Source organism: Pinus tabuliformis, chromosome X (genome assembly GCF_031772625.1).
Source record: "Pinus tabuliformis cultivar Carrire ecotype Pingquan chromosome X, CPIR1, whole genome shotgun sequence".
In the NCBI taxonomy this organism is placed as follows: Eukaryota; Viridiplantae; Streptophyta; class Pinopsida; order Pinales; family Pinaceae; genus Pinus; species Pinus tabuliformis.
Window position 1 is genome coordinate 310,239,487 of NC_142308.1, and position 144,179 is coordinate 310,383,665.

A 144,179-nucleotide genomic window follows, 5' to 3' on the forward strand; every position below is an offset into this window, starting at 1 on the left:
CAACCCCAATTCGTTGCAGTTAGTGCTTCGCTTTGGATGGACTCTGCGGATCCCATCTATTTTTCAACAGCAATCATTGTCACACACTTGCAACCGTTGTGACACACACTGTGTCAACCCCAACCCCAGGGGAATTTCTTTTCGGATAACTTGCTCATTTTTCGGTAATTATATCGGCAGGGACTACCGCTGCCTACAGATCTGGTTTATAATGCTCTAAACATGGTTGTATTTATCAATTATTTACATGTCTATATTTTTCGTTCACATTAACATATTTTCTTTTTGTCACTCTTCGCATTCACTACGGGCACAAGGCCTTCATTTAAGTCACTAGCTTATACTTCTGCCAGTTGTGGAGAAAAAAGAGAGGCAAAAGAGAACATTTATATTGGGTGTTGGAGCAATATTACGATGAAATTTCAAAGCGATTACTACTGATTATTAGCATGACCGATTTTCCAATCTAGCAGTAGTTTATAATGGAGGAAGCTGTGTTGAGAATACAGCAGCTTTGTTGAGCACAGCTGAGAATACAGCAGCTGTGTTGAGAAATAGTGTGCGGAGAGGGAGATGTATGTTGTGTTGAGAATATATGCTTGTATAAAAAGTTTTCATTGTTCCTCTAAGTTTTGTGCTGCGAAAATCAAATTAGAAAGAAAGAAAGAAAGAAATTATTTTAACGTCTATGGGACTAAAAATAGCCTAAAAGCATACTGTATTGTAGCTATTAATCTTGTTTCTACAGTTATTTATTAATCTCATTTCATTAAAAACAAAAATTATCAAATTATAAATAGTAAAAGCAAATTATACTGTATTGTAGCTATTAATCTTGTTTCTACCGTTATTTATTAATCTCATTTCATTAAAAACAAAAATTTATACATAATATGATTTAAGTCAATTGGAACATATGTGACCTTTACTAATTTACCATTTCTGTGATTCATATTGTTATTCAGAATTAATCTAATAATATAATGAATCCAAAAGACATTCTGAATAATACATGACATTTATTAAATAAAATTAACTTGTTTAAATAAAATAAATTAAACTTATGTTTACTATTGATGTGGGTTTATGCGAAATAATTTTGGAAAAAAGGTGGAGGCTGTGAAATAATGCATTAACCCAGTATTTTTGTGAAGCCACCAACAGCGCTGGGAGACGACTCTAGTTTGAGCAGGGACTGAAGAAGAAAATCGGCATCGCGCAAAGGAAGAAAACCACGTCGGGGCACCGGAACTTGCGCGCATCGCCGAGAATCAAATCTAGCATCGGGTGGCAAGGGTTCGAGCCTTGGCAAACGAAACCACAAGGAGTGGGCTGCCAGGGTTTTATTTTTATACTCTGCTGAATTACATTTGTAAAGTCGAATTTCAACGAACCTGCGCAGATAGACAACTTTATTCACCTTGTTGTTCGAGTTTGAAATTAAGCTAGGGTTTTGGCGGCCAGGGCTTTATTTTTATACTCTGCTGAATTACATTTGCAAAGTCGAATTTCAACGAACCTGCCGTAGAGAGACAACTTTATTCACCTTGTTGTTTGAGTTTGAGATTAAGCTATGGTTTGATTTGTAATTCATCGAATTGGGGCTGAATTGGTTCGAAAAACCCCGAGATTGGGCGAATTTTGATTTTCAAGCAAAAAAATGCGCCGAATGCGGTGACTCAGGATCGGAGGCAAATAGGAAGAGTAGGGCAAATAAGAAGAATAAGACGAGTCGCTTTTCGTGGCATTGAAAGGAAATAGCAGAGAGAAACCTGAGTAGGCAAGCGCGAAGAAAAATATATTACAGACTCTGTCGTCACGGCCTCCTTTCGCGCCATGAGCCTCTTCGGCTTGGGCAGGTACACCTTTGTGCTTGTTGGGGTCTTTTAATTTCAATGATTCTTTGGATTTTTAATGAAATTTGTTTGAGATGAACATTTTTTTTAAAAAATGATCGGAGTCCCGATCCATGTATTAGCGAAAGCTTTTGAAAAGAATTCAAACAATTTTAAGAGGAATTGCTCGGAAATATGTGATCTAGGGTGTTTTACACGTCCGTTAGAGTAATCGTCAGTCACTAATTTCAAATTGTTTATAAAATTGAAGTTTCGAATTCAGGCTCCAGATTTTGTTTGGGTGATGTTGAAAAGAACATTTATGAACCTACTTTGGAAATCTGTATTAGAAAGCCAGTTGTCAAGACTCCTGTGGTTTCTGAATGGATTTTGTAATATTTTCTTATTTTTCAATACTAAGTTTTATTATCTTCATGATATAATTTCGAGTCTCAACTCGTAAGAATTTATGTGTTGGACAGGAATCAACGGACATTCCGCCCTAAGAAAAGTGCTCCTTCAGGAAGTAAGGTGTGTTTTCTCGTGTTCCTCATTATAGCTTTACATGGACGTCACTTGCTTACATAGAGAAGTGAGCTTTTGGATTTCAACTATGTTGCAATTACCCATGAATGTGTTGTACCGTAGACAATTGAAATCTGTCGCATCCTGTAACTTCATTAAAGCTCCAATCTATTTTTTATCATTACTGAGAACCTGTTGATTTGCTGCGAGTTATGAGCATGTAAACATGCACGTTCATTCCTTCTTTAATGTTGTGTGGACATGCACGTTCTCAGCCAAAAATTCTCCCTTATTTCATCTTGTTTATAATGATAATTTTCATCTATGAGCACCACACATGCTGCAATACGCCTTAACATCGATGTAATATACGTCAACATAGAACTCAATGGGCTTAAATAGGGTTCCAGTAGAGTTGAATAAAACTAAAAACTAATTAAAGTCTAGAGGAATTTTGGAAAATAATATCAGTTAAACAAAGAGGTGGATAACTGATCTAGGAGGATCTTCAAAATGCTCAAAATTCAACAGTCTCAGATGCTCATGAAACCAGCGCGAAGTCAAAGAGCTTGTCGCGCTGATTCCAATGGTATGTTCAGTTTTCAAAATGGCCTTTGTATGAGGAAGAAAACACACTCTGAAATTTTTCCCAAACAGGGAAAAAATGGGCCAGAGCAGGCCAAGTGGCAGTTGCAGAACAGGGCACATGGCAGTCTATAGCAGGGCACGTGGCAGTGTCACAGTAGGGCACGTGGTAGTCAAGTCAAGTCAAGTCAAATCTGCAAGTCAAACCTCCAAGGTGTGGGTCGAACCGGCGACCACGACAATCACAATACATAACTTTACCAACGGACCACACATGTCATTTGTTTTAACATGGGCGCATATAAATGTATGTTATGTGGTTATGTGGGGGAAGGGTTGGTGGAGCCTGCCATATCTGGCGGCCCCGCCAAACCCAAAGTTGGTAAGCGGCGGTCCAAACATAGTAGCTATACACCAACATGTCACAACTATTGCGCATATACCGAAGTTTATAACCAAACGCCACAGGGGATTCACATAAATCACCGGAAGTCTTATGTTAAGACTATGGGTATAACCATATATCAAACGTGGCCACAGCGCAGAGTCCAATGTCAAATATGGCGTGCAGGAAGTTATTACAAATATCCGCTAGTTCAATTATAAACTATATACCATATATAATGCCACGGGTTGATACATGTGTTGCCGCCGTTCTAAAGTTTCAAACCATATGTTAAATATGGTTGAGCCCATCACCGTTGGGGATATGTTAAAACTATATGATATAGTTTTATACTATATATGAAATACATGTATCCGGCGGTCCAATGGTTTTCAACCATATAACATTTTGTTAAAACTATATGGATGCGTTGAACTGTGTAATACTATGTATTACAATGTTGTTACAACAATTTGCTATGTATTGTCAAGCCATACCCGAGAGGCCCACGGGTTTGACCCCGAGACCTGCCCGTGGATCTATAAAAGGTTTTGCCACTGCGCCGAAGCTAGAGGAGTTGTAAAATGTGTCTGTTGAACTTGTGTTATTTGTGCCTGTAATATGCCTTTTGAGGCATAACTTGGCCAATATTGGGCCTTTTTGAGATCTGTAAGTTGTGTTCGGAAAATGAGGCCGAGGTCTGTCTTCTGACAATAGCCATTGCTGTCTGTGTGCACATTCCAGAATGGTGAATTTGATGTAAAGAGACTTTATGAGCATTTTTAATACAGTGGACATCCATTGGAAGTGGACTCGGAGATGTAGTCTAGGAGGGACGAACTCCGTCATCAAGTTTTCTGTGTTTGCTTCTTTTTCTCTGCTGTTCATGCTTAATTTCAGATTTCAAGTTTTATGTTTAAGGCACATAAAAATCAATTTTCCTCATTTTATTCACTTAAAGGCAACCTTAGTTAATATTTGATGAAATTGTGCAAATAGTCAATTCTGCTCTTTTCGGATCATATTTTGGTATCAGAGCGAGGTTGATCATGTATAAGCAGGATATTTGCCAATGTGAATGTTGACTAGATCCAAGTTGCGACGTGGAGAAGGGAAACTTGAGAAGATAAATCCAGAGATTGGAAAGAGGAAAGTCTCTCAAAAGTTGAAGATGGGAGAGCCAAATGAAGGAGAAGCTCCTGAAACAAAGGTCGTTGGAGAGGAGCAATATCAACAAATGTTCCTTAATATGCAAAGGATGATTGCAGAGCTTTATGAAGATAAGAAGACTAGAGATGCAACTTCATCTTCTAAAGGCACGAAAGAGAAAAAGGGCAAGGAAAAAGCTGATGGTAATGAACCTCCTTCTCCTCCATCTTCGTCTTCTTCTTCTTTATTCTCTTATCATTCAAGTTCAGATTCAGACTCACAAAAGAAGCAAAATAAATCTCCTTTATTGAAGCTTGATGTTAAGTTTGAATTGCCAATATATGATGGTGAAATGAATCCTGAAAAATTAGATAACTGGATAAAGCAACTTGAGGTGTATTGTAGAATTCAAAATGTTGTTGATGAATTTACAAAAATTCAGTTAACTACACTTAGAATGGGGGGAACAACTTTGATTTGGTGGGAAAGTAAAACTCAATTAGATTTGAAGCAAAAAGGTAAAATTATCTCTTCATGGTCTAAGTTTGTTAAAGCTCTTAGAAAGCAATTCTATCCTTTAGGATATATGCAACAGGCTGTAATGGATTGGCAGCATTTAAGGCAAGGTAAAGGACAGAGTGTGCAAGAGTTTACATAGGAATTCAGGAAAAAGGCATTAGCACTTAATGTTCCATTAGACACACGGGAAACTTTGTTAAAGTATATTGGAAGTTTGCATTCTTATTTGCGACATACTTTGCTTATGTTTAATCCAATTGACTTTGATGAAGTGTGTGTACAAGCCATTCATATTGAATCAGGTGGCAGACCTTTTCAGTCAAACTTTTCAAAGAAACCATTCAAGCATTCAAAGAACAAAGATTCCAAAGAAGGCAAGGGAAAGAGTAAGTTGAAAGGGAAGAAATTGGCAACAACTAAGAAGGAAGGAGAAAGGCCTACTTGTACTCATTGTCAGAGGGTTGGACATGATGACTCCAAATGTTGGAAGCTTCATCTTGAACTTAAACCAAAGAAGTTCCTTAAGAAGAAGGGTGAGATGAAAGCTAATGCTACAGTCCAACAAGATTTGGGATCTGACTCTGGTGATGAAAAGAAGATTACCGCTATGGGTCTAACAGGTATTCCTTCTGAAACTAGCTCTAGTTCTACTTGTTCTACATCTTCTTCAAAATCTAATAATGTGATTGAAGAAAAGAAGAGAGTTGAATTGTTTCACATAAGGATCATATCCAAGCACACTAAGATAGACACATTATTCGATAGTGGATCACAAGCAAATCTAATTTCTGAGGAACTAGTAAGGAAATTGGGATTGGAAACTAAAAATCATCCAAAACCATACCCTTTAGGATGGTTGAAAGAAAATACTCAGATGCAAGTCACAAAATAGTGTCGATTAAGGTTTGCAATTACAGCTAATTTTGTTGATGAAGTTGAATTAGATGTGATTCCTTTGGATATATGTGGAGTTATGTTGGGTAGTCCTTATCTTTATGATCGAGATGCCATATTTCATAGAAAGGAGAATAAGTATCATCTCTTTAAAGATGGAATTGAATATGTTGTCAGGGCACACAGAATTAAGACAAACTTGGATTTAATCAATGTCAGTCAGATGAAAAGGTTAATAAATTCAAGTAAAAAGTTTATTCTCGTGATTGTTAAAGAACAACCTAAAGATAAGTATGATGCTTTTCAAGGGTGTGATTCTCAATTTAAGGACAAATTGGTTGAAATAGTAGATTCTTATAAGGAATTGTTTAAAGAACCAAAAAGTTTACCTCCAAAATGAGAAATACAACATGAGATTCAACTTCAATCTGATGCCCCTCTCCTGAACATTGGCATGTATTGAATGTCGGTCATAGAAAATGAAGAGATTAAGAAACAAATTCAGGAATTGGTTGATAAAGGCTTCATTCGACCTAGTTCTTCTCCATGTGGATCACCAATCATATTAGTCCCAAAGAAAGACGAACTTGGAGAATGTGTGTTGATTTTAGAGCCTAAAAAAAAATCACCATTAAGAACAAGTATCCTCTTCCTAGAATTGATGATTTTCTTGATCAGTTAAAGAATGTTGTTTACTTTACAAAACTGGATTTAAAAAGTGGTTATCATCAGATTCGTTTTGCAGAGAATTATATATGGAAAACTGCATTGAAGACTGGACAGGGGCTTTTTGAATGGTTGGTTATGCAATGCTCCAACAACTTTTATGAGAGTGATGAATGATGTTTTTCGTCCTTTTCTTGATAAGTTTGTCATAGTCTATCTGGATGATATTCTTATTTTCAGTTCAAGTTGGGAAGAACACATAAAGCATGTTAAACAAGTTTTTGATGTGTTGCAAAAAGAGAAACTGTATCTCAAACTCTCTAAATGTGAATTTGGAAAAACTTCCTTAGTATATCTTGGTTACATAGTTGGAGGAGGTCAACTAAAAATAGATCCAACTAAAATTGATGTAATTATTAAGTGGCCAAGACCTCAAAATGTGACGGAAGTTAGAAGTTTCTTGGGTGCAGTTCAGTATTGGAGGAAGTTTATTTCTCATTTATCTTTTATTGCATCACCACTTCATGCTTTAACAAGTTCTAAAGTCTCCTTTTAGTGGGGAGGAAAACAACAAAAAACATTTGATACTTTAAAGCAAAAAATTGTGACAACTCCAATCTTGGCTTTACCAGACCTTCAACAACGATTTGAAATAGAAATTGATGCTAGTGGGTATGCAATGGGTGCAGTGTTATTGCAAAAAGGAAAGCCTATTTGTTTTCATTCAGAAACATTTTCTAAAGCAATTGCTAACTATCCAACTTATGATAAAGAATTGTATGCATTAGTGGAAAGTGTTAAAAAATGGAAACATTATTTAATGGGCAAAGAAATAGTGATTCATATAGATCATCAACCACTTTAGTACCTTCAATCTCAAACTAAGTTGCAACAGTCTCGACATTATAGATGGATGGGGTTTTGCAACAATTCCATTTAGTAATCAAATATAAGAAAGGTACCACCAATAAAGTAGCTGATATGTTATCAAGACCTTCTTTGAATGCTTCAGTTATTCTGCAAAACAGTTCTTTAGCACATGAAAGTTATATAGAACAATATGCTGCAGATACTGATTTTAAGGATGTTTATGAATCACTAACTCATGGTGCTCAGGTGGAAGAAGTGAATTATCATGTTCATGATAGGTTATTGTACCATCTTGGCAAGTTGTGCATACCACAGGGAGAAAGAGTGCATGTGATCAGGGAAGCACATTCTTCTCGTGTTTCAGGGCATTTTGGGGTAGGTTCTTCTACTGGTAAATCTCCTTTTGAGACATGTTTTGGGTATCTGCCAAAATCACCAATGGACTTTATGTTTGGTGAAGAAGCTAAGGAGGATGGACATGGAGATGCCGACAAAGCAATCAAGTTCATTCAAAGAATCCAAAAGATTCATGAAGCAGTGTAGGATCAATTGGAGAAAAGTCAGGCCAAGTACAAAATGCGTCATGACAAGCATCGGGTGGATCATCACTTCCAGGTTGGTGATCAAGTATGGATATACATCAGCAAAGAAAGGATGAAAGGTGAAGGTAAAAGGTTGAAACCTATAAGGTATGGTCCTTTTAAAATTGTTGAAAATATTGGGCACAATGCATTCCGGTTAAATTTGCCTCCATACATGCATATATATTCAGTTGTAAATGTTGAAAATTTGAAGTTGTATGAACCTCCAATGATCATGGATCAAGAGGAAAATGCTCAAATTCCAACAATAGATGATTTTGCACCTGAATGTATGATTGAGTTATAGGAAGATACCATCTTGGATAGGAAGGTCCGCACTTCTAGGCGTGGAGATGTAGAGTATCTTCGAGTGGGACTCAAAGGTATGAATCCAAGTAAAGAAAGGTGGATGGAGATTGGAAGGGTGAGGGAGTTGTACCCTCACCTCATGTTTGCTTAAAACCAAACTTTTGGTGGTCCAAAAGCTTCTAGTGGAGAGGAATGATCCAGGAGGATCCTCGAAATGCTCAAAATTCAACAGTCTCAGATGCTCATGAAACCAACGCCAAGTCAAAGAGCTCGTCGCGTTGATTCCGGTGGTATGTTCGGTTTTCAAAATGGCCTTCGTATGAGGGAGAAAACGCACTCTGAAGTTTTTCCCAAACATGAAAAAAATGGGCTAGAGCAGGCCAAGTGACGAGTCTCACAACAGGGCACGCGGCAGTCAAGTCAAATCCGTTGGTCAAACCTCCAAGGTGTGGGTTGGACCTGCGGCCATGGTAATCACAATACAAAACCTTACCAATGGATCACGCATGTCATTTGTTTTAACATGGGCACATATATATATTTAAATGTATGTTATGTGGTTATATGGGGGAAGGGTTGGCGGAGCCTACCATATCCGATGGCCCCGCCAAACCCAAAGTTGGTTATCGGTGCTCCAAACATAGCAGCTATACGCCAACATGTCACGACTATTGCGCATATACCAAAGTTTATAATCAAATGCCATAGTGGATTCACATAAATCATTGGAAGTCTTATGTTAAGACTATGGGTATAACCATATATCAAACGTGGCCATAGTGCGGAGTCCAATGTCAAATATGGCACGCAGGGAGTTATTACAAATATCCGCCAGGTCAATTATAAACTATATACCATATATAATGCCACGGGTTGATACATGTGTTGCCGCCGTTCCAAAGTTTCAAACCATATGTTAAATATGGTCGAGCTCATCACCGTCAGGGATATGTTAAAACTATATGGTATAGTTTTATACTATATATGAAATATATGTATCCGCCGGTCCAATGGTTTTCAACCATATAACATTTTGTTAAAACCATATGGATGTGCCGAATTGTGTAATACTATGTATTACAATGTTGTTACAACAATTTGCTATGTATTGTCAAGCCAATCTCGGGAGGCCCGCGGGTTTGACCCCGGGACTTGCCCGCAGATCTATAAAAGGTTTTGCCACTGCGCCAAAGCCAGAGGAGTTGTAAAGTGTGTCTGTCGAACTTGTATTATTTGTGCCTGTAATATGCTTTTTGAGGCATAACTTGGCCAATATTGAGTTTTTTTGAGATCTGTAAGTTGCGTTGGGAAGCTGAGGCCAAGGTCTGTCTTTTGACAGTAGCCATTGTTGCATGTGTGCACATTCCAGAATGGTGAATTTGATGTAAAGAGACTTTATGAGCATTTTTAATACAACGGACGCCCATTGGAAGCAGACCCAGAGATGTAGTCCAGAAGGGATGAACTCCGTCATCAAGTTTTCTATGTTTGCTTTTTTTTCTCTGCTGTTCATGCTTAATTTCAGATTTCAAGTTTTATGTTTAAGGCACATAAAAATCAATTTTCCTCATTTATTCACTTAAAGGCAACCTTAGTTAATATTTGGTGAAATTGTGCAAATAGTCAATTCTGTTCTTTTTGGATCAATAATGATATAAATATACATCACATTTATTCTTATAATCATCATTCATTTGTCAATCCCTATCTTCTTCTTATTAATCGAACTTCAAAGTTTTTAGTTGACGTGGAAGTTCATCACGTGTATTGGAGTTAACCGACCTTATAATTGGGTTAGAAACCTAGGATAGCTAACAACATTATTTAAAGTGATGGAAGAGCATGATCATCTAACCATTCTGTTCCTCTCATTTATTCCTAGCTTTTGAATTCGAAAATTTAGAAGAAAAACCCCCAAAAGAACATTGTCAGATGAAAATCATTCTCATTCATTTGGATATAACATTTTTGAAACTCCATTCAATTAGTAAACTTCTGAGTTCTCCTCTAGGTTATAATGGAATTGAGCAAGCAAAATGTGAGGTATCTATTAAATAAAAAATTACTTTTTGAATTCCTGATCAATTCTCTTTATGGACAAATGTTCCATTTAAATATGGACTTTACCAGAGGTAAGTTTGAAGGTCTAATTGTAAACTAGAAAAGTGTTAAAAAGGCGGTAAGGCTCTCAAAGACGTGGGATTAAAAGAAAGTGAAGCTGATCATATAATTTTAATTGATGTCTCAATTCACAAGTCGATTGTTGAGAGCGTAATCATTAAGAAGTGTAGGTGTAAAGAAGGTAACATATCATTTAATCCAACACAGTTGTATCAATTATTTCAGCTATTCAAGTAGCAATATTAATAGGTGATGTTTAAACATATACTTTCATTAGATGTTGAATTTACTTTAGGAAGCAGTTGGTAAATTTTTAGTTGTAGCCCATGAGGAGGCAATTCATTGGTGCTTTAATGACAGTTTTTTCAGTGGCACTAGGTATGTTTTAGATTATTTTATTCTTGTTGAAGTGAACTGAAATAAGATACTTGGCTAACAGAAACTTGTAATCCATTTTTACTAGATTAAATTGACAAAGTTGGGTTTTCTTTCAAAATTTCTATTTACAATGCTTCATAAATATTTTAGACTTGGTACAAAATCAAGAAATTCTCTTTTGTTGGGGATAAACAGATTATATATATATATAAACATAAACAAAAAAGGGGGTTGCTAAGTAGCCACCACAAGCTAGTCGAAAATTGGGTGGACCCCACTTCTAAAATTGCCCAGGAGCACTAAAAACAAAAATGCCACTTGGTGATACAATAAACTGATAACAATCTAGCTGGAAGAACGACAAATATTCATAAAATCTAACCTTTCACTACACAACAAAAAGCACAAGCATCAATGACCATAAATCAGGTGGTTGATGGGATGAGGTCTGCTTGAATTGGGGGTTTGTTATTGCACTTCGGGGTGGGTCCCCATCCATCATTAGATGGCTCTGGACCTAGGGTGGTAAGTACAGAAAATAGTGACTAATAAACCTATGCAAGAGAAAAAACGCTAAGATATTGTTGAGAAAAACAAAGAGTAAACATTGGCACACATGCACTATACACAAGAGATTCACCTTGGAAACACTTAATTGGGAAAACCAACAAACTTAAAGCTTGCACCTTTTACTCATTGTATTAACAAAACAATTCACAATACAATATATAGGTATCCACAGCATCATTCAACTCTAATCCATTAAGTGGTGATACCACCTAAAGATGTGTGAAATTTTGATCAATTGAGTTAGAGGTGGATGATTTCATACAATGGGTTCATAATCTTGCTTTGGAGGACGTTTCTACAAATTTTGATGCATATTCTTCCATTGGGTAGTGCCTTTTGGGTATCTTCATGTTACATATTTGGAGGCACATTGAGGGCTGATGACATGCTTTGCAAGACACAGATGAGGTTCTAGGTGGACACCCTTTAGGATATGATGACACACGACGTCTAGACCCCTCTTTCAAAGTCAAAAGGCACATTATTATGTTAGTTTTCTTAAAACTCAGCAATCTAATATTTGAATTGTACTAAACAAAGAGCTGAAAATTGAATGTTAATTTTAACCCACAAATATATTGAGTTTACTAACTAGCATGCATCGAAAATAAGGAACAAATGAAGACAAACACACCATAAAACCATAAACAACAAATTTACCCAGAAACCCCACCCGGGGAAAACCTGCAAACTCGGTGTTCTTCTTATTATGCTCAGCAAAGTCTTCAGAAAAAATGATCACAAGTGTGAGGGAAAACTTCCCTTTACTTAGCTAATCCTTTGCGTAAGTGATTTGCGCACTTCTCCCCAACTCGGCCCCTTCTGCGCACTAAACTCGTAGAGGCCTATACGACCCTTTTGCGCACTAAATTCGACCCCTAGTTGAAGTCTGCATTGGCTGGAAATGATTTGAAGCTGAATCAACCTCTCATTCTCCCTCTATCTGTGATTCTGTGTTGATCTGAAGCCCTAGGTGCTGAATAGAAACCCCTTCTCTTTTGTTGAGCAGATCATTAAGCTCTCTAGTGCACAATGACCAAGTTTACACCAATTTTCCCTCTTAGAAGTCGACCTGGGCCCATCAGTACCGTGAAGGGTTGAGATTAAGTCTCCCTGGATGGTTGAGATTGGTCCAATTATTGACTATAGGAAAATTCAAATTCCTAAGTCAAGGAATATAAAAAAGTAAATCTGTGCCTTGGTCCTACTTGTGGGTCCCTCTGCCAAATTTAGTGCACCTACTAAATTTAGCTGAACCATTCCTCCTCTAACTCCATTTAACACTCCCTCTTAGAGAGGAAGGTGTTTTGAACTACACCCAATTTGTCCTTGAAATGGACAAAGCTCCCTCTAGGCAAAAGCTTTGGTCAATATGTCCATTGTCTGCTCTGCTGTAGGAATGTATTGAAGTTTGATCTTGCCCCTCTCAACACAATCTTTGATATGGTGGTATCGGATCTCGATGTGCTTGGAGCGATCATGGAACACTGGATTGTTAGAGAGCTTAATGCAACTCTGATTGTCATTGTGTATGAATGTAGGCTCCAACCTTTGACTAAAAAGCCCAACAAGAAGCTTCCTCAACCAAGTGACCTCACAACCTGCTATGCTGGTAGACATGTATTCAGCCTCGACTAAGCTCAGTGCCATTGATCTCTGCTTCCCGCTGAACCAGGAAACAACTGTTGACCCAACATTGAAGGTACAACCTAAAGTACTCTTCCTATCTGTGGAACCCCTTGCCTAATCTGCATCTGTGAAACCTTCCAGCTTCACTCCATCAACCTGTCTGTACAACAACCCATAATCCACTATGCCTCTGAGGTACCTGAGGATATGTTTGGCAGCAACCCAGTGCACTCTAGTAGGTTCAACCATGAATTGACTCAACTGGTTCACTGCATAGCAAATGTCAGGTTGCGTGTTCACAAGATACATCAATAACCCAATCAACTGTCTGTAAAGTGTGGCATCAACTTGCTCTGCTCTGCTAGCATCTACCTTCCTCTAGTTTGTCACTAGAGGTGTGGCCATGGGCCTGCAATCCTGCATGTGAAACCTCTTGAGAATCTTCAGAGTGTACTTGCCCCGCCCTAAGAAAAATTTTCCATCACCCTGCTGAACCTCCAACCCAAGGAAATAGTGCATAAGCCCTATATCCTTCATGTCAAACTTTGTTGCAAGATCCTTCTTGCAGTCACTGATGAGCTTCTCGTCCCCTGTCAGTATGAGGTCGTCTACATACAACACAAGAATGAGAGGCTGCCCCCCAACCATAATGTAGTATAGGTTAGGGTGAGCTTCACTTTTGGTGAAGCCTAGTCCCAAAAGATAGCTATCAATGTGAGAGTACCACGCTCGTGGGGCTTGCTTGAGTCCATATATAGATCTCTTGATCCTGCACACATGCGTCTCCCTGCTATGTGCCTCAAACCCCTCTGGTTGCTCAATGTAGATCTCTTCCTCAACCACACCATTAAAGAAGGCAATCTTCATGTTCATTTGGTGGATCTTCCACCCTATCTATGCTGCAAGTGCTATAATGGTCTTGTTGTTGCACAAAATGTTTAGGCACCACGACAACGGCTCAGATTAGGGGTTGTCACCTTGATCCCCAATCTCTTTGTTTAAGGTGTCTCCTTATAGCAGGATAAGGGGGTAGACCCTGTGGAAATGGAATGAAGGAGGGGCTATCACCTTGATCCCCAATATCTCTGTTTAAGCTGTCTCCTTATAGTAAGCTAAGGGGGTAGACCCTGTGGAAATGGAATGAAGGAGAACTAGTTGGGAACCAATTAGTTCGGGAGACATAGTGAAGCGACCAAGTACTTGATTAAGATTTAGCAAAAGTTATAGGATTTGATTAAATTTAAACGATTGATACCGGTGCCTTATGGAGTCAACTATCTTGCTAGGAAATTTAGGACCAAGTAATTGATTTGCAACTGCTTCTTGGATGAATGACTATCTTATATGAAGTGTAGATCTTAAAGCTAATATGAGATGCAAGAATCTTGGTTAATTTTAGTTAAATGATGATCTAAGTTTTAACCTTTTGATCCTTTCTGTGTTGAGCCTGATTTTGTAGTAATTGGCAGAGAGAAGATAAGCTGAAGCACACTAAGGTGTGATTAACGATACCTCTCCTGAAAATCTAACATACCCAGTGCCTTCGACGTTGCAGAGAGTTGTGGCTCTGACGACTGCAAGGTCACCGTTTTAAGTACTATTAAAAGCAGGCTTCTCAAGCAAAGATGGATGGGTACCTATCTCTCTATCGACCAAGCTTATGCTTGGAAGTAAATTTTAGTTATGCAAAACTAACTTAATATGCAAATGCACGAGATGATTAGAAGATGAGATGAAGTTAGATTCAAGGATGAAAAGTGCTTATGCTACGATTTGCTTCAGAGTTATATATCAAAGCCCTTAATTGTCAAAATGAATGTTCACTTTACTAGACAAAAATTGAAAGATAAACTTTTTAGCAATATCACAATTAGACCACAAACTTACTTCAAATCTTCTAGATTCTCTCAAATGCAATTATAGCTCAAAGATAACAAAAATGTCTTCACAAGTTAATATCAGATGCTCAGAAAATACTCAGTTTATGAAACAAAAGATATGCATTTTATCACAGTTCCATGACAGAGTACTTAATTTTCAGAAATTAGTTTTTAGGACAACAGTAAGAAAAACTTTATGACAACAACAATATGACAATGAAAACAATAAGCTATCAATGCCCTCTTTATGCCAAAAATTTATCGAAAATTTTCCAAACTTGCCCACATGAATTATAAAAAATTTTCAGCCTATTATGATGTGATTTCCAGAATTATATCAGATTTGATATACTTATTACAGGCAGCAATTAAAACATGAAATAAGCCTAATGATGAATGCTCAACTTAAGAAATTAATTCTTTAATGTATTAGACAACTTAGGAACTAGTTTTAGGTTAACCCACATGAAATTTTGCCACTGTTATATTTCAGACTTCAGAAGCAGAATTATTCAAAGATAACAGTCACCCAAAATGTAAATCTAGGCCAAATTTTTAATACACATCAAACATAAATGACTTATTAATGTATTGAACAATTTTTTTTAGTTAATTTCAAACCACTTAGATGTGTTTTTCACCACTATTAGAAAGGTATATGACTGTTGTAGCAAACAGTGAGGAAAAAGATGGTTTAGAGATCAAACCCTTATGTCCTAGGCCCTGAACATCACTTGCCCAAGTTGCCAAAATCTTTTCAATACTTGAAACACAATTTTTTACCAAATTTTCTGCAAAAACCCACCAATGATCAGCTTCAGAAAATTAAATATTTAGATCAGAAATGGAGCAAGGGGAATCTAGGGCCAATGAGGGCTAACACTAGGCCCAATAGAATTAGCGTTGGGCTAGGAGAAGACAGATCTGGGCTTAGGAGCCCCAAAACTTGAAACCCTTGTTCTGAAAAAATGATTTTGCTTCAGATTTTCAGATTTATTGCAAAATATTTAATGGATGGCCTTGCAAAAATATTTGGGACAAAGATCTTGCCCGCTAGGGCCTAGACCTGTCTCAAAACTCCCAAGACCTGTCTCAAAACTCTCAAATCTCCTTGAAAAAATCTCAGATCTGAAGATTTACTTGGTTGATTTCTCAAATCTATTCTTGCAAGCAATCTTTGAGCCCAGATTTTGCCCTCCAGGGTCTAGATCTAGCTTAGATATGAAGATTTCCTTGGTTGATTTCTCAGATCTATTCCTGCACAAGTGAAAAGAGAAAGACCCAATACTCAATATGTACAAAATAGAGGAAATCCCAAAAAACCAAGTGTTAAAATTCAAAATTACGTTATAAAATTTCAGATCTACACAAGTAAATAACAGATCTATACAAATAATTTACAGATCTATTAGATCTAAGGAGTACGAGTCCAACTCCGCTCCCAGATATGATAATCTAAGGTCTTAATAGCTAAATCTATCAAATTTTCCACAAAAAATTATATGGAGGTGCTAACTCGAAACCCTCTGTGTATCACCAACAAAATCTTATGATAAGCCCAGAGCTAATTTAGTTGAGCTCTTCAGAAAACACAGATCGGGAGTTGGTTGGTCCAATTGAAAACTTCCCCTAACGCTTGAGGATCTAGATTTCCTTGCAAAACTCAATCCAGCCATAAAAAATAGAGCGAGAAAATAATAATAAAATTTAGACAAATAGAGATACCTGCTATTATGTTCAAAATTTAAATTATTATTGATATCCCAGCGACTGAGCAAGATATCTGTACTCAAATCACTTTTCAGAAGCTATCATCAATGACTTTAGAAAAATTTACGCATGAAAACAACACATTTTACAGTATTTCCATGAAGAGTAACACGAACAAAATTTATCCCCAAAGTCTTTCTTTATTATTCAGAAAAAAGATTACACCATAGTTTCTCGCTAAGCACACGATCAAAAGATCGGATAGATCAACTGAAAAATGACTTTCTATTTAAAGATAAATCCTTGAACGACTAGCTCGAGTGATCCTCGTCAATGCAAGCTTGACCGTTGATAAAGATTAAAATTTCTTTTAATCTCATCCGTTGAAATATTTAAATATTTGGGGAAATTCGAAATTTTTGATTAAATGCATTTTAATTAACTCAAAGTAAATTTTTTGAATTAATTTCCCAAAAAATTTGACTTTGACTTAACCCCCAGGGATTAAAGGTTTAAAATTTAGCAAAATAATTATTTTACCTTAGTCTCAGGACCTTTTAAAGTTTAATTTTTAAGGACCGACGAATTTTGCCTTTGGAGAATTTAAATTTACGTAGGGTTTAGAATTAATTAAATTTTTGGCTCAGGATTTTAATTAATTTTTGGCCAGAAAATTCAATTAATTAACCTATAAGGGGATAAATTATTTTTCTAACCCTCAAGACACTTTACATCATGATTTTCATATTTTTTTACATCGTAAGGGGGGGAACCCATTTGTAATAAACCCTCAGAGACTACCCATTTCTGTGACACAAATATAATCCAACAGACCAAGCAATTTGTAATAAAATAACCTAACCAAATAGTTAGGATTATTCCCAAATTATTTTTACATAGACTTGATCTAGAACACTTGGACTCGCCTAAGATTCTAGCGACAAAATCATTCTAGCTTTGGGGTAGGACTAGAGGAAAACTCTGCCGACCATCTGAGAATAGATCAGTGAGGCAAAAAACATCCCAGAATGGAGATCATCACTAGAAAAATAGGTTTACCTAGGTTGTTACATACATGACACGGATGTGCTAAGATTATTTACATTATACACATGCATAATGGGTTTACATAACATATTGGAAGTCAGGGTGATGATGATAGTTGTACGGCGCGAACACATTGATTAGGTGAGATCCCTTTTGCGAAAAAGGGGGTGTACTGCTATGGGTCATTGACACGTAGTGGTCAACATTTGGCTCTACTTGGGGACACGTTTCTGCACTGGAGGATTGTGAGAATCCAGAATCTGCATCCACGCAACACATAAGATAACATAAGTAGCGTCCATCCAAAAATCATCATATAACATTTAACACAGGAAAGATATAAGCTCTTCATTTATTAACTACCTAATAACATGAAAACATCTACCTACATAAATAAAATACCGAAATAAAAGGGTGTAGGGTTAGGAATACAATACAAAGGATGCCCCATGACACCAGATACATTCAATGTAGTGCATGCTGAGCGTTTGCCTGCTTTCCGGCAAATATGTTGGCTGTTTCTCAAATGTGCCATGTCCAATCGTGCATACGGTAAGACTTTTTCCTATCCGAAAGTCAAGTCGCTCGCAGCCATCAGATGGATCAAATTGCGTCCTCATTCTCTTTCTCTTGCACTTTTTCTTTGTGGTAGGCTGTGATGTTGATGATGATGTGGTTGGCACACAACTTCTTTCTTGATCCCGAAAGCGCTCATATGGAAAATTTGGAATGTTCAAGACTTCTGTGACGTGCACTTCTTTATGAACTTGATTTGTTATGACTGGTGGATCAACCATGTAAGCATCAACCTGATTCTTAACAATTTCCATTTTGTCTAGGTCACCTTCAATTAGCCACTTTTCAATGGAACAAATGACCTCCTCATAATAAGATGGAGCTTGCTGCAACAGACAGGGAGGCTTATGATCTGTTGACATTTCTTTGTTTCTTTCATCCTTTGATCGATGCTGAAATTTCTGTACCTGTATATTTTCCATTGTTATGGCATCCATCTGGTTAGAGTGTTCAACCTTCATAGTACTGACCTCCTTGGCATGGTTTTCTTCCATGGTCAATAACCTATTCTGAAGACATGTCTGACCGGATTCCATGTCCTTTATAATTTTATCATTCTTTGCTTTCATGCCCATGAAGCATTTTTGCATATAGTTTATCTCTTTCTTATGATTTGCTTGCATGGTAGCTAACTGATTATTATAATCGAATCTCATGATGGTCATTTCTTCATCCATAGTTGACAATCTGTTCTGAATCGAACTTATTTCTTCTTGATAACTTGCTTTCATGGCAGTTACTTGATTTGAATGATTGAATTCCATGATTGTCATCTTTTCCTCTAGGGCTAATAACTTGCTTTGCATAAAATTAATTTCCCTGGCATTATCAGCTGTTAATCTTGCTTGATTAAGTTCCATATCTTTAATAAGTTGAGCCTGATTAACTTTTGCATTCTTGATTGCTTAAGCCTGATTTAATTGTTTTTCTTTAACCATTTGAATTAACTCTTGAAATTATTTTCAACTTCTAGTTTCCTTTACTTTAGCTTTCGCTTTGACCTTTTCTTTATCTCCATATCTATCTTCAAAGGCATCAATGATTGATTGTAGAGAATCAAAAGTGTTATCAGGGAACTTAATAAACCAATCTAAAGCATCTCCAGATAAGGTGAGAATGAAAATCTTCGTCTTCACATCTTCATAGTTAGAATATGTGCGATACTTTCTTATACAGAGGATGCCATTTCGAAGGTGAGTCTCGGCAATAATAGCATTTTTACCTTGAAAATGAGGAAATTTGTCGATGGCTTCACCAAAAAAATAAGGATAACCATGTGGAGCTCCCTGAATGTTAGTAAAATCACAGGGAGCAAACAAGTCAAAATCCATGATGCCTACCTAACGGAAAAAAGATGGGCCAAATGGTTACCAGAGAGAGAGATCCCTGCTCAAGAAAATGAAAACTTCTACAAGAAGCAAGCTTCTAGCAGAGATTCATGTAAGAAATGGAAGAACTACAAGAAGCAAGCTTCTAGCAGAGATTCATGTAAGAAATGGAAGAAGTGGAGTCGCCACTTGAGCATGAATCTCTCATAAAGCTTCCAAAGGCAAAACTGAAAAGTTAGTGGACGGAGGCAGATAGATATTCAGGGAGGGCTCCTTGTCTGGGATTAAATGAATGAATCAGTGGAGTTGCCACCCAAACCGGAAACCAACTAGAATGTCCAGGTGCAGAAAGTGAAGATGAAAGGATTAGATGAGAGAGATGACGAGAGTTAGGATGGTGAGAAATGAAGAGACGAAATGATGCCAAAAAAATGTGATGAAACGCTGTAAAGTCAAGGTCCAATAAATTGGTCCTTGGTGGCAATGCCAAGAAGTGTTGGGTTTGCCGGCTCGAATGAGAGATGAGAAGAATGCTGAGGAGATGTCATTGAAACGCTGAGAATAAAATGTCCCCGGCAACGGAGCCAAAAAATGTTGTGCCGCTTGACAGGCTAATAAATGGCGAAAAATATTAGATGATTAGAAAAATGTCGTGAGGACCAAGGATAGAAAAACTCTGTCCCCGACAATGACGCCAAAAAATGTTGTCGCACAGAATCTCTAGGCACTACGACAACGGCTCAGATCGGGGGCTCTCACCCTGATTCCTAATCTCTCTGTTTAAGTTGTCTCTTTATAGCAGGCTAAGGGGGTAGACCCTATGGAAATGGAATGAAGGAGAACCAGTTGGGAACCAACTAGTTCGGGAGACACAGTGAAGCGACCAAGTACTTGATTAAGATTTAGCAAGAGTTATGGGATTTGATTAAATTTAAACGATTGATATCAGTGCCTTATGGAGTCAACTATCTTGCTAGGAAATTTAGGACCAAGTAATTGATTTGCAATTGCTGCTTGGATGAATGACTATCTTATATGAAGTGCAGATCCTAAAGCTAATATGAGATGCAAGAATCTTGGTTAATTTTAGTTAAATTCCTATCTAAGTTTTAACCCTTCGATCCTTTCTGTGTTGAGTCTGATTTCGTAGTAATTGGTAGAAAGAAGATAAGCTGAAGCACACTAAGGTGTGATTAACGATACCTCTCTTGAAAATCTAACATACCCGGTGCCTCCGGCGCTACAAAGAGCTGTGGCTTTGATAACTGCAAGGTCACCGTTTGAAGTACTATTAAAAGCAGGCTTCTCGAGCAAAGATGGATGGGTGCCTATCTCTCCATTGACCAAGCTTATGCTTGGAAGTAAATTTAAGTTATGCAGAACTAACTTAATATGCAAACACACGAGATGATTAGAAGATGAGATGAAGTTAGATTCAATGATGAAAAGTGCTTATGCTACGATCTGATTCAAAGTTATATATTAAATCCCTTAATTGTCAAAATGAATGTTCACTTCACTAGATAAAGATTGAAAGATAAACTTTTTAGCAATATCACAATTAGACCACAAGCTTACTTCAAATCTTTTAACAAAAGTGTCTTCACAAGTTAATATTAGATGCCCAAAAAATACTCAGTATATGAAACAAAAGATATGCATTTTATCACAATTCCATGACAGAGTACTTAATTTTTAAAAATTAGTTTTTAGGACAATGGTAAAAAAAACTTTATGACAACAACAATATGACAATGAAAACAGTAAGCTATTAATGCTATATTTATGTCAAAAATTTACCGAAATTTTTCCAAACTTGCCCACATGAATTATCAAAAATTTTCAACCCTTTATGATATGATTTCCAGAATTATATCAAATCTGATATACTTATTACAGCCAACAATTAAAACATGAAATAAGCCTAATGATGAATGCCCAACTCAAGAAATTATTTCCTTAATGTATTAGACAACTTAGGAACTGATTTTAGGTTAACCCTCATGAAATTTTGTCACTGTTATATTTCATACTTCAGAAATAGAATTGTTCAGAGATAACAGTCACCCAAAATGTAGATCTAGGCCAAATTTTTGATACACATCAAACATAAATGACTTATTAATGTATTTAACAGTTTTTTTAGTTAATTTCAAATCACTTATATGTGTTTTTCACCACTATTAGAAAGGTATATGGCTGCTGTAGCAAACAGTGAGGAAAAAGATGGTTTAAAGATCAATCCCTTAGGCCTTATGCCTTGAAGATCACTTGTTCAAGTTGCCAAAAAATTTTCAATACCTGAAACACAAATTATTACCAATTTTTCTGCAAAAACCCACCAATGATCAGCTTCAGAAAATTAAATATTCAGATCAGAAATGGAACAAGGAGAATCTAGGGCCAATGAGGGCTAGCACTAGCCCAATAGAACTAGCGTTGGGCTAGGAGAAGGCAGATCTAGGCTCAGGAGCTCCAAAACTTGAAACCCTTGTTTTGAAAAAATTATTTTGCTTTAGATCTTTAGATTTATTGCAAAATCTTAATGGCTGGCCCTGCAAAAATATTTGGGGCAAGATCTTGCCCTTTAGGGCCTAGACCTGTCTCAAAACCCTCAGATCTCCTTGAAAAAATCTCAGATTTGAAGATTTACTTGGCTGATTTCTTAGATCTATTCCTGCAAATAATCTTTGAGCCTAGATCTTGCAATCTAGGGTCTAGATCTGGCTCAGATCTGAATATTTCCTTGGCTGATTTCTCAGATCTATTCCTGCACAAGTGAAAAGAGAAAGACCCAATAGCCAATATGTACAAAAATAGAAAAAATCCCAAAAAACCAAGTGTTAAAATTCAAAATTATGCTATAAAATTTCAAATCTACACAAGTAAATAACAAATCTATACAAATGATTTACAAATCTACCAGATTTGAGGAATATGAGTCCAACTCCGCTCCCAGATATGATAATCTAAGGCTCTTAATAGCCAGATCTATCAAATTTTCCACAAAAAATTAGATTTTTTAAATTTTAAAAGGAGGTGCTAACTCGAAACCCTTTGTGTATCACCAACAAAATCTTATGATAAGCCCGGAGCTAATTTAGCTGGGCTCTTCATAAAACACAGATCGAGAGTTGGATGGTTCAACTGAAAACTTCCCCTGACACTCGAGGATCTAAAATTGAGATTTCCTTGCAAAACTCAATCGAGCCATAAAAAATGGGGTGAGAAAATAATAATAAAATTCAGACAAATAGAGATACCTGCTATTACGTTCAAAATTTAAAATATTATTGAAATCCCAGCGACTGAGCAAGATACCTGTACTCAAATCACTCTTCAGAAGCTATCATCAATGGCTTTAGAAAAGTTTATGTATGAAAACAACACAACTTAGAGTGTTTCCATGAAGAGTAACACTAACAAAATTTAACCCCAAAGTCTTTCTTTATTATCCAGAAAAAAGATTACGCTAGAGCTTCTTGCTAAGCACACGATCAAAAGATCGGATGGATCAACTGATAAATGACTTCCTATTTAAAGCTAAATCCTCCAATGACTAATTCGAGTAATCCTCGTCAAAACAATCTCGACTGTTGATGAAGATTAAAATTTCTTTTAATCTCATCTGTCGAAATATTTAAATATTTGGGGAAATTCAAAATTTTTAATTAAATGCATTTTAATTAACTCAATTTTTTTTTTTTTTTGAGTTAATTTCCCCAAAAATTTGACTTTGATTTAACCCACGGGGATCAAAGGTTTAAAATTTAGCAAATAATTTACTTTAGTCCCCAGACCTTTTGAAGTTTAATTTTTTAAGAATTGACGAATTTTGCGTTTGGAGAATTTAAATTTACAAAGGATCTAGAATTAATTAAATTTCTGGCTTAGGATTTTAATTAATTTTTGGCTTGAAAATTTAATTAATTAACCTATGAGGGGATAAATTATTTTTCCAACCCTCAAGACAGTTTACATGATGATTTTCATATTTTTTACATCATAAGGGGGGAAACCCATTTGTAATAGACCTTCACAGACTATCCATTTTTGTGACACAAATATAATTCAGTAGACCAAGCAATTTGTAATAAAATAACCTAACCAAATAGTTATGATTATTCCCAAATTACTTTTACATAGACTCGATCTAGAACACTAGGACTCGCCTAAGATCCTAGCGACAAAATCCATTCCAGCTTTGGGGTAAGACTGGAGGAAAACTTTGTCCACCATCCTAGAATGGATCGGTGAGACAGAGAACCTCCCAAAATGGAGATCGTCATTAGAAAAGTAGGTTTACCTAGGTCGTTATATACATGACACGGATCTGCGGAAATTATTTACATTATACACATGCAGAATGGTTTTACATAACATATTGGAAGTCAAGCTGATGATGATAGTTTTACGACACAAACACATCGATCATGCACTATCCCATTTGCGAAAAAGGGGGTGTACTGCTATGGGTCGTTGACACGTAGTGGTCAATAGGTCCTAATGGACGAATAGTGGACCACGGGTGCAAAAGTCTCATCATAGTCAATGCCCTCCTCCTGAGAGAATGACTACGAATCTAGCCTTGAACTTCTCCATGCTCCTGTCAGCTTCGTGCTTAATATTGTAGACCTCGGGATCCAATCACAGATCTGCCCTCTAGCCTTGGCACAGTCTCCTAGACATCGTTCTGCATGATGGAAGAGTACTCCTACACCATAACATCACGCCAACCCTGCTGAGAGGATGCCTCCTTGTAACTAAAAGGCTTTAAGTCTAAAGCCTCAGGTCATCAATGCCATATAACTTGTGTATCTCTGTGGTTGTTTGCTCTGGCTGGTTGTAGAATTGGGTGCCCCAACCTTGTCTTGAGCCTCCTGGATCAAGTGATCAACCCACCTCGACTGTATTTTCCCTGTGCTAGGTGTCACTACTGGAGTGGGCCTTGCTTGCTCTTCTCTCTTCTCCAACTCCTGCGCTGAATGCTCATCTAACTTTTGTATTGCCTGCCCAACAACTAGTTGTGACGTGGTATGAGGAACTGGCTGAGCTTCATGCTTAGGATCTTGGAGCTCCTCCACCTGTGCTGTAGCGTGCTCACACTCTAAGGCCTTCCGAAGAGCCCCTTCCTCTTCAAACTTGACACCACGCCTGATAACTGTCTTCCTTAGTGCTGGTACATACTGTTGAGAAAAATGGTATCAAGGAAGTGTTTCCTAGGCATTTATCCTTTTGGCTTAGGAAGACACATTAATAAATCTTTTTGTGTAGGGACATTATGAGTTTATTAATGTTTTGGAGCAAAATCACCTTTTTATGGGTTAGGGACTATGTATTTTAATATATTAAAGTCACTAGTGTTATAATGACTTTATGAGAAAAGTACCCAGTGCACTTTATAATATTAAAGTGACTTTTATGTGAAAATCACTTTATGAAAAAAAAGTGCTCAAGGTACATAACATTAAAAAGGTGCCTAGGAGTGTTTTAACTTTAAGTGAGGGGGTCAACATGAGAAAGGGGTCAAGTGGTGGACTTGATCTTTATGCTTGATTTAATGAGCTGAGATTTAATTTTAGCCATTAGATCTCTAGGGTTAGGTTTTCCTCACTTTAGAAGACAAAAAGGGAAAAAAATGAAGAGTTAACATATTTATTCTTCTTAGAAGGACTTGAAGAGAACGTAGGAGAGCAAGGCTCTGCTCAAGGAGGCTCAGATTGCAGTAAGGAAGAGCAACGTATAGCAAGAGAAGAGATCATTCCCTCGTGAGCATTTGAGAGAAGGGCAGAGAGGGCTAAGAAGGAGCTTGAGCCAGCCAAGGAAAAAATGGAGGAAGAGAATTTGTGTGAGAAATTTTACAACAAAGAACTAGGAAGAAGACCAACAGTTCGAATATCTCTAGAAGGCTGAGTTTAAGCCAGGGAGGGCGCTTGAATCTCAAGGAGAAAGACAGAGTAATCATTTGCTACAAGTTAAGGGCATGTTTGAGGTCTGAATCTTATCATTACCAACTTATAGGCAACCAATCTTTCTTCTCCAGCGTGTCTGCCTGAAGCCTGAGTTTTCTGGACACGAGCGAAAATTTCAGGTTTGTCCTGAGCGAAAATTTTAGTCTGTTCTGAGTGTATTTTGGGCATGTCTTGAGCATATGAGCTCACTGTTCTAGGAGGAGAAACTTATTGCAGATGTGTGTATTTTCTACCATGAAAATTTGAGTATTCAGAGAGCACTGTTGACTGTTCTAACCTGAGTTTTCTGAACCCATAGTTGACTATTTAGTGGATCGATTTCCAGAGAAGGAGCTGTAAAGAGGCCATAATTTGTGCTGAAGGAAAGCAGATTGTGTGTACTAAAATATCAGTTCAAAACTCAGTGTAAAGAGAACCTCAGAGATGTTTCTTCAAGAGAAGAGATAAGTTGAATTTCCTGTTGTATTTAATATTGTAAGAAATTTCTAAGAAACAAATAAAATCCTCCTTGAAGACTGGTTTTCCCCTTGTGGGTTTTTCCAAGGTTGTTAGACCAAAAATATTGTGTTCATTTCTGAGTGTGCTTGCTTGTTTTATTTTGTCATATCAGCTGAAAACAAAAGGGTAGAGTTAGCTAGTTAATGTTTCAAATAAATTTGTAATAAGAGTTTTATGTCAACTAAACCATTTGGAGCTGTGGGCGTGAAAAGTCATACAAAAACCTTGAAACTGTGAAGGTTGCCAACACATACAATTTTTATACATGGTATCAGAGCTTTGGAAAGCTCTAGATCTAAGAAAGGAGTCTTTAGATCTGAGGAACATTGGCTGATATTTCAGAGCAACAAACAAACTTTTGCTAAAACAGTGAGAAGATTGCCTAAAACCATCTTCAGAAACCCAAAGGATGGTTGGTTAATAGGGAGGAAGGTTGCCTAGTGACAGATTTGAAATATTGTGTTGGTTGGAAGAGTCATGGCAACTGGTATAAGGGTGGAGGACAGATTGGCAGGGGCAGAGAACTTTGGCCCCTGGAAGGAGAGGATGACACTTTTGTTTGAGGAGTTGGAGGTATGGGACATTGTGGAGAGTCTTGTGCAACCTTCTATGGATCCTGCTCATTTGATTGAGTTCAACAAGAAGAATGTAAAAGCTAAGAGATTCATTCTCGATGCCATCAGAGACCATCTATTTCCTCATGTGACTGGGAAGAGGTTTGCCTACGAGATGTGGGAGTCCCTTGTCACATTACACCAGAGTTCCAACGAGAATAGGAAAATGGTGGAGGTAGACGCTAAGAAGTCCCAAGTTGACCAAGACTGACACAGTGACCTCATATCTCACCAAGATCTCTCAGATGAGAGATGAGTTGGCTGTAGTGGGAGAGGCTATCCTCGAGGACCAGTTGGTTAGGATCGCACTAGATGGTTTCACCTAATACTGGGATGGATTTATACTTGGCATTGTGGCTAGAGAGCATTTTCCAGACTGGAGGAGGTTGTGGGATGATTTCATCTAGGAGGAGACCAGGAGGAGTGCCAAGAGTGGCACCTAGAGTGGTGGGAGAGATGAGGAGGAGAATGTCGCCTTGGCGACTAAGGGCAAGAAGAAGAAGCAGGGGTCCACGAGTGGGACCAAGCAACAGAAGGGAGAAGTCCAAGAAGGACATGAGCAAAGTGAGATGCTTTGCTTGTGGGGAGACGGGTCATTATGATTCTAAGTGTCCCTGGAAGAAGGAGAAGAGGAAGAAGGATGTGGCAACATCTGTTGAGGTGGAGGTGTTCGCCTCAAGGTTTGATGGAAAGTTTGTGCTGGTGGTGAGCTTGGCACTAATCTTATATCCACGAGTGTTTGGCTTATAGACAATGGAGTATCTTGCCATATGATTGGAGTGAGGGAGCGCTTTACAAAGGGTTTAGACTTGGAGGTGGTGCTTGGAGATGACATTAGCATCAGAGCGACAAGAGTGGACACTGTATCCTTTCAGAGGGAGTTATTGCCACCTCTGAATGTGACGAAGGTCCTTTATGTACCGGGGTTGAGGAGGAACCTGATATCCATTTCCTGTATTAAGGACAGGGGATATGTTGTGGTATTCCGGGATGGACAGGTGTTGATGTATCCTGTGGGATCTAGCATAACATCTGCTAGAGTGATTGGTGTTCGTGAGGGGAGACTTTATAGGTTCATGTTTTAGCCTTCCAAGACCGTGAGGAGGTCATAGGAGGGTGATCGTGTAGAGCAGTAGGCTCTTGGGAAGGGGAGTGCACTATAGGTTTCAAGGTCCACTTGTACAGGTTCACAAAGGTCAGGAGGATTACTGGCTTCTGGGATTGTAGGTTCACAAAGGTTAGGAGGATTAGTGGCTTCTGGGATTACAGGTTCATAGAGTGCAGGATCTCTGAGTGCAAGAACTCAGATTATAGGATCACTACAGGCCACATGGGCATCTTCATCAGGGCCATAGGTGTCAGGGGATGGAGATGAGGCTCCCACAATTGTGCAGGAGACTTATTTAGGGAGGAGGAAGCTGAGAAGGCTTTATGGTACCTTGAATGAAGCACATTAGTCAGTGAGGGGGAGCAGATCACCAGAGAGGTTGGGTGGTGATGTGGCGAGAGTAATGGATGACATGATGGTACCAAGGGGTGAGCATATCCACTTCAGAGATAAAGATGGAGTGGTGGGAAACAACTTCCTTGGTAAGAGGGAGTGTTGAGAAAAATGGTACTAAGCAAGTGTTTCCTAGGCATTTATCCTTTTGGCCTAGCCTAGGAAGACACGTTAATAAAACTTTTTGTCTAGGGACATTATGATTTTATTAGTGTGTTGGAGCAAAATCACCTTTTAATGGGTTAGGGACTATGTACTTTAATATATTAAAGTCACTAGTGTTATAAAGTGGCTTTAAGAGAAAAGTACATAGTGCAGTCTATAATATTAAAGTCACTTTTATGTTTTAAAAGTCACTTTATGAGAGAAAAGTACTCAGGGTACATACCATTAAAAGGGTGCCTAGGAGTGTTTTGAGTGAAGGGGTCAACATGACAAAGGGGTCAAGTGGAGGACTTGATCTCTACCTCTGATCTAATGAGCTGAGATTTAATCTTAGCCATTAGATCTCTAGGGTTAGGTTTTCCTCACTTTAGAAGACAAAAAGGGAAAAAGGAAGAGTTAACATATTCATTCTTCTTAGAAGGACTTGCAGAGAACATAGGAGAACAAGGAGCTGCTCAAGGAGGCTCAGATTGCAGTAAGGAAGAGCAACATACAACAAGAGAAGAGATCATTCTCTCATGAGCATTTGAGAGAAGGGCAAAGAGAGCTAAGAAGGAGCTTAAGCCAACCAAGGAAAAAAAGGAGGAAGAGAATTTGTGTGAGAAATTCTACAACAAAGAACTAGGAAGACGACCAGTAGTTCGAATATCTCTAGTAGGCCAAGTTTAAGCCAGGGAGGGAGCTCGAATCTCAAGGAGAAAAACAGAGTAATCATTTGCTACAAGTTAAGGGCATGCATGGGTTTTGAATCTTCTTAGTACCAGAGTATAGGCAGCCAATCTTTCTTCGCCAGCATGTTTGCATGAAACCCGAGTTTTCTGGGCACAACAACGAAAATTTCATGTCTGTCCTCAGCGAAAATTTTGGGTCTGTCCTGAACGTATTTTGGGCATGTCCTGAGCGTATTAGCTTGCTGTTCTGGGAGGAGAAACTTCTTGCATATGTGTGTATTCTTTGCCATGAAAATCTGAGTATTCAAAGAGCACTATTGACTGTTCTAACCCGAGTTTTCATTGACCTGTGGGTCGATTTCCAGAGAAGGAGCTGAAAAGAGGCCATAATTTGTGTTGAAGGAGAGCACACTGTGTGTACTAAAATATCAGTTCAGAACTTAGTGCAAAGAGAATCTCAAAGATGCTTCTTCAAGGGAAGAGATAAGTTGAATTTCTTGTTGTAAGAAATTTCTAAGAAGCAAATAAAATCCTCCTTGATGATTGGTTTTCCCCTTGTGGGTTTTTCCAGGGTCAGTTGACCAAAAACAACTGTGTAAATATTTTGTGTTTGTGCTTGTATTTATTTCTCTCATCAGTTGGAAAGTCATATTGTAGAAGTAGTCCTAAATGTTTCAAGAAAAAATTGCATAAAATTTATATCAGCTGACTGTTTGGGACTGTGGGAGTTAACCTCATGCAAAATAAATTGAAATTGGTTGGGGCTACAACAGAGTACAATTTTTTTTTACACGTACACCCTGTATGCCTTGGACGTCTCATTGTAGGCCACGAAAATACCTTTTTTCTGCTGTAGGCTCCAACTTCTTTCGGCTCTCCGAAGGCATGTGGCAGTAAACCAAACTGCCAAAAATCTAGAAGTGAGAAACGTTCGGTTTCTTGCCGGTGAATGCCTCCTCTGGTGTAACTCGTCCAAGCACCTTATGTGGACTCCTGTTCTGCAAAAAGACTGCAGTGTTGCATGCCTCTGCCCAAAGAAATAATGGCAGTCCTTGGTCATGCAACATGGCCTTGGCCGCTCCAACAATGCTCCTGTTCTTGCGCTCTGCCACCCCGTTCTGCTGAGGGTTATAGGGTGTGGTGAGCTCCCTCCTGATGCCCTCCTTGGCACACAAATCCTTGAAGGCATTGGAGATATACTCCCCACCGTTATTTGATCTTAGCGCTTTGACCTTCTTTCCTACTGGTTCTCCACCAATGCTTTGAACTCCAGAAACTTCGAGAACACCTCGTCTTTCTTCTTCATGAAGAAGATCCACATCTTCCTCGAATGGTCATCAATGAAGGTGACATAGTACTTGTATCCCATGAGGGATGGAGAAGAGAATGGACCACAAACGTCCGAATGAACCAAGTCCAAGATGCCCTTGGCTCGGTTTTCACTGCTGGGAAAGGATGTCTTGGCATACTTGCCAAGTGTGCAGCCCTTGCACACATCATGCTGGTCCGTGTTGCACTGTGGCAATCCTGTGGCTATCTCCCTAAGGATTTTCAACGCTCCATGGTGTAAATGGCCCATATGCCTATGCCATAGCTCCCCAAGGTCTCGGCCCTGCTCACGGCCCTCTCTGCTATTCAAAGTTGCGACTGTCTCAAACTATAGCCTGTAGAGGTTCTTCATCCTCACTCCAATCTGCTTCATGGCTCCAAAATTTGAGGGCTTGAGGAAAGCCTTTCCTCTTCTAAAGATAACCTCATAACCTTTGTCCTCTAACCTCATAACCCTTGTCCTCTAACCTCATAACCCTTGTCCTCTAGGGCTGAAACTGAAACAAGGTTCTTCTTAAGACCTGGAACATAGAGGACATCCTTGAGATGAAGAGGGTTACTAGACTCCCTCTCAAATCTGACAGTACCCATGCCCTTGGTCAAGTACCTACCATCCTCTCCTAGCTCAATGTGAAACTACATATCCTTCTCCATCAACTGGTTGAAATATTTCTTGTTCCAAGTCATATGGCTGGATGGTCCACTATCAATGTACTATATGCTGTTGGCTATTGAGCTTGCCATGCAAGCTATGAGTGAGAATTCCTTCTCAAACTTGGAACTAAACTTGTCCACCTTTGCTGAAGCTGCCACTTGGTCCTTTTTGGACCCTTTCTTCCTTCGAGGACACTTAGTGATGTAGTGTCCAAATTGATGGCATTGGAAACATTTTATCTTGTTGAGATCCTTCTTTTGTTTCTTGTCTTTGGAACTAGACTCAACTCTTCTTGCCTTTGGCCTTGCCCCCTTTGCCAGCTAGGGCAAAGTTCTCCTCGGCCTCATGCTTAACATGAGCTCCAGATCTAGCCTTCGAATCTCCTGTTGAACAAGATCACCCCACAACCGCTCCTAGTCTGGAAGCTTTTCTCTACCACTCACTGCGTCTAAAAGTTATCCCACGATTTGTGAAGCGCTAATAGTGCAAGCCTCACAATGTCTGCTTCGGGTACTGTCTTCCCCACACCAGCCAACTCGTCCTTCACTTGGGTGAACTTGATGAGATAAAAGATTATGGGCTCAAACTTACTGTAAAAACGAATCCAACACAGAACTAAAACCTGAAATACAAACACAGAACTATAACCTGAAATACAAACACAGAACTATAACCTGAAATACGGAAGCCTGAACATTAAATCGGTACATACCTCAACTGCTGCTGATCCTGCTTCTGTCTGGTGAATCTGCTGCGCTGTGGTTAATTTGATTCAATTTTCGCGAGGCCAATACCTCCCAACCAGACTGAGCAAACCTAGCTGCTCAATCCAGAAAGCTCTCCACCGAGGCTCTCTGTCCCTCCGTGCCCAGAACCCCAGACCACTTAAAGCTCTTCAATTGGTAAATCCCTTCTCTCGGCTTCCTGCTGATGAATTAATCCTTCTCGTTCTCTCCTGCCCTTCTCTGGTTTTTTTCCCCCTTCTCCCGGTTCAGACCTCTGCTATTTATTTACCGGTTTGGCGGTGGCCGCCCTCCCACTTGCAGCCACCGCCTTCCACGCATTGAAGGCGCTCAGATCTTTTTCACTGTCCTCTGCGCTCTGTAATAAGTATTTAGCTGGTTCGACTGACTTTATTAATGGCTGGGATATGTATAGATTCTTTTAGGGCAGCTGATATTTACGATTATAACATTTCCAGCATACGTTATAAGTTTTATAACTGATACCTTTATAACTTACATTATAATGTTATAAAGTTTAATGACACATTGTATAACGTTTATATTATAAATGCTATAAAGTTTTAAGATATATATATTATAACATTTAAATTATATATGATATAAAGTTAACTTTTAAGTAATATATCTTATAACATTTCTTTATATATGTTATATAAGTTTAATGATATGTTTTATAAATTCATATTATAAAGTCTAACCATATACTTTATAAAATTTAATACATATATATATATATATATATATATATATATATATATATATATTTATAAAGTTTTAAAGTCTAAAATTTTATTAATGGGTTGTTACATACATTCCCCCTTCTGAAAACTTCGTCCCGAAGTTAGAGCTTTTAGGTTCAAGGTTTTAATGGACATGACCTTTTTTTATCCAGGTCCCCAAGCTATTCAAACTCATCCTATCCTCCCTAATCTCTTCTGCTCCCATCCTATCCGTCCTCTACTAGAGTATGCCATGGCGTCAATTTACTGACCTAACCATTCATAACACAAAGGTAACAGCGTCGGCTATACCGACCTGATTCCCAGTAGGCATCCGGCAGTCATCATCACACGTCTAGGGGAGCGTGACTCGCACAGTCCTCCCATGACTCCAGGATTCGGAGGATAAACGGTGGGTAACACCTCCACCCCTCCAGTAGAATCAGGGCTACTACCCTATCATAGAATCACTTTGAGCTTTAACTGATCTGAGGTTCTGTCATCACGTGGCCATCTCGAAAATTGGATCAATTATCTGCAATCATAGTTTATCTGCCGGTTTATCTGCAATCTTACACTTACCCATGTATTTGTAAAATGTGCATCAGTATATTCGAAATAACTTATGTATTATTTACATATGATACTACAACATAACATAATTTTGTCATTTTCTATGCATGTATTCTGACTTTTCTTTAGGATGTATTCACTTCATATCTTCCATTTCAGTTGGTCATCTTTGACATGCATAAATAAAACAGATTTATATTGTTTTCAATTCCTACCAGAAGTAAAATCATTTAACGGCCTTAACATTACTTCAACATTTATAATTTAGTAAAATAATCACATATATTGTTTTGGTATCCATGTACCAGCAGGAATTTAAACACATATTATTTTGGTATCCACGTACCAGCAGGAATTTAAACATATATTATGCCACAAGGTTTCATGTTTATCACTAATCATTCAAATGTTTTTGGGTCTCTGACAGTGGTGAAGTAAATATACTAAACATAGTGTAAAGTTCTTCAAAATGGACATAAACTAGGGTATCTTTGACATATGCCTTCTGTATTCTCCCAAGTTGCTGATCCAGGACTATACTTGTCCCACTGGACCTTAACTTGGTCCACCAGGCGGTTCCTCAGTTGACGAACTCTACGTTCCAGTATACGTAACGGTTCGACCGTTACGACTCCCTCGTCCGACACCTGCAATTCTTTCCACTGGATGTTATGAGATAGATCAGCTACATAATGTCTTAATACAGAAACATGAAATACATTATGAATTCTATGCAGGTAAGGTGGCAGGGCAAGACGGTAGGCAACAGGTCCAACTCTTTCCACGACTTTAAACGGTCCTATAAATCGGGGTGACAGCTTTGTCCCTTTTCCGAATCGAATAGTACTTTTATTTGGCTTGATGCGGACGAAGACCTGGTCCCCTACTTCATACCTCCTATCCGATCAGTGAGCATCAACATAACTCTTTTGTCTATCCTGTGCTTCCTTTAATCGCTGTCTAATCTGTCTGACCTGCGCTTCCATTTCATGGATTAATTCTGGTCCTATTATCACTCGATCTTCTAACCTGTCCCAACTTAACGGTGTTCTGCACGGTCTGCCATATAAAGCTTCAAATGGAGGCATCCCAATCGAACTGTGGTAACTGTTGTTGTATGCGAATTCAACCAAGGGTAAATACTTTTCCCAGAGTGATTGCTGATCCATTACATACATTCGCAACATGTCTTCAAGTACTTGATTTACTCTTTCAGTTTGCCCATCAGTCTCAGGATGGTAAGCAGTGCTTAAATTTAGCTGAGTACCTAAGGCTGTCTGCATGCACGTCCAGAATCTGGAAGTGAATCGCGAATCTCTATCGGATATAATCTTCTTAGGTACTCCATGAAATCTGATAATTTCGTTTATGAATACTCGAGCCACGTCAGCAACATCATAAGTATCTCTTACCGGAATAAAATGGGCGCTTTTTGTTAATTTATCCACCACTACCAGAATGGCATTGTGTCTTTGAGAAGTAAGAGGTAGTCCAGTGATAAAATCCATAGAGATGGTCTCCCATTTAGACATAGGTATGTCGTGGGGTTGTAAGAGGCCCGCAGGGTGACAATGATCTGCCTTTACTTGCTGACATTCCATACATTTTGCAACAAACTGAGTGATATCACGCTTCATGCCTGCCCAAAAGAAGAGTTTCTTGGTATCCGCATACATTTTCCCTACTCCAGGATGAGCACAATATACTGCTTTGTGAGCTTCCCTGAGGATGGTATCTCGAAGATCTTTATCATCAGGAATGTACATCCTTCCATGGAATCGTAAGATCCCATCGCTTTCTAATTCATAACCCTCAAACTTAGATTCTTTTGCCTTAATCCCCTCAAGACTTGCCCTCACCTTTAAATACCAGCTGTCTTTTATTAGACGATCTAGTACTCGTTGTCTTAAGTCCACTTTGATGGGTATGAGGGAAAATATCCGGGGTCTCCTGCTTAAGGCATCGGCTACCACATTTTCTTTTCCCTTAATATATGATATTCCGAAGTCATATTCGCTTAGGAATTCACTCCATCGCCTTTGTCTGGCATTTAAATCTCTTTGGGTGAACAAATATTGTAGACTTTGATGGTCGCTTTTAAGTGTAAAATGTCGTCCCACCAGATAGTGTCTCCAGATTTTTAAAGCTAGCATTACAGCGGCCAATTCTAAATCGTGGGTAGCATAGAGTTCTTCATGAGGTTTTAGCTTTCTGGAAGCATAAGCTATCACTCCCTTATCCTGCATCAATACTGCACCCAGCCCCTGCTTGGATGCATCAGTACATACTGTAAAGTCTTTGCCCATATCAGGGACTCTTAGGATTGGTGCACTGGTGAGTAGTCTTTTGAGTTCAGAGAATGCTTTATTACATTCCTCGGTCCACTCATACTTAACACCTTTACGCTGAAGGGTTGTGATTGGCTTTGCGATTTTGGAGAATCCCTCCACAAATCTCCGGTAATAACCTGCTAAGCCCATAAAGCTTCGTATCTCATGTGCATTTTTCGGTATTGGCCATTCCATGATCGCTTTTACCTTCTCAGGATCTATTGAAATCCCTTCACCTGATATGATGTGACCCAAATAATGAATCTCTTCCTGAAAGAAGGAACACTTGGACAGTTTTCCATATAACTGACGTTCTCTAATGCAGGACAATACTAACCGCAAATCCTCTTTATGCTCTTCTTCATTCTTGGAATATATGAGAATATCATTTAAAAAGACTTGTACAAATTTATCAAGATACTGACGGAAAACACTGTTCATAAGATTCATGAATACGGCTGGCGCATTTGTTAACCCAAATGGTACCACAGTAAATTCATAGTGCCCAAAACGCGTCCGGAATGCTGTCTTAGAGATATCATTTTCAGAAATCCTTAGCTGATGATACCCTGATCGAAGATCAATTTTTGAAAAGACAGAAGCTCCTTTCATTTGATCGAAAAGATCATCGATTCGCGGCATAGGGTATTGATTCTTTACTGTAGCTCGATTCAAGTCCCGATAGTCTATGCATAATCTTAAGGATCCATCTTTCTTCTTCACAAAAATTACAGGAGCGCCCCAAGGTGAGGTACTGGGCCGAATAAGCCCTATATCGAGTAGTTCCTTCAACTGGATTTGCAATTCCTGAAGTTCTGGAGCTGTCATTCAGAATTCTATAAGGCGTTTTAGAGATCGGTTGGGTACCTGGCTTTAATTCAATAGTGAGATCCAATTCTCTTACCGGGGGTAATCCAGGTAGTTCCTTTGGAAATACATCCGGGAACTCGGCCAACACCGGATATTGTTCTAAGGATGGTCCCTTTTCCTGGCTTACTTCGTGAATTGCATAAGCCTGACAACCCTTTCTTAAACAACGCTTCACCTGCATTGCCGAAATGTAGCGCAAAGAAATTTCTCTCTTGATTCCTTGAATTTGGATTACTTCTCCCTCATCATTTAAGCCCAAAATCCTTTTTCCATAACAATCTACCCACGCTTGGTGAGCTTCCAGCCAATCCATACCTATGATAAGATCATACGTCCCTAGGGCGGTGACATAGACTTTTAGTTTAGTCGAACAGACCCCTAGGTCAATTTTGCATTGATCCACACTCAAGCCTACGGTTTGGAGTTCTCCTGAGGCCATTTCCACTTGGTGGAAATCATTTTGTCTACGAGCTGCCAACCCACATTTGTTTAATGCAAATGACGAAATGAAACTATCCGTGGCACCAGTATCAAATAAGATTTTGAGTTTCACACCATTGATAATACCTGAAGATTCCACCACAGTGGATTGATGGGCTGCTTGGTCGTGGTTGACTACTGCATGAATTCTATGATTACTTCGCTTGGCTGATATCGGCTCCCTCCCAGTGCTTTGCAATATGTCCGATGACGCTTCTGGGCAGTTACGCTGGAAATGCGGCCCCCCACATCCCCAACAATTGAGCTGCGCTGATCCTCTTGAATTGAGGTGAGAGTTTCTAGAGAACGAGCCGCGTCCTCCCATGTTGGTTCCTCTCGCACCCCTTCCTCTACTGGTAGTCCCTCGCGATGCCCATGGTCTGGTGTTGGATGATTCCGCAGCTATAGTGTTTACAGCCATGGGAACTCTTGTCCCCATACTTGGGGTAAACCTGTTGCCGTAAGGTGGCCTCGAGCTGCCTCCTCTGAAAAAGTTCCGAGGAGCCTTCCCTGGAAGTCCTGATTGTAAAGGCCCTGCTGGCCTTATATCCTTTTTGATTCCAAGGTGTTCTTCTGCATAACGGCTACATTCGACTGCCTCGGCTACAGATGATGGTTTCCACATACTTACCAAGGCTCTGATGCGAGGGTTTAACCCAAATATGAAGCGTTCAGCTTGACGTTCATCAGAGTCTAAGTAGGGAATGTATTTTACCAGCTCCATAAACCTTATTTCGTACTCTTCCACCGTTTTACTTCCCTGAATTAGTGTATGAAAGGCTCTGGCTTGCTGCTGTTGAAAGTATGGAGGTAAATACTTCGCGCGGAACCTTTCCTCAAACAGATCCCAAGGAACGTTATCTGATGTAAGGTGTAGTTGCTTTTCCAGGTTTCCCCACCAAATCAGGGCACTTTCCTTTATTTGAAACACGGCAATTTTTGTTTTTGCTGAAGGCGAATATTCTCTTAACCTAAAGCACCGGTTCATCCCTTCCAACCATGCCTCAGCGCGTTCACCAGCTCGACCTCCCGAAAATTCTGGGAGTCTTATTTTCTGAAGCTCTCTAGAGATGTTTTCTCTCGATCCTCTGGGCTCCAAATTATGTGGTTCCGCTGAACTGGTGGCTACATGCTGAAATTCCTCTTTGTTTTTAGCCTTAGCTGATTCCTTTAATGTCTCCAATAAGGCCTCCAAAGAGTTCATTATCACAGTCAACTCTGGCGTTGGAGCGTTTGATGTTGACGGTTGCCTTGGTGGTGACGAGGGTGATGGGGATGGCGATGGCGACGGTGGCGGCATTAATGGTGATGATGCTGCCTGATCACGTCGTCGTCGCTCATACGTCTTTACCATAGTAATGGTCCCTGAACACAATAAAATGTATATATATAAAAAAAAAAATAATTTTGAGGCGGATAACCGAATTTTAACACACCAATTTCTTTGCAACTTCACATTTAAAAACGGGTATAGTTTTGCTATTTTTACCCGCTAGGCGGATCTTACTGGTACCGAGGTCAAGGAGGGTGGTCACGCGACCTCCTTGTCCTAATGCAGGGTTTTCTAAAAATGAATAATGCAGAAGTGTATGGTTATTAGCCCCTCAGGTAAGACATCTAAAGTTTATTTACCTAATAACATCCCCAAAACGAAAATGTTACGGTAACATAACTGTCATACCTCAACCTGACTATAACATTTAAGGGGGTCATCTGTATCCATACCCCGAATATATTACAAGGATATGGATTAAATCTTTAGCTTGTATGTTTACCAGCATTGACAACTTTGGCAATAAATTGCAAGCAGTTTGCTATTGGTTCTAACATGTTGGTGCCTCCACTGATTGGAGCATGAATTAGCTAATTTGAAATTCCAAAAGTCAGAAGTAATCAACTCAGAAGTAGTTCTTCCTTCAGGTGATGGGAGTGTGCTAACTTATTGGTTTCCTGCCATGACAAAACATATGGCAGAATGTCACACCCTTATACAGATGAGCACTGATTTTAATGATTGCACAGATCAACACTACAGTTGCTCTGGGCAGAGGAATTTGAGGCACTTTTATAGCACATTAAAATATATATTATTTCACAACAGTTTGATATATTAATATTGAACACCTAATGTGTGATATGAGCTGGCCATGGATTAAAACATGAACCACTATCATAACATATAGTTTTTTTTTTTTTTTTTATCTTTTCAGAGAATAAAATGTACTGATGCATGCTTACATTAATGGCTACCATTATGCATACTTAATTTAATTGCTAAACTTAATTTTTTTAAGTATATGGCATTCATCCAGAATGATAACCGCCTATTTTAACGGCTTAGAGATGAAATTTAGTTTTTCAAAGACTATTTTGGCCAAAATCGGCCTGAGTTGGCATCCACCCATTTTGAAAAATCTCAGTCTTGAATCTTAATGTACTGTATATTTTTACAAATACCACTGGAGAAATCTGCGGTTGGTGCTTTAGAACCAGCTATCAAATGAAATGCTGAATACCATTAGTATTTATTTTACCGTTGTTATTGTCTCTATTCTTATCGTTGCCTCCCTTTAATCTCAGACTTCACGGTTCTTACCAAGCCCCATATTTGTGCACATTTTATTTTGTTTTTGTAAGTCAAATTTCAATTTAGGCTCCTTACACAGAAGGCCACCAAATCCTATCCTCACTGCCGATACATTAGGACCTCATGACAACTCTATATTTCAATCGCTATAAGTTGAAATAACCATACAAGTATCTCGTAGAAAACAGCAGGTTCTGCTATCGAAGAGAAAAGTATCATACATTTGACATAAGGAGAAACTGCTCTCAACTATCAACCAGTGTTTGACAAAAGCAAACTACTGTAAGCGTCATTCATGAGATGGGAGGGAAGTTTTCAAACGGGTAGAGCAATAAAATGTGAACTGTGGCAATACTGCAAGTTCAGCGCAAAGGGAAATTCTCAATAAAGAAATGCAATCCCTTGGTTCTTCCTTCTGAAAACAAGGCAGAACGTTTTGGCTAAGCAGTAACCAGATGGGGATAATATCACACCCTCCTAAGGACTTGCGTCCCAATGACTCGAGTAAATACAACATTGCAAGTGCAGGTACCTCCCTTGCTAATCAGGTATATCTCGACCCCTCTTGCAATTTAATATCACTAACAATTTTTTTTTTTTTTTTTTTTTTTTAACTGTGATTAATTGTACTACATATTTGATATTTAATATCTTTGGGCGAGGCTTCCAATATCGTGTTTGCTGTTGTCTACTGTGATTTCCCTTAAAATTTTGTTGGGCACCCCATCATTGAGCCTCAGTAAAGCCTACTAAAACGGTAAAATGGCCTTTTGAAATACCCCTTTCAAAAGAAAACAATAAAGATAGATGGAATGTAAACATTCTGCAATATGAAGGTTTCCTGTCAATACTAGTAGATTCAATTGACAACGAAAACCTCTGAAGTACTGAGAGATTAAAGGTAAAGATGCCTGAGATGTTGTTTTTGCATGCTTATTAGCTGACTGAAATTTATTTAAATGATGGTAGTGACAAAACTATATAGTAGAAACTACTACTAAACGGAGTCTAGGTTATGATGTAGAAATGTTAAAGCTTTAAGCTGCTTTAAATTGTAAAATCACAAGTTAAAGAAAATCATATCTATCCATACGGTTTGGGTCTGAATTTTCTGTCAAGATTCAACTTATTTCCATATGTATGTTTCATGTATAGTATATACACATTGCCAGTGGAGTAAATATAATACAGGAAAATCACTATAGGCGTGCAGAGAATTGCCAAAAGGCATCAGTCCTATAAAACTGACTAGCAAAACGGCACCTCCAGCAGAAATGAATATCCACCGCATCCTTCAAATATGCTTCGAACTGATAATTTATAAACAATAAGTGCAGAGCCCAAAGCAATCAGCACAAGTAAAAGCAAGTGCATGGTCATTCAAAATTTTAAAGTCGATGTTTACTAAGCTTAAAAATAATTTATTAATTTTAGTTCTAAGGTTTCTTATAATTATACGCTATCCATCATATTGTAGGTGATAATATATATAACTGTTTTTAAATAATTTCCGCAGACGGATGGAATCACCGCCAAAATCCGCATCGGGCTTGCTCTGAGAACGCCGTTTTTATATTTTGGCCGCAAAGCTGTGTGCCGCCGGCGTTCCTACGTGGCAATTTCTTCCCGGGAATTACGAAGGGTTTATCTGCTTCATATTTCAATAATTGCAACTTAATTTTCTCGATTTTAAAGTCTCCGTCGCCACCAGAGCCCCAGCCAGTACCTAACCGATGTTGTTAGGTTCGAGTGGACGCACAGGTGGACCACATCAACTCTTGTTTGTGACAGCAGGAATATTACGCCTCCAAAGTAACCCTTGTGGCACCTTGGTAAGGCGTAGCACTTATGGTTAAGAGGCTCTAGCCTGAAGGCAACGGCAACCATAACCTTCGACGGAAAGCGTGCCCGTTTTAACACGCGGTCGATGAAGTTGCCGTAGTTACTGTGGCCGCCCTCATGAAATTTTGGCTCAGTAACGAGCACCTTCTGCAGGGCTGGTATAACTGCATAATATGCGTTGCCCACACCAGGATTATGGTATAGTCTGCGTACTATTGCAGTCATAATTTGCAATGCCGCGGTAATCATTGGTTTTATTTAGATTGCTCCATTGTTCGAATATGCCTTCGCCTTCTTTGAAGAACCTTCCGTGTTATAAAATTTTTGGTTTAAATAAATTTTATGATCTAATTTGACGGCAGAAATCTCTCGAGAAAGCTATATTACATACAAAAGATTCTCTAAAACAGAATTGAATGTAACAACCCATTAATAAAATTTTAGACTTTAAAACTTTATAAATATATATATATATATATATATATATATATATATATTTATAAAGTTTTAAAGTCTAAAATTTTATTAATGGGTTGTTACACTTACCCATCCAGATATTTCTAAATTTATCCTTGAGCACATCTGCGCCTTAAACCTGTTCTTGAGGTCGAAACACAGGTGCTGGTCTTCACTCAGAGACGTGGCTCTGATACCATGTTAGTTTTCTTAAAACTCAGCAATCTAATCTGTGAATTATTCTAAGCAAAGAGATGAAAACTGAACTTTAACTTTAACCCACAAATACATTAAGTTTACTAACTAGCATGTAGCGGAAATAAGGAACAAATGAAGACAAACACACCATAAAACCATACACAACAAATTTACCCAGGAAACCCCAATTGGGGAAAACCTGCAAACTTGGTGTTCTTCTTATTATGCTCAGCAAAGTCTTCAGAAAAAATGATTACAAATGTGAGGGAAAACTTCCCTTTACTCAGCTAATCCTCTGTGCAAGTTATCTGCACACTTCTCACCAACTCAGCCTCCCTTTTGCGCACTATATGAACTCGTACAGGCTTGTACGACCCTTCAGCCCCTAGTTGAAGTCTGCGCTGGCTGGAAATGATCTGAAGCTGAATTGGCCTCTCTTTCTCCCTCAATCTGCACTGATCTGAAGACCTAGGCTGTGAAAAGAAACCCCTTCTCTTTTTCTGAGCAGAACACCAAGCTCTCCAGTGCATAGTGACCAAGTCTGTGCCCGTTTTTTGCTCTTAGAAGTTGACTTGGTCCAACCAGTCCCATGAAGCGCCGAGATCAAGTCTCCCTGGATGGCTGAGATTGCTCCAATTCTTGACTATAGGAAAATTTATCCTAAGTCAAGGAATAATAAAAAAGTAAATCTGTGCCTTGGTTGGAGGTCCCACTTGTGGATCCCTCTGCCAAATTTAGTGCATCTGCTAAATTTAGCTGAACCCCTCCTCCTCTAACTCCATTTAACATATTAGAGGAGCACTTTGATCTAGCAATGCCACATGGCATATGTGGACCTATTTTCAGACATGGCAAAGAGGAGGCATTATTTTCATGGGAGCTTCCATGGATGTTGGCTTTTGGGTTTACTCCAAAAGTGTTTTCTCCAGCAGATCCTGGACTGTTAATGATGACTAGCATTACTCTTAAAGCCTTCAAATCAGCATGGCAATTTATAAGATGATGAGCATTGGACTGTTCGTTGGTTGAGCTGTCATAAGAGAGACCAATTCGCTATCACTAGTTTTCAGATCTGAAACTTGAAAGGGGTTGTTTTCACCAGCATATGAGGGCACACAGGTTGAAGACATGCATGTTACTCATTTACAGGAAGAGAATATATCATCCAATTTTTAGTGATTCTTTTAACCTTATCAGTGTGCACTTGGATATTAGCTTGCTGTTTTGGTGCATGATCCAAGAGTTATAACCAGTGGGCAAAAACTTAACCCCCAGCATGAAGATGAAATCAAGTTCTGCTGTGCTGATTGTGTTTAGGTTGAGGAAAAGTGCTACTGTCTTTGTCACAATAGTATGCTGCTAGGATGGTGTCTTGGTGGATCAAAACCTGCTGCCATACTTGGAAATAAAGCATGGTTTTGCTGAATGTATTGCTGATATTTAGTTGAATTTCCAACTAGTGAGGAGGTTAAATTTCCTTAGGCTGATTCTGAGCACACTTGAGCTTATTTATGGGAAGGGGCTGTTCCTGCAATGTGATATATTCATAGACACTAGCCTGGAGAAACATTCTTGGTATGTTTAATTCAGCATACCAACTAATATCCAGCAGAAATCAAACCTGTTTGCTATTGTTGTTTAAGCTCAAGGTTCATTTACAGCTCAGCATATTGTCTGACAGTACTCCAGAAGCAACTTGTGGAAGATGACTTTGTTGCATCAATTTTATCAATGGATACAATGGTAAATGGTTGTAGCCTGTTTTCAGTTGTGGTAATGTCATTAAATACAAAACCATAGTTGGAGAAGTGTAACGCTTGAATGTAGCACACATTGCTAGAGCAGTCCATTTATGACATAATTTGAGGAAAGAAGGTCCATTTTGGAAGGAGTGACCGGCCTAGACAGGATTAAACAAAACTATTTAAACAGATCTTGAAAATGATCATTTCTAGAGAGGGTGCTAATGTTCTATGAATGGCACACAGAAACTAGGTATGAGGAAGAAGAGGAGCCCTTAGATGAGGAACACTCCCCTTCTAGATCAGCTATGATCCTTATTTTCATGAGAAGTGGTTATTAGATGAAGTACCTATAAGAGTATATAAATGAAAAGAAAGACAAATGTACAATAATACAAAAGACCATGTCAAAATGCTTATTGGAGGAAGTGCCCTAGCTAAAGGAGACATATGTGAGCAAATTCATTATTTTAAGGGAATATCATGGTGTTCCAAGAGGAGCTCCAGGGAGGAAGAATACAAGTGGCATAATGAGCACTTATACTAAGTCAAAAGCATGTTTTTCAGGAAGTGGCATCAAAACTCATTTTTGTATATTTTATTACATTTTGAGGTGTGTCCAGCCTTGAGTGGTCTCTATGACACATTTTAATATTATTTCTTGGAGAAATTAGTGGATCTAGGACCCTTTGGAATACTCTCATCAATATTTTATTATAAAATTAGGTGAGGAGAAAGGGCTATAAAAGGACAACCTCTCTTCATTTGCAAATCGGAAGCTCAAGTGGAGAGAATTCCCCTTTAGAAGGCCAAGGATATCATAAGTTGCACGATAGAGGGAGGAAAGGCTTTGGTGAAGTATGTGGTATTTTGCTGGGATAGATCACATTAATGCTAGGGCTGTCATATAATTTCTGCTGGTATGTCTCTTATCTTCAGATCTGTTACCCATTTTTTGTGGACTGTTTGGGTGCTAGAGAATGGCATTTTGGAGAGGTGTTCATGCCTGCAGTGTCCCTTCATGTAATCAATGACTGCCGTTCACACTTATTTGATGGCTGTTGTTGATCTCATTACTTTTAAGTTGCAAGAAACACCTAATTTGGCTACATCTTGGTCCCATGACTCAAAACTTGGAAACATCGAAATGCCTTGGAAATGCTATTGCATGTGTCCTATGGCTTTTCCAAATCAAGAAACACTGTACACCATGACCGATGATGTTTCCAAAGTGTTTTGGCAGTTTTCATTGACATTTCAGGCACATTTTTGGAACTTTTTTGGCCCTCCCAAGTGCCTATGAGGGGCATGGGATCCAGAGGAAAATATTGCCCTGTTTGTGACCCTTTAAGACAAAACAAGGATAGGGGATCAAGCTACGAGGAGTTTGCTACCTTGGTAATTGATGGTAATATTAAATTCCTAAAGTAAAACGATAGAAAAGGTAAGATAAAGGAGAATGTCAAGTTGACATTCTCCTTTATCTTACCTTTTCTATCTTACATTCTCCATATGTAGTTTGATGGGGTTGGAACCACTCTAAAACAACTTGAAACAATTAATGTAATGTTAAAAATTTCGAGGAAAAGGATAGAAAAGTTAAGATAAAGGAGAATGTCAAGTTGGCATTCTCCTTTATCTTACCTTTTCTATCCTTTTACTTTAGGATTTTTTATCCTTTAACTTTAGGAATTTAAATTTTTTAACATTGCATTAATTGTTTCAAGTTGTTTTAGAGTGGTTCCAACCCCATCAAACTACATATGGAGAATGTACAATTTCATCTCCCATTTAGAATTCAGTGGAATTAATAGTTTTTAGGATTGTAGCATTTCCATTGGATTCTATTGTGTATGATGGTTGTGGGATTGGCATTAGTCAATACCTCCAAGCTGTCGGATTTTTGGTGATATTTGTAGCTCGCGCAGGTATTTTTGCACATGCCTAAGTGTCTAGGCGTGCAAAAGTCGCCCAAAGTCTCCTTAGACACTCTCTAGTTAGCCTAAGTTAGACTTAGGTAAAACACATAATTATTATGTTGACTTATTGAGATAAAATAACCTTAGGAAAAGTAAAGTAAATTACTTTAGTGATTATGTTTTAATCTCAGCGGTTGATCTCAAGTGAGGCGAGATCTAATCTCAATCGTCAATCATTTTGGAGATTAGGGTTAGGGATTTAGCTCAATGTACATTTATAAAAACAAGGCTAAGGAGAAGGAGAAGACACCATATAGTAGAACAAGATTGAGAGAGGCATGTTAGTGAGTGTGTTGGGTTCGAGGAAGGTAGCAGTAAGGAGATCCAAATCAATGAAGGAGGGCTTGATCAAATGGATTAGATCTAATGTTGTATGTTTTTTCTAAGTTGGTTCATTTTCCTAAGAAGGGAGCTCAAGTGAGTTCTAAAGAATTTTTAATGAAGAACTCTGATTAGGTAGAATTTGTTGTGTCATATTTTCGTGATTGAGATTGGTAAATTTACTTCTGCTAAATTTTTGTGTTAATGAACCTAGTTATGCATTTCATCAAGAGATCGTTAATTTGCTAGGAATTAAGTGTTGGGTGCTAGGTTTGTAGGAATTCTAACAATTTTGCATCATGTATGTTGATTTCTGGTAACATCAGATGTGCTCTAAGACTCAAAATTTGCAGGGAGGCTTGGACACATGTATTCCACAATACCCAGAAATCATTATGGGAAATCCACCTAGAGACAGTTTTGTTAAAATAATTAATTATTTTTAATGGGTGCCTAAGTCTAAACTTAGGGAATTAAAATAATTAAAGGGTATTAATCTAACTGTGGGTGAAACTTCTAGAAGAAGACGAGGATCAAGCCAAAATGATCTGAGCCATTGATTAGGATCTAATTTAGGCCGTTGGTTCTCAACAGAAAGATTGTAAAAGGAGGCTTGAGGGGCATTTGGAAAACACATCGAGTAGAGATCAGAAGATCAAATTTCTGAAGCAGAGCAGCTGCCGGAGAGAAATTCGAAGTGATCTTTTGCAGTGAGGGGCGGGGATAGTTCCGGTTGGAGATTTCTCTTGATCCGGGAAAACTCAGCAGAGAAGGCAGAGATAGATCCGGGAGAGGAAGCGCTGTGGTTAAGCTGGCCAGCATAGGTTGACGTAGAGCCTTGAGGAGGTCTGAAAATTTGTTGGGGGAATCGATATCAGAAGTGTAAGCCGGGGTGTGAGATCGGGAGGTGAAAATCGAAGTTCCTGGGCAACAAATTGATCAGCAGAAGGGGTGTCGCTGTCCCTATAGGTTGTGACATTGGGCTGATGCAGTGGCTGCGCAGAGGAACCCTGGGGCGGTCCATTCAATGGCTGGATCAACCAGGATCTCCAGTGATAGTGTGAGGTAATACCACTTATCTCTCTGTCAGTGATATTCTCTGTACTGGATAGCCATCAAGGCATGTAGAGATTGTATTAAGAATTACTACTGCGTAATAATAAAACCCTCAGAGCTGCTCCGGTTTTCCCGCATTGGGTTTTTTCAGGGACATTTGTCCAAAAATAACTGTGTAAATGTGTTGTGTATTTCGTTCTTGTTCAGTTCCTTGTTTCAACATTTTATTTAAATGGTGAAGGCTGCAATGTATTAGTTTCGGTGTTTATTGTAAGAAACAATAAATAATTTTGTTCAATGATTAACAAATAGAAGAAATGTAATTAGTTACTGCAGTAGAAATTTGGGTCTTCCAAATTTTCACATGGTATTAGATCTGCAGGTGAAACAAGAGAACAGAGCCAGAAGAGCCCAACGCTGAAGGAAGAAGGGAAGTCGATGTGTTGCATAGGCAACAAATCGAATCCCCAGAGGGATTGCGCAGTCCAGGCCAGGAGGGCAAGATTTTCGTGGAAAATCTCTCTGTGAGTGAGTTGACAGAGAGGTAGGAATCATAGGATTTCCAGATCGAAATCTGTCAGCGGTAGAGGGAGCAGCGCAGCAGCAACTTCAGCGAAGAGGGGTTTTTGGTGTGACGCAGTTTCTGCAAGTAGTTGCTAGGAAGAAAGACGTCAGAAGGAAGAAGAGGGACACTTGAGGGAATTTCTTCCTAAGAGAATTCCTAGCTAGGGAATTCGAATTCTCATTTGCTGAGCAGTAGCAAGGGGCAACAAATCTACTGACTGCAGCAGGGAGTGCGTAGGCTAGCCCAGCAGTGGCGCAAAGGAGTGAGGAGCTCATTTGACTTTTTCGATTGGCAAAGATGGCAACCAATGGGTTGAGAGGCCAGGATCAGTTGGATGGTGCATCAAACTATGTGATCTGGAAGGCGAGGATGTCATGCCTTTTGGATGAACATTTTCTCAAGATCTACATCGACAGTGTGGTAGCTGAGTCCGCAGATCCAGATCTGCTCAAAAAGTACAAGGGAGAAATGGCGAAGGCCAATTGGATGATCCTCGATGGAGTGAAGGATCATGTAGTATGTCACATCTCAGGCAAAGGGACTACCAAGGAGATGTGGGATGCCTTGTCCATGCTATATCAAGGATCTCCGAACAACGAAAGATGTACTTGGAGCAGAAGATGAGATCCACGCAGATTAAGAAGGGGGAACACATTGATTTGTTCCTTGCAAAGCTTCAGGAGACCTGTGACGAGTTAGAAGCTGTGGGGTCAACACCTCAGCCTACTGAGATGGTGAGGTTGGCTCTAAATTCAATCGTAGAAGAGTGGCAAGTATTTATCCAGAGCATCCTGGGCAGGGAGAAATTGCCAAACTGGGAAGGAATGTGGGTCGCTTTTAAGCAGGAAGAGATGAGGAGAGACTTAGTCAAGTGCAAGCTTGACAGTGGTAGCAGCAGCAGTGGGTCGAACCCAAGGAGGAGGATGAAAATGCAGCCCTCGCATCTAAGGGGCAGTAGGAGCAGCGAAAGAAGAAGAAAGATATTTTGAAGATCAAGTGCTTCCGGTGTGGCGAACTTGGTCATTACGCTACACAGTGTCCTCTCAAGAAGAAGGACAAGGACGAGAAGAATGATTCGAAGGTTGCATCCGCACAGATCAAAGAGGAGGAGTTTGCCATGATCGCCTAGAGGTGGGGTGATAAAGAACTGTAGTTCGAAAGAACTGCAGATGGGCAGGAACCTTGAGGAGTCCACGTCTTGGATCAATACCTTGCTATGGGAGCCCATATCAGAAGTAGCAAGATGGAACAGTGTTAGGTGATGCAGAGAAGTGACCGAGTGACAGTTGCAGTGGCTAGGAGCGCTAGAGATTGAGAAGTGCAGAGCTAGAGTTGGCAACATTGCAGATGGCACAGAGCAGAGGTTAGCAGCAGCGCAGAGGCTTTAGAGGGTCAACGCAGAGACTAGTAGTAGTCAGAGCTCCAGCAACAAGATGCATCATAATAAACACATCTTCAGTAATTTTGGATAATTTTTCATTGCTGATGCAACAACAGCAGCAGTTGGAGAAGGTTGCAGTGCAGATGCAGTGTTGGCAGTGGTAGGGCCAAGTTGCCAACAACAACACAAATGTAGAATTTGAGAGGGAGTTGTAGTACGGATGCAGTGTTGGCAGTGGCAGTGTCAGCATTTGCACAGTAGTTGATGGGCAGAGATGTCAGACATCAGCAGCGCAGAGGGAGGTGTTACAGAGAAGGGTGATACTTCAGCAGGTTGCGAGCACATTCCTCGCTAAGAGGGAGTGTTGATTTCTGGTAGCATCATATGTGATCTAAGCCTTGAAATTTGCAGGGAGGCTTGGACACATGAATTCCACAATACCTAGAAATCGTTTTGGGAAGTTCCACTCGGAGACAATTTTATTAAAATAATTAATTATTTTTAATGGGTGCCTAAGTCGAAACTTAGGGAATTAAAATAATTAAAGGGTATTAATCTAACTGTGGGTGAGACTTCTAGAAGAAGATGAGGATCAAGCCAAAATGATCTGAGCCGTTGATTAGTATCTAATTTGGGCCGTTGGTTCTCAACAGAAGGATTATAAAAGGAGGCTTGAGGGGCATTTGGAAAACACATCGAATAGAGATCAAAGGATCAAATTTCTGAAGTAGAGTAGCTGTTGGAGAGAAATTTGAAGTGATCTTTTGCAGTGAGGGGCAAGGATAGTTCCGGTTGGAGATTTCTCTTGATCCGGGAATACTCAATAGAGAAGGCAGAAAGAGATCCAGGAAAGGTAGCATTGTGGCTAAGCTGGCCAACGTAGGTTGACGCAGAGGCGGCGCAGAGCTTTGAGGAGGTCTGAAAATTTGCTGGGGGAATCGATATTAGAAGTCAGAAGCTGGGGTGTGAGACTGGGAGGTGAAAATTGAAGTTCGTGGCAGCAAATTGATCAGTAGAAAGGGTGACGTTGTCCCTAGGGGCTGTGACGTTGGGCTGACGTAGGGACTGCGCAGAGGCAGTCCATTCAGTGGCTGGATCAGTGAGGATCTCCAATGATAGTGTGAGGTAATCTCACTTATCTTTCTGTCATTGATATTCTCTGTACTGGATAGCCAACAAGGCATCCAGAGATTGTATTCAGAATTACTACTGCATAGTAATAAAACCCTTAGAGCTGCTGCACCGGTTTTCCCGCATTGGGTTTTTCTGGGGACATTTGTCCAAAAATAATTGTGTAAATGTGTTGTGTATTTCTTTCTTGTTCAGTTTCTTGTTTCCGCATTTTATTTAAATGGTGAAGGCTGTTGTGTATTAGTTTCGATGTTTACCGTAGGAAACACTAAATAATTTTGTTCAGTGATTAACAAATAGAAGAAATGTAATCAGTTGCTGCAGTAGAAATTTGGGTCTTCCAAATTTTCACAATGTAATCATATGAGAGCTAATATAGATTTGGGTTTCTTTTTAAAATATCAATTATGTGTATCATTCTTATTTTCTTGTTTTTTTTGCAAAATAATGTGTTATTGAAAAAAAAACAACTATGCATCTAAAGTTTTTACATTTTTTATGTACTGTGTTTCCCTCATGTACCAACTTTTGGGGAGTCATGTTCCTAGGCATTCCCATTTTGGAAATGTACACATTTCCATGTTCTGTGCAATTTAACTTTACTTTCTTTATTGCATCATATGCTGGTTGGTTTGGAGCTGGAAATGACTTGGCATCTTAATGAGCTTATCATAGAGTTCCTTGCATCATTGTGGTTGATTTAATTGGTGATGTTCATGTATGACATAACTTGCTGATTTCCCTTTTTCATTACAAGCTTCTTCATCAATTATTGTTTTTACTCTATTTATCCAGCCCAAAGGACAGGGCACTCAATCTTACTTGCCTTTTCTCTTATTTAAAGAATATAATTAAAATAGATATGACTAATTCGAGTTTCAGATCTATGCTGATAGATAGACTAATGATTTGATTCAGGGAAACCCCTCTTTTGTGGGAGGGGAGCCGACCAAAAGTGAAGGAAGGTTTTTCTAAGGTGACAATGTGTAAAATTTCCAAGAGTTTCCCAAGGGTTTGTACCTGGAAGATTGGACTTACCTTGTTGTGGACTCAAGAGGTAACATCTCCTAGGCCCTTGGCGATGCTTCATGGAGATGTCAGATCTTTGGATCTTTGTTCTTTTGGGATGTAAGGCTAGTGCAAAATCACTTAGAGACGAACTCGATGAATCTTGAGCTTTGTGTAATGCTTTGCTTGGAACAAGACTTGGTAATTGTATTCTTGATGTTCCATAGGGTCTTGGTGCTTGTTGATGCAAGAGTTGAATACCTAGGTTTTGAGGATTGAAACCCTAGGATGGTCATGTAGACATGGAGGCTAGTGTTAGAGTTGTCTTGCAATACACCTGTAGACCACATTGAGGGCGCATTACTACACAATTCTATCTTGATACCATTAATCAAATTTCTAAAATCTTCTAGCTTACAAGCACTTTGATACGATGTATAACATGCCCACCAGTGCTCTAACATCAATAAGAATACCAGTAGCTTCTCTATAACATGACTTGGTCACCCTTCTAAGCCCAACTTTCCCATTAAGGTACACATGGTACCATAACTCAACCTTGCTCATGCATGCGTAATGCATTCTATATGATATGTAGCAGGTAATATGACTAGAACAACATAATAAATATGCAGAAACTCATATAATTCATAAACATGTATAAATACATAATTGACTTAGAAAAATCATATAAATTATGATAAGGACACTTACCTTTTATGAATGTAACCAACTAGTTGCAGACCACAAACATTCCATCCAACAACCACACTACTCTAATACTCTCAACAGTGGGTGAACCTCGAGTTGGGGCTATGATTCCACGAGGGAAAACGACTTCCTATAGCCAGCTATGGTCAACAAGGTCAAGTCAAGGTACCAAACACTAGCAACATACCAACCTATAGTCTCTTATACCCCATCAATCTACACAACCCAAAGTAGTGCACCCCCTTCTTAGCTTTTGCAGTCCCTTAGGTTGTACCACTATCCTTCCAAGGCTCTAGCATAGGCCGGCCAAGAAGTCACAAAGCCTTGTGGCTCTAGGAGTTCTAATTGGCTTTAGAATTCTCTAGGCACCTTCTAGGCTTATACTAGGGGACCTATCCCCATAATTCTTCTTCTAGGCCTCTAGCCTAACCTGAGCCAACCCAAGGAGAAGTGCACAACTAGATCGACCTAAGATCCACAAGGATGACAATATCATAGGGACACACCTGTTAGGGCCAATTCTATAGTCTCAATGATTTGAAGATAATTAGAATGATAGAGTGGAATGGAAAATACACTAGAATCACATTTTATATTTGCATGTTCCCAACAACCAAGAATTGACTTCCCCAACACTTGGAAATTCGTTCCCCCTCCTTGGGAACTCAGGATAAAAACATGTGCATGACTTTAGGCTTATATTAATATTTGGCTCAGGTCCCCTTCACTTAGCCCTTAGACCCTTTCCCACTTGTGGAGCCTTGGCCCCTCATCTCTCTTGTTTGACTTGGTTCATAACACTGGTGTATTTTTATTAATATGAGAGTGTGACTACATATTTACATTTGCTAGGCTTGTTGGCCTTTCAACACATAGGCTCTTCTGCTTAAAAGCACATACACACCTCAATACACACACACACACACACTCAGATTTAGGCATCTAGGCCCAACACAGTCATATACATTAACACATAGGCTCGACATATGCTAGCTCACTAGCCTAACAAAATACATGTACAAATACACTAGGGATGATCCTAGGGGTGTTACATGTCTTGCCATGTACTTGTGATGCAAACATGGCTAGGGCTTCCAACCCTACGAAAGAAAAGATAATACAAGTTTGTTGAAGCCATGGAGGACTTGCAAGTGTCGGTGATTTCTGGTTGTGGATCTTTGGTGGTGGCTAGAGCTTACATGGTTTCTCTAGATAGGGTTGTAAAGAGCTTGAAGATTGCACTAGCTTATGATAAGTTATGAGTATGTATATGTATTTCATTTCTCTTTTTCCAGTTGTCCAAAATGGTGTAATTTTAGATTTGATTTTTAACTTCATTATCTTCTTGATTATTTGCAGGTTTGATTTTCAGCGTGTATTACTTTCTTGATTGGGTAGTTTCCAACACTTGTTGATGCTAATTTGACATAACATAAGGCTTGTTGCCCCAAAATCTAGCAGACCTTATGAGATACCTCACAAGGCAAGGGCTAGACCTAGATGCAACAATCAAGTGGACCGCTATTGTCACCTCAACGATCTGCCTCTTACTTTTTAGTGGAATTTCACCACGTGGGAGGCTTCCCAGTTTTCACCTAAAAGATGTTCTAAGTCAATTGGTTGAAGGTGATATAGGTCAAAGGCTAAGCAAGGAACTTCTTTGGTGGACGAAGACAATCTTCAAGCTATAGGAGCAATGTACCATATACAAAGCCTTAGAAAGGCACTTGACACCTAGGGTTTTAAGATGTAGTTCAATAAAGGAGTGTCTAGGCATACACGTACAAAGAAAAGGTTTAACCCTCAAATGAGATGGCAATCAACAAAAAGGGATGGCAAACCCTCTAATCAAACCCCAAGTTGAAGCCTCTAGCCAAAGTTAGGGTTTAACTAGGGCACAAATTGCCTAGGGTAGATGACGTCAGTCTTGTAAGGGCCAACTCCACCATGAAAATAGCTAGATTTTGAGTTAATGATTAATCAAGGTGAAATTAAGCTACAAAATCCATAACATCCTCCTAATTAAGGCCCTAGTTGAATTTTGCCCTATGCCCTAGCCCAGGAAACTTGCTTTCAAGGGCTTGGAAAAGTAGATAAGAAGGAAAATATATAATTATTAGGAGTTTTTACCTTAACAATGATTCCCAGTGCCTTTTCCTACTTGGGTGATGGAGTCTTTAGGGCTAAATTTATTAGATATCAAATTTATGCTTGGAGTAAGGGGGAAAGTTAAAACCCTAGTTTCACTTGATAAACCCTAGCTACCTTTTTTATGAGGGGAGAAATTAAGTAGAGGAAAGCTCTCTAGGAGGTCCTCTATGGCATTCAAGGAAAATAAATTTAACATGCAATGATCAAGCAAGATTTTCCAATAAAAAATTGCATTTAAACATGGAACAATAAAAAAAACATAGCATACATTCATCACATGAAAAACTATTAAAAATATGCAATTACACTTGCAAATTTTCCAAGAAATTGCCTTCTTTCAATCCCAAAAAGACATCTCCAAGACACAAATTAGTCTCAAGTAGGATCACATCTCCACAAGTAGTGAAGTACAACAAGGCTAAGTTGAGCTCTCTAAAGGAGGTCGAAATCCACAAGTGATGATGAAAAATAAGAATGGAGTGATCTCCATTTATATGAGGTCTATCACATCCATTAATCCATCTAAAAGCCCTATAACAAGTTTGATTTTGAGTAAACATGAAGTAAATGGGTTACAAGCCAACCCAATAGCTCAATAAAACAAAATAAGCCACTAATTCCCACATGTGTGAGCTGAAATCCCTCTCCAAGCATGATGTCATGCCCTTTTAGTGCTAATAAGGCTCCAAAAGTGCAAAATATGGGCTAGATGCATCTCCAATCATCATGATCAATTGTTAATTGAGGAGGACTCAAATGAAGCCTCGAAACATCTCCATGTGTCCAAAAGCCAGCTCTGGGTGCCTTGCATCGTCTCCATGGGTGCCATCATGACAACGTGATGCAATCTCTCTCCAATGTTGGGGCTCCATGAGGTAGTACAAGCCCTCTCTAATCATCCTAGGGATGATCATCATCATCTGGACTCTGGACCAAGGCATGCCCATTAAAACAATGTTAAGGCCAACATGGGGGTATGCTGGGCACATCATTAAGAATCTTCATTGCTAAGAAAAATGAGCTTAGCATTTCAACATCTGAGGGTGCTTTGGGGTGCCAATCAATTGTTAGGATCATCAAAGTGCCTAATGCTCTGCCGTGGAAGAGAAACACTGCATCTGTAAGGTCATCACTACTGTTCGAAAGTGTAGTACGACCTGGGCAATAATGTTGAGTGTTGTCGCTGCCTAATCCACACCTCGGGTCACATGGAAGAAATCTTCAATCCACTGGGTGTGGCCTTGGGGCGAGTCTCGAGTCGAGTTTACTATCACTCTATCTCGACTCCTCTATCTAGGCTAACTCCTAGTGAAGCCAAGGGGGTAGTCCCTAAAAGAATAACTAAGGCTAATTAAGCTATAGCAAAACAAGAAATTATTCTAGGAGTTAATTTGATTACACAAAAGTACATTAACCAACAACATATAATTTATATGATTGACAAGTAGATAATCAAATGACAAATTTAAATAACAAGATAGATGTGAAAATTCTTTCATTGCAGCAACTGATTTACTTTTCCTACTTATTTCACCATAAGTTATTCATGAAATTACTTCAATAAACATTAAAATAAATACTGCTGCAGATATCACACCGTAATACAGAAACAAACATATGCACAAGAATCAACACATTGACACAGTTATTTTGGACTAATGTCCCTGGAAAAACCCAATGTGGGAAAACTGGTGCAGCAAGGGAGGATTTTATTATTCAACAATGTTCTAGTACAACAGGGTGCCAAACTGGCTTACCCACAGATAGACAAATTTTCCAGCACTTCTTCTGAACCCAGCATCAACCCTACTGACCTCTGCGTGACCTGAAACCCTCTGCGTCAGCCTGTTGAGACTCTGCGCAGCCTCTCTGGCCTTCTACGTCACTCCTGCAGCCTCTGCATGGATGACGCAGGCCCTGCTGGCTCTGCGCAGTCTCTGCTGCCTCTGCGTGGCTTCCTCTGGCCCTGCGTCTGCCTTTTCTGCCTCTGTGCTGATCTCCCGTCTCTCTGTTCTGTACTTGCTGCCTCCTGACTGCTCTCCAGACCACTGGTTCAATTTCTCAGCTAACCCCACTCTAGAAATTGAACTGACTGGTCTCCCTCAGTGTGTTCTCCAAGTGACCCTCAAGCCTTCTCTTATACTTTTCTCGTTGACAAATCAACGGCTGAGATTAAGTCCCTAATCAACCGCTAAGATTAGATCTGGATTGATCCATGACTTTTGGACCATTCTAACACAGTTCTATATTAATACACATTAATATTTTATTTTCCCTAAGTTTAGACTTAGGGACTCCATTAAAAATATTAATTATTTTAATATCTCCCAAACTGTTTAGAATCCGCCCAAACCCTTTCTAGGTATTGGAGATCTCATGTGTTTTAGCCTCTCCACCAATTTTCGTGGCTAGAGCACATCCAATGCTACCCCAAATCAACACTCCCTCTTAGCGAGGACTATGCTCTAGTAATACTCCTCACTGAGTATCACCCTGATCATCCGGCATCGGTCCCTGTGCTGATGCTAAGCCTCCTTGCCCAACATCCTCTGCACTGCTGCATCTTGTACTGCTGCCCATGACTCTGCTACTGCCACTGCTGCATCTGTACAACAACTCCCTCTGCATCCATGCTGCTACTGGTCCTTTCTCCCAACACTGCATCCGCACTGCAACTCCCTCTGCATTTGTGCTGCTGCTGGTCCTTTCTCCCAACACTGCATCTGCACTGCAACTCCCTCTTCATTCGTGCTACTAACACGCTTATTTCTACTTCTGAAAAGGATTCTTTACCATCCCCATCTTTTTCCTAAAGTAGTCAAATTTTGACTTTCCAAGGGCCTTGGTGAGGATATCTGCCACTTGTTTTCCTATAGGAGTGTAGCTCAAATGTACAACTCCTCGTTGGACACAGTGTCTGACAAAATGACACCGAATATCAATATGCTTCGACCTATCATGAAACACTGGATTCTCAGAGAGTTTGATGCAACTCTGATTATCACACATGATCCTGGTTGCCTCCATATTTCTTCTGAATAGGTTCACCAGCAGTTTTCTAAGCCATATGGCCTCACACAAAGCTGTGCTTGCTGCCATATATTCTGCCTTAGATGAACTCAGAGCCACAGACTTCTGTTTCCTACTGCACCAGGAGGTCATTCCTGATCCAATGTTGAAACAGTACCCAGAGGTACTTTTCCGATCCACTGAACTTCCTGCCCAATCTGCATTAGTAAATCCACTCAACCTGATATCCTTCCCCTTGGTGTATAAGAGCCCATAATCAACTGTTCCCTGTAAATACTTGAGAACATGTTTGGCTGCTGCCCAGTGTGCCCTCTTTGGTTCCACCATGAACTGACTGAGGGTGTTGACAGCGTAGCAAATATCTGGCCTGGTATTGACCAGATACATCAGGGACCCTATGAGCTGCTGGTATAGGGTGGGATCGACATCCTTGTCTTCTGATGCATCAATCTTCTTCTAGTTGGTGATCATTGGCGTAGCCATAGGTCTACAGTCTCCCATCCCGAACCTTTTCAGGATTTCTGTAGCATACCTCCCTTGCCCAAGGAAGATTTCTCCTTTCTGCTGCCAAACTTCCAACCCTAGGAAGTAGTGCATTCATCCCAGATCCTTCATATTGAACTCTGTGGCTAGATTCTTCTTGCAGTCCTCAATGATTCTGGATGATCTTGTCAGAAAGAGATCATCCACATATAATACTAAGATAAGTGGCTCGTTCTCTACGACCAGATAGTAGAGATTCAGATCCGCGTCACTCTTGACAAACCCCATCTTCTGCAAGTAGCCATCTATTCGACCATACCACGCTCTTGGTGCCTGCTTCAACCCATACAAGGCTTTCTTCTGTCTGCATACATGAGACTTCTTCTCATGAGTTTCAAAGCCCTCTGGTTGTTCAATGTATACCTCTTCTTCTATTACCTCGTTCAGAAATGCTGTCTTGACATCCATCTGATGGATCTCCCATCCCATCTGGGCTGCAAGAGATATCACGGTCCTAATAGATGTATACCTAGCTACCGGGGCGAAGGTTTCCTCATAGTCAATCCCTTCCTTTTGAGCATACCCCTTAGCCACAAACCTGGCCATGTATTTCTCAACACTCCCGTCCACAGCATATTTGATCTTGTAGATCCATCTTGAACCTACCACAGATCTGTCTTGAGGCCTTGACACCACCTCCTAGACACCATTCACCATTATGGAGTTATACTTCTCTACCATCACATCTAGCCAGACCTGATGCTGAGCTGCCTCCTTGAAATTGGCAGGCTCTCCATCTTGAGCTACTAATGCCTGATATCTGTCTGGCTGTTTTCGCTCCTTCTTACTGTTCCTTGGCTCGCCGATGAAGTTCTCTGCATCACGCAGAATCTGACAAAGTTCCCTGCTAGTTCTTCCTCTGCCAACAGGTGCTTCTGTTCGCACCTCCTCCTCATCCTGAGAATCTTCCTGACCTGAGGAAGAATTCTTCACTTCCCTTGGTTGAAGAGGCATGACCAATGGATCCTCTTTCGACTGCTCCTCGGAAGCCATTTCGCGAGATCTTCTGAAAGTTCTATCCTTCGTGAACTTTACATCTCGTCGTACTACTACCTTCCTGCTCCCTGGAAGGTAGATTCTGTATGCCTTAGCGTTCTCGCTATATCCACACCAGATATCCCTTTTCTGTAGTCTGATCCAGCTTCTTACTCTTTTCTTCGGGTATGTGGCAATATGCTAAACTCCCAAATATCCTGAAATGATTGACTTCAGGTGTCTTCCCAGTGAAGACTTTCTCTGGAGTAATTTTGCCCAATGCCTGATGAGGAGTCCCGTTCTGAACGTAGACAACTGTGTTACATGCTTCTGTCCACAGGAATTTTGGCATATCCTGATCATACAGCATGGCCCTAGCTGCTTCTACAATAGTCCTGTTTTTCCTCTCTGCCACCCCATTCCGCTCTGGATTGTAGGGTGCTGTCCACTCTCTTCTGATGCCCTCCTTAGCGCAATAATCAGTGAAGTCCTTATCGATATGCTCTCCACCATTATCCGAGCGCAAGACTTTTATTTTCTTCCCAGTCAGATTCTCCACCAGAGCCTTGAACTCCTTGAATTAACAGAAAACCTCATCCTTGGTTTTCAGAAAATAAATCCAGGTTTTCCTTGAGTGGTCATCAATGAAGGTAAGGAAATACTCGGCACTACTGAGAGCTTTGACGGACATAGGTCCGTAGATATCTGAGTGCACCAATCCTAGTACACTCTTAGCCCTGTGTTTGCTCCTAGGAAATGTCGCCTTGGCATACTTTCCTAGAGCACATCCCCTGCATACATCATATCGTTCCGTACTCAGATCCGGAACTCCTGTTACAGTGCTCCTGAGAATTCTTAGAGCTCCATGGTGCAAGTGACCCATCCTTTTGTGCCATAGTTCGTTCAAGTCCTTGTCCCCATGACTGCCTATTAGTGCCATTGGTGATTCTAGTTGTAATCTATACAACCGATTACTTTTGATCCCGATCTACACTTTCTTTTTCCAGCTCGGGTGTTTGACGTATACCTTTTCCTTGATGAAGTAGATGTCATAGCCCTTGCCTTGTAGTTGTGACACGAAAGTAAGTTCATCCCCAGTCCTGGTACATGCAGCACATTTGTGGCACGGAACGGCTCTCCTGATTCTGTCTAAAAAGCTATGGTACCCTTTCCTACTGGAGTATATTTTGCCTTGTTCCCCATGGTGATTTGAAAGTTCATCTTCTCTTCTCGATATTCTGAGAAACACTCCTTGATTTCCGTCATATGTCAAGAGGCTCCACTGTCTATACACCATACTTCTGATGATGCAGCTCTAGTCATGCATGCCACTTCTTCTTCCAGCCTGGAAGCCAACATAGAGAAATCAAAATCTCTTTCTCTTGTGCAATCTTTTGAAAATTTGCGTGAGTCCCCTGAGGTGGATGCCTCTGCATCGTGGTCTCGACCCATAACTGATTTTCCCTTTCTGTCTCTGATTACTCCCTTTGATACCATGTGAAAATTCTATCACTGCAGCAATTGATTTACTTTTCCTACTTATTTCACCATAAGTTATTCATGAAATTACTTTAATAACCATTAAAATAAACACTGTTGCAGATATCACACTGTAATACAAAAACAAACATATGCACAAGAATCAACACATTGACACAGTGATTTTGGACTAATGTCCTCGGAAAAACCCAATGTGGGAAAATCGGTGCAGCAAGGGAGGATTTTATTATTCAGCAATTTTCTAGTACAACAGGGTGCCAAACTGGCTTACCCACAGATAGACAAATTTTCCAGCACTTCTAAACCCAACATTAGCCCTACTGACCTCTGCGTGACCTGAAACCCTCTGCGTCAGCCTGTTGGGACTTTGCGCAGCCTCTTTGGCCTTCTGCATCACTCCTGTAGCCTCTGCGTGGATGACACAGGCCCTACTGGCTTTGCGCAGTCTCTGCTACCTTTGTGTGGCTTCCTCTAGCCCTACGTCTGCCTTTTCTGCCTCTGTGCTGATCTCCCATCTCTCTGTTTCGTACTTGCTGCCTCCTGACTGCTCTCCAGACCACTGGTTCAATTTCTCAGCTAACCCCGCTCCAGAAATTGAACTGACTGGTCTCCCTTAGTGTGTTCTCCAAGTGACCCTCAAGCCTCCTCTTATACTTTTCTTGTTGACAAATCAACGGCTGAGATTAAGTCCTTAATTAACGACCAAGATTAGATCTGGATTGATCTATGACTTTTGAACGATTCTAACATAGTTCTATATTAATACACATTAATATTTTATTTTCCCTAAGTTTAGACTTAGGGACTCCATTAAAAATATTAATTATTTTAATATCTCCCAAACTGTTTAGAATCCGCCCAAACCCTTTCTGGGTATTGGAGATCTCATGTGCTTTAGCCTCTCCACCAATTTTCGTGGCTAGAGCACATCCGATGCTACCCCAAATGAACAATAGACCATTGCCAAAAGTAAATGCTTGTGTTGTTGAAAAGAAACCCAGACAAATGTAATCATGGCCCAATGAAGTATGCTGTTGAATGTTTTGGAGAGTTGCTCTTGGTAATTTTTATTATGGTTGAGTTCACTTGGAATTATTAAAGTGAGTGCAAAATGGAGAGGCAAATATGTTGATCCGCATGTGATTGCAAGAAAAGTAAGTTAATATATGGTTTGCTTCCTTTGTGGCTTTTATCCTTCGAATGAAAACAAATGAGTCACTTGGAGATCCAACGGGAAGAAATGTAGTTTCAAGGCATTCCCCTGATTTCACAAGTCAACAACAAGTGTTTCCAAACTCACAATAAAAGTTGAAAGGTTTTCCCTAATTAAACTATCCAGCCAACACAAGTTCCTCTCTGAATCATGCCAAAGGTCAAGCTTTCGCTTGCGATGGCCGAGAGCATAACAAGAACTTGGAGGGGAAAATTTGTTACTTTATTTATAGAAAAGGAAATCTATCTAAAAAAATTGAAATCTAATCTACAATTTGAATGAAATCTAAACTAAGAAAATGAATGTTTTGCAGTGCTTGGGTTTATTCCTTTAAGTTAATTTTAACCAAATTGAAGAAACCGTGAAAATGAGACAAAACACAAAATTCCCTCGATGAAATGCCTATGGGACTCCCACTAGCTCCCTTGAGATTACAATGATGTTTTAGAAGGTTTGGTACCCTTCGAAACAAAAGGAAATGGATTGTTGACCCCTTTTTAACTAGGGGGAAGGATATGGATCGCTTTCGGTATCTCGAATGGTCTAAATCATCAAAATTTGGGTGGCACTTCCCTTTGTATGTTAGCAAACCTGCAAAAAACAACAAGCTACTAATGGTGAAAGATGCCCCAGATAACTTTGGGAACACCTGCAAAAGTTAGTCCCAAAATCAGAAATTTTCTAAGTGAAAACTTATTTTAAAGAATGAGAAAATCTAGTCTAAACAACCAAGAAAGAGCTAACCAAAGCTAGCTCTCTGAGATACTTATTATTTGTTGTTGGAACTACAAATGATTTGCACCAAGATTTGTGAAATATATCAATGGTAGTTTAGAAAAAGTAACCAGAAAATAGTTTAGAGATTTTAGCTTAGAAGAGAAGAGGAAGAAGCTTGTAGGAAGAATCCTTGGGCTGTTGAAATTTGATGACAAAAAAAAGTTTCCTGCAATCCCAACCCGGTTTTAATTTCACCTTATCACTCCCATTCAGTGAAATTCCCTTTCCCATAAACATACATTCAACATATAGAATTCTGGAAATGAAATTTTCAGATTAAAACACATGGGACTGTCAACACATGCTAAAAATAAATATGGACATAACCAGACCAGCAACACACATAAAAATACACACAGATTTTTGGTCAACTTAGACCCAGGCAAAACCCCTTCAATCTTCTCCGGGGAAAACCTGTTAGAGAGCTCTTCAAATTTATTTATCTTTCAAGTTCAGGAAAAATACATTTGCAGACAAAACAAAACAACAAAATACAACTTATATCTTTAGCCCAAAACTCCTTGAAAACTGTGCCCACTTTGCCTTGATTTTCGTGCCCACTTGAAGTTGAAAATATGTACTATACGGATATGATTGTGCAGACTGTCTTGTACGGATTTTCGTATCGTTGTATGGACTGTACAATTTTTTTCTTTCAAAACTTCTCTCAAACGGCATGCAGCTCACAACATTCAATATTGTTCTTACTGTACCTTCTGCTGTCTTCTAAGCCTTGATTTCCATGCCCAACTTTGCCCAGAAATGACTCCTTCAACTTGCTGCAACAAATTTCTCCTTTAAAACTTTTATCCATCTCTCAGCCTCCTTTCTCCAATCTGCTCATGAAGAATGAATGTAGTTTCTCTTTTCTTTTCCCCCTTTTGTTTCCCTAAATGACTTTTGGGCAACCCTAAGATCTAATGGCTCAGATTCATTTAGATCAAGGGATGAGAATAAATGTGCATTTAATTCTCACTTTCTATTTTTTAACTCACCCAATAAATAAAATACCCACATTGTACTTTATGTCTAAAGTCACTTTTCACTTTATAATTTAACATTGACTTTACCACTTACAAAGTCACACTTAGGAAAATAATTATTTTGGACAATTTTCCCTAGGTAGAGGCTAACCCATGGGAAACCACTTGTCCAGGGTACATTAAAAATCAACATGGGCAATGGAGCCTCTTGTTGGAGCACGTTGGGATATTGCTTCTTATGGTTTGAAGTTAATGGAGCATGTTGGAAATTGGGTAACTCGAAATTTATTTCAGAGTGGAGAAAACCTACCAAAAGTAAGTTGGTTGGGGAAAATACCCAAGTGGTTGGGGTTTTGACCCAAAGTAGTGGGGTTGAGACCCAAGTTAATTAATTGTTTAATCTAATTTGTTATTGAGTGGTAAAATAGGGGTTTCTCGATGGTCAATGATCACTCACACAAAAGTATAAATAAGAGGCCAAAGGAGAGGCCTAAAATCACAAGTGGAGAAGGACTTTCACTTGTGGAGGGGAAGGCTAAAGGATCTAGCCACATATTTGCCTTAGAGGAGCTGCAGTAGCAAGCAGAAAGTCAGAGTTAGAAAACGAGTACCCCCAAGGCATATGACACCTCCTAGTACCACCTTTTTTGTTTTTCTTTCAATAATTACATAAATTTTACAAGGAAAATCCCTATTTGCAGGAATTTTTAATTAAAAAAAAATCCTAGAAAAATCTAATGCAATTCCGTAAGACTCTAGATAATGAGTAGCATGGTAATATACATTGACTCTAGACTTAGACAACACCACTAAGGCCTAACCATTAGGACGTACTCCAACTTTGGAGGTATGAGTGAAAAAACTTAGGAAATTATTAATTGCTAAAAAGCAAAAAATAATTAACCAAGTAAAAAAACACTCTAGAGTAACTTCCCTAATAACTAAGTCCTAGGGAGCTAAGTCTTTTACATAAGTTCATCATGCTAACATCATTTATTACAATTCCCCCATGGGGGTACAAAAATTGCATAGAGAAGAAAACCAAAAGAAAGGGCAAAATTGTCTTGCAAGGCTTTTGAACTTGAAATTTGAACAAGTGTCTTGTTCAACCTTGGTGGCTCACTGCAAGTCCTGCTTGGTACATCTAGGGAGATAACATTGAATAGGCATGGAATGAGTGTACCCTCAAGGCCTTTGCAGCTATGTGTAGAATCGCTTGGAAAAACCATCTGAAACTCAAGTGAGAGAAACCACTCATTAGAGACAATTACCATATGTGCATCATAGTGGATCATACTTAATTGTTATGGGCATGCTAAGACTTCAAATTGTGATCACCTTCAAATATCTAACTAGATCAAGTCCAATATATGTGTTCCGTACCTTGTCAAAGGTGTCTAGGTAATCAATCTATTAGGCGCTTCCAACCCCTAAGGGGAGGTGACATTTCCTAGGTCAACCCTTTAATTCATAGGTGTTAGTGGCAATAAATGGCAATGGAGGGGAAAGACTTCATGGCTAAGTGTCATGGATATGGGACCAACTAGTGTGAAGTCCAAATCTTGAGAGTATATATGTATTCGAAGGAGCAATCATGGAGGCATGAGTTACCCCTTTCCTCTACCTACTTTTCCCAAAATTCTGGTGCACCTTTTGCTTCTTTTTGATGTTGCTTTTATATGGAGCATAACTCAGGTGTCCAAGCTTACTTTTTATGATATAGCATTTATTGACCCCTTAAGGATGAGTCTGTTTCTTGTTTGTCAAGGTTGGGACATGCTTGTTTCTTATGATGAGGTGGAGCATTTAGTGCTAAAAAATTGGGTGATGACAATTAACTCGAAGGATGGATGTGATATGAAGGGGAAGGTGAAAAGTGGTAAGTATGGAATAGTTATGGACATGCTACTTCAATCCATGTTTCCCAAGTAGTGCTCCTCCTATAACCCTAACGACTTAGAGGAGGTCCCACTGGACTAGAGCTAAAGTCTAACCCCCTTGTAAGGTGAGAGGAAAAGTTTACAGTCAAGATCGATCAATTATCCAGATCAACCCTTTATCCATGTTAGAATGCTCAAAACATTAAGTTAAAGCACTTGTTAGCAAATTGGTTAAATTACTTGCCAAGTGGTAGCCCACCTTCATTCAAGAGGAATGCCATATGGTGAGAGATGTATGACCCATGCAAATGGTAGAGGAATGTGGCATATCATCATAACCAATGTTATCGGAACAGAAATGGACTAGGAAGTGGGTTGAAACTGGTAAAAGAACCAGACCAAAAAACCGTTCAACTAAAAACACAAAATATTCAAATTTTAAAGACAAACACATATACTCGTGTGTATCCATATGAATCCACACCATTTATGCACAAATAAGCAAAAGTTCTCATTTATATATCATGGAAGAGTGCACATAACCAAAATAGCATTGACTGCAATCCATCTTTGAACTGAAAATACATCAACAAACAGGGTCTAGATGGCCTTTAGCATCCAAGAAAAACCATGCTACAACAAATACTCACCTTTCATCAAAATCATTGCCCATATTGGGATTTTCATCATCAATATCACTCTCTAAGCATTAAAATAAGATAGAAAAAATTTAGCATGTCAAGTCAGGATTTTGTTTGAATGATGGGTACACTTTTAGTAGGGTAATGATAGAGGAGATTGACAACCAATGCCACTAACATCAAGTTACATAGAGGGCTTGGTGCTCTTGATTAAATACTAGTTCGATACCCTCGTACATGACAAAATCCAATGGAAACATTGCGATCTCCCCAATCCTGAAATCCTAAAAAATTGTGAAGTCTGCTGGATTTTGAGTGAGATCTAAAATTCTAGTTTCTCCATATGAAATCCAATGTGGTCGGAACCACTCTCAAACATCCTGAGTCATTTCATTGTAATGTTAAAAATTTAAGTAAAATGATGAAAATGAAAGATAAAGGAGAATAACTTTAAGAATTTAACATTACCTAAAAAATGACCTTAAAAAACCCCAAATCAGAACTTTACATCGGCTTTTCCAGCAGCAGGGCGATAATTTCCGTTTGACTTGCGATAATTTTGGAATTATCGTGATAATTTCAACTGGGAAAATTATTGCGATAATATTGGCGAGTCTGATTTTGGCAATAATATTGTGATATGTACAACTATGGTCATGGATTGAGTAGTGATGAAACATTGTTATTTATACTTGGTATATATGGCATATTTGTTTCTGGAGTTATAATCATTGTCAGAAAGTACATGTATGCATACCAAGATAATGCAAAAAATATAGCATTTGTGAGAGGTATGGAAAATATGCAAAGAACTGCATCAACTTACATTTGAGAAAAAATATCTCAAAGTTTCATATAATCCATTTAACAAAAATCAGCAAGGATGGAAAAATTTAGGTTACAGATTAATATTGTTAACAGAATCTTGATAAAGTCCAGCATTTAATCCAAGAAATTCCGACTAACCTCCTTGCCTTCAATGCTTTAACATGGAAGAATAATATGCTGTATTGTGACTGTTCCAATGAAAAGTTTGGAAAGGAGTTGTTTTGCTTGAAAAATTTGAGAGTATTTTTGTGACTATGATTATAGTACTTCGATAGTACACATTCATAATTTTTGACTTTACGGACTTTAGATTAGTGCTTTTATGTTATTAAATGTTGAAATTCGTATTCTGTAAGGGAGAGAGGAAAATAGCGAAAATACATGCACTCTGCATGGGTAGCTGCAGATAAATACCTTAAGTGGATAATCAGTGTTGTAATCAGTAGATAACTGGCATAATACGTAGTAATTTCTTATGGACATTTGTATAGAATCTAGATTGCATTTTTAATAAAGGTTATTTTTGATTCTGATGCGCATTATAGCAATTTTTATGGTCATAGTTTAATGCCTTTAATGAATTGTTGAATGATAATTTTTGATATGCAAGTTCAGTCCACACTCCACAGATATTCTGTTATCCACCGCAGCATGGGATATTCAAGTCCAGGATTTACTGTAGATTAAAGAGAATAAGTATTCTAATTTCTTATTTAGTCTGGCCGGTTGCTTTTATAGATCAATTGTGATGAATTCCGTGTCTTGAATGCTATTGAATTTGATGAGTGTGGGATCTTTAAAGGTAGAAGTACTGAATGGATGTGATTTCATTTGTTACAGGGTGCACAACTTCGAAAGCATATTGATGCCACGTTGGGTAGTGGAAATTTGAGAGAAGCAGTTCGACTTCCCCCAGGGGAGGATTTCAATGAGTGGTTGGCTGTCAACAGTATTTCTCTTTCCTTTCCCGTTTCTTCCCTATTAACTGAATAATAAACAATAATTGAAAAACTAAAGATAACAAAGCCATGGCCACCTAAGTGACTTTCACTGCTATATTTCTACTTCCCTTAAGTTGCATGTGTATTAATTTCACATATGTAGGATGCAGGGAATATGTTTGTTAGTATTTCATGTAAGTAATATTTTTGTCTGTACTGCATTATCTTTTCTTTAAAATTGCTAAATATTCTGGTCTTTTTTTTTAATTGTTACAATGAATATTGCTGATTGTAATATTGATTCTAGTCATGGTCATGGTTTCTTTATATCCATCTTTAGTTTATTTTGCTATTGTGAAAGCATATATATTGTTAAAATCTCCTATAAACACATCTGCCTGGCTAACCTGATGTCTGAAACATGAAGTCATGGAGTTTCTTCTGAACAAGAAGTGTTTTATAGGGGAAATGGAAATTCATGCACAGGAAGTCTCAAATGGAAATACATTATCTTCTCTTTTAGTTCTACTGAATCAAGTCCATGTCTGATTCTATTTGCTATGGAACTGTCATTGAAAGTTCTGTCACTGTGAGGATGACGTGAGCACATTAAACAACTTTAAACAAAATATACGTGTTTCTGACTTTGCATTGTTGGAAGTGTTGTCGCTCAGATTGTACAGGCACTGCGACAATGATTGAGGTCGGGGGCTATCACTCTGATACCTGACCTCTTTGTTCTAGCTGTCTCCCAACAGCAGGCTATGGGGGATAGTCCCTATGAAAATGTGAAGGTAAAAGACAAGTTGGTAACCAACCAGTCCGGAAGACACGATTGAGTGGCCTAGCTACTTGGTTAGTTTTAACAAGATTTAAAGATTATATTAAATTCAAATGTGAGATTAGTGCCTTATGGAGTCAACTTCTTGGTTATTATCAATTAGAGACCAAGTAACCAGATGGACAATTGCTGCTTAGATGCTTCACTAACCTATATGCTATGCAAAATCTAAGACCTGCGTGTGATGCAAGAACCTTGGTTACTTTTAGTTTATGCCTATTCTAAGTAAGACTTTTCTTTTAACTGTTTTGGAACCCATCTTTAGAGTAGGTTGTGGGATGGAAGGCAATGGGAAGCAAGCAAGTGCTTGATTAATGATACCTCTCCTTGTGTTCCAACCACTGGATGCCTCCGGCACTGCAGAGACTGTGGTTCTGATGACTGCAAGGTCACCATGTTAACTACTAGAAAGACGCTGAGTCCCTCAAGCCAAATTGAAAAAGGGTGGTCCTAAATGCCTATCAACCAAGCTTATCCTCGGAGGTATGTTATTAATGCAACTAGACTTAGGATGCTTGTGCAAGGTGTATGAGTGATTCTTAGGTTAAGATTTGTTTAATGTTTAAGCACTTTAGTTATGATTAGCTTCGATGATGAGTACTTAACAAAAATGGAAAGACAATCTTATCACCAAGAGTGTACCAATTATTAAGTGCCAATAAACTTAGAGTGTGCCAATTATCAAGTGTCAATAAACTTATCTTCAACAACAATGATGACAATTACCTGAGACAAGATATTTTAACAAAGTAAATGCCAATGATCTCATGCCAATATTAAGAGATGCTCACTTAGAATGATTCACAACCGATAATTCTTAAATATGCCAATGCTTAAGATAGACAATAAAAATGATCAAAGCTTCTTAATGTATGATGGCATAGCAAGATAATGTGTTTACTTTAGAGAAATTATCCAATGATTCCTTAGCAATGTTCAATTAGACAATTAGATGCTCAACACAATAATGCCAATTAGATGCCAAGATACTCAAGAGAGAGAGAGCGATACTTCAATGCCAATTAAATTTCAATGCCCAAAGTAACTTAAACCATTCAACAAGAGCTTAGATGTGTAAGTGCCTGATGAATGCAAAGTTAATGATTCTTAGAGCTAACACAAGACAAACAAATGTTAGATTCAAATGTTTAAGCAACCCTCTTCACAATAGCACAATAAAACAAATCTTCTCCACAATGAACTTATTAGAGCATGAAACAATGAAAACCACTTATGTAACTTGTAGTTCACTGTTAAGATAGATTTAGGACAACAGTAAACAAAATCACTTTTACTCCAAAATGACAAGCAAGTAATGAACCAAATGTAAGCAATGAGACACCCAATGACTTGCCAAAGGAAAATTTGAGCTAACCAACCTTCTTATGATGTATTTTCAGTGTTATATCATATCTTAAAGCACTTATGACAGCAATAAGAAAAGTGTGAAAACAGTAAGCCACCAATGTGAGAATGTGTGCCAAAATGTGCCCAAAAATTTCCAAATGCCAAAACAAACCTATCAAACTGAAAATTTAGATTTTTTAGCGCTTTATGATGTAATTATCAGATCTGATCACACTTGCTATGCAGAGATACTCAGTCAACAAATCAGTTAGATCTATGCCCAAGAAACAATGCCCAATTCACCAAATGACTAGTAAATTTTTAAAACAAATTTTTTGATGCATTTAGACAACTTATGTGATTTTTAGGGCACTTAGATTTAAATTTATTCATTGTTATGAATGTATTCAGAGAGCTGTAGCAAACAGTGAGAGGAAATAAGCGTTTAAAGATCAAACTCTAGGCTCGAGGCCTTGAATATTGCTTGCCCAAGTTGCCAAATTTTTTCCAATGGATGTGCCACTTGAAAATACAAGATTTCTGCCAATTTCTCCTGCAAAACTCACCAATATTCAGTCCCAAAAATTTTAGAGATGAAATGAGGGCTAGGAAGAGGGCTAGAAGGCCAAGGAGGGATAACGCTAGGCCCTAGAGGGCTAGTGTTGGGGTGAAAGGGGCCTTAGAGGCCATGACTAGGGCAGCGGGCCTAATAGGCCTGCCATTAGGCAATGGATGGCCTACAAGGCGCTGCCATAGGCCCCACAAGGGCTACGACCTAGGTAGAAAAGACCTTGGAGGCCTCCCGCAAGCCCTTAGGAGTTGTGACTTGGAGAAAGGAGGAGGAATAAGGGAGGGCTGATGAGGAGGATGGAGGGCTGTAGAGGAGAACAGAGGGCTGGACGGAGAGGGGAGAGAGGGCTGAAGGCCAGGGAAATCCCTCTAGGGCCTACGACAAAAGCCTAAAGGGGAGGCTGAGAGCTTTAGGGCTTACGGACAACCCTTCAAAGGCTGAAAACACCCACGACTAAGGGAAAAGGGGCAGGTTGAGGCCTCAAGGGGCCTACGACTAGCCTCTAAGGGCTAGAAAAAATGGTGTTGGGCCTCAAGAAGGCTAGACAACTAGTAGGAAGGAAGACGCTAGGCGTGGAGTGTTAAATTTTTTGATTGTTCTATGCTATATCAGTTAATTTAGCCCAATTTATCTTTTCATTAACAATGCATCCAATTATTAGCAGTATAATTAATCATAAACGTAACTGAAGAAAGAACAATATATGTAGTGATAGAGAAGACAACAACACACCCATAAGAGATAGCAGGTTGGTCCGAGACCAGGGAAAAACCCCACAAGGGGGAAACCCTTTCAAATATTCTTTTTTAGTAGATCGTCATAAAAAGTTTTCAGCAGTGAGTATAATGAGCCTAATACATATGATTCGCAGCGGATAACAATAAATCAGATCTACAGATCTATAGATCTACTATAACAACAAAGAGAAACCCAGATCTACCAAATCATTGAAGTCAACTGAATCCAAGATGTCAAATCTTAGATTTGAACTCTGGTTTCCCTCATCACGACTGACTGTGTGCGATTGAAACTTCTTGGTCGCTTTCTCTGTCACTGTATGTGAGCGATTGTGACTGCAGGGTCGCTCTCAGGAGGTCTTGATGCGAGCGACTGTGGCACTGAACAACTAAAACCCAAAGTCGCTCCCTTACCGTTGCTGTGCGAGTGACCAAGATGGCAGGGTCACTCCCTTGCTAACGCTGTGTCAGCGATTGAGATGGCAGGGTCGCTCCCAAGGCTACCTTATGCGAGCGACCGGGGACTGGAACCTTCCGATCTGCCTTTGAACCCATAGTCGCTCTCACTGAATTGTCTCTGAGTGACTAGAGAGCTAGAGTCACTCTCTTGCCTACTCTATGCCTGCAACCGGGGACAAAAATCTTTTGTTCCCTGCCAGCGATTGAGATCCAGAAAACCCTAACCTAGAGCAAACCTTTTGCTTGTAATTTCGGACCCTGTGTGAACTCCTTCTGACGAACCTGTGCAAGCCAAAACAAAATAGAAGAATAGAAACATGTCTTCATCAAGTGTGTTGAAATGAACTTGAGGTCGCTTCCTTTTATAGGCTTTCTTGAGGGTTTACTTGGGGTTGAGATTGACCCAAGCAGTTACCCAAGTGGTTAGGGTCGACCTGTTCCATAATGAATGAATGAATAAAATAATTCAAAACTTAACTTCTGCTTAACCAAATTAGGTGATCTTTGGGTCGATTTTGGTCCTCTCGAAAAGAGGAATTTAATGCAAGCATCATCTTGGTCATCTGAGTTGTTCAATGTGGAATTTGACCCTAGTTGCAAAAATTAACACTCCCTCTCAACTAGGAAGAATTCCACTTGCCAATTTTTGTTAGTTGATCTTTGCATCATCCTGATTTGACTGTCTCTGCTCAACTCTATCTGTTGAAACTTTCTCGGATATAGAAGAAGAAGAATCAGGGAGCAATAACTTCCACCCATATCAAGCAATAGGATTATATATCATACAGGGGAGCACATCTCCAACCCAATCCTATTGCCTACCAATCTTCCCAACAATGACCCTCAGTAGTCATGTGGTAGAACACCTACATCATAATCGACTTGGGTTGTACACCCCAAGTACACTCTCAACTCATTGGCCAAAACGAGGAGCGATATTCCCATCAAGCTGGCCTGCTTGAGGGTATGATGCCAACTGGGGTATACTCTGCAAAGACCAAGAGGGGAGCAACATTCTCCGACCCTATGAAGATAGGGGAGCAACATTCTTCTACCTTGGGTAACATATAGGGTAGCGCCCTATTGTCCAGAGTTCCCTCAACCCTAGGAGCCCTCTATCTCAATTCCTCACCTTGGGAGCTCAAGCAGGGTGGGAAGAGTATGCTCAGTGTCCTCGATCAGCGCTGCCCCTTATCCGAAGGGGCTACATCCATCAGTCCAAGCTGTTCTCTGAAAATCAAGAACTTTCTCTTTGGTAATGCCTTGGTGAGAATATCTGCAATCTGTTCATCTATCGATATGTGATGGAGCTTGACAACTCCTCTCTGCACCATGTCTCAAATGAAGTGATATCGAATCTCAATATGCTTGGACTTGTCATGAAACACAAGATTTTCTGCCAAACGAATTCCACTCTTGTTGTCACAGTATATCACTGTTGTATCTAGGACCTGCTCAAATAGCTCTCCAAAGAGCTTTCTTAACCATACTGCCTCGCAGCTAGCCATGCTAGCGGCAATATATTCTGCTTCGGCTGTGCTTAATGCTACAGACTTTTGTTTCCTGCTCATCCAGGATATCATGGCATATCCAAGGCTAAAACAACATCTAGATGTACTTTTCCTGTTGATAACATTTCTAGCCCAATCAGCATCAGTGTATCCATGAAGTTGAACATTTCCTGCAGAATATCTTAGGCCAAGTGTGATCGACCCATGAAAATATCTCAATATGTGTTTGGCAGCTATCCAATGTGTGTGGCGGGGCTCGGTCATGAATTGATTCAATGTGTTTATTGCATAGCATATGTCTGGATGGGTGTTCACAAGGAACATCAGAGCCCTAATCAGTTGTCTATACTGGGATGAATTTTCTAAGTCTAGTCCTACAACATCTCCACATAACTTCTTGAAGTTCATTTCCATCAGTGTAACCATGGATTTACATTCAGTCATTCCAAATATTTCCAACAACTTTACAACGTATTTTCCTTGTGAAAGGAAAATCTCACTAGGCTTTTGCCATACCTCAAGGCCCAAAAAGTAGTGCATGAGACCAAGGTCTTTCATCTCAAACTCAGAGGCTAGCTTCCTCTTACATTCGATCATTAGGGACTCACTACCTGTCAAAAATAGATCGTCAACATATAAAACCAAAATCAGTGGCATACCTTGGACTACCTTGAAGTAGAGTTTGGGATCGACATTGCTTCTTGTGAATCCTAGCTTTACTAAGTAACTGTTAATACATGCATACCAAGCTCGGGGAGCTTGCTTCAATCCATACAATGCCTTCTTCAACATGCAAACATGTGTTCTTCGATCTTCTACTTCGAATCCTTGTGGTTGTTCAACATATACCTCTTCCTATAACATGCCATGAAGGAATGCGGTCTTTACATCCATCTAATGAAGAGTCCATCCTTGACTCGCAATAAGGGCAACTATACTACGGATGGTTGTTGTTGGAATATCTAAGTCTAACTGTTAGAAATCCTTCTTGTACTTTCTAATTTAATTCTTCCTACTTGTTCTGTTAATTAACAAGCTATTTACCATGTAAATACTGAAAATAAATACAAGTACAACCTCAACACATATAGATCATCAATTGAAGGAAAAACAAGCACACAAGTGACACCGTTGTTTTTGGACCAATGTCCCTGGAAAAACCTAGTGCGGGAAAACCGGTGCAGCTATCTGAGGGTTTTATTATTAAGCAGTTTCAGAATACAATCTGGGTGCCAAACCGGCTTACCCAATAGAGAATGATCTCGGCAGTGGTACCTCTTAGTCAGAGACAGATATTCCGTCTAAAACCCCGGATGAACAATCCCACAACTCTGAGCTCCAATCTTCCCCAAGAATTCTCCAGTGTCTGCCTCTAAGGACTGTGTCAGCCTCTCTGGCCCAACGTCACCCCAATTCGCCCTGCGTCAGCCTTTGGAGGCACTACATCAACCTCTAGAGCCTCTGCATCACCCACGCTGGCTCTCTCTGGCATTGCGCAGCTCTTGGCTGCCTCTGCATGGGCCCCGACTGGCTCTGCGTGGCCTCTACTTGGATCTGCGTCCTTCTCTCCCGACTTTTGCGCTAATGCTCCCGGTACCCTCTCTACCTCTCTGCTTCTGTATTCACTGCCCCTCAGCTGCAACTCTGATCACTCCTTCGATTTCCTCAGCAAGCCCTGCCCCAAAAAATCGAATTCTTGATCAACTCGGTGTGTTCTCCAAGTGACCCTCAAGCCTCCTCTTATACTTTTCTCGTTGATAATTCAACGGCCAGGATTAAGTCCCTAATCAATGACTAAGATTAACTCTGGCTTGATCCATGACTTTTGGACCCTTCTAACACAGTTTTATATTAATTCACATTAATATTTTATTTTCCCTAAGTTTAGACTTAGGGACTCCATTAAAAATATTAATTATTTTAATATCTCCCAAACTGTTTAGAATCTGCCCAAACCATTTCTGGGTATTGGAGATCTCATGTGCTTTAGCCTCTCCACCAATTTTCGTGGCTAGAGCACATCCGATGCTACCCCAAATCAACACTCCCTCTTAGTGAGGACTATGCTCTAGTAATACTCCTCACTGAGCATCACCCTGATCATCCGGCATCAGTCCTGGTGCTGATGCTAGGCCTGTTGCCCAACATCACTGCTGCATCATGTACTGCTACCCATGGCCCTGCCACTGCCACTGTTGCATCCCTACAAGAACCCCTCTCATCTTGCTGCCCATAGCACTGCCACTGCTAACTGTTGCACTGCAACTCAGTTATTGAGAAGTAAGTAACTGATCTAACTCTAACATCTTTGTCAGGCTAGAGACACCCTCAATGCTGAAACTCCCTCTGTCGCTGACAAGTGCCCCTTCTCTGACCTCTGCGCTACTGCAACAACTCCATGCATCTCGCATTGCTGCTTCACGTTGTCTTGGGAATCGTGTACTGTAGCTCCCTCTGTCGCTCCATCCACATCCGTCTCTACTGACATCCGTCAGTACTGCTACTCCTCTTTGGGGCTCCCATAGCAAGGTATAATCCAAGAGGCCGGGTACCTCAAGGATCCTGCCCCTCATCGCCTGTAGTCCATCAAACTACAACTCGATGTCTCCCCACTTCCTCTCAAGTGGCGTGTGAGCACTCATGGCACAGTCATCATATGTCTCCACTTCTTTCTCCGCCCTTACTGGCGTAGCCTTGGTCTCGGAAGCCTCTCCCTTGCTCTTCTTCCTCGGACACTGGCTCGCATAGTGACCCAATTCCCCATAGTGGAAGCATTTGACCTTAGAGAGGTCCTTCTTCTTTCGTTTCTCTTGCTTTCCCTCAGATACTAGGGCAACATCCTCCTGTTCCTCTTTTTTGATTCTGACCCCCTTGCTGCTACTTCTCGCCTTGGTCAGCCTTCTGATCTCTTCTTGGCGAAGAGCCGCCCACAGTTCCTGTCAATCTGGAAGGGTCGACCTGCCCAATATGCTTTGGACAAACACCTCCCAATCTTCTGAGACTGTGTTCAGGGCTGTCCTCACCATCAATTCTTGATCCGGCGTGGCCCCTATGGAAGTCAGCTGATCCCGGATCTCCTTCAATCGACTGAGGAAGGTGTCGATCTGTTCTCCCTTCTGCATATGGTATGATTGCAACTGATTTTCTAGTAGCATCTTCCTCTGCACGAAAGTATGCTGATACAATTTCGTCAGGGCCTCCCACATTGCATTTGCAGTTTCCTTTTCGGTAATATGTGGTACTACATGGTCCTTGACCCCGTCAAGGATGATGCTCTTGGCCCTCACCATTGCCTCCTCGTACTTGTCGTTCTCAACCGGGTCAACTGGGATCGCTATCATTTTCAAGGCGAAGTGCTTGAGACGATTCCTGTCTAGAACGGACAAGATTCTGTCCTTCTATACTATGAAGTTTGAGGCTCCGTCCAGTCTGTCCTGGTCTCTTACCCCGTTCACTGCCATTTTGCTGCTCCTCTACTTTCGTCCTGGAAGTTCTTAGTGTGACTCCCTCTGAGCCTTGATTTCCCTCCTGGAAACCCCTCTGCCAATGTTGAGATGCCCCCACTCCGATAATTAGTGCCACTGCAACACTGATCCGGATTTCTTGGCTAGAAATCCTCGGTAGCAACTCCCTCCTCCTTGGTCTTGCCCTGTTAGGTACTGTTCTGACCACAGTACCCCACCAACTTCACTCCGCAACTTCTCCACAGCCTCCTATGCCCCAGCAAACTAAAGGTTAGAGCCTCTAGACTCTGCACAATCCCAGCACTAGCAAAATCCACACCTCCTGGCCACGAGCGTCAATCCTTCCTGACTGAGAAAGATGACCGGGCATTGCGTAGGTCAGGTCTGCTCCTTTTTGCCACTGCGCTGATCCTTCTCCCGGCTCAAACTTGATGACGCAAGCACTGCGTCACCCCTCCCTTACTGCTTCATCGCTAGGAACAACGTCTGTCACTCGGGACAACTGTTTCTGTTGCTGCTGCTCTGCTCGGTTGATGCCCTCAGTTCTCCTGTGATCTGCAACCTGCCTCTGATACCATGTTGGAATTTCTAAGTCTAACTGTTAGACATCCTTCCGATACTTTCTGCTTTAATTCTTCCTACTTGTTCTGTTAATTAACAAGTTATTTATCATGTAAATACTGAAAATAAATACAAGTACAGTCTCAACACATACAGATCATCAACTGAAGGAAAAACAAGCACATAAGTGACACCGTTGTTTTTGGACCAATGTCCCTGGAAAAACTCAATGCAGGAAAACCTGTGCAACTATCCGAGGGTTTTATTATTAAGTAGTTTCATAATACAATCTGGGTGCCAAACCGGCTCACCCAACGGAGAATGATCTCGGTAGTGGTACCTCTTAGTTGGAGACAAATATTCCGGCTAAAACCCCGGATGAACAATCCCACAGCTCTCAGCTCCAATTTGCCCCACGAATTCTCCTGTGTCTGCCTCTAGGGACTGCGTCAGCCTCTCTGGCTTAGCATCACCCCAACTCGCCCTGCGTCAACCTCTGGAGGCACTACGTCAGCCTCTAGAGCCTTCGCGTCACCCACGCCGATTCTCTTTGGCACTGCGCAGCGCCTAACTGGCTTTGCGTGGGCCCTGACTAGCTCTACGTGGCCTATAGCTGGCTCTACGTCTCTCTCCCCCGGCTTCTGCGCTGATGCTCCTGGTACCCTCTCTGCTTCTGTATTCACTGCCCCTCAGCTGCAACTCTGATCACTCCTTCGATTTCCTCAGCAGGCCCTGTCCCAGAAAATCGAATTCTTGATCAACTCAGTGTGTTCTCCAAGTGACCCTCAAGCCTCCTCCTATACTTTTGTCGTTGACAATTCAACAACCGAAATTAAGTCCCTAATCAAGGGCTAAGATTAAGTCCCTAATCAAGGGCTAAGATTAACTCTGGTTTCATCTATGACTTTTGGACCCTTCTAACACAGTTTTATATTAATTCACATTAATATTTTATTTTCCCTAAGTTTAGACTTAGGGACTCTGTTGACCACTATGTGTCAATGACCCATAGCAGTACACCCCTTTTTTCGCAAAGTGATAGCGCTTGATCAATGTGTTCCTGCCATCCAGCTATCATCATCAGCCTGAGGATCATGTTATAATGTAAACCCATTCTGCATGTGTATAATGTAAACAATCTCAACAAATTTGTGTCATGTATGTAATTACCTAGGTAAACCTACTTTTTTGGTGACGATCTACATTCCGGGAGGTTTTTTGTCTCACCGATCCATTCTTGGATCGTCGACAGAGTTTTCCTTCAGCCTTACCCCAAAGCCGAAATGGATTTTGTCACTAGGATCTTAGGGGAGTCTTAGTTTTCTAGATCGAGTCTATGTAAAAGTGATTTAGGAATAATCCTAATTATTTGGTTATGTTATTTTATTACAAATTGCTTGGTCTACTAGATTATATTTGTGTCGCAGAATTGGGTAGTCTGTGAGGGTCTTTTGCAAATGGGTTTTCCCCTTTGAGATGTAAAAAATGCAAAATCATGATTTAAAGTGTCTTGAGGGTTGGAAAAGTAATTTATTCCCTCATAGGTTAATTAATTAAATTTTCTGGCCAAAATTAATTAAAATCCTAAGCCATAAATTCAATTAATTTTAGGTTCTAAGTAAATTTAAATTCTTCGAAGGCAAAATTCGTTGGTCCTTAAAAAATTAAATTTTAAGAGGTCTAGGGACTAAGATAAATTAATTATTTTGCTAAATTTTAAACCTTTGGTTCTTGGGGTTAAGTCAAAGTCAAAATTTTTAGGAAATTAATTCAAAAATTTAATTTTTGAATTAATTAAAATACATTTAATTGAAAAATTCGAATTTCCAAAATAATTTAAAATTTTGATGGATGAGATTAAAAGAAATTTTAATTCTCATCAACGGTCGAGATTGCTTTGACAAGGATCACTCGAACTAGCCGTTGGAGGATTTATCTTTAAATAGGAGGTCATTTGTCAGTCAGTATGATCCGATCTCTGGATCGTGTACCAAGCGAAAAGCTCTCTTGTAATCTTTTTTATGAGCAATAAAGAAAGACTTTGGGGTTAAATTTCCACTGGTGTTACTCTTCCTGGAAATACTGTAAGATGTGTCATTTTCATGCATATATTTCTTTTTAGCCATTGATGATAGTTTTCTGAAGAGCGATTTGAGTACAGGTATCTTGCTCAGTCGCTGGGGTTTGAATGATAATTTAAGTTTTGAATATAATAGCAGGTATCTCTATTTATCTGAATTTTATTATTGTTTTCTCGCTCTATATTGATGGTTAAATTGAGTTTTGTAGGAAATCCTTCTCCGCTGAACCAGCCAACTCCCGATCCGTGTTTTTTGAAGAGCCCAGCTTGATTTGATCCTGAGCTTATCATAAGATCTTTTTTTTTTTTTATGGGTGATGCATGAAAGGTTTTGAGCTCAGTACCTCCTTCAATTTTTTTTTTTTTTTGTTTTTGTATTTTTTGTGCTAAATCGATAGATCTCGCTGTTGAGAGCCTCATATTATCAGATTTGGGAGCGGAGTCAGACTCACACTCCCTAGATCTGATAGATCTGCCATTTATGTACATAGATCTATAATTATCTTCAGTTTTTTGACTTGGGTTGTCTAGGTTTTAGCTTTTTGGGTCATTATACATATCGTTTAGGTGTTTCTTGTTGTATTGCAGCTACAGATCTAAAAGAAAAAACCGTGTAGAGTTCAAATCTAGGCCCTGGAGGGTAAGATTTGGATCTCTGGGGTTTGTCAACATCATTTTCCAGAGATATTATTCAGACATTTTGCAGTCCAGGGTTCAAATTTAAATTCAGATCTGAAAATTTTTAAGGGTTTTACTGGTAAATCTTAAGCAGATGTATAGAATCTTAATCTGGTAAATTTATCTTCGGTTCTTGGGCTACAGTTTCTCTGCTGCCTAGGGTTTCCTAAGCAGAAAATTTTGAATTCGTTTTTACTGTCATTTTCTGGAAAATTTCGAAATTATTTTTCTTGTCTGCATTTGGGTTTTAAAATTTTTTTTATCTAGAAAATTTATAAGGGTTTCTGGATCACCATTAAGCTGATTCATTCTTTGTTTTGCTGCTTGGTTTTTTGGGGTTTACTATGCAATTTCGATTTTTTTTTAATACCCTTTTGCTGCAACATTCCCGCAGTGATTTCTAGCGTGGCCTCTTCCTGCAAAAAACGTGTTTTTCAAACCCTGGCAGATTGCTTCTTCATAAATTTGAATCTGCCATACCCTCTGCGTTTGATCCCCTGCTAAACCCTCCTCTGTCTCCATTCCTCTCCACGCTACCAGAACGTTGAAATCGAGCTCCCTAATCCGCTGTCTGTCCCTGCTCAGGCCCTTGCTACCTGTGTTTCTGCTCCATACACTACCCATCAAATTTGCCCGTTCTTCTCCTCAGCTCCCACGAAACCATCCGACAGCATACCACCATCCGCCCACGTCGCTGTTAGCTTGCTTTGTCGCACTCTCCATTCCCATCAATCCATATGTTGTTTGCTCTTCCTCACGCGGTCTTCTTAACCTGTCAAACCTTCCACGCATATCTAAGCCTCCATCTGCTGCGTCCATTCCTCTCCCCCTGCAAACACATACACCAGAGCCTGCATATCTCACCATCCTCCATACGCTGCCCAACCTTCCAACCCCGCGGATCTTCTCACTGCTGCCCTCTGTACACAGCATCCACCTCCTCTGTGTGAGCTTTGTCCAACCGCTGCTCCTCACGTTTCTTTCTCCCGCAAACCTGCACATAATACATACAAACTCAAAACTTTTCAATTTTTTTTCACTTATATGAATGCGTATTAGGGTTAGCATAGGTTCCTTTTTTTTTTTCTTTATAATTTCATTTGGTTTTAGACTTAGGTTAGGCTCCGTTTAATTCTTAATTTCTATTTTATATTTTTTAGTTTGATTCTTTAAAAAATTAAAAAAAAATCTAAAATCCTAAAAATTTTAAATTCTAAAATCTGCATTTCTCACGGTTCACCATCCTCCATATGCTGCCCAGCCTTCCAACCCCGCGGATCTTCTCACTGCTGCCCTCTGTATGCAGCATCTACCTCCTCCGCGTGAGCTTCGTCCAGCCTCTGCTCCTCACGTTTCTTTCTCCCGTAGACCTGCACACAATACATACAAACTCAAAACTTTTCGATTTTTAAACTAACCTTTTGACATTTTATTTTGATTTTTTTTCCTTTTTTTTTTAAATTTATAATTTAAAAAATTCATTAAAAATCATAAAATATTAAAAAATTTAAAATTTCACAACATTTTTGAAAAACCTAAAAATCCTAAACATTAAAAAATTCTAAAAATTTTAAATTTGTGACTAAGGATTTAAAATGAAATAAATTAAGGGGTTTTCGCTTAAACATTAAAATTTTTAATGTGGCCTATGGCCCATTAAAAATTTCGATTTTTTAACCTGTTGATTTGTTTTACTTCTTTAGTTATCACCTAAGGAATAATTAAGATTTGAATTTGAAGTTCCTTAGTGTTATTAAATGTATATTTTTCTATGGTCAAGGTGCAATAAACGTTTTAAATCATATTTGGCTGTTGAAGAAAGTTAATTGAATCTAGATCTAGGCAGTTAATGAAAATCATTTTAGATCTGGAATCTTTTGCATGTTACAGTGTTGGGCGTTTATATTGATTATTCATGATTGTCATTATTCGTCACATATTGAAAATTGTTTTGGATAACTTGTTTTATTTAGTTGATGGTTAATTCAAATATTAAAGGCACTGGTCTATAATTATTTATATCTTGTGGTCGTGTCTTGGTTACATTAGCGTTTAATCTATTCATCTGAGTTAATCAAGATTCATTTACATTCGTCAAGTTTTCCATCTTTAAGTCTCTTAGAGCCTGTGTTCCATAGGCTTTCTCATCCATTTACCTCAGGGACTACCCCCCTTGACTTGCCTAGGAGAGAGTCTAAACGAAGTGAGTAAGGATCAAGAGTGATAGCCCTTACTCTGAGCATTGTCACGGTGCCTAGACACTTTGTGCAACAACATACTCCATTAAAAATATTAATTATTTTAATATCTCCCAAACTGTTTAGAATCTGCCCAAACCATTTTTGGGTATTGGAGATCTCATGTGCTTTAGCCTCTCCACCAATTTTCGTGGCTAGAGCACATCCAATGCTACCCCAAATCAACAGTTGTATATCGAGCTACAGGAGCAAATATGTCATGATAATCTTCTCCCTCTTTTGAAAGAAGCCTCGAGCTACGAACCTTGCTTTATATTTCTCAATTTTGCCATCAATTCCATGTTTGATTTTAAATAGCCATTTTGAAGTCACAACAAACTTCCCTTTTTCCCATACATCATTTTGCATAATTGATTCATATTCTTCAGCGATAACATCCTTCCAAACTTGTTCTTTCACTACTTCTTCGAATGTGGACGATTCGACGTGAATCATAGTACTCATAGCAGCAACATATCCCTGATACTTGCATGGTTGTTTCCTTTCTTTGAATGATCTGTGAATGGGGACATTTCTTTCAGAATCCTGTAAAGTATCGCGAAGCCAAAGTGGTCTCTTCTTAGAGGGAGGATCACTTGGAGGAGGATCTAATGGATCCATAGGTTCTATGGGATCATCAACCATATCGGACTCAGGTACAAACGAACCATCCAGAATATCCCAGTCATCATTCTCTTCCTTGGGAGGAGGAGGTGGAGGAAGATCTCTTGCTTTTCCAAGAGCTGCATCTTCATCAAATGTTATGTCCCTACTAATTTCGACCTTCCTCTGACCAGGAATATAAATTCTATATGCTTTAGAATTTTCACAATAACCCACAAACGTACCTTTTCTGCCAGTAGCTTCCAATTTGTTCCTTTTGTCTTTCGGCACATGAAAATATACTGGGCATCCAAATACACGAAGATGGCTGATATCAGGCTTAATGCCTGTGAATATTTCTTCAGGAGTCTTGTTTTCTAATGCTTGATGAGGCACCTTATTCTGAACATATACAATAGTAGATGTAGCTTCGGCCCAAAGGAACTTTGGCACCTTTTGATCATGGAGCATAACACAGGCAACTTCTAATATAGGCCTATTCTTTATTTCAGCGAGACAATTCTGTTCACACAATCATTTCCTTCTTAATTTCGTCCTTCATGAAAAATGCTATGAATTATTTTGACATGTATTCTCCTCCATTGTTGGACCTAAAGACTTTGATTCTCTTTCCTGATTGATTTTTGATCAAGGCTTTGAATTCCTTGAATGTTTCAAAGGCTTCATCCTTGTGCTTAAGATAATATATCCATGTCTTTCTTGAGAAGTCGTCGATAAAGGTAATGTAGTAGAGATGACCACCAATAGAATGTACAAGCATTGGACCACATATATCAGAATGAATGAGATGAATAATGTCATGAGTTTTGTTCTTACTAGAGGGAAATGGTCCCCTTGTTTTCTTTCCACTTGCACAACCTGGGAAAACTCCATCATGATGAGCTTGAACATCGGGAATATCAGAGACCAATTTCTTTAATTTCTTCAATTTCGGAAGTGCATCATAGTTCCATAATTCGCTCAAATGATTGGTATTATGGACCAGTGCTAGGAGAGGTCTTCCAGTGACCCTATAGAGTCCTTCAAATCTCGATCCTAGTGTGAAGGCATCCCTCATAGGTGAATCAACAGGCCAAGTTAGAACTTTACCCTTGATGAAGGCAACCCTCATCCCTTTATCTTCCAGAGCAAATATAGATACCAGATTCTTCATTAATCCTGGTACATACATAACATCATGCAACATAACTGATTTCCCAGAATTCAACTGAAATTTGACAGACCCAAAGCCTTTCACAGGATGAGTAGAGTTGTCTCCAAGAATGATCTTTAGCTTAGTCTCCCTCTCTACTAGATTAGAGAGGACTTCTTTATAACCAGAGAAATGATGAGTGGCCCCACTATCAACCAGCCAACTATCCCATGAATCTGGTGGAGAAGAACTAGTAAGAGAAGAAATGAGAATGTATTCAGATTTATTTACAACATTACTTTCATACCTGGGAGCCCTTGACTTCTTTTGAGGATGATGATCTTCTTCACGGTCGCTTGAGGAGTCTCCCTTTCTTCTATCATCTTTTCTGTTACGGTTATTCCCTTGATAGTCTTTTCTTCTTTTGTTATTGTAGTTGCCTCTAGTGTTGTAGCATGGCCTCTTTCCTATCTCAGGACAGTCTCATGCATAATGACCCTTTTTGTGACAATTGAAGCATTCAACATGAGATGTCGATTTGTCATTCCTTCTTTTTGTATTTTGAGAAGGAGGCTTCCTTGATGAACCTCTTCTAGTCTTCTTTCTTTTACCATGAGTGATGTATGCAACAGGTTCTCCCTCTTCATGCTTTTGAATCCTTCCTCTTGCTATCATCCTAGATTCTTCTTGAGTGAGTTTTCCAACGATTTCATCATATGACGAAAGGAAATTACTGTTGCTGATAGTAGTAATGAAGGTTTCCCAAATGGGAGGGAGACCTCTAAGAGTCACAACTACTAGCTCCCTGTCAGGTACATTTTCTCCAACCCTCTGCAATTGATCTCTAAGACGAGAGATCCTCATAATGTAGGATTGGACAACTTCCCCTTTGTTCATCTTAATTTCCTTGAGTTGATCTTTCAAGGTGATGATCTCATTTAGGTTGTTGAATTCATACATGCCGGTTATCTTGTCATACATATCTTTAGACTTTCTTAAATTCCAAACATAAGCAAGTAAATGATCTTGTATACCATAAGCTATAATTTGCTCTGCTTCAGACTCACCTTTCTTGTACCTGTTCTTGAGAGAAGCGAAAGCATTTTCTGGAGGCATCCTTCCTTGATTGTATTCTAGCACATCATTGTTGTCCGTTATGATTTCCAATCTGACTTTCCATGCAGCAAAATTTTATGCATCACCCAACTTTTCATGCTCCTTGAAGGTAGAGGACGACATCTTGACCTTGAATAGGCAATTTGCTTTCTAAAGAAGAGGGCTTCAAAACTTGTCTTCTCTTGGGCTTGTCTTTCACCTTAGCTCTGATACCATGTTAAATTTTCTGATTGTTCTATGCTGTATCAGTTACTTTAGCCCAATTTATCTTTTCATTAACAATGCATCCAATTATTAGCAGTATAATCAATCATAAACGTAACTGAAGAAAGAACAATATATGTAGTGATAGAGAAGACAACAACACAACCATAAGAGACAGCAGATTGGTCCAAGACTAGGGAAAAACCCCACAAGGGGGAAACCCTTTCAAATCTTCTTCTTTAGTAGATCGTCATAAAAAGATTTCAGCAGTGAGTACAATGAGCCCAATACATATGATTTGCAACAGATAACAATAAATCAGATCTACAGATCTATAGATCTGTTATAATAGCAGAGAGAAACCCAGATCTACCAGATCACTGAAGTCAACTGAATCCAAGATGTCAAATCTTAGATCTGAACTCTGGTCGCCCTCATCACGATTGACTGTGTGTGATTGAAACTCCTTGGTCGCTCTCTCTGTCACTATGCGAGTGACTATGACTGTAAGGTCACTCTCAGGAGGTCTTGATGCGAGTGACTGTGGCACTGAAGAGCTAAAATGCAAAGTTGCTCCCTTACTGTTGTTGTGCGAGCGACCAAGATGGCAAGGTCGCTCCTTTACGAATGCTGTGCGAGTGATTCAGATGACAGGGTCGCTCCTAGGGCTACCTTGTGCGAGCGACCAGGGATTGGAACTTTCTGATCTGCCTTTGAACCTAGAGTCGCTCTCACTGAATTGTCTCCGAGCGACCAGAGAGCCAAAGTCGCTCTCTTGCCTACTCTGTGCTTGCGATCGGGGACGAAAAACTTCTGTTCTGTGCTTGCGATCGGGGACGAAAAACTTCTGTTCTGTGCCAACGATCGAGATCCAGAAAACCCTAACTCAGAGCGAACCTTTCGCCTATAATTTCGGACCCTGTGCGAACTCCTTCTGATGAACCTGTGCGAGCCAAAACAAAATAGAAGAATAGAAACATGTCTTGATCAAGTGTATTGAAATGAACTTGAGGTCGCTTCCTTTTATAGGCTTTCTTAAGGGTTTACTTGGGGTTGAGATTGACCCAAGCAGTTACCCAAGTGGTTAGGGCCGACCTGTTCCATAATGAATGAATGAATAAAATAATTCAAAACTTAACTTTCGCCTAACCAAATTAGGTGATCTTTGGGTTGATTTTGGTCCTCTCGAAAAGAGGAATTTAATGCAAGCATCATCTTGGTCATCTGAGATGTTTAATGTGGAATCTGACCCTAGTTGCAAAATTTAACATGGAGGCCCTAAAAAATTTGCAAACGCTTGCCGAAAATTGAATTTGCCCAAGGTCTTCAATTTTATTGCAAAATTCTTCAGTAGGGCCCTGCAATTTTTCTTTAGAGGTTAGATCTTATCCTCAAGGGCCTAGATTTAGCTCTAATCCATCTCTCTTCCTTCGATCTCACCTACACAAATAAATTTACAATAACCCAAAACCCCAATATATACAAAAATTCAAAATCTCAAAACCCCATAAAACCCTAACCGCAAAAAAAACAAGAGTTAGAAAATAAAATAATTTACAAGTATATTATACAAATTATATTTACAAAATATACAAGTGTATAATGCTTAGACGAAATTTTGAGAAATAATTTTTTGTAGATTTTGTCGATGTCTAAATGTATTTCGAGAAATAAATGCCAAACTACATCCTTAGCGAAGTTAGAAAACCATATAAAAAATTTAGGATCCAAACATAGTCAGCTTGTGCACACAGTTTGTGAACTTGGACCCCAAGGGCTAGGGAACCTGCAAACACTATAATTTCTCAAGAATAAACCATTAGAACAACAATGAATCGGATCACCTAAGATAAAACAAGAACTTATGAATAGAATGTTCCTATCATCTATAATGAAATAATGATTTAATAATATTTAAAGCACAATATAGGAATGTCTGTACTCAGCACATACCACAAATCAGTAGAATAGAGACACCATGAACTACACCCCAAAGTCTTTTATTATGATTATTCAAAACATTCCTAGCTGGAAAATAGTTTTACATCAGCTTTTACAGAGTTACATTAACCAAACATCAGATGGCTTAAGACACAAATGATCTCTAATTTATAGATAAATCCTCCAAGTGGAAAATAGTAGTTAGTTGGCTTAATCCCTGCCAAAATAATGTTGGCCATCGATAAATCTTTGATGATCTTTTAATCTCTGTCGTTGAAAACATTTATCTTTGAGAAATTTTCGAATTTCTCATTAAACCCATTTTTTATTAGCTCAAAAATAATTATTTTGAGCTAATTTCCTCAAAAAATTGACTTTGACTTGACCATCAAAGGCCTAAGGGTCCAATTTTTCTTGAAATTTCCAATATTCCATTGGTGGGGGACTTTTAAAAATTAATTTCTTCAAGACTTACAATTTTTTTCACTTGGAAAATTTAATTTCTCTAACATTTTAATTTTTTGATTTTAATTAATTATTTTTCTGGCTTATGATTAATTTTATTTTTGCCAAAGAAATTAATTAATTGACACTTGAGGGGATTAATTATTTTTCCACCTTCAAATATTTTAGCCATGGTGTCTAAGTATGAGAAATTATGCACTAAAATATTTTTTACATTAGATTTCACAAAATTCAACCTTCAAAGGGGGAATACCCGTTCGTTATTGTTAATTTTAGGTATGTTCTATGCTTAGAGCAATTTATTTCAATTTTTACAGTTAGCTCAATATCTTTTCCAGATTAGCAATCACATTAGTATAATAGTAAATTGCAGATAGAACATAAAAACAAATCGCAGAAGACAAGCCAAGACAAGAGGACACAAGATGTGGCGCTAGCCAGGGACAAACCCCAATGTGGGGAACTCTTGATCAATTCTTCTTATATGTTCTTCAATAGTTCAGCAGAGAGAGAGAGAGATAGTACATTTACAACATAAGTCGACACTTTGACTTATCTAAATAAGAGCATAGGTCATCTCTAAGAAGATGATACGAGGTAGCTGAATTCAGTTGAAGACATGCTACTTCAATTGATCCCCCAAGGTGACTCCATCACCTTGCTGCACCTATCATTGTGCTGCTCCTCATGTTGCAACTCACTATGTTGCACCATGCTGCGTCCATCATCACTATGCTGCATCTCACATGCTTCACTAGTCATGACTATACCCATCACTGTGCTCAATGTATACTGCAAAGTATCATCACGCTGCGCCACTGTCGTCAAGCTGCTCTTCATCACATGCTCCCATCACCGGTCTGCACTCTATCATTATGTAACACTATACTGCTGTCTCTAACACCATGCTGCATCCAACTACTGCATCTAGATATGTTAGCCGCATCCTTAATTGCTTGCTGTCCCATGTACCATGCTCCACCAAGCATTGTCCTTGCTGTCCCATTTACCATGCTTCACCAAGCATCATAGCCTTAGCTGTCCCAATGTGTTTGCAACACCATGCTTGCCACCAAGTGCTTGTTGCTGCTGCTGTCCCATTGTGTTATCGCTGCACAATGTCATTGCTGTCCTATTTACCATGATGCTGTCCCTTGCAGCACCATGCTGCTATCCCTTGCAGCTCCATACTTGCCATTGCTGCTGTCCCAATTGTATTGTTGTAGCTGTTGTATCTAAAATGCATGCTTCAGCTCACTGTTCTAGGGTCCTTTGACTGCTGCAATCTTGGATTGGTTAGGGTACTCAAACATAGTCCCTAACAACCCTTCAATCTGCCCAGAAGTGTCCTCCTTTACTGCGGCTGCCCTTCTAAGAGGGGAGGAGACCCTACGCTGCAATTTCTGGGCAGTCTAGCCCTCATCAACAACTTCGGCCTACCTCCTTTTGCTGCGGCTTGCTACATCAAGCCTCTTCTTAACTGCGGCAGCCCTTCCAAGAGTCTGCACTCCTCCAAACGACCCTAAAACAATCCTTATGGCTGCAGCATGACAACAAGGGAACTCGACCCCTTCTCCAGCACTTCGGACCCTTGAAAAACCCTTCAAACAGTCCCTGAATTCTTCGTTGGTCTTGCCTCCTTTGCTGCGGCCCAAAACAAACTTCTTCTCCTTTCCAACGAGCTGCTCTCCAAGGTATGCGTTGCACTTGATTGGACTGCGGCTAGGGCATCCTTAGGACTGCGGCTAGGGCTTCTTTAGAACTGCGTTTAGGGCTTCTTTAGGTTAGTGTTAGGGCAGCGTAGAGGTTCCTTCCATGGCTGAGATCTGATCTCCATTAGGGCTTCCTCTCCTAGATTTCTTTTCCACTAAAACCCAAAGCGAGTGGAGAGAAATCAAGAGACAAGTGTGTGTGAAATTACTCTCAAGTCATCTCCTTTTATACTAAAATGTTGAGCACATGTGGGGTTTATTTGGTTGCTGGCCGACCTTAACGAATTGTCTTATAACACAAATAAATTCATAACTCCATGAATACTTATCGGAATCAGATGATCTTTAGATCAATCCTACACCTCTCGATGAGAAAGATCCAAGAAAAATATCAGTTGCCATAAATAAGATGACCCACATGGAGTTTGGCCCTAGTTGCCAATTTTAACAGTTATAAACCCTCAAAATACATACCCAATTCTGCGACATAATATGATTTAGTAAACCAAGTGACTGGTAATAAAATAATTTAGCCAATTAGTTTAAATTATTCTCAAGTCGATTTTACAGAAAATTCGACTAAAACGCTAGGACTCACCTAACACTTTGACGATAAATTCTACCCTAGCTTTGGGGTGACGCTGGAAGGAAAAACTTAGCCGATCCTCCGTGTTTAGAAACACAGATAAATGAGTGAGACAAAAAACCTCATAGGATGAAATTAATCGTCAAAATAATAGGGTTACCTAGGTTGTTACATACATACACGGTCTTACTAGTATCATTTACATTACAAATTTGCAAAATGGATTTACAATGACTCAAAACGCTGATGGCTGATGACCTTGATCCTTTGAAAAATATGGCACAACTGCTTCCTTTGGAATTTTGACAAAATGTGTGCAATAGGAAGCTTTATAGCAAGTGCTTATATAATGGTTAAAACTGTTAGTATTGCATATAATACGAGGCTGTTGAATAATATTGTCCCTGTAAACTGACACTCTACTGTAAAGTGGAATGGAAGTGGGTCTGAGGGAATGCTAAGATGGAATGTTTTTTCTTTGGAATTATAAATATATTCCTCTCAATTCTACTAGCAAAAGATGTAGCTACAATTATGTAGTGAAAAATTCTTGAGTCAATTTTATCATCTCACTGACAGTTTATTTATGTTTTTCACATGCAGCGGTTGACTTCTTCAATCAGGTGAATCTGCTTTATGGCACCCTTACTGAGTTTTGCACGCCAGAAAACTGTCCAACAATGTCTGCAGGGCCAAAGTATTTCTCATTTATTCTTGTTGCTTTGCTTCTTATAGTGCTCATATTAAAAAGGCACGGATACTTTTAGAATTAATGAAGATGTTATTAAAATCAGTGGAACATAAGTGAGTAATAATAGGGAAGTACATCAATATGGCTAAGTGTGCTGGTGCTATATAACTAAACTGAAAAGAGAACAAAAGATGTTTTGAAAAAGGGTCCTTCCCAGGATCGAAAGCTAAAAATTACAGACCAGTGTCATCAAAATGGCAAAGAATATATAATGATTTGTCTGATAAAAGGGAGGGCAGCAGCTTAGACCCATGGTTCTGTCAGAAGGTGACAGAGGTTTTAGGTGTTTGTCTAGCTTACAGTAACATCCTTCCCATTGTCAGTAAGATACATGGTGACTTCTGATGGTGTTAAGCAAATCTTTTGTAATGCATATGTTTGTTGTTTTATGATTGAAATGTCAACACAGGCTTATGCTAAAGGTCTATCTTAAAATGTTTACATCAGCTAACCTAAGGGCTCAAGCCTTAGTTGGAGATCCTGTCTTTCCTTTCTTGGGTCGGGAGGGATGCAAAGCTCCTTCAAATACATATCTTGACTCAATTTTTACATTAAAATAGCTCATTGACAGCATGATTGAAGCACTATAGAAGACGTAATGAGGCAAAGAAACAGTGAACATATTGATACAAAGAAGTCTAAGATTTACTCAAAGTACGAGAATGATTTGAATTTATACATTTTGAACATGACTCCATATTTAAACCCTTCACTTGTCTAACTTATCGAATTGCCACCTAAAGCTCATGCAACTTTTGCCTATTTGTTGTATCAGTAACTTATATTTACATAATAAACCTAGACTATTATATCACTATTATTACAACATGAATGTTAGAACTACCCCCTTCTCCTAATGGTCACATTGACCATCACACCAAGCATATCCCTGTAATTTTCAGAATTCTCTTTATCAAAAGGTTTGGTGAAGATGTCTGCAACTTGGTCCTGTGTAGCATATATCTCAGTCTGATCCCTCCATTTTGCACCTTTGATAAAAAATGCTGTTGTATCTCAATGTGTTTGTTTTGAACATAAAAACCTGGAGTTTTTGCCAACTTTATTCATTTATTTATTTTTTGACTGAATGGTTCTGGTCAACACGAGCAAGTGGTAACTGCTCCATTTTTGATCTTCAGTGGACAGAAATGTCTGGCGACACTATGAAATTCACCTTTTGGCCATGACGCCATAAGTGGGGGTATCTATTCTGCCAAAGTTGCCCAGGATTTGCACCTGTCCTCCTCACCTGTTTTTCACAAGGGCCTGCACACATGAGCATGGGTATGTCACTGGAGAGACTTGAATCCTGGTGGGGCAATAACAACACCTTGCTTTCACTGACCTCGCAAGGCACTGTTGACTTTTGCCAACTTTATTTCAGACGATGGTGACAGAATAACTGTGTTGCCTTGTCTGTTCTACCTGCAAATCAGGACTAGAATACCCTTAATCAGATGGCCACACAACTTTCAGCTACCACTGCCCTGTATTCTGTATTTGTTTGTCAAAGAGCCATAGTTAATTTCTTCTTACAGTGCCATTATAGTACACTGGAAGCTAGATTGAATTTGTAGATTGGTGTATATTTGCTGTCCTCTACTGAACACCCCAGTCATTTTCTATGTCTCCTGATTCCTGACATCCCGCAATAGTCCACTTTCTTGAGCATCATTCCATAAGCCATGATTCCTTTGAGATTCCCGTGGATTATTTTTGTAGTATTCCAATTTCATCCCTTGATTCATTCATAAATCTCGAAACCATGTCTACGATGTAACTTAAGTCTGGCTTGGTGTTTGTCAAAGAAAAAGTTAACCCTCCAACAAGCTGTCAGTGCGAAGTTGCATCCACCTTCTCTGACTTATTGCATGTGGATAACTTATTATCCATTTCCGTTGGTTGTGATGAAGCTTTACACTCTACCATAAATAATTTCTTGCCTAACTTCTGTGCCTATTTACTTTGAGAGATAAAAAAAAGTTTCTTCTACCAGAATTCGATTCCCAAAAATGGCGAAACTATCCTAACTGTCATGTCTCGAATGCCTTACAGAGTTCCTTCTTCAACATCTCATGTAGTTATGAGTCCATCAGCATACACAATCACATTACTATGCCCTTTCCTTTGTTTTGATATGCAGATTTAGTCTGATGTGCTTCTTTCAAATCCATTGTTTACTTGAAGACAGTATGTTCGTTACCTTTTAATATCAAAATCTTGCAGCTGTTGCATGTACACATTCTGTTCCATTTTACCATTCAGGAAAGTACTTTTGATATCCATCTGGGTTCACCTTTCTCCTGAATTACATTGTCAATGCAATCACCAAGCTGATGGCTACAATCTTGGCAATTGGAACAAATGTCTCATGACCTTTTATTCCCTTTGAATCCTTTGCCACCATTCTTGCTTATGTTTGTTGGCAGATCCATCTGCCTTATTCTTAGTCATATGGACCCATTTGCAACCAATGGCTCTGATACTATGTCAGATCAGGTGATGTTGTTGAAAATGTAGGGAGTGAAGGTCTTCTGGCTTGTGCCTTAGCCAGTGAAGACCTCGATTTGTCTTTCTCTAGCATGAATGTGAGCTCATGAAATAGACTTCAGTTATGGTGAGTTTATTTCTAGTTTATTGGAATAGTCATCAAGATTGCATGCGTAGTGTTGGAGCTTCAGGTACGTTCACGTCTTCTTCAGTTTGACTACAAGACGAGGTGGCAATTACAAGTTTAGTTAGAATGGGTTTAGTTTTCAGTGTTGATTGGAGAGAGCGCGAGTTAAGACTCCAAGTGTTGATTGGAGAAAGGAAAAGTAGAACTCTCAGTGAACTCACAATCAGAGCTTGAGCTTGTAAACTGAGCAAGACCTCCTTGCATGCTCGAATTGGGTCTATAAAGAGGAGGATGAAGGCACAATTTATCACACATTCTTGTGAGATCATTCTTTGTGTGCGTGTGTGTGCAGATTTGAGGAGCTTGTGTCCTAAGAAATAGGAAGTCATAAGTGCGCAAGGAAATAGGGGATTTGTGCTAGGAAATAGGAGCTCCCTTGTGCGCTAGGAAATAGGAGCAGGGATCAAGGGATTTGCAGGGAAAGTTAAGGCTAGTTCAGTAGGAGAACAATTGTGTTCTCAGAGTCAAATTGCTGGCTGTAGTAGCAATGTGATTGCTTTGTAATAGATCCAATTGCTCAAGAACAATCAATAAAATACCACAACAAAGAAAACAATTTTCCCTTTTGGGTTTCCTGGGTAAACAAGCGTGTTAATTTGTGTGATTGTGTTTTCATTTCTCGATTATTTTCTGCTGCTTATAAATTGTTAAGAAACTCCATATCTTGGTGAAAGTAAATTTGGTTTCAGTTTTTAGTTGCCTTGTTTTCAGTAATTCATCTATGTAGTTGCAGAGTTTAAATAAAATTAACATGGTATTAGAGTGGAGTTCAGCATAAAGGCCAACACCAAATTGATCAATCAGTGACGAGTGTAGTGCAAACAAGAGGTTTGCGCTAGAGTTTTTGAAGATCAATTTTTGGATAGCAAGATGGCGTTCCAAGGACTAAGGGTAGATCACTGTTTAGAGGGAGCCTCGAACTTCTGCTCATGGAAGGAGCAGATCTTAGTGGTGTTGGAAGATAATGGGGTGCTAGAATTTGTGAAGAATCAAATAGTCCCACCTCAAGATGCCCAACAGTTGATCCAACATAACAAGAATGACACCAAGGCTAGGAGGATCATTCTTGAGGGGGTCAAAGACCATATTATCCCTCATCTCCATGGGAAGAAGACAACATATGAGATGTGGAAAGCCATCTTAGATCTGTATCAGGGTTCCAATGATGCTAGGAAGCTTTCTCTGAAGGACAAGTTAAGAAATATCCAGATGAGCAAAGGAGAGCCCATCATTACGTATCTTTCCAAGTTCACCCAAGTTTGGGATGAGCTAGCTGGAGTGGGCGAAACTGTAGTAGATAGTGACCTTGTGAGTCTTGTGCTTCTAGGACTTCATAAGTCTTGGGAGAATTTCCAGGATGTAGTCAGTGATAGAGAAAATATTCCCAATTGGGAAAGGCTGTGGTCAAATTGCATACAAGAAGAAATTCGGAGAGGGATGAGAGTTGGGAGATCAACTAAGACATCGGATGAGGAAAACTTTGCCTTGGAAAGCAAAGGCAACAAAGCCTAGGGCAAGAAGGGCTAAGGAAAGGTCGATTCCAGTTAGAAGGGTGAGAAGAAGAAGAAAGATCTGAGCAAGATCAAGTGCTTCCATTGCCATTAATTCGGGCACTATGCCACTAAATGTCCTAACAGGAAGAGGGGGTCTAGTAAAGACCATGTGGCTACATTGGCTGAGGTAGATGAGTTTTCTTCTTAGTTTGAGAGAGGTTTCTCATTGATAGCTTGCATGACAAGCTCAATAGGCAACAACGTATGGTACATTGATTCTGGAGCATCCTTCCACATGACCAGGAACAAGGAGTATTTCAACCAACTGAAGGAGGACATGCCACTTCACATTGAGCTAGGAGATGATGGCAAGTACATGACTAGGGGAGTTGGTACTATCATCTTTGAGAGGGAGTCTGTGAGCTCTCTCCATCTTAGGGATGTCCTCTATGTTCCAGGCTTGAAGAAGAACCTTGCTTCAGTGGCTACCCTAGAGGACAAGGGTTATGATGTCATCTTTAGCAGAGGTAAGGCTTACCTCAAGCACTTAGCTTCTGGATTAGTGAAGCAGATTGGTGTGAGAATGAAGAATCTTTACCGATTGTAGGTTGTGACATGTGCAACTTTGAGCAACGAGGCAAGAGGTGCATAGAGCAAAGATGTGGGAGAACTTTGGCATAGATGCATGGGGCACTTTCATGGGGCGCTAAAGATCCTTCAACAGATAGCCACAGGACTACCATAGTGCGCATTCGACCAACATGATGTGTGCAAGGGTTGCACACTTGGCAAGTATGCCAAGTCATCTTTTCAGGGCCGAGACAACAAAGCCAAAGGGATTTTGGAGCTGGTACATTCAAACGTATGTGGGCCCTTCTCTTCTCCATCTCTCATGAGACACAGGTACTATGTCACTTTCATAGATGATTATTCTCAAAAAACATGGATCTTATTTATGAAGAAGGAGGAGGTCTTCTCCAAGTTCATGGAGTTTAAGGCCTTGGTAGAAAATCAGACTAGGAAGAAGATCAAAGCATTGAGGAGTGATAATGGTGGGGAATATGTCTCCAATGATTTCAGGGACGTGTGCGCCAAGGAAGGCATTAGGAGAGAGCTTACAACACCCCATAACCCTCAACAGAATGGGTGGCTGAGAGGAAGAACCACAACATAGTTGGAGCGACCAAGGCCATGTTGCATGACCAAGGACTACCCATGTTCTTGTGGGCAAAGCATGCAATGTTGATTTGGGGTAGCATCGGATGTGCTCTAGCCACGAAAATTGGTGGAGAGGCTAAGGCACATGAGATCTCCAATACCCAGAAAGGGTTTGGGCAGATTCTAAACAGTTTGGGAGATATTAAATAATTAATATTTTTAATGGAGTCCCTAAGTCTAAACTTAGGGAAATTAAAATATTAATGTGAATTAATATAAAACTGTGTTAGAATGGTCCAAAAGTCATCAATCAAGTCAGACCTAATCCTAGTCGTTGATTAGGGACTTAATCTCGGTTGTTGATTTGTTAACGAGAAAAGTATAAGAGGAGGCTTGAGGGTCACTTGGAGAATACACCAAGAGATGAAGATTTCGTCTTTCTGGGGTTGGTTTTGCTGAGAAAGATGAGAGAGTGATCAGAGTTGCAGCTGAGGGGCAGTGAATACAGAAGCAGAGAGGCAGAGATAGCACTGGGAGGATCAACGCAATAGTAAGAGAGAGGGATGCAGAAGCAGCCAAGGGTTCACACAGAGGCAGCCAGGGCTCACGCAGAGGCAGCTAGGAGTTGCGCAGTGCCTCAGAGGACCAGCGTGGTTGACGTAGAGGTCTAGTGAACTGACGCAGGCCAAGCCAGAGTGACGCTAGGCTAACGCTGGGCCAGAGAGAGGCCGACGCAGTCCCTAGAGGCTAACGCTGGGGTTTCGTGAGGCAGATTGGAGTTGTGGAGCTGCCGGAGTGTTTATATGAGGTTTCAGCGAGAATATCTGCTTCTGAGTAGAGAGGTACTACCACCGAGATTTTTCTCTATTGGGTTTGCTGGATTTGGCACCCAGATTGTATTATGAAACTGCTTAATAAATCAAACCCTCAGATAGCTGCACCGGTCTTCCCGCATTGGGTTTTTCTGGGGACATTAGTCCAAAAACCACGGTGTCACTTGTGTGCTTGTTTCAGTTTCCTTCAGTTGATGATCTGTAATGTGTTGAGCATGTACTTGTATTTATTTCTAGTATTTACATGGTAAATAACTTGTTAATTAACAGAACAAGTAGGTAGGAATAAATCAAAAAGTAAATGAAGGGTTTCTAATGGGTTAGACTTAGAAATTCCAACATGCAACACTATAATATTTCAGCAGAATAGGAGTCCACACAGAGTGCTTGGACGAGTTACACTCGAGGAGGCTTTCACAGGCATGAGGCCTGATGTTTCTCACTTTGCATCTTTGGCACAAAAGTTTACTGCCATGTGTCTAAAGAAAGCAGGAAGAAGCTGGATCTCGCAGCTGAAAAGGGAATTTTCATGGGTTACAGTGAGACATCGTAAGAATATACGATGTACATACCACCACTCAAGAAGACATTTATCAGGTGGGATGTGAGGTTTGAAGAGGACAGAGCTCTGAGGGCATCCTTAGAGCGAGAGCAGATTGGAGTACCTAAGGGGGAGCTACTAGCTCCCAAGTAGGAGCCTTAGACAGGATCACATATTGAGTCTAAGCCAGGTGGCAAGCGAGGCGCACAACAAGATGACCAGGAGACACTACAGGATGAGGAGGAGAGACCAAGTTGTGTGGAGGAAGCTACTCAGTCAGTGACTCCTAGCACAAGGAGGAAGAGAGCCAAGTGAGCCAAGAGGTTGATTCAGGAGGCCCAGGAGCAAGTTTGTTGAAATTTGCTAGGAACCCTAGAAACCCAATTTGGGAAAATCAATTTCAAGGAGGCCCAATTTGTTGAAATTTGCTCATAATCTTCAAATAATTCATTTGACCTTAACATCTCCTAGAAACCTCTTATCACCTTTTAACTTAGTTTTTCATTTAGGGACCACCCCCCTTAGCTTACCTAGGAGAGGGCTTAAACAGAGAGAGTTGGGAATAGGTGACAACCCCATCTCTTGAATTTTCCACCAACCACACCTTGTGGGGTTAAGAGCTTTTCTCACTAGCTTAGGTGTGTGTGCAAAGCATCAACATCAAAACTCAAAATATTTCGCTTCTTTCCTAGAGCTTTCCTAGATCTTAGCTTTATGAATTTTCGGCCTTAGGGCTATAGTGAGATACAAATAAAAGCAACAACAATAGATGATATTTTACCTCTTAGCAACCCCAATCTATTAGGCAATTCAAGAAAAAAATATCAAAGTGTGCAAATAAATTTCAGCTCTCTTGGGCAATCTTATGATGCATAAAACATATCTGAAATTCACTTACGCCAACTGTAATATATAACGACAAATCTTCCCTTTACTTTTCAATGTTAATGTTAAATCATTTAACAATTTTAGGCTTAACTTATGTCAAATGAGCAAGGCATACAAGTGTCGGAAATTACCAAACCATAAGGGAATACAAGACTGAAAATCAAATATACAAATAGAAACAATTTTTGTCTACTGAAAATTTCACATATATGTGTAAAGATGAGGTTCATGTACATACCATAGCCTCATACCACGGCTAGTGCAATCCTTTAGCTCTACAAAACCCTAGCTAGGGAAAACCAAGAAAACCTTAGCTAATACCTATGTTACCGGATCCATGAGGCGCAATGGTTGGATCCGTGGATCAGAGACGGATTCGAATCCAGATCCATAGAGATCTACCCAACATCTTTCCATGTGTAAACCTGTTTGATGTCAGCGCAAAATGCCAAAGCAGATGTCAGTGCAAAATTACAGAATGACAAAGTTCGCGGATGACTCGCTTGATAATGGACAAATCAATGATATGAATAATAAACTAAGGAGTTGACATGTGCTAGTTCACTAATTTTCCCTTGGTTGACGATATTATAATCCTGAATGCAAACCATATTATAAACTTTAATGCACGAGGTAAAGATTATAAGATATGAACATTTATTTGATATTCTAATTAATTTTTATGTTTATTCTCTCCAAGGGTAAAGCTGTAGGCAAAGCATAATGTCTACAAGTCTGATCCGAATTTTGAGACTTATAGTCCGTAGTATGATACGATTGACGATGAAAAGGGTAAATGGTCAAGGGGATTGGTGCAAGTTTATAGTTGGGCTAGTAGGCCCAGGTAGAGGGTGAATAGTTTAAAAAAGTAAGTTTTATAATGTAAGTTTAATAGCAATTTAATTTAAATGTTATAAATAAGAATTAATGTTGGAATATTATGATACATTAAAATTATAATAGTATTAAATTAATTATTATTTTTAAAAGAATAATATAGAACTTATATATATAAAATTTTCATGTTTTTAATTTTTATATATATTTAATCAATAATTATAAATAATACATTAATTATGATATTATTCATTCTATAATTATTTTTATAAGTATTATATATAAAAACTATATATTTAAAAATTAATATATGTTTTATTTTATTTTTATAGAAATTTATTTTTAAAAAATTATAAAATATTTTATATTTGTACTTGCCGTGTTCAGATCTATATCCGTATCTGGATCCAAATCTTGGTAACTTAGGTTAATACCAAGGAGCTCCAACAAGTGATTTTCACACTAACATGACCTCCAAGGCAAGATGTTTCCTCTTCTTCTTTACTTCAACAGGTAGAACTTAGTGTTTAATCACAAACCCTAACTCCAATGTATACAGGGATGAGACCCTAACCCTAACCTTGGTATTTAAGATGCTTCAAAAATTCCAAGAGACCCAAGTGCCTGTAAAACATGAGAGAGAAAGTACAAATATGAAGATCCAATGATCCAAAATCAACAAATGGCATAAGACCAGAGTCTAATAATTAGCAGGGGCTGGAAGCATAGTTGTTGCCACGGGAAATGAAGAAGAGTTGATAGCAATGGTTGGCATGCTGGCCACAAGCTAAACTACCTAATCACCCATTAAGTGACGGAACCTCAGCAGTTGCAAGAAGGTAAAAAATAAAAATAAAAATAAAGAAGCAAAGAATGAGAGTGTTGTTCGCTGGGGAGTTGAAGCGTCAAGGATGCTTAACCTTTCGACTTCCCAAGAAAACTCTCCAATTTGTTCATTAAAACACAGGTAACATAACGAGTTGGGGGTTCCTCTGGTAGAATTTGGCAGAGACTTAGCACTTTGCTTTAGAGCAGACTGCTACAACATAGAGAGAGCTAGGATATTCCACAATTCTTTTTAAACATTGATTATAATAGAATGAGGATCACCATTCAAAGTTGATTTTCCCAAACTGGGTTTCTAGGGTAAAAATTGTTGTCTCGTATGGTCAACTTTTCGTGTAATTTGTGCTTCTTTGCTTGCTTGAGTCATTGGTTGCATTTTTCTCGTGATCTGCAACAAACATGTTTGCAAGCCCTTTCCTTTGATTTCTGTACTTAGCACTTCCTTACATTGAAACTTAATTTTCTGAGCTTCTTTATTTGTAATTTTTGAACACTTCTTGACATCTTTTAGAGAATCTTAAGATTTGGTGTATTTTTCATATCATTCGGAACTTAAATAGGTGTGTCAAGTCATCTCTTGCATTAAGAACTTAGATACCAAAGATGATAGTTTCTCTCTTAGTGCTTTCATTTTGATTTTCCTAAGAAACGTGAAATGTGTTTATGATTTCTTTGGTTCATTTTGTTGATTTTACAAGTACATTAGATACTAGCGCTTATTTCTGAAACTAATAATTACTTCCAATGATATGGTGATTATTATTAGCACTTTCAGTTAATCATTAAGCAATTATACTTCAAAAATTCAACCATAAAAGCACTAGGACAATAGAGATCACAATGAAACAATAATACACAAAGACAAGATTTACCTTAGGAAAACCCACTTGGGGAAAAAACCCAACAACCTTTTCCTTAGAGAAATTATTCAATTCAACAAGAGATTGAACTGATCTTTTCTAGTAAACATAAGGTCAAACAGACCAACAAGAGAACCTTGGTCAAACTATCTTCTTAACAAGTCAAAATGAATGCCCAATAGACTCAGCTTGGTTTTCTCTGCTAGGGCTGAATTTCGGCCTTCATCAGCACCCATAAATCTCGGACCTACTGCCTAGATATGCCCAGGAACACGACCACATGTGCAAGGTCAACATAGAGGTAAAGTCCACACGTGTGAGGTCAATTTGAGAGAGAAGATGCTGGATTATTCTTCGTCCTTCTTGTCCTTTTCTCCTTCGCTCAGATCAAAAGATACGTTGTGTGTGAGATCGAATGGTGCCAAGAGGAGGAGGTCAAATGCTGAAACTGAAGCTGCAACTGCAGATCCAAACTTTAACCAACATGGACCATCAAACTTCCTCTTCTGAACTACGTTGTAGGTTCATCTGAACCTTCTCTTAAGGTTGCAACTTTTGGTGGTGGAATCAAGCCGATCCGACGGTCGGTTTGTGAGATATCGACTGCCCTAGTTTTGATGATGAAGCCGCTAAGGCTGATGCTGCTGATCTAGGGTTTGCTACTGTTGATATAAATCAAATTTATTGTACTATTTCTCTCTGCTGAATTATTGAAGATAAAAGAAGATTTGATCAAAAGGTTTCCCCACACATTGTGGGGTTTGTTCCTGGCTAGCCGCCACATCTTGTGTCTCTTGTTTTGGCTTGTTTTCTGTCGATCATTTAATGTTCTATCTGCACTTTACTTTATGTACATGTGATTGCTAATCTGTGGAATATAATAAGAAAAAGAAGTAAACTGTTACAAGCATAGAACATACCATACACTAACATGGTATCAGAGCTGAGGTGAAGACAAAGCCCGAGCAAGAGCAAGAGCAATCACCGAAGAGAAGATAGGCAAGGCTATCCTAGAAGATCAAGGAGTGCTGGATCATGTAAGAGGCAATATTGTTGAGCCTCCATCAAATGCATCTACTGCTGCCTGGAACAAATGGAAAACCGGAGAAGTCAAAACAAAGAAGATCATCCGGGACTCTATCGACAAGCACTTGGTGGCCTACATCTCTGACCTGAACACCTCCAAGGAAATCTACGATAGACTGGTGAGTTTATTTAAAGTTAATGATGCAAATCAAGTTTTGTTTCTTAGAAATAAGCTGAGGGAAATCAAGAAGGGTAAAGATGAGAGTATGCAAGCATACTTCTTAAGAATCATCGAGATCAAGAACGATCTCCTATCTATTGGGGAGACTATTACTGATAGGGAAATGGCACTCACGACTCTTGGAGGATTACCATCCGAATGGTACGTGTTCAGGACTACTCTTATGAATAATCATGTAATTCTTGATTTCAAGGAATTAATGGCTAGATACATTCTAGAAGAAACAAGGGTAGAAGAGCAAGAAATGCCCTTGCCTAAAAGTCCTCCTGCTGCTTTTTCTTCTCATGCTAAGAAAAAAATAATTCCGAGTCTAAATCAAGAAGAAAGGTTGGACCTAAGGGTGGAAGAAAAGGACGATGTTACATTTGCAATAAAGCAGGTCACTATGCAAGGGAATGCCCTGATAGAAAGGACTCTCACCGTGACGATGATCAAAATCCCTCTCATGGTAATCGAAGGGATGGAAAATTCAATAGCAAAGGTAAAAGGAATGCTGGAAATCAAGGAAGAGGACAACCATTCAAGAAGGCTAGAAATTCCAGGATGTATTAAATGCACCTGACCTCCGAAAGAACCTGGTGTCCATCTCGACAATGGAAGACAAAGGCTACAAGGTAACCTTCAGCAATGGCAAGGTACGTGTATCGGAAAATAATGTTAAAGATGCCTTTAATCTTGGGTTTCGTGTTGATTCATTATATCAAGTCAATGAAAGTCAGGTAGGTGTCATGTCTTATGACACATCTCTTCAGTCTGAACTTTGGCATTGGAGGTTTGCCCCCCTTCATTATAAAGCTCTACTCGGTGTAAGACAAATGGTGACGGGGATGCCCAAATTCTGAGTAGAGAAAGAAGGTGTATGTCCAGGATGTGCCGAAGGAAAGCTCAAAAGGGGACTCTTCCCCTCAAGCCAAAGCAAGACCTCCGATATAGTACAGTTGGTTCACTCAGGCATATCTGAGGCTGGCATTAAGAGGGAGACTACTACACCACATACTCCTGAGTAGAATGGTGTAGCGGAAAGGAAGAACCGTACGATTGTGGACGCTGTCTCTATGGGCAGATGATGTAACAATGCCTGATGTGGAGGAACCCATGGATCCTATTTATCCACCTGAGCCTTCCTCTTCCAATAAAAGGCCTTCATGGCTTAGGGGGCTACTTGATGATGCCGAAGGACATGCTGCACCCCGAGGAACCTTCCGTGAAAGTAAGAAACCTAACAGGTATCAGGGATACCTGACCATCATGAGCACGATCATACAAAATGAGCCTTCATCATTCTTAGATGTCGTCAAGCATCAAGTATGGAAGGATGTTATGACCATTATGGAGAATGATGTCTGGGAAGTAGTTCCCAGACCCCAGGACAAGACAATTGTTACTTCAAAATGGCTTTACAAGATAAAGCTGCAGCAGATGGAAGTACAAAATAGTATAAGGTTCGTTTTGTTGCTCGTGGTTTCTCCCAGAAGGAAGGTATAGACTATGATGTGATATTTGCACTTGTTGCCAGATATACGACCATCTGCTTGATCATAGCCCTTGTGGCTTCACAAAGATGGAACTTACATCAGATGGATGTCAAGACCGCGTTCTTGCATGGTTCGATCAAAGAAGAGGTCTATGTGGAGAAACCCGAAGGATATGAGATTTATGATTGAAAATCTCATGTATGCAGGTTGAAGAAGGCTCTCTATGGGCTGAAGCAAGCACCCCGAGCATGGTATGAGAGGTTCCATAGCTACTTGATGAAGCTGGGATTCATTAGGAGTGAAGTCGATCCTAACCTTTACCTTAAGGTTGAAGATGACAAGCCTTTCATACTGGTGTTGTATGTGGATGACCTCTTTCTAACAGGTGCATACCCTCTCATTCACAAATGTAAGAGGGAGTTGGCTTCTGAATTTGAGATGAAGAACCAAGGACTTGAAGTGTGGCAGAAGCCAAGGGAAATTTTTACTATCTCAAGGAAAATATGTGGTGAATATTCTAAAAAGATTTGGTATGGTGGATTGCAAGCCTGTGACTACCTAGTGGATCTTAACTTTTAGAAGTTATATGGTAGTGATGTCGGACCAGATTTGGGAAATGCCTTCGAGTTTCAAAAACTCATTCGCGTTGATGTTCTTGGTGAACCTCTGTCCAAACATATGTTTTTCAGTTAGCATTGTGAGCTCATATTTGGTTGAGCCTCACTAGATTGGTGCCAAGAATCTTCTGAGATGTCTTCAGGACACAATCTCTCATGGATTGAGATACACTGCCGGAAATATGAAACTGCATGATTATTCGAATGCTGATTAGGTAGGTAGTGTGGAGGATCACTGGAGCACTTTTTAGTGCTGTTTCTCTTTGGATTCTGCTTCGATATAATGGATGAGCAGGAAGCAGAAGTCGGTTGCCATAAGCACCACCGAGACCGGATACATATCTACGAGTATGATCTCGTATGAAGCTGCCTGGTTGGGGAAGCTCTTCAGTGAGCTGTTTGAACACATACCATTGTGATTCTCTGTAACAACCAGAGGTGGGATTCGATTATTGAGGAATCCCGTATTCGTCGATTGCTCCAGCAGATAGACATCATCTGGGATATGGTAAGTCAATGAGCAAGGAGGCTCCATCGCATTAAGATGATGTACAGGTCGATACACCTTGTCAAAGCCCTGAGGAAAGATCTAATCTATGATTTTTCCAAACGACTTGGAGTCGTCAAGAAACCCTTGTACAAGGGTCTTGCATGTTGCATACATTGAGCTTTGGGAGCTCTGAGGGCTTGCGGTTCTTACTGCAGCAACATATGAGGGTGACTCACCTTCCCCTGGTGGTGCGAACTGGAACAAGATGATTCGCTCTCTTGTGGGACAAGATGATTCGCTCTTTTGTGGAACAGGATGATTCGCTCACCTGTGTAGCAAGATGATTAGTTCTCCTGTGAGGCTTGGATTGATGTGTTCTCCATGGCGATTGTTGCAGGATTGATGTGTTCTCCTGTGAGGCCTGGATTGATGTGTTATCCATGGCGATTGTAGCAGGATGGATGTGTTCTCCTGTGAGGCCTGGATTGATGTGTTCTCCATGGCGATTGTAGCAGGATTGATGTGTTCTCCTGTGAGGCTGCATTGATATGTTCTCCATGGCGATTGTATCGGGATTGATGTGTTCTCCTGTGAGGATGGGATTGATTAAGTTCTCCTGTCGAGGCAGCCTACCCATGCAGTCTAGGACTCATGGGAAGTACCTCTCATCTGATCAATGAGCAAGGAAATGAAGTTAGGGACCATAGTAGTACCGATGGATGCATCGCTGTATCTACTGTACTCCCTACGCTAGGATGACCTCCATTGATTTGGGATCAATGATACTGGTCTGGGACCAGTGGTAGGAGTGGTACATTCTATGACACTGACTTCGGGTCGGTTGAGACTGGTCTGGGACCAGTGGTACGCACTCTGAGACTGAATTTGAGTCAGTGGAGGATGTTACTGGTTTGGGACTAGTGGTAGGAGTTGTACATACTATGACACTGACTTCGGGTCGGTTGAGATTGGTCTGGGACCAGTGGTACATACTCTGAGGCTGACTTTAAGTCAGTATGATACATCCTCAATCATTTCTTCTTCTTCATAATTTGGACAAAAGCAGAGCAGAACAAAACAAAAGCAGAGCAGAACAAGACAAAGCAGAACAAGTAGAATAGAGCAGAGCAGGGCAAGGGTCAGGCTGTACAGGGTAGTGCATTTGATGGATGAATAGTAGCGATCGACAGACAGATTGCAGATGAAGTTCTCCCTAGTTGAGAGGGAGTGTTAAAATTGGCAACTAGGGCCAAACTTCATGTGGGTCATCTTATTCATGGCTGATAATATGTTCATTAGATTCCTCTCGTCGAGAGGTGTAGGATTGATCTAAAGATCATCCGATTCCGATAAGTATTCATGGAGATATGAATTTATTTTGATTATGGAATTATTATCAAGCCGACCTACAACTCATGTAGGCTCAGAAGCCCAATAGTCGTATCTATTCAAACACCATCAGTTGTGTATAAATACAAGAGAACTTTTCCTCATTTGCACTCACTCATCTCATCACATCTCTGTCTCTCTACTGCGCAAAAAAGGGTCTCTCTCTCACACATGTGGAAGGAAGCTGCTAAACCTGAAGCTGCAACTGCAGATCCAAAGTTTGACCAGTGTTGACCATCAAATCTCCTCTTCTGAACTGCGCTGTAGGTCCATCTGAACCTCCTCTGAAGGCTGCAACTTTTGGTGGTGGAATCAAGTCGATCTGACGGTCGGTTTGTGAGATATCGACTGCCCTAGTTTGAAGGAAGCTGCTGAAACTGAAGCTGCAACTACAGATCCAAACTTTGACCAGCGTGGACCATCAAACCTCCTCTTCTGAACTGTGTTGTAGGTTCATCTGAACCTCCTCTGAAGGCTGCAACTTTTGGTGGTGGAATCAAGCTGATTCGATGGTCGGTTTGTGAGATATTGATTGCCCTAGTTTTGATGATGAAGCCGCTAATGCTGATGCTGCTGATCTAGGGTTTGCTACTGCTGATATAAATCAGATTTATTGTACTATTTCTCTCTGCTGAATTATTGAAGATAAAAGAAGATTTGATCAAAGGGTTTCCCCACACATTGTGGGGTTTGTCCCTGGCTAGCCGCCACATCTTGTGTCTCTTGTCTTGGCTTGTTTTTTGTCGATCGTTTAATGTTCTATCTGCACTTTACTTTATGTACACGTGATTGCTAATCTGTGGAATATAATAAGAAAAAGAAGTAAATTGTTATAAGCATAGAACATACCATAATCAACAAAAACCTTAGACATAACGATGTTAGTAATGTAAAGCAATTTTTCAAAGAAGAATGATCATACCTTTTATATGAAGAGAACTTTACAACAAAGTTTATAGTCTAAGGCATACCTTTGAGTTGTTCCTTAACAAACCTTGTAGGACATCAAATCTTGACAGGCTTCAATAGAACTTCTTTCATGCTTCAAGTCTATATCCTTTGAAGTCTCCTCCATAACCCTTGAGCAATCAACAAGCTTTCCTATCCAAGGAAAATATAAAGAGAAAGGTTATTAGTATACAATACAAACAAGTCTTGATGTAAGGAGGAAACCAAACATGAAAAGATGAAACCAAGAATAGAATACTTATCTTTTGGTAAAATGGTGGAGGCTCCCTCTTAACCCAATCCTTTTGAGGGATACCTACAACCTTATCAAAATGAAAAATGTTCTAACAAGACATGTTAGACCTATAAACTCTAGAAATCAAAACATAAAGGAAAACAATTCAAAACAAAAATAAAAGACTAAGAGGGCTATGTGAGAGAGAGAGGACTTAGTAGTATAAGTCCTTGACTTCTGATTCTTCGGTCTTGTTCTTCTTAGGTGGATCTTCATCAACAACATTCACATGTTTCCTCTTTCTCTTCTTATTTCTTGGATTCTCTGGACAATGGATTTTGTAGTGACACATCTTGTGATAGTTGTAGCATTCAATCTTGGATAGGTCCACTTTCTTCTTTGGTCCTTTGAACTTCTTGAAGGTTCCCTTCTTCTTGTGATGAGCAAAATAGGCATTCGAGGTGTTTTCTTCTTCCTCCTTGTTGTTTACTAATGATATTCTGGCTTCTTCTTGACTACATGCATTTCACATTTGTTCAAATATTGGAGTATCCTTCCAACTGTTAAGTCCTGATGTAAAGTCACTCCAAGATTTTGGTAGTCCTAGAAGGGCAATAATTACGAGCTCCTTTTTTGGGACAACTTCATCTATTGCTTGGGTTCATCTCTGATTCTAGATATCCTAATAAAATATGATGAAATAGTATCATCATTTGTCATCTTAACAGTTCTTAGTTCATTCTTGAGGCTTTCTATTTGACCAATGTTCTTGATTGTGAATAACCTGGAGAGAGCCTCGTACATTTCTGGAGCGGAATTTGTGTTGGATATGTATGGAATTAGCTTATCCTTAACTCCATCCCACTATAAGGTTCGTAGCCAAGATTTTGATTTCTCTAAACTTTTCTTTTTCTGCTTCACCTGATTCATCTGTAGGCTTCTTGATTTTTCTTTGAACGAGATCCAAAACTTTGTTCTTTTTGAGAATGCGGTCTATCATCTTTTTCCAGGCCTTGTAGTTGGAGGCTCCTAATTTGTTTTCTCCCTTCATTGAGTTTTACGTAGTTCCTGTAGATGGTAGACATATCTCCTTATATGATCCCCTTTAATGACCTTTTCTTGATCTTCTTTTTCCTCAATAGATCTTTTAACTTGCCTTTTTCTTCCTTCTTCACCTCAACTTTGATACCATGTTAGAAAATTAGAAAGGCATAAAGATTTTCCCTTGTTGATAAATACTTGTGATTTCTTTGAATTATTATTATCTTTCTTATGTTCTTCTTTTATCTTAGTTCATCAAGCAATTGCCAAAACCAAAACACGAAGATCAAGGACACCAGATGTAGGCATACAACCAGGGGAAAACCCAATCAAGAACTTGTCCTTCAATAATTCAAATGAGATAGACCAAGACCCTAGACCAACAAACCTTCATCCTCCACCAAGCTAGGCTTCCGATGAGATCCTGCAACCTTCAATAGTCTCTTCTTGTCTGGTAGCTACAACCCAACATCAACCCAGAAATTTTGGCCCTAGCTTCACCAACAACTTCAGAATTTCGGCCTCCCCAGCAACTGCAGAATTTCGGCCTCCCCAGCAACTTCACAACTTCACACGTGGGAAAAAGAGAGAGAATTTTGACTTCTTATGCTTGTGAGAGACCTTCTTCTCCTTCGCTATCCTTTCTCTTCTTCTTCTTTGAAATTCACACTTTTTGCTGGCCCCAGAAGCTGCAGATCGAACTTGTTGTGAGTTTATGACAAATGAGGTCGAGTTGCTGCCTTTATATAGTGATTTTGTGCATATTTTTAGGCTGACTTGTCTAGTTTGAGGTCGACTTCGTGGAGGAGGCCTAGAAGACCTAATTTACATTAAAATAATTTTCTTTCTTGACAAATAAATCCCAAGAAGGGTTCTTTACATTATGACATGGACAAGGACACTTGACATAAACCCTAGAAGTCTGCAATGGAGGCTTTGACCTATAAGCAAATGACCTAAGCATGAAACCCATGCTTTAATAAGTCAATTTTTTTAATAATAAAATTTCTATTTCTTTCTTTTGATAAATAAATTACATCATGACTCAAATACAATTATGAAGATCGACACTAGTTACATTCTTCAACACAACTGTACCATGCCAGTACCTCAACACATGAGCCACAATTACTTTTTGTTCACCCTGACTAGGTGCTCCCTTTGAAACTAAAATAGATCCTGCTGTAGCAATATGGCTACTCCCTCTGCCATTTAGCTTCTTTAGATTAGTTACCATGAAAGTGACCATGGATTGGTTGTCCATCATGCCAAATCTTGAAGGATCATGATAATATGCTTACCCGACTTTTGCCATACTTCTAGTTCTAAGAAGTAATGTATCCAACCAAGATCTTTCATCTCGAACTCAGAGATCAAATCCCTCGCACATTGAAGCTGAGCGTGAATGTTCCCTCTATCACAAAAGCAAATCCTCCTGCCACCGTTGCTCCCTCTGTCACGTGAGTCTTTTTGTTCCTGTTAGAAACAAATCATATAATAAAAAGATCAACCTTTTTCCATTAATCCAAGTATACCAAGTCCTATACAAAGTCTTTTGGAGTAAACTATTTTTCATAATCATTTCCCTCTTCTTGGGAGAATCCTTGTTTTGTACCTCTCTATGTTGCCATCTGCTGCATGCTTGATCTTGTAGATCCACTTGGAAGTCATCGCTGCCTTCTCTTTGACACAATTTCCTTCATCATGATATCCTTCAAGCTTGCTAGCCTATGTGGTCCCTCTGAACTAGGATCTCTTCCGGTCATGAGGTACAATTATAGATGTCAATACAATTTTCTCCCTCTAAATTGTTGATCTAGGAGAATCCTCTTGCCACAATCTTTGCTTTGTTACCAATGCTTTCATTTGCTACCAAAGCCTTGGCAATCTTTACGATATACTTGCAAATGCCATTAGGAAGCCATGGAAGAACGATTATAACCCAACAAAAGAAACAAAGACAAGAGACTATCTAATAGCAAAACAATAATAATCAAGAGAGATATAAAGTACTTATCTTTGAGGATTGAAGGGAATTTGTCAGCTCCCTCTTGATCCTTGCTTTCTTTGCAGAAATCATAGAAATCCATTTGCAAACTCGTCATCTTTTTCCTCGTCATCAGCCATGTTGCCTTTCCTTCCTTGCATGAGCTAGGGTTTCTTCATTCAGCGGAATCATCATCTTTCAATACTTTGGGTCTAGGGTTTTGTCCACAAACCCTAGGGCTTTCTTAATCATATCTTTCAAGATTTACCTAGGGTTTACAAACCCTAGGACTATCAGATTTTCCAAGAAGGTCTCATAGCACAAGTGTTATGACTCTTCTTCTCAGCTCCCTTTGTTTCTGGAGCAACTTTCTTGAATCAAATCAAATTGATCATTTCTCAAATACTTTGAAGGAAAACTCTGCCATATACTAATTTGTTCTAGCAACAGCTAGAATCAAGCAATGACTTCAGCAGCATATTTCATCTATCATAGTTACAATAGTACAATGCAAGTCATCCTTTTCATCTTTGACAAAAATCCTTAGTCATACAGGATATTTCCATAGTAGTACAAGGTATATAGCATTAGAGTCTGCAACTTCAAAACAATACTTCTGCTGATGAACACATATCTTACAGTATGATGCAACTCAGGTCCGTAGATACTAGAAAGACATCAATCCAAACGATCTCTTTCAGGTCCTAAGTTTATCAACTCTTTCAAGAATGAGAGAGCAAGACATCACATATTTTGATAAGGATTTTATTTGACCATATTTCCACAAGACTTATGGCAACATTTTCAGATCAGCCTTCTTTTAGCAAGTGTCTTGAACTTGACTTTATTAGTAACACTATTCTTGATTTTGCCTCTAGATGGCTTCTTAACCAGGATTCAACATAGTCCTTGGAGACTGTCCAAACAAGCCTAAACAAAAGTCCTTGTCTAGGCTTCAATTCGGCTTCATTCAGTCTCATACTCAGTCTTGGTTCCTTTTTCACTGTAAACTTTCGAATGCCCTTGACTTGATCATATCAAATTGAATATGTCGATCTTGATATCTCAGGAAACCTTGGAACTTCTTAGAATTTTGATCAGCTTCACCCATGCTACTGATTAGTGGATATATCTTCATTGGTTGTGAGGTAGTGACCTTACAACATCCTTTGTAAGGCTAGAAATCTGTCTCTTTCGTACTTGATATTCCAACATACTTCTTTTATGAATCCTCAACATATTGTTCATGTGTGCTTACATTAATGCCAATGATCCCCTTCTTCATTGCTTTGATGTTTAGAGAATAGACTTCAGCAAACCGTATTGACAGAGTGCTTGGAATTCTAGGATGTGATACTTGAAATGGTTCTTGAAAATATTTTACACGTATTAACCATGAAATGCAATTGCCATCCTATGTTGATTTTACAAGTACAATAAATACTAGCACTTATTTCTGAAACTAATAATTACTTCCAATGATATGGTGATTATCTTTAGCACTTCCAGTTAATCATTAAGCAGTAGGATAGTAGATGTCACAATGAAACAATAATACACAAACACGAGAATTACCCTGGGAAAACCCACTTGGGGAAGAAAACCCAGCAACCATTTCCTTAGAGAAATTATTCAATTCAACTAGAGATACAACTGATCTTTTCCAGTAAAAATAAGGTCAAACCTACCAGCAAGAAAACCATGGTCAAACCCGGTCAAACTATCTTCTCAACAAGTCAAAATGCTGCCCAATAGTCTCGGCCTGGTTTTCTCTGCTAGGGCCGAATTTTGGGCTTCTTCTGCACCCAGAAAAACTTGGACCTGCTGCCCAGATATGCCCAGAAACTCAGCCACATGTGCAAGGTCAATAGAGAGGTAATGTCCACACATGCAAGATCAATTTGAGAGAGAAGATGCTGGATAATTCTTCGTCCTTTTTCTCCTTTGCTCAGATGTAAAGTACTAGGGAAATTTTTCCCTAGGTTTTCTTTAGGTAACTAGGGTTTACAATAAAATTTGTTTCACTGTTCAAAGAACTAATCATTCCAGCATAGATTTAACCTTCCAGTAAACAGTACATCAACCATACAGAACAAGGCTACAAATTGATTATCCAATAATGCAACAGAAGTGATATGATCCCAATTCAACTGTTCAGTAAAATCCAACCAGCTCCAATGCAATTACAAACATATTGAAATTAATTCAAGATTCAACAACTACATAACTATTCACTGACTTCTATCAACTGTCCGAGCTATATTATTTTTGATTCTAACCAATGGAGACTGCCAATACAAGCTTCAGGATAAACCCTTATCCAGCTTTAGTGGCTATCCGCAAGGTGACTGTAACTCAGATTGGGAGTGCATATGATCTTAGGAAGATAGCGAAAATTCGAAGATTTTATGCGAAATCTCGGGTCTGTTCAAAATCTTGTTCTGTGTTAGCCTCAGGACCTTCGGCCAACTCCAAGTATCTGTCATACCTGTTACCTATACTCTTATACAACCTTGGGTGGCCACAGAATGATAAAATTGAACTCTGTCTTACTGATCAGCCTCAGAAAGGTGATGTTTTAGCTTAAGGAGGGCTTCGGTTTGCTTCCAATATTTATTCCTACTGCCATAGGGTGATTTGCAAGGGATTAGATCTTAGGATAGTTCAACCTTGTACGAGAATAGTTCACTGTCTCAGGACTATCTGTTCATAAATTTTGCATCAGAAATCTCATTTGCCTTAGGCTTAACTTGCTGCCTCAGGACTTCAAACTGATCATGAATTAACCTTAGAGATTTCTTCCAGCTTTAGCTGCTCTTTAGTTAGAGAATTCTCTGTGCCAGAACAAAAAAAGAAAAAGAAAACAGAACTAACTAGGGTGGAATCTTTCACCACTGAAATTAGTAGGGCAAAAGGGGTTTTAAAACCTTCAGAGCCTCAGGCTCAAAGAAAAACAGAGATAAATGATCCAATCCAATGATGATCCAATTGAATCCAACCCTCTTGTATTTATAAATTTCCTTGAGGGGATTTTTCTCCTTAATTAGTTGAGTGAGATTCACCTCAAGCCCCAACTTCGGGTAATTTTTCTCCAGCTGCCCCAAACTTGCCCAAACATTGTGTATTTTGGGGTTTCCCCCTTTATCGAGGACTATAGCCTACGGGGATTGATAGGCTACTTCGTCCCTTGGGCCAATTAATCCCTCAGGAATGTTACATCAGGTCAGAAGATACTTTGTGTGTGAGATCGAATGGTGCCAAGAGGAGGAGGTTGAATGCCATATATATAGAACTTCTTAGGAGGCTGATTGGGTGTCACAACAAGCTGGGCTGACTTGATCATTTGGAGGGCCGACTTGACTTTCTTGATGCCAAAATATTCAAATTCTTTCTTTTGAAAATGACATGATGAACATGTCTTGAATTTGGTATTACATATATATTTGAAGGACTAAATTATTAAATATGAAGACCGACCATAGCTAAAAAAATCCAAGACATTTTTGTTTAGAAGTTTGCTCGTTAAAGATGTAAATCACACACATAAAAAGCATTTGTTTAATTACATAGTTTAACCTTTTTGGGTCCATTGAATAAAAATATGTCTCTGTATTCCATCCCAAACTGTGCATGTTTTCTAATATTTTTGTTTTCAGTGTTTCCTTTTCCCTTATTTTCTCTTTTGGAATCTTGGGATATTATCATATTACTTGCATTTCCCTTTTGTTATATACTTTCCATTTCAGGTAAGTTGAGGTCTAAACTTTGTTTGGAGCTTGGATGTAAACGTGAGCATGATAATCATGAACAGTATATTCAATTTGTTAAATAATTCCCAACAGAATCAACAGATGGAAGACACTTGAAAACCAACGAGGATATTGATTATAATTCTATATGATTAGATTTGTTTCTGGTTTAGTAGTACTATATAAATTTTTCTTAAGCTGGGGTTTATTTGCACAGCATGTAGGGAATTTGTCTACAAAATTTGTATGCATCTATTTGATTACTGTTCTGCGGGAAAATACTGCTTTATATTAGCTGATATTCCTTAATAATGTGGTTTATAGGTATGAGTATAGATGGGCAGATGGTGTTCAAATCAAGAAACCGATAGAGGTATCAGCACCAAAGTATGTTGAATATCTTATGGACTGGATTGAAGTTCAGCTTGATGATGAATCTATTTTCCCCCAAAGGCTTGGTAACTGCTTTCTTCTTTATGGATTCCTTGTGAATTCTGTACATCTTGTTCATTTAATTCTGGTTTTGCAGTTCCCGTCTTATGCTATTTTTTTAATGTAGGCACCCCGTTTCCCCCAAACTTTAGGGATGTTGTTAAAACAATATTTAAACGTCTCTTCCGAGTCTATGCCCATATCTATCACTCACATTTTCAGAAGATTGTGAGTCTGAAGGAAGAAGCTCATCTCAATACTTGCTTCAAGCATTTTATTCTCTTCACATGTGTAAGTTTTATTGCTGCTCTTCTTTTCAATTTTTTTTTTTTCCAATACAGTTCAAGCTTTGATATTAGTAATGATGCATTCATGGCTTCTGTTCTGTCATCAATTTGAATAATGTAGAGAACTACTTTTTTCTTCCGAAGATCTAGTTTCAGTGTATTTTATTGTGTGTTCATAATTCAAATGGATTTTGTAGTTTGAATAATTTTGAAGGCATGCTTTCTTTCTCATGGAATATAATAGTGCACTATGTTTGGTTTCTTCTCTCCTAGGCTTATATTTCGTTTTTTAGTTTAGGTATAAATTTCTTCCCCCGTTTTTTTTACCATACGTTGAGAAAGAATTGTATTAAAGCCATTCTCTTGTGTCTATTCTGATCAGCAAGTTCATTTGAAATACATACATCATGATCTTATTATATAAGTCAGTGTTTTGAAATTTTAATAACAGATGATGTTGATGGTGAAGTCTTTTTCAAAAGCATTAGGAGCTAACCAACAGAAATTTCAGTGCTAGTTATGCTGAGATCTATGGAAGTGTTTGATCTTCTTTATCTTCTCTTGTTTTTCTCTCTAATTATTGTTAGTTTTATGAATAAATCTTATTAATCTTCTAGGGATTTCAGGGATTGTTGTACCTGCTTTCAAGTCTGATTCCTAGCGAAGTAGTTTGTGTGTGTGTTTGGGCACACATATAACTTCTTAATGCATAAATATTTCATAGTAGCCTTGATGAGAGTCGAGAAAACTTGATATGGATTATAGCTTTTGTTTCACTTGCCACTAGTATTAAGAATATAAAAAGAGCAAATATATAACTAACTTTCATTTTTGTACTCCTTGATGTCTATCAATTCATTTTTCAGCTGAAGCCAGTAGCACATTTGGAAACTAGTTTGAAAGACTCAGCTAATCCTTATTGGCAGTTTCCAAGCTATAGATCATGCTTTAGAGTAATTATCGTGTATTTTCATAAAAAAACTTGCAAGATTAAATTGACTGGATGAATGCAAGTTAGAAAATCATATTCATTGCCCTTTTATGTTCCACCTGTTGTTTGCCCAACTACAGGTTTATTGGTCCATAGTTTTTTGTGGTCTATATAAAGAGATACCTAATTTGTTTGATTTTACAGTTTTGTTCTTGCTATGTCCCTTTTCTCTCTTGCTTTCAAGTGGGAATTACTTACATCAATTTCTAACTTTCTTAAACTATCCTATATTTTATTTCACAGGAATTTAATTTGATTGAGAAAAAGGAGCTTGCACCCCTTCAGGAGCTGATAGATTCTATTCTTATTCCATATTAAATGAATAGAGGGACATTATAATAATAATTGCTGATAAATGCTCGAAAGTACCAGGGTTGGTATTTGCAAGTTATTATTCTCTCATTGTTAGACATGGGTGAACTTTGTGAGAAGTTCCAGATATCTTTGTGAGGTCTTTTAAGTTTGATCTATGTGATTCCAGCTTTTGTAAGAAACCCTTTAAATTCTTAATGTATGTGTGCCCATATGTAAAATTTGGATGAATAAAGTTGTTTTTTTCCCTTTTTTGTATATATCCAGAATGAAATATTTCAAAAAGTGTTCTGATTGAGAGGTATCAATTTTGAGCTCCAGCTAGAACAAAAAAAGTTCTTGTATTTTCTTGTATTTTTCCAGGACCAGGGATTTTGAAAAAAGATACCTGTGTTCCTTATTCTGAGCTTATTCCTTGACTCGAGAGAGTCCAGACTCAAAATCTAATCCAAATTTAACAAAATAGACTTTGGAGTCCCTTGAGTATGCAGTCCATTTTCCAGTCAAACATGAATGTCAGGGCCATGAATTTCCAATGGTCGATGCATCTGTGCTTATAAATTGTGTTTCTTCCTTGCAATGATTATTCTAGCGAAGGTCGTTTTTTAACATATTCTACGTTGCATGAATAAAAAAACACTATTTTCAGATTATATATTTTCTAAAGCACAAGTAAAAATGGAGTTGAACCGAAAAGTCAAAAGAGTCGAACCTACAGTATGAATTGGTGAAAGAATGAATTACTTAGTTTACATTCTTTACACTGCTTGTGTGTTAAATTAAATGTTTTAATTGTAGCACAAGGAAAATCATTGACTGTTGAATGTTTGTGGTTTCAACGATGCTAGTACTTTTCATACAATGTCTATTTGCAGTACACATCTGCTTGTTGCATCGAAATACTACTTTTGCTAAATGTGTTTATCATATATTACATCCAAACTTCAAATTTCGTTACCATGCCAGCAATCACTTTATTATGCTTATTGATTGTTGCACATTTATCTTATAACACGCCATGCATATGCATGGGCTTGTTTGTTTATGCGAGGCCTAGTTTATTTCATCTCAGTCTTTCTCATCTTTAGAAAACATGTTCTCATTTCATAATTAAAACTATATTCTATACAGTGGGATTCAACCAACTACCGCACAAAAATCACTATATAAAATATAGTGGGATTCAACCAACTACCTGCACAAAAATTGATCATGTGTCGCTCATTCTAAGCAGTCCACAATATGCTTAAATAATGTTGGCCTTCAAAACAATTTCAGTGACACTTCAAACAAAATAGAGTGCACAGCGTGCAATCCTATCATAACCAAAATGGATATTTGGGGTTATGCATGCTAAATAAAAACAAATAGTTAGTTCACATGCCAAAGTATATAACGGAACACTAAACACTATAATTTCTTTGTTGGATATAAGAAAAGCTGTGTGATGATCCTCAAGGTTCTAGGTTTTGAATACCACTCATTTCAACTCTAACGTTAAGAGGTTTATTTTAACAATCAGACCTTTATGAAGAAACAACTGCATTCATGGAAGAGCCTTTCATGCCTCGGGACTTTTCCTTCTTGCAAGCTTGTCCTATCTTAGTGTGTTGAGGGAGGTGATGTTAAAATTGGCAACTAGGGCCAACTTCCACCTTAGGACAACTCATATGATGGGGATGATTTTTGCATTGGATTCCTCTTTTCGAGAGGTACAATTTTGATATAAAGATCATCTCATTTTGACAAGTAGAAATAGAATTTTGAATTTATTCTTTTTCATGGACAAATTGTCAAGGTAGGCTCATGAAGACCAATTGATGTGTCTCCTCACCCTCAACGAAGTGTATAAATAGAAGTGACCCTTCTCTCATTTGGACATCATCTCATCTCATCACATCACCCTCTCTCTCCTCTCTTGGTTGGTTCGTACAACTTGAAGGCTCTCTACTTCGCATGTGTGGAAGAGGACAAATTTCTGGACTGGTTTTGGAGGCCGAAAATTTCAGAGATTAGGACATGTGTTGACCAGCATTGACTTGGAGTATTTGACCAACGTTGACTTTGTTTTGTGGGCAAAATTTAGATTTCTGCAGGTCGCATTCTTTGGCACAATTTCCGAGGTGTTTTGGCATTGTTTGATCGTGTTGATTGGTGCATTGACTTTTTGTTTTGACCGTAGAAATTACAACAAACTTTCACTGGGTTAACGAAGCAAGTTTTGGATTGACTTTGACTCCCTTGGCAAGTTTCATTCTTTTGCTATTGACCGAGCTCCTTGGAGGACATTTTGGGGCAAATTTGACCACTGTTGACTTTTTAGTTAGCGCTGCATTGATTGCTGATTTGGCAGAATTGTTTGGGCTTGTATTTCTGATATTTGTACTCTCTCTCTCTCTGTTGAACTATTGAATACTAATAAGAAGATTTGATCAAAGGGTTTCCCCACATTGGGGTTTGTCCCTGGCATCTGCCACATCTCGTCTCTTCTTGTCTTGGCTTGTCTTATGCATATGTTTTTATGTCTTATCTGCATTTACTATCAATGTGTATAAGTTAATGTGATTACTACTGAAGATAATTGGAAATTGTAATTGGGCTGATAAGGAACATTGAAGTAAATTGTGCTAAAAGCTTAGAACATACCATTGTTATCTAAAATTAACATGGTATCAAAAGTCAGGTAAAGACAAAGCCCAAACAAGAGTAAAGCAAAGCAGTCACTAAGGGACGCTGTTGGACAAGGACTTGGAACTAGTCCTAACGACGACTACATCTTTCTTCAAATCCGAGGACAAGCTTAAGGACAAATCCGACTATCATGCATGGAAGATGACTCTAGATTTGACATTGGAAGAAAATGATGCCATGGACTATGTCAAAGGAAGAATAACAAAGCCTCCTTCAAATGCATCTGCTCCTGCACAAACAAAGTACAAGGTAAGGTAAAAGCTAAGAAGATTATTGTTGATTCTATTCATAAGCCTTTCGTTGCCTATATTTCTGATTTGGAAACATCAAAGGAGATGTATGACAAGCTGATTAGGATGTTCAAAGTAAATAATGCAAATCAAGTTCTCTTTCTCAAGAACAAGTTGAAAGACATCAAGATGGATAGAGGAGAATCCATCCAATCCAATCCTACTTCATGAGGATTGTGGAGATAAAGAATGATCTCCTATCTATTGAAGAAGTCATTGGTGATAGAGAGCTTACTCTTATTGCACTTGGAGGCCTTACAAGAGATTGGGATGTGTTTAACACTACCATCCTCAACAATGATATGATTCTAGGATTTGATGAACTATTGGCCAGATGCATTCAAGAAGAAATAATGATGATGGAAAGAGACAAGCCCTAAAATGGAAACAATACTACTGCCTTCTTTGCTCATTCTAAGAGAAGGAACAATGCTGGTCCAAGGAGTCAAGGTTAAGGGTTCAAGCTGGGATTCAAAGAAGGAAGAAAAGGAAGATGCTTCAATTGTAATAGGTTTGGCCACTTCGCTAAAGAGTGTCCTCACAAGAAGGATACTCCAAGAGATGATGATAACAATAACGACAACTTCAAGGGCAATGACAATCAGAGGATCAACAAGTTCAATAACAAAGGAAAGAGGAATGCTCCCGCTGCTCAGATGCTTCAATTGTAACAGGTTTGGCCACTTTGCTAGAAAGTGTCCTCACAAGAAGGATACTCCAAGAGATGATGATAACAATAATGACAACTTCAAGGGCAATGTCAATCAAAGGATCAACATGTTCAATAACAAAGGAAAGAGGAGTGCTCCCGCTGCTCAAAATGGAAATGGCCGTCCTCCCAAGAAGTCGAGGAACTCTAGGTATGAAGAAGTTCATGTTGTAAAGAAAAAATAATTTTATCTTATTTCTACCCTCTCCATTGCCTCTCCTCCAGATACATTGGACCATTGGTTGATTAATAGTGAAAGAAGCTCTCTCAAACTTGGTTGGAAAGAAGACAAATATGGAGATTATACTTTGGGATAATGCCACTTATGCCGTGAAAGGAATTGGGACTGTTACTCTGTTTATTTGGGGTAGCATCGGATGTGCTCTAGCCATGAAATTTGGTGGAGAGGTTGGGGCACATGAGATCTCCAATACCCACAAAGGGTTTGGGCAGATTCTAAACTGATTAGGAGATATTAAAATAATTAATATTTTTAATGGAGTCCCTAAGTCTAAACTTAGGGAAAATAAAATATTAATGTGTATTAATATGAATCTGTGTTAGAATGGTCCAAAAAACATGGATCAAGCCAAATTTAATCTTAGCCATTGATTAGAGATTTAATCTCGGCCATTGAGATGTCAACAGAAAAAGTATAAGAGGAGGCTTGAGGGGCACTTGGAGAACACACTAAGGGAGACCAGTGAGTTCAATTTCTGGAGCGGGGTTTGCTGAGAAATTGAACCAGTGGTCTGGAGAGCAGTCAGGAGGCAGCAAGTACGGAACAGAGAGACGGGAGATCAACGCAAAAGAGGCAGACGCAGAGCCAGAGGAAGCCACGCAGAGGCAACAGAGACTGCGCAGAGCCAGAAGGGCCTGTGTCATCCATGTAGAGGCTGCAGGAGTGACGCAGAAGCCCAGAGAGGCTGCGTAGAGCCTCAATAGGCTGACGTAGAGGGTTTCAGGCTGACGCAGAAGGTTTCAGGCTGTAGTAGAGGACAATAGGGCCTATGCTGGGTTTTGGAAAGTGTTGGACGTTTGTCTATCTGTGTGTAAGCCAGTTTGGCACCCTGTTGTACAAGAAAATTGCTGAATAATAAAATCCTCCCTTGCTGCACCAGTTTTCCCACATTGGGTTTTTCCGGGGACATTAGTCCAAAATAACTGTGTCAATGTGTGCATATTTTTGTTTCTGTATTATGATGTGATATCTGTAGTAGTATTTATTTTAATGTTTGTTGAAGTAATTTCATGAATAACTTATGATGAAATAAGTAGGAAAAGTAAATCAGTTGCTGCAGTGATAGAATTTTCACATGGTATCAGAGCAAGTAATCAGAGACAAAGGGAAAATTAGTTATGGGTCGAGACCACGATGCAGAGGCATCCACCTCAGGGGATTCACACAGATTTTCAGAAGATTGCACAAGAGAGAGAGATTTCGATTTCTCTATGTTGGCTTCCAGGTTGGAAGAAGTGGCATGCATGACTAGTGCTGCATCATCAGAAGTATGGTATATAGACAGTGGAGCCTCGTGGCATATGACGGGAATCAAGGAGTGTTTCTCAGAATATTGAGAAGAGAAGATGAACTTTCAGATCACCATGGGGAACAAGGCAAAGTGTACTCCAGTAGGAAAGGGTACCATAGTTTTTTCAGACAATCGGGAGAGCGGTTTACGTGCCACAAATGTGCTGCATGTGTTAGGATTGGGGATGAACTTACTTTCCGTGTCACAACTACAAGGCAAGGGCTATGACATCTATTTCATCAAGGAAAAGGTATACGTCAAACACCTGAGCTAGAAAGAGAAAGTGCAGATCGGGATCAAAAGTAATCGGTTGTACAGATTACAATTAGAATATCCAATGGCACTAATAGGCAGTCATGGGGACAAAGACTTGAACGAACTATGGCACAGAAGGATGGGTCACTTGCACCATGGAGCTCTGAGAATTCTCAGGAGCACTGTAATAGGAGTTCCGGATCTGAGTACGGAACGAGATGATATATGTAGGGGATGTGCTTTAGGAAAGTATGCCAAGGCGGCATTTCCTAGGAGCAACCATAGGGCCAAGAGTGTACTAGGATTGATACACTCAGATATCTGCGGACCTATGTCAGTCAAAGCTCTCAGCGGTGCCGAGTATTTCCTTACTTTCATTAATGACTACTCGAGGAAAACTTGTATCTATTTTTTGAAAACCAAGGATGAGTTTTTTGTTGATTCAAGGGGTTCAAGGCTCTAGTGGAGAATCTGACGGGTAAGAAAATAAAAGTCTTGCGCTCAGATAATGGTGGAGAATATGTCGATAAGGACTTCACTGATTTTTGCGCTAAGGAGGGCATCAAAAGAGAGTGGACAGCTCCCTACAATCCGGAGTAGAATGGGGTGGCAGAAAGGAAAAACAGGAATATTTTAGAAGCAACTAGGGCCATGTTGTATGATCAGGATATGCGAAAATTCCTGTGGGCAGAAGCATGCAACACAACTGTCTACGTTCAAAATTTGACTCCTCATCGGGCATTGGGCAAGATTACTCCAGAGAAAGTCTTCACTGGGAAGACACTTGAAGTCAGTAATTTCAGGATATTTGGGAGTTTGGCATATTGTCGCATACCCAAAGAAAAGAGGAAGACGCTGGATCAGACTGCAGAAAAGGGGTATTTGGCAGGATATAGCGAGAATGCTAAGGCATACATAATCTATCTTCCAGGGAGTAGGAAGGTAGTAGTACGACGAGATGTAAAGTTCATGGAGGACAGAGCTTTCAGAAGATCTCGCGAAATGCCTTCCGAAGAGTAGTCGAAAGAGGATGTGTTGGTCATGCCTCTTTAACCAATAGAAGTGAAGAATCCTTCCTCAGATCAGGAAGATTCTCAGGATGAGGAAGAGGAGCAAACAAAAGCACCAGTTGGCAAAGGAAGAACTAGCAAGGAACTTCATTAGATTCTGCGTGATGCAAAGAACTTCATCGGAGAGCCAAGGAACAGTAAAAAGGAACGAAAACAGTTAGACATGTATAAGACGTTAGTAGCTCAGGATGGAGAGCCTGCTAGCTTCAAGGAGGCAGCTCAGCATCAGGTCTGGCTAGATGCAATGGTGGAGTATAACTCCATAATGGTAAACGATGTCTGGGAGGTGGTGTCAAGGCCTCAAGGCAGATCTGTGGTAGGTTCAAGATGCATCTACAAGATCAAATATGCTGCGGACGGCATTATTGAAAAATACAAGGCTAGGTTTGTGGCTAAGGGGTATGCTCAAAAGGAAGGGATTGACTATGAGGAAACCTTCGCCCCGGTAGTCAGGTATACATCTATTAGGGCCGTGATATCTCTTGCAGCCCAAATGGGATGGGAGATCCATCAGATGGATGTCAAAATGACATTTCTGAACGGGGTAATAGAAGAAGAAGTATACATTGAACAACCAGAGAGCTTTGAAACTCATGAGAAGTCTCATGTATGTAGACTGAAGAAATCTTTGTATGGGCTGAAGCAAGCACCAAGAGTGTGGTATGGTCAAATAGATGGCTACTTGCAGAAGATGGGGTTTGTTAAGAGACGCGGATCCAAATCTCTACTATTTGGTCATAGAGAGCGAGCCACTTATCTTAGTATTATATGTGGATGATCTCTTCCTGACAGGATCATCGAGACTCATTGAAGACTGCAAGAAGAATCTAGCGACAGAGTTTGATATGAATGATCTGGGACGAATGCACTAATTTCTAGGGTTGGAAGTTTGGCAGCAGAAAGGAGAAATCTTCCTTGGGCAAGGAAGGTATGCTACAGAAATTCTAAAAATGTTCGGGATGGGAGACTGTAGACCTATGGCTACGCCAATGATCACCAACTGGAAGAAGATTGATGCATCAGAAGACAAGGATGTTGATCCCACCCTATATCGACAGCTCATAGGGTCCCTGATGTATCTAGTCAATACCAGGCCAGATATTTGCTACGCTGTCAACACCCTCAGTCAGTTCATGGTGGAACCAAGGAGGGCTCACTGGGAAGCAGCCAAGCACGTTCTCAGGTATTTACAGGGAACAGTTGATTATGGGCTCCGTACAACAAGGGGAAGTATATCAGGTTGAGTGGATTTACTGATGCAGATTGGGCAGGAAGTTCAGTGGATCGGAAAAGTACCTCTGGGTATTGTTTCAACATTGGATCCGGAATAACCTCCAGGTGCAGTAGAAAACAGAAGTCTGTGGCTCTGAGCTCGTTTGAGGCAGAATATATGGCAGCAAGCACAACTTCGTGTGAGGCCATATGGCCTAGAAAACTGCTGGTAAACCTATTCAGAAGAAATACGGAAGCGACCAGGATCATGTGTGATAATCAGAGTTGCATCAAACTCTCTGAGAATCCAGTATTTCATGATAGGTCAAAGCATATTGATATCCGGTGTCACTTTGTCAGAGATTGTGTCCAATGTGGTGCTGTACAGTTGAGCTACACTCCTACAGGGGAACAAGTGGCAGGTATCTTCACCAAGGCCCTTGGAAAGTCAAAATTTGACTACTTCAGAGAAAAGATGGAGATTGTAAAGAACCCCTTTCAGAAGTAGTGTGTTAGCAGCATGAATGAAGAGGGAGTTGCAATGCAAATGCGGTGTTGGGGGAAAGGACCAACAACATCACAGATGCAGAGGGAGTTGCAGTGCAGATGTAGTGTTGAGAGAAAGGACCAACAACAACAGAGATGTAGAGGAAGGTGCAGTGCGCATGCAGTGTTGGGAGAAAGGACCAGCAGCAACACAGATGCAGAGGGAGCTGTCGTACAGATGCAGCAGTGGTAGTGGTAGAACCATGGGTAGTAGTACATGATGCAATAGTGCAGAGGATGTTGGGCAGGGAGGCCTAGCATCAGCACAGGTACTGATGCCGAATGATCAGAGTAATACTCAGTGAGGAGTATTGCTAGAGCACAGTCCTTGCTAAGAGGGAGTGTTGATTTGGGGTAGCATCGGATGTGCTCTAGCCACGAAATTTGGTGGAGAGGTTGGGGCACATGAGATCTCCAATACTCACAAAGGGTTTGGACAGATTCTAAACAGATCAAGAGATATTAAAATAATTAATATTTTTAATGGATTCCCTAAGTCTAAACTTAGGGAAAATAAAATATTAATGTGTATTAATATGAATCTGTGTTAGAATGGTCTAAAAGACATGGATCAAGCCAGATCTAATCTTAGCCGTTGATTAGGGACTTAATCTCGGCCATTGAGATGTCAACAAAAAAAGTATAAGAGGAGGCTTGAGGGGCACTTGGAGAACACACTGAGGGAGACCAGTGAATTCAATTTCTCGAGCGGGGTTTGCTGAGAAACTGAACCAGTGGTCTGGAGAGCAGTCAGGAGGTAGCAAGTACGGAACAAAGAGACATGAGATCAACGTAGAAGAGGCAGACATAGAGCCAAAGGAAGCTACGCAGAGGTAGCATAGATTGCGCAGAGCCAGAAGGGCCTGTTTTATCCACACAGAGGCTGCAGGGGTGACACAAAATCCCAGAGGGGTTGCGCAGAACCTCAGTAGGCTGACATACAGGGTTTCAGGCTGACGCAGAGGGTTTCAGGTTGTAGCAGAGGACAATAGGGCCTACGTTGGGTTTAGGAAAGTGCTGGAAGTTTGTCTATCTGTGGGTAAGCCAGTTTGGCACTCTGTTGTACAAGAAAATTGCTGAATAATAAAATCCTCCCTTGCTGCACCTGTTTTCCCACATTGGGTTTTTCCGGGGACATTAGTCCAAAATAACTGTGTCAATGTGTGCATATTTTTGTTTCTGTATTACGATGTGATATCTGCAGCGATATTTATTTTAATGTTTGTTGAAGTAATTTCATGAATAACTTATGATGAAATAAGTAGGAAAAGTAAATCAGTTGCTGCAGTGATAGAATTTTCACATACTCTCCACTTAAATCAAGGTCAAACTCTTCATTTGCAAGAAGTGCTATATGTACGTGATCTGAAAAGGAACCTGGTTTCTATTTCTGCGATGGAAGACAAAGGTTTTACGCTGACATTCATTGATGGGAATGTTCATGTTTGGAAAAGGAACCCAATAGATGCATTCACTCTTGGAGTCAGGGTTGAAAGTCTCTATCAAGTTGGAGGAAGTCCGTTGGGAGCAATGACTTGTGACACTTCTCTTCAATCCGAATGATGGCACCGAAGATTTGCTCACCTTCATTTCAAAGCCTGCCTTGATGTAAGGAAGATGGTCACAAGGATGCCCAAATTCAACTTGAATCATGAAGGTGTTTTTTAGGGATGTGAAGATGGAAAATATACGAGGGGACCATTCCCCTCAAGTGAAACTCAAACCACCGATATTCTTTAATTGGTCCATTTTGATCTATCAGGTATGTTGCCCACGACATCTTTGGGTGGATATTTGTACTATGCTATTTTTGTGGATGACTTCTCTCGCAAAACGTGGATCTATTTCTTAAAGAAGAAGGATGAAGTGTTCAAATGGTTTCGCTCCTTCAAAGCCTTGGTCAAGAATCAAACAGTGAAGAAGATCAAATATTGAGGACCGATAATGGGACTGAATATGAGTCAAATGAATTTAGAGACTATTGTGGAGAAGATGACATTAAGAGGGAGACCACTACTGCATATACTCATGAACAAAATAGTGTTGCCGAAGGGAAGAATCATACTATCATAGAAGCCACCCGTTCTTATGGCGAGAAGCTTCTAACACCACTGTGTATGTCCAAAATCAATACCCATATCAAGCTTTGGACTTCAAGACACTGGAAGAAGTTTTCACCGGTAAGAAGCTTGATGTTTATCATTTTAGAATTTTTGGTTGTCCTATATATTTTCATGTGCCGAAAGAGAAAAGAAACAAACTAGATTCTTCTAGGAAGAAAGGAATGTTTGTGAGTTACAATGAAACTTCAAAGGCATATAGACTCTATGTGCCTGGTCAAAGGTAAGTGGAATTAAGTCATGATGTCATTTTCAATGAAGATTTTTCTCTTAGAAAGATCTAAGATATTCCTATCTTAGGAAGGACAATGATGATGCTGTTGCAAAAAAGCAGGATCAATCTCTGTTTGATGAGCCAATGTTTGATGTTGAAGGTCCGATGGATCCCATTGATCCACCTCCTAGTGAGCCCTCTACTTTAAGGAAAAGGCCTTTGTGGTTCAAAGATACTCTTGAAGACACTGAGAAACATATTGCACCAAGGGGGACATTTCGTGAAAGTAAGAAGCCGAATAGGTACCAAGGGTACTTAGCTGCCATGAGTACCATTGTTCAATCCGAGCCTTGTACATTCGAAGAAGCCATGAAGCAACAAGTTTGTAAGGATGCGATGAATGCAAAGTATGAGTTGATCACGAAGAATGATGTTTGGGATGTGGTTCCTAGACCCAAGGACAAGTCAGTGGTCACTTCGAAATGGCTCTACAAGATCAAACATGGAGTTGATGGGAGTGCTGAGATATTCAAAGCCAGATTTGTAGCTCGAAGCTTCTCTCAAAAGGAAGGAGTAGACTATGATGAGATATTTGCACCAACTACCTGATATACCACCATCCATTCGATTATAGCCCTTGCTGTCTCACAAGGATGGAGCCTACACCAGATGGATGTCAAAACTGCCTTCTTGCATGGTTCACTTAAGGAGGAAGTGTATGTGAAACAACCCGACGGGTTTGAGGTTCAAGATCGTGAGACACAAGTATGCAGGTTGAGGAAAACCCTCTGTGGGTTGAAGCAAGCCCATAGGGCTTGGTATGAGAGGATCGGTAGCTATCTTATGAAGTTGGGATTTATAAGGAGTGATGCTGACCCAAACCTATCCTTCAAGGTTGAAAAGGACAAACCTCTCATTTTGGTCCCTTATTTGGATGATCTCTTTCTAAAAGATGATGATCCTCTCATTCATCAATGCAAGAGAGAGTTGGCTTCCGAATTCGAGATAAAGGACCTAAGACTGATGCATTATTTCGTAGGGTTGGAGGTCTGGCAAAAGCCAGGTGAGATTTTTTTTTCTCAAGGAAAATACACTGTGAAGCTACATGAGCGATGTGGGATGGTGGGCTGCAAGTTTGTGACTACTCCGATGGAACTCAACTTTAAGAAGCTATGTGGAAGCGCTGTTGGGCTTGGATTGGTGAGCCCTACTGAGTATCGTCAACTTGTGGGGGTCCTAATGTTTTGGGTCAACTCTCGTCTTGACATATGCTTCGTTGTGAACACGTTGAGTCAATATATGGTCAAGCCTCATCACATTCATTAGATTGTTGCTGAGAATCTCTTGAAATATCTTCTGGGCACAATTCAGTGTGGATTGAGATACACTATGGGTAATTTGAGGCTACATGGATATATAGATACTGATTGCGCTGGCTATGTGGTGGATCGTAAGAGCACATCTGGGTGGTGCTTCTCTTTGGGGTTGCTTTTATATCTAGGGTGAGCAGGAAACCGAAATTGGTTGCACTAAGCACCGCTGAGGTCGAATACATTACTGCGAGCATGGCTTGATGTGAAGCAATTTATTTGAGGAAGCTCTTTGTTAAATTGGCAACTAGGGCCAAACTCCATGTGGGTTAGCTTATTTCTGGCAGCTGATATTTTTATTGGATCCCTCTCGTCGAGAGGTGTAGGATTGATCCAAAGATCATCCGATTCCGATAAGTATTTATGGAGATATGAATTTATTTTGTTTATGTAATTATAGTCAAGCTGACCAGCTCTTATGTAGGCTCTAGAAGCCCAACCGACGTGTCCATTCATCATCCTCATTTTGGTATAAATAGATGAGGATTTGATATCATTTGCACACACGTATTCTTGAGGTGATCTCCTCTCCACGTCTGGGTTTTTGGAGAAGGAGAGAACCAAAAGAATACGCTGGCCTAAAAGGAGCCCCAGCTGCAAGATGATGCCCTAGCTACAGTACGATGCCCTAATCCGTTAATGGAGAAATTATACGCACAACAATGGAAACAGTTAAGTGATGGCCTAGATGCAGTTATACGCTGTCATAAAAGGGAAACGTAGTCAAGACATCGAGCCACAGTTAGAGGAGATCTGGCCGCAGTAATGGAGCATCCCTAAATGCGGTCAAGGGTGACATTGATACGCTATCCAAGAAGCCTTCATACGCTGCCTGTAGCAGCCTAAAGGCAGTCCTGTTCACGCAGACAATGGGATAGACCTAGACCGCAGTTAAAGCATATGGAACCACACGATCAATACGCTGTTCAATATATACGTTGTTCATTGAGACCTAGCCGCAGGACCTAGCTATGATCTTAATGATAAACACGCAGTCAAAAGGGTTGATCTATAGCCTAATACGCAGTTCATGAAGCCGCAACGCATATGAGAAGTATAGATACGCTGTAAATGATATATATACATATTCGATGCAGCTGTTGAGACTCTAATACGCTAACAAGAAGGGACATCTATCCACACAGCAGATGGTGACTATATCCACGCAGTCATGAAGACCTATCACACAGATCATGGAGTCACATAACCGCAGCCAATGGAAGAAGTCTCAACGCTGTCAGCATGAGGAGACATATACGCAGCATAAGGAGACAATACGCAGTCAGCATGAGGAGACATATACACAGAACAAGGAGACATATACGCTGGCCAATGGAAACTCCTACAACGCAGACTTCATAGCACAGCGAGGAGACCTGTTCTCGCTGTCAAAAGGAGACACAAAACTTCGCATATTTTGGACTCATGTATGGGCTACAAAGAGAGGAACAGAACTCGGGTTTCATCTCTGAAATTTCATGAGAATATGGGTGCAAAGATCTGCTAACAAGAAGGGACAATACCTCTGAAGATCTTCCCATGTTAGGGCAAGCCGCAGTAAGGTTTGACTGCACCTGGTTGTTTTAAGTGCAGTCACAATCTCGATACATGAAGCAACAAATGAAACCCTGTATGATGTCACCACAATAAGTCTCAGCATATATAATATCTGAAGGTGATATTCTTAGTATGAAGAAAGCAGAAAAGCTGGATGTATGTGATCTGGGCACATCTAGTCTTGATGGGCTAAGATCGCAACAGCCATAAACGTTGAACAATGATCTCAATTTTAGTTGGATAAAGAAGATCTCATTGACATACAGCAGCCTGAAGTATTAGATGATGTTTCTATATGCTGTAGTGATCACCTCTGAAGAAGGTAAGAGACAAGGATCATAATCTTACAGTACAGTAAGATGCAGTTATGATCTCAAGGTTCAAAGATCATCTCAGCCTCTAGGAACAATCATGGTGTGTAATCACTCATCAGAGCAGAGATGAGATCATTAGCATGAGTAACATAATGAAGCATGATGTAGATCATGGGCAGCATGATATATGGGCGACATGATGCATGAAGCATGGGCAGCTTGATGATGTATGAGATCATGGACATAAAGGGCAACATGAGATCATGATCATGGGCAGTATGATGATGATTAGTGCAGCATGGTGCAGTGGTGCAGCTAGAGGATCAAATGCAGCACAATGATAGGTGAAGGAGTCACCTTGAGAATCAGTTGAAGCAGAATGTCTTCAACTGATCTCGTCATTATACGAAATGATCTATGCTTAGATCTAGACAAGTCAAAGTGTTGACTTCTGTCGTAATTGTACTATCTCTCTCTCTCTCTCTCTTTCTCTGCTGAACTTTGAAGATAAAAGAAGATTTGATCAAAGGGTTTCCCCACACACTGTGGGGTTTGTCCCTGGCTTGCGCCACATCCTGTGTCCTCTTGTCTTGGCTTGTCTTCTGCGTTTTATATTTATGTTCTATCTGCAGTTTATCGTAATGCTGATGTGATGGCTAACTGTGAAAATTTAAATAAATTGCTCTAGCATAGAACATACCTAATCTTAACACTCTTCAATGAGCTATTTGAGCACGTGATAGATACCACTCTGATATTCTGCGACAACTGGAGTGGGATTCACCTATCAGAGAATCTCGTGTTCCACGACCGCTCCAAGCACATTGATATTAGGTACCACTTTATCCGGGATATGGTACAACAGGAAGTAATAAGGCTCCAACACATCAAGACGGATGAGCAGGGCGCATACATTCTCACGAAGTCTTTGGGGAAGATCAAATTCTTAACCTTCTGAGAGAGACTTGGAGTTGTGGAATGACCCTCCTATGAGGGTCACGTATGAGTTTTACACTAAGCTCTGGGAGCTTCTAGGGGCTTGGGGTACTTCTTTGAGCTACAAGTGACCATAGGGTGAGTGGTTCACCTTCCCCTGTGATACCCCATTATGTTGATATGTGTGTAGGGTGAGTGGTTCACCTTCCCCTACCCGGACACATGCACGTAGGGTGAGTGGTTCACCTTCCCCTACGATTGACATATGCATAGGATGAGTGGTTCACCTCCATAGCACTACCGATGGATGCATCGTGTACTGCCGTACTCCCTATGACTAGGATGCATGGTGTTCAACAACTTGATCTGGGATCAAGGACTGACTTTTGTCAGTGGAGAGTGGCATGATCTTATGACTCACTCTTGATCACTCCATTATTACTTCATGGTTCAGCAGGGCAGAGCAGAGCAGTGATCACATGGATGGTACATGATGACAGGTTGGCATGATGATGACAAATGGATTGGCAAGTGGAAGTCTCCCTAGTTGAGAGGGAGTGTTAAAATTGGAAACTATGGCCAAATTCCACCTTAAGAAAACTCATATGATGGAGATGATTTTTGCATTGGATTCCTCTTTTCGAGAGGTACAGTTTTGATATAAAGATCATATCATTCTGACAAGCAGAAATGGAATTTTGAATTTATTCTTTTTCATGGACAAATTGTCAAGGTCAACCTCAGTAAAATGTAGGCTCATGAAGCCCAATGGACGTGTCTTCTCGCCCTCAACGAATTGTATAAATAGAAGTGACCCTTCTCTCATTTGGACATCATCTCATCTCATCACATCATCTTCTCTCTCTTCTCTTGATTGGTTCGTACAACTTGGAGGCTCTCTACTTCGCACGTGTGGAAGAGGACAAATTTCTGGACTGGTTTTGGAGGCTGAAAATTTCAGAGATTAGGGCATGCATTGAGCAATGTTGACTTCAATTTTGTGGGCATAATTTTGATGTCTGCAGGCCACATTCTTTGGCACAATTTTCGAGGTGTTTGGGGATTGTTTCACTGTGTTGACTGTTGCATTGACATTTCGGTTTGACCGTGTTGACTAATGTGTTGACTTTCTGGTTTGACCATAGAAATCACATCAGACTTTGGGTTAATCGAGCAGGGTTTGGGTTGACTTTGACTCCCTTGGCAGGGCACATTATTCTGTTGTTGATAGAGCTGCTTGGAGGACGTTTTGGGGCATCTTTGACCACCGTTGACTTTCTGGGTAGGGTTGCATTAATTGTTGATTTCACTGCTGATTTGGCAGAACTGTTTTGGGCTTGTATTTTTGATATTTGTATTCTCTCTCTGTGTGTGCTGAACTATTGAAGAATAATAAGAAGATTTGATCAAAGGGTCTCCCCACATTAGGATTTGTCCCTGGCATCTGCCACATCTTGTGTCCTCTTGTCTTGGTTTGTCTTCTGCATATTTTTTTATGTTCTATCTGCATTCACTATCAATGTGTGTAAGTTAATGTGATTGCTATTGAATATAATTGGAAATTGTCATTGGGTTGATAAAGAACATTGAAGTAAATTGTGCTAAAGCATAGAACATAACACTGTTATCTAAAATTAACAGGTGATGCGTTGCAATTGTTTCATTTAGTGTAACAAAAGTTCTATTTAAGATTCTCTTTTGCTCTTAAACATGATGTGTGTTACCTCTCAAGCTAACACCCTCAAATTAAAGTCCAAAAGATAATATGATGTGTGTTACCTCGCAAGCTAACACCCTCAAATTAAAGTCCAAAAGATTGGTACCAGCCTATGAGAAATTAAGAGGGATGCCAATGTCATCTCACCAACCCTCTCCACACTTTATGTTGGTTCATCTCCAATTCAAGAAGGGCTTCTTTCCTCCCCACACTTTATGTTGGTTCATTTCCAATTCAAGAGGGGCTTATTTAAGGTAAGATGCTAAAAAATAGACAACAATGGTTCAAGATGACATGAAGAGTAGGCATTGGAGTAGAGGATTAAAAGATTAGTGATACGAGGATCAAGACTAGTGTCAAGTCCATTGAGGTATTAAAGTTGACAATCAGTTACCAAGGACAATAACTATGGAATTGAAATTGACAGCCCAAGCAATGATCTACAAAACAATTATCTTGCTGCCCACCAATGTAAAAGATACTTGCATGAATATTTTATGAGGAAAAACCAACAAAATATGTATGAAGGTTTGTCTACAAATGGAGAACATAAATTATAGTAGGAAATTTTAATAAAGATAAAAGATGGTACACTATATTTCCAACCATGGACATAATGATGAATAAGAGGGGTATAAGCCACAACTCAAATTTTCTTTACATGGTAACTATCTCCCTAATTAGGAATATTTGTTAACCCATATATTTTTGGCCCTTTAAAGACACTTGATGCAAGTAATTTCCAACACTAGTATTCAACAATATCAACCCCAAGAATAAATATCATGAGAGTAAAATGCTCCAGGCCTTCCATTTCTTTCCACTAAGGCTCAAAGGATAAAATTCCCCACCTCCAACCATACAAATGAGGGAGGGAGAAAACCCTTGTATAGGTCTTAGTGGATCTCCTCCTACAATTAAAAATAATTGTTTTCCTAGATCCATTACTTCAATGAAAATATTACATTTCTATTGTCCTCAACAAATTTCTTACTGAAACTAGAAGCAAATTGTTGGGATCCACTCTCATCTCCTAGAAGAAATACTAAGATAATCATCCTCTAGAAGGAAAACAATATAATAGTGTTTTCTTCTAATTAATGATTTCATAATTGAGAAGAAATGACGAAGGCTGCATGTGACCAACGAATTGAGAGAATCACGTCCTTGGCCTCAGACTTGGCAAGGATGAGGCATACATGTTGAATCGTTCGATTTTTGTTTTTGTAGTTTTTTGTTTTTTGTTTTCGTATATTTATTGGTGGAAGGATTGGTTAGTGTCTGTAGTTGTTTGTTTAGTAGTGGATTTCAGAAGTTTGAACAATGCATAAGACTTGGGAAGAGCATATTGGGTCCACCACTGATCCTTGAAATGTCTAGATTTGAAAGTCTCTAGGATGGGAATTTGTTCTACATTAAAGATCTACTTCTAATTGATTGCTTGTGTGTACGTATTAGATGTATGTTGTGAACAATACCTCATAGATAACAACACTCAGATAAAAGATGTTGATTTTTGGGTAGCTGTGGGAGGCATTTCCCAGCTACTCAAGTAAGCTTAATAAAAGAAAAATAAAATAAATCTAAGTTAATTTTCTTTAAGTCGACTCCAAAAGGTCAAGTTGACCCAACAAGGATATGTGCCCCTTGGGTGCCATAACAACACTGTAAAAGGACATTCGATCTCCTCATTTCAACATTGACAACATACATTCATAAGATTTCATTTTCGTGAGAAGCAATATGTTTAGTGAGCCATAACAAGAACGACGAGTAGCCGATTTGCCTGGTCGAGTTTGAGGGTCAATGCCCTAGCAAGTTGTTGAGGTCTGTTTCTGTAGTTTGAGGGAGTCACAACCCTAGGAAAGGAGACGCGAGTCTCCATGTCTAGACCACAATAGGAGATGGAAAAGAGCCGAGTCTTGGCCGAGGATAGTGCCTCAAGGAATAGCTAGAAAGGTCGAGATCTTGCCACAATCAAGGTCTAGGAAGGGCTAGGATAAAGCCTAAGGAAGGGCCAAAAAAGGGACAATACTATGCTATAGACCTTGCTAGATAGGGCCACAAGTAGGCCAAGATAAGGTTGCGGTTAGGCCTGGATAAGGGACTGCTGAGAAGGCTGGATATTGGTTGGAGATAGGGGCTCAGAAGGAGGCTGTGAAAGGGAAGAAACAAGCTCGGATAAGGAAATGTTGTACAGGTCGAGAGAGGGTCATAGAAGAGGCTTGATATGGCCACTGGAAGAGGCTGAAATACGGATTCGAGGAACATTGTGATTGAGCGGCGAGAAGGTCGTGACAGGGTCAAAGTAGCGGGCTGGGTAAGTCTTGATTTGGTTGTAGGAAGGTGGCCTAAACCGAGCTGCTAAAGCGGGTGGACAAGACTGAGGATAGGGTTGGAAGGAAGGGCCAATGGGTGGTAGTGGGTCGGTTTAGCCCTAGGAGCTCCAAGGTTGACTTGTAAGACTCAGATTGTACTCATGTTGAATTAAACAATTTCTCCTAGAAAATATTGCCATGTTTTCTCTCGAGTCTGGGTTTCCTAGGGAAAAATACTGGCCTTTATTGTGCATGGTTATTTTACTATGATCTTTACTTTTTCTGTTGTATTTATAATTGAATTTTATGCACGTATTTTCTCAATGATGTTATGGAGTGTGCTAAAGTAATATCATATATCATTGGAAGTAATTATCACTTGCAAAAAATTGTGCTTGTCTAATTCGCAATAGAAATTCAACATGGTATCAGAGCCAAGGTGAAGAAAGGTCATTGAAATCACCCCTTGAAGAAACCTATTTTGTAATATGATCTATGACCATATCCCTTGACAAAGTGAAATTCTTTTCAAGGGACAATGATTGATTCTATGACGACAGTAGGATAATGAAAGACTTAGCATTTGTAAACCGTAGAAGACCTGAAGGTTATGAATTGAATGTGAAAGTATTAAGGGTTTGTGAAACCCTATAACACAACCAATATTGATGAATGCTAATAGGAGTGTGTACTTGGTAGCATGAAATGTCATTAGCTTGCAGTCGAGCTTTTGGTGTGGTTGGATAACTCGAGGATAAAGAAACCTAGCCCATACAATTCATGCAAGAAATTAAAGGAAAGCAACATGCATACGTAGCTGATGTTGAGGACGAGGATGAAAATTTTTAGCTTGATGAGATTGTACATGAATTTCAATGATTTCTGCAAGAAGGAAAGGATCAAGAGGGAGTTGAAAATTCCCTACAATCCTCATATCAAAAGATAAGTACTTCATATCTTTTTCCTTGATTATTATCACCTTATTTTTTGGTTAGCCTCTTGTCTTTGTATTTTTTTGCTTGGTTATAATTGTTTCTTCCATGGCCTCTTAATGAGGTTTGCAGGAACATTGTGAACGTTGCCAAGGAAATGATTATGGCAATAGATGGAAGCATCAGGGAGAACGAAACAAGTTTGTGAGGAGAGTTTTCCCAAGATTGAGTATAAACTTAACAATGTGGTTGGTGCTCGAGAGGGAGAAACTGTACAAACATCTAGGACTGTGCGAGATGATCGGAAGAACTCCTAGTTCAAAGGGAGAAAACATATAGGTAGAGTGGAAGGATGCAACCTACTAGAGATTCAAAGGGTCTCCAATGGATATTGATGATGAGGAGCATGAGGCTCCCAAGGATGTGGGTTTAGGTCTTTCTGTACTTGTGGAACATCCTTTAGAGGCAGACATGGCTTTGATATACAATGCAGGATGTAGAGAGGCATGCAACTCCTTGATCTAGACTTATAAAAGAACACAAAAGAATACAGATATAAACATAAACATCGAGATGCTGCAGAAATAAAACTTCATTTCATTAATATCAAAGAACTAAAATATGCTTACATACAAGGAAATAAACTAGCTCGGGCAATGGTAACTTATCTTCGAGAAGAGATGTGGTAGCTACATGCCTCTGAACTATGTTACAATGAAGCTCAAGGGAATTTTTATGATTGAACAACAAGGGAAAAACTTAAACAACCAAAACCCTAACCCCAGGAGATGGAATGCCAAGAATTTGTGGGCCTCATTGGGGTTAGTTTGACAACCAACTCCCCAGGGTCATAACTTGGTCATATGATCTCTGTTTGGCGCATACAATACTTCGTTGGAAATATTTCTCCGATTACTATAGGATTTGCCGCAGACCCGTAGTTGTAAGTGCCTATGGCAATGGGCCTATTGCGGACCTAAAAAAAACACCATTTAGGGGGTCAAAACAACTCCAGAAGCTCAAGACCTGAAAAACGACTAAAAATAGTAAATGTTGCTACAATCAAGGAAACAAATGAAACCAACTAGAGGTCTAGGTGGAATAGGCGGGGGGTCACCAATATCCACCTGGATCAGTCCTCCCCCCTTAGGGAGCAATGGTCCCCATTTCTTCATAAGGGGGGAGGACTGATCCAGGTGGATGTTGGTGAGGTGAGAAAATTTCTGTTGAACTTGGGCCCTAGTGAACCACTTACCCTGATGAAGTAGTTGAATTGCTTTGACGACTCGATAGCGTTGGATCCTCTGCTGGTGAGTGCTCTTGATTTGTGTGTCCATAATCCTATAAGTTATGGCTTGTTCGATGTAGTTGGGGTTGAGCTCTGTTCGTGTCAGCTGCTTAGCAACATCATATGTCCAACAACGGGGGAAAGTATGGTCGTAGCTGGTCAACATTGAATACTTGGTGCAAGCCAAGGAACGATGGAATGCTGAGCTGGAAGAAATTGTCCCCTACAAACTTGGTAATGGTGTATGACCTATATAAGAGCGGGAAAAGTTTGCGGTGGGGCCCAATGAGACGCTCCTTTTGTAGATGTAACCAAACTTTGTCGCCCACCTGGAACTTTTGTGGCACTCGATGCTGATCATGAAACTACTTGTACTTAGCATTGGCTCTGTCTAATATGTGATGGACCTATTGGCGGATGTGTTGAATGCGCTCAATGAAGTTGTTAGCTTTGTCAGCTTCGACTTGGACATGAGTTGAATCTACCTACATAGCTGCAAATGGTATGGCCATATCAATGGGACATTGTGGCTATAATCCCAATCCCACTTGAAAGGGGTTGTGTCCAATTGAGCTATGGAGAGCTCTATTGTAACTGTGCTGGACATAGGGGATACTTTCATCCCATGTGATTGGATGCTTTGAGTTGTACATGCGTAGAATGTGCATGATCATCCTGTTGATGACCTCTATTTGGCTATTAGTTTGGAGGTGGAAGGACATGGACTTAGTGAGCTTAGTATCCAACATCGACCAGAGGCTTGACCAAAATGTACTTAGGAACCTGCTGTTGCGATTTGAGATAATGGATTGTGGGATCCCAAAGTGTACCCACACTTGTACAAAGAAGAGCTTAGCAGTGGATTCTACTGTGATACTCTTCTTACAGGTCGCAAGAATAGCCATCTTAGAGAATTTGCCGACGACCATGAAAACACAGTCATTTCCATGCTTAGTAGAAGGAAGGCCCGACATGTAATCCATGGAGATGGATTCCCAAGGCCGACTAGGAGTAGGCAGAGGAGTATATAGGCCTTGCTTCTTGGTGTTCAGTTTGGCAATGACGTAGGTAGTGTAGGATCTGATGTACTTCACAACATCTTGTCGAAGGTTCGACAAATAAAAATACTTCTGCAACACTGCCACTATTTTCTCTACTCCGAAATGTCTAGCAACCCGACTATAGTGCGCCTCCCAAATCATCATGGCACACTCACTTGAAGGAACACAAAGGTGTCCCAGGTGGCATAACAGTGCACCCTGGAGGTGAAAATCAGGATCTTTCTTGCCTTTCAAGAGTATCTGGTATGTGTTGCCGAATTCTGGATCACTCTTATAAAGATGCGACCACCCCAAAGTCTCATGTCCACAAGATTTGAGCATAGTGGTCGGCGCCATGACTGGTGGTCGGCTGAGGTAGTTTGTAACGTTATTGGTGTTGCCCTTCTTGTACTTAATGTTCAAATGGAGCTATTGCAGGTATGCAGACCATTTCTGATGGAGATTGTTCTGCAACTTTCCTTGTGTCTGTATGAATTGCGGGGGGCGGTGGTCTGTGTGGATGAATGTTAGAATGTAATGCTTCCATTGTTAGCAGACCTACATAATGGAATACATGTCTGTCACAGCCTGAAAGTGTCTCACTGTGATATGCCACTAGATGCACCTGCTGAGTAAAAATTGCCCCAATAGCATAGTTGGAGACATCTGTCTCAATCTCAAACGGTTGCTGAAGGTTTGATAATGTGAGCACTGGTGCAAAGAAAAGATGATGCTTCAACTCGACAAACACCTTCTGTTGGGATTCAGACCAAAATAAATTTGCTTTTGCTCCATCCTTGATGACTTGAATCAAAGACCAAGTGATATGAGAGAACCCCAACATGAACCTATGGTAGAAATTGGCAAGACCCATAAAGCCGTGAAGCTCTGTCAGAGTGGTTGGTGCTGGCCAATCCCGAATAATTTGTATCTTGGCTAGGTCCACATGCACACCCTGCTCATCAATGATGTACCCCAGATATTGAACCTGGATCATACCAAAAGTGCATTTCTCCAAATTGGCACATAATTTGTGTTGTCACAGGGTTTGGAGGACCTACCGAATATGGTGGAGGTGCTCTTCCCAAATCTGGCTGAAGATCAAGATGTCGTCCAAATATACTACTTTGAATGAGTTGGTGAAGGGCCGCAAGATGTCGTCCATAAATCTCATGAATGTTGCAGGGGCATTCGTCAACCCAAAAGGCATGACCAGCGATTTGAAATGACCCTCGGATTTGAAGGTAGTCTTCCACACATCATAGGGTTCGATTGGTACGTAGTGATAACCATACTTCAAGTCAATCTCATTGAAATATTCAACCCCCTTGAGCTAGTCCAGAAGGTCATCAATCCGCGTGATTGGATACCTATTCCAAATAGTGATCTTGTTTAGCACTCGATAGTTAATACATAGTCTCCATGTCTTGTCCTTCTTCTGTAACAACATGATTCTGCTTCCACAGGGTCATGAACTTGGCCTTATGTGCATTTTTTTCAAAAACTCTTGAATATGCCTCTTGATTTCATCGTTCTACAGAACATAGTGTCAATAGAATGACCTGTTGGATAGTAACGCGCCCAGGGTTAGATCGATGGAGTGCTTGACTTGATAGTGTAGGGGTACCCCTGTGGGTGAGGTTAAGATGTCCTTGTACTCCTCCACGACTTTATCCATTTGTAGATTTTGGGCAAAGGAGCCTTGTCTGGAGGTCGTGGATGTGTCTAAAATCTTCTTCCTTCCTTGAGGATGAATCATAAGGAAGATAAATTTCTCGGTTTGGGAAATGATCTTACTGCATTGCTTCATAGAGATCAAAGAGATGGTGATAGGTGGTGCTACCTTCGATATCCTGTATAGCTTATTTCCCAGAGAAATAATAATAGTGCGAGGCCTAGACTCATACACAACATGACGCTTCCAACCTTGGCTTTGTCATTTGTTCTGTGGTTTGGGGGAGTCTTTCCCTTGTTTCAGATTCATAGATCCAAAGTCTTGTTTCTTCTATTTAAATTTCTTCTCGATCTTGATAGCGTATTGATAGGTGATGCCAAGCGAGGGATGTCGAGGAACTCCATCTCGTCCTAGATGTACTTGTGTAGATAACTGTGGTACTTGAGTACCAAATGCCGCTCAAAATCCTTAATACCTAACTTCGTGGGAAGGTGATCCAAGTGGATCTCTAAAAAGTACCAGTGGCATGGTAAGAAGGATCAAAACTCAAAGTGGCAGAATCTTGATAAACTTAGCTTCAGATCAAAGTGCTCATCATCCTGATTCCAATCGTGTGAATGACACTTGAATCCGAGCTCATATGAAGAAGTTAGGGCGAGTCAAAGTTCAAGTTTGACTTGGACAAGTGGCAGGAGAAGATGACTTGGAAGAACTCTCAACGAATGGGGAAGCGCCAAGTGGCAGGCCACCATTGGCCCTGGATTTCACAGATTGCAAAATTCAGAGGTTCGTGAATCGTTCCCTAGCATTACTAGGTTGCGATGCAATAATCGCAAGGAACAATAGTTATAAATCGGCCCTGAGTAGGGAAGGGGTGTAATGCAATAAATAACATATCACACATTGAAAGGTGCAAGGGTACAGGATCGGCCCCCAACAGGATCAAGTTGTGATTGCGATATCAAAATCGCATATCGCATAGTGCAAAGTCCCGTTATATATGTACCCACTGGCTCCGCCGATTGCGATATGCGATGGATCCCGGATGCGATACAATTATGGGTTTCAATTGATAGTTTTGTCGGGTTTGCTGGTTCACACATCGCACATTGTAGCGTCTGTTATGGAGAATCATTGTGGTTCCGCCGATTGTGATTTTAGATGGGATATTAGCGCTGATAGACTATGGCCATCGATGATAAAGCCGTCGGGTTTGGGGAATATGTCGATTCTTTGTATTATTCCGCGGTTTGAGGTTTAAAACGAAATGATTTGTTTGAACTGTTCGATGGCAATTTTTCCATGTATGATAGGTTTGTTACTTGCGTACTATTCTAGGCTCGAGAATCTCTGTTTGAAACAACCTGCCTACCTAAACTTGTCATTTGTTGAAACTGCCCTATTTATGAAAGTATCTGCCCACCAGAATATAAATTGGGCTATCCACATAGTGAGGAGGGGAGAGTAGCAAAGAGCAACATAGATTTACAGAGCAGAGCAACGACACTTGTTCCTCGCAGGTGGCTGGAACCTTACCTCAGAAATCAGAAGGTTTCGCGGAGATGTAGAAAGCCTGATTATCCGAATTGGGTGTTTAGATAGGCGATTTTGCACGATTTTTTTCCAGGAAGTCAGTAGTGCTGTCTGTCTCTAGAGATGGGCTCTCCATTTTTCATCTATCTTCCAGATTGGATGTATAAGGGTGTTATGTAAAATTTGCTTGTACTTCTCTCTTTTTATGCCATTTAATGAATGAAGGCCTCCCCACTATTGAGCAGGGCCCGAAGATGTAGTCCAAATTGGATGAACTCCGTAATCAGATCTTTGTGTCTTGATCTCATGCATGATTATGTCCTTTTTTTATTTTTGTCTTATATTCTTATGTTCCATGGTTTTTAAGTGCTCTGTTATATGTAATTTTGATGCATCTATAAGCAAAAAAATCCTAGATCAAGTGGTATCAGAGCAGGGTTTAGTTGATGTGAATTGCATGAGTACGCTAACCAGAAATAAACCTCAAAGGACGTGCATCATGAAGAGGAGACATGGCAGATGTTGAATCTTGTTGGGAAGAGAAGCAGTCTTGTTTCTGTTAAGAATTGCGAGCGTGAATGACCGAGTGTGCAACTATGGAGAATGATAAAGAAATGCACGAGACCTTCCTGCGAATGTCCAAAATGGTGGACATCATGTATGACACGTATGAGAAGAGAAGAGAGGAGGAGATAGAGAGATCGGAGAGCGATGCGTCATCCACATCTTTTGGTGCTTATGCATCTTATTCATTGCCTTCCTCGAATGAGGAGATTAACCAGAGACTTCAAGAAGAGAACACTGAATTAAGAAGGCTACTACAAGAAGAGAAAGAGGAGAAGCAACGATTGCAGCTTCAATTGCGAGCCACAGATGAGGCCCTGGAAGAATTGAAGCGCAACGACCAGAGTCTTCAAGTAGAGCTTGTTGAATTAAGGAGGCTTCTATAGGAAGAGAAAGAGGAGAAACAAAGGTTGCTACGTCAGCTGCAAGCTAAGGACAAGGCCTTGGAAAAGCTGTAGCGTGACCCCCGTGAGGTAAAAAGCAATTCTTCGACTCCATGTATGTTTCCTGATGATGATTTCGCTGTTTTTGAAAACCATACCACAGGAATCGGCTCCAAACTGTTAAGGAGAATGGGGTATGAGGGGAAGGGCCTCAACATTAATGGCCAAGGCATCATAAACCCCATCAAAGTAGAGGAATTACCCCATCAGGAAGGACTTGGGTATGTCAGGAAGGAGGTTGGGGAATGCGCCAAAACAACCAACAAACCACAAACGACAGATGATGAGAAGCCCTCATCAGTTTCCAAATCGATCATGGAGGTAAAAGATGTTGATTTCTCTTCAGTTTCATCTTCACATAGTATAATTTCTGTTGGAAATGTGGAGATACCCATTACAGGGACAAACATGAGACTCCTTACCAAGATGAGGTACAAGGAAGAAGAAGGACTTGGTGTTAATGGCCAAGGCATAACTCAGCCATTGGAGGTTGAGAAAAGACCTTGATTTGCAAGGTTGGGGTGCATTGAAGGACAATGCTCAAAGATGTCAGAAGCTTCGACGACATTGTTGAAACTGTCGAGGAAAGAGGATGATGGGAACATCTTTGATTATAACTGTATTTTTAATAATGAATACAAATCATGGCATATAAGAACTTGCAGTTTTTGCAGATTGCATAACCATGTGTTTGCTGAGTGCTGGAGGAGAATAACAACATGAAAAAGGATGAGGAATGAAAGACCCTCTCAACAATAGGCAAAGAAGAAGGTAAAGAAGATCTGCAGAAAGAATTCTTATTGTATTCATTGTGATAGAGGTGGTCATCAAAGAGCCACGTGTTGGAGGCTCCATCCAGAGCAGCGTTGCAAGGACAAAACATCCGTGCATGAACTAGGTGAAATAGTTGTTTGACCAGCGAAGGCGCCACAAGGAGATGACCCGACCACTTTGATAAGTGAGAGATGGTTCTTCTAGGTGTGGTAGAATGTCATGGCCTTATTTTTGCATATCATGTGTTGCATTTAAACCGTAAAAGTGATTATGTGTTTTCCATCACTTGTTGAAGCAACAATAGTGGTTGGCCTTATTTTTGTAAATCATGTGTTGTAGTGATGATGTGTTTTCCATCACTTGTTGAAGCAACAATGATGTTTGGCCTTGTATTGATAGTTGGGGTATTTTTTCCATTTTTATGTAAACTTGACCACATAGTATGTGTTATAAACTCGTGGCAAGTATGGGATGCTTGGCTCATTTTTTTGGTCACATAGCGAAACATGTAATTGCAAGATATTGTACTACAAGTTTGCAGGGGATGCAGGTGTTGGCTTATTGCTTATGGCTCCAAAGGAAAAAGATGAAGGAGAAGGAAGGATGACCTGTTAGGACACTTGTGGTGTAGACAATGTACAAAGCAATTTTAGATTATTTAATGCTTTTGGAGGACCAAAAGCTTCTCTTAGTGAGGAGGATTGATCTAGGTGGATTTCTAAAAAGTACTAGTGGCATGGTAAGAAGGCTCAGAACTCAAAGTGGTAGAATCCTGATAAACTTAGCTTCAGATCGAAGTGCTCGTCATCTTGATTCCAACAGTGTGAACGACACTTGAATCCAAGCTCATATGAATAATTTAGGGCAAGTCAAAGTTTAAGTTTGACTTGGACAAGTGGCAGGAGAAGATGATGTGGCATAACTCTCAGTGAATGGGGAAGCGCCAAGTGGCAGGCCTCCATTGGCCCTGCATTTCGCAGATCACAGAAGTCAAAGGTTCGTGAATCGGCCCCCAACATTACTAGGTTGCGATGCGATAATCACAATCATAGATCGCAAGGAACGATGGTTATAAATCGGCCCTAATCAGGGAAGGGGTGCGATGTGATAAATCACTTATCGCACATCGCAAGGTGCAGTAGTACAGGATTGGCCCCTGGAAAGATCAAGTTGCGATTGCGATATCGCAATCACATATCGCACAATGCAAAGTCCCGTTATATATGTAGCCCTTAGCTCTGCCGATTGCGATATGCGATGTGTCATGCCCCTATCCTGGCGGTAGTATTTCAACTGCACATAGGCAGGTACGACATCGCTACCCGATTTCTTTTCACCAATACTCTCAAGTACGGACTACGCCTAACATTCAATACTTAGAATATTTTTCAACTTCACTAAGCATTCATCATTCTTTTACACAACAGAAACATTCATCTTCATCATCATTCATATAAAAGTAAAATAGTACAATATTTCTTCAAAGGGAGGGGAAACTCCCTGATTAGAGCTTGCCCAACAATATACAAATATATAATTTTTAGAAGTGTTTGTACAACATCAGCCTTTATAAGGCAACCCTAAAATTAC

The 144,179-nt window shown here is 39.7% G+C and overlaps 1 protein-coding gene across 1 annotated transcript; it reads left to right on the forward strand.

Moving 5' to 3' along the window:
* The first annotated feature begins 1,106 nt into the window (after window positions 1-1,106).
* Window positions 1,107-115,749, forward strand: LOC149139658 (MOB kinase activator-like 1A). Its single transcript, XM_089450139.1, has 7 exons — window positions 1,107-1,859; window positions 2,318-2,366; window positions 67,019-67,127; window positions 89,989-90,082; window positions 113,792-113,925; window positions 114,027-114,190; window positions 115,421-115,749. The coding sequence occupies exons 1-7, from the start codon at window positions 1,837-1,839 to the stop codon at window positions 115,493-115,495; spliced, it is 648 nt and encodes a 215-aa protein (XP_089306265.1). The 5' UTR covers window positions 1,107-1,836; the 3' UTR covers window positions 115,496-115,749.
* The last annotated feature ends 28,430 nt before the right edge of the window (window positions 115,750-144,179 follow it).

Excerpts from the sequence above, each read along its gene's own strand:
- LOC149139658 (XM_089450139.1), top strand. The coding sequence starts at position 1,837 with ATGAGCCTCTTCGGCTTGGGCAG. Across the intron at positions 67,128-89,988 it reads TGAGTGGTTGGCTGTCAACA|CGGTTGACTTCTTCAATCAG; the intron begins GTATTTCTCTTT and ends TTTCACATGCAG. Across the intron at positions 90,083-113,791 it reads ACAATGTCTGCAGGGCCAAA|GTATGAGTATAGATGGGCAG; the intron begins GTATTTCTCATT and ends TGTGGTTTATAG.